At 47.5% G+C, this 144,179-nt stretch overlaps 1 protein-coding gene across 1 annotated transcript; it reads right to left on the reverse strand.

Annotated features, from left to right (window-relative positions):
• Nucleotides 1-31,447: 31,447 nt before the first annotated feature.
• On the reverse strand, nucleotides 31,448-119,242 carry CADM3 (cell adhesion molecule 3). The gene is made up of 9 exons (XM_033136303.1): nucleotides 118,791-119,242; nucleotides 47,751-47,891; nucleotides 44,050-44,202; nucleotides 42,578-42,715; nucleotides 42,167-42,337; nucleotides 38,966-39,056; nucleotides 36,847-37,016; nucleotides 32,856-32,981; nucleotides 31,448-31,964 (listed from the first exon to the last, which is right to left on the reverse strand). Exons 1-9 carry the CDS (start codon nucleotides 118,870-118,872, stop codon nucleotides 31,846-31,848), a joined length of 1,191 nt encoding a protein of 396 aa, XP_032992194.1. The 5' UTR covers nucleotides 118,873-119,242; the 3' UTR covers nucleotides 31,448-31,845.
• Nucleotides 119,243-144,179: the final 24,937 nt, after the last annotated feature.

Genomic DNA, 144,179 nt, shown 5'->3' on the forward strand with positions numbered 1-144,179 from the left:
AGTAAAGCGAGATGAGCGCCGCAACCCCAGAGTCGTTCGCGACTGGACCTAACGGTCAGGGGTCCCTTTACCTTTTAAGTATGTCTTTGTAGCTGAATTACCATTTTAAGTCTGCATGAACAAAGCTGCTGCATCTGTTACTCTTCAACAAGTATTTTGAGTGAGGAAATGTTATTTTTACTTTTCCCAAGACTGATTGTGTGATTATTTTTTCCCGCCAAATGGACAGGGTATAAATAAGTTGTTGTTGTTGTTGTTGCTGTTGTTGCTGTTGTTGTTGTTGTTGTTGTTGTTGTTGTTGTTTTTAAGGGGGAGAAAAGGGGAAAATATTGGGGAGATCCAGGCTGCCTTAGGCGACTTGGATTGCTTAAACTAAAAATAAAACCAAGTTTCCCTTTTAAGACACAAAGGGATGCACTCTGCTGAGCTCACACACGAGGAAGGAAGGATAATATCTAATTAATATACCCTCTCCTAGCATCCCAACAAAATAGACATTTTGGGGAAGGTTGGGGAAAATTGGGGGGGGGAGGGAGGGAAGTTTTTTAAACTGCTAGAAACTATTGCAATTTGTGTGTTTGGTCGAGCCGGCTTGGTCAATACACCTGGCTCTGAGAGAAGGCTTTTGGGTGCCTCCCCTGCCATTCCAGTCGGCTCCCTTCTCCAGACCAGGGAGGGATGCAGCCAACCCGCCACGCACGCACCACGGGTGGCGTTTTCTCTCTGTTTGCAGTCAAAACGTGCAGCCGGAGCCCCCGTGGCTGATTTATAATCCCAGAGTGTTATTGCGGCTCGATCTCCTCCCCCGAATACTAACGGCCTCGGTGGCAGCTGTTTGAATGGAACTTAATTAAAAAACAATCGCGGCCCATTTGGAGGCGAGTGCTAATTCGGAGAGATCAAAGAGCCGCTATCGGGGAGCGGCGGCTGCTCCTGGCGGGCTCCAGGCTCATTCGGAACCTCGTCACACACAGAGCCGGGACGTGGCTGTCGCCTCTGCGTGGAGCCCGTGGCGGAGTGTGTGCGCGTGTGACGAGAGGAGATGACATGCGGGAGGAAAGGATGGCAGCTGGGAAGGAGCAGCTCTTTGGTGCTGAACCCAGTATCCTGTCTCTGTCAAGGGAGGCATTAAACAGCCCTCTTAACTCAGTATATCGCCTCTTTCATGGGAGGACTGACTCACTCTCGTCTAACCCAGTAGGCTGCCTCTGTCAGTTAAGGATTAAATAGAGCCCTCTGAACCAGACAGTATATTATCTCTGTCAAGGGGAGGCTGAATCGCTCTCCTCCATCCCGGTATACTGCCTCTGTCAAGGGATGGAGTAAACAGCCCTTTAACTCACTATCAAAGGTGGATGGAGGGCTTAAATAGCCCTCCTAACCCAGTACACTTCATCTGCTGAAAATGACTGCAGCCAGTGGCATAGCATGGGTTGCCAGCACCCGGGGCCTATCGGTGTCCATGTCATCCATGGGGACCGCAGCTGCAGATATAGGAAAAGAAGAGTCGTTCTGTTGTCTGTCACTACAGCACCCTGTGGGAAAAGGAGAATCTGAGTTTAAGATTTTATCAATCTTCTTATTGTTATTTAGAGTGCAATGCAATGGGGAAATAGCAGCAGAAATCAGAAGAGACCTGAGATTCAGCTATACAGCTGCAAATATATTTTAAGCGTGTTTTAAGTGCATTATACAAACATGACACTAGATGGTGATGGTGAGCTAATGGCAAATAAAATATATACTTTAAAACTTAAAAAAAAAACACATTTTCACTGCATTTTTTAAACATATGTGTAGATTCAGCCCAGGACTCAGATTCCATACTTGGTTGACATGGGCCTATCACACGCTCTCAGTCTAACCTACATCTCAAGGTGACAATAAAATGGGGGCAACTGCATGCATCACTTTGAGCTCCTCTCAGCTTCATCTACCTCATAGGGTGGGGAGAGAACCATCTATGACATCTTGAGTTTCTTGGAAGAAAAAGAGTAGAGTTAGTTTTAAAAAAAAAAACTTTTCAAAAATTTAATCTTTTATTTATTTTATTCTGAAGGGTCTTATTTTTTCCAAACTTTTAATGGTGGGCATCAATGAACAGATAACAGTTTTCATCATAATGGCAGTACCAGGCCGGGGATGGTTGTCAGCCTGTCAGGCAGTTGTGAAAAGCATGGAGAGATTTGTGTGGCCGTTTCAGAAGCGGCCAAGTTCTGCCAGAGCCCAGGATCTCCTGTAGCTCTTCTCCTGGCTGATGGCTTCTCTCTCTTGGCAACCGCATTCAGGAGAATCACAGTTTTGAAGGCCCCCCCCCCCCCCCGGGCAGCTGTCTGCTACCAGATACAAATCTCCCGGAAAGGCAGAGCAGATCAGTGTGTGTGTGTGTGTGCATGGATTATGAATATTATTGCATGTTTAAAAGAATGTATGTAAAACTTAATAATATATATATAATTGGGCTTTTCAAGTTACAGGTGGGTAGCCGTGTTGGTCTGCCATAGTCAAAACAAAATCGAAAAATCTTTCTAGTAGCACCTTAGAGACCAACTGAGTTTGTTCCTGGTATGAGCTTTCGTGTACATGCACACTTCTTCAGATACCACTTCCATTTCATGCGGCTCAATGTGGTGCCTTCCATAGTTCCAGTTACAGGTGGGTAGCCGTGTTGGTCTGCCATACTCAAAACAAAATCGAAAATTCTTTCTAGTAGCACCTTAGAGACCAACTGAGTTTGTTCCTGGTATCTGAAGAAGTGTGCATGCACACGAAAGCTCATACCAGGAACAAACTCAGTTGGTCTCTAAGGTGCTACTAGAAAGAATTTTCGATTTTGTTTGGGCTTTTCAAGCACTTTCACAGCCCCATTCTCACCCCTCTCCCCTCTCCCTGTGTTTTAAAGACTACTCCAGCTTTGCAAATAATTTCCCAAGGCCCGTCTGCCTGCACCCTCAACTTCACTCCATCTGCTTCCACTTTCACGCTCTCTCTTTCCCCCTTCCCTAAATTCCATCTATCCATCTGCTTAAGGGAGGCGGAGGGAGGAAGCTGCAGGAGGGATGTCACGAATGAATGGATATGATATGTAGGGAAGGGCCGCTGCTCAGTTGTAGAGCATCTCCTTTGCGTGCAGAAGGTCGCAATTCCCAGCATCTCCCCTGCCTGAATCTCTGAAGAACGGCTGCCAGTCAGTGTAAACCGGGGATGGAGGACCTGTGGCCCACAGGCTGATTTTGCCGTGCCAGGGGAGTCCAAGCTAGCCTGTGTGAGGCCATTTCCCCCAAACCACACCCACCCAATGAATGACATCACTTGTGATGCCATTGGACGGGCAGGTGGGCAGGGTTAAATTCTGATGCTTTGGCTGCCCATAGCTATTTCCCAGCAGGGGAACAGGGACCAGCAGCCGAACCGGCTGGATTTAACCCCCAATCATCAGCTGATGAGTGGGAGGTTAAATCCTGCTTAGTTCAGCCAGATTCCATACAAACCCCTTCCTGATTCAGGAAGCAGTTTGCAAGGGAAACCCTGTTAACAGATATTGCCAGGTCAGAAATTATGAAGATGATATCACGATATGGACTTCAGACCGGTTTTGGACGATATATCAATATATTGCCTAGCCCTAAGTGGCATCTGTCACAAATCATGATGGATGTGTGTGTGCCATGCAGAAATCACAACGTGAGAGAAACCTTGAAGCCAGCCGATGCTTCTCTCAATGCCTGCAGACCCTGTTAACTCTGCTGGAGCAGCTCTCTCCTGCCTCATGCAGGGGGGCAGCGAATCACAAGAGTGGTTGCCGGCAAAAATCACGATGCAGGAAAAGCTATGAAGCCAGCTGTTGCCTCTCCATAGCTCCATCCTTATTTCAGACATTGTGATATATCTGTGTATTGTGATGTTTAGCTGGTGGTATATATCATGATGTTGAAAATCAGATATCGCCCAGCCCTAACCCCTCATTTTAGCATAGAATTGTTATGAGTGTGGGCACCAGGCTCCCATAATCTCTGGATCCAGCAAGTGTTAGAAATTAATTTAAGGCTTGGGGTGCTAAACTGTGCACCAGACATTTCCAATCCCTGGATCCAGCAAGTGTTAAAAGCAAAATAAGCCAGGCTAGTTTCCTGTGTTGAGGTGATTGCCTGGCCATGAAGAGGACAAAGGATCAGGAGGGTTGTGTCAGATGACAAATGGGTGTGGCCCTCCTCCCTCAACAGAAAAAGTGAGGGTTTATAGCATTGAGGTTATGGCTGTGGTGTGAACTAGAAGCAAAGGCTGCAGGCTGGAGAGGTTAAGAGAGAGAGAGAGAGCGACGCCTGATTTGTGCTGGGATCCGAGGCTGTGGCTATGGGAGAAGCAATACCTTCTTGGGGTGTTAATGCTGGAGTCCGTCCATCGCAGGCTCATGTTGTTTATAGGTGTAAATAAACCACATATCAGAGTCTCCACTGTCCCTCATTCCAACCGGTAAACGTCTGGAACCCCTGGAATCTCACACCACTCAGAGGTGCAACAGTATAGAGCCAGTGTGGTGTAGTGGTTAAGAGCGGTGGACTCGTAATCTGGTGAACCTGGTTCGCGTCTCCGCTCCTCCACACGCAGCTGCTGGGTGACCTTGGGCTAGTCACACTTCTTTGAAGTCTCTCAGCCCCACTCACCTCACAGAGTGTTTGTTGTGGGGGAGGAAGGGAAAGGAGAATGTGAGCCGCTTTGAGACTCCTTCGGGTAGTGATGAAGCGGGATATCAAATCCAAACTCTTCTTCTTCCTCCTCTACATAGTACCCCCAAGATGTAGTGGTTAAGAGTATTAAGCTGGGACCTGGAGACCAGAGTTTGAATTGCTACTCGGCCATGAAGCTCATTGGGTGACTCTTGGATCAGCCACTGCCTCTCGGCCTAACCTACCTCACTGGGTTGTTGTTGGAATTAAATGTATGCCACCTTGAGCTCCTTGAAGGAAAAAGGTGGGATAGAAATGCCACAAATAAATAAAAAATTAGAAAGCCACCACATTGTAATGGGTAAACACCCCAAACAGGCAGCATGTTTCTGGTTATTATCACCAGGAATGGCAGAAGGGAAGACGGGAGGGTTGAACTGGGCAGTGTTGAAATATATTGGGTCGGATCCACAGCCCCAAATTTCCCATCCTATTCTTTGTGGTTGAAGAAGCATTATGGGGCATTTCACAAAATATTTTCTCCTCCCGAGGGGGAGTGGGGGACGATGACTGAAATCTCCCAGCAGTCCAGGAGAGCCTGACAAGGAAAACCCTCAGACGATTTCTCAGGCAGGGAAGGGAGGCATTTTGACCGAGCGCAGGTGGAAGTCTGTGCCAAACAACTAAAGGGGCAGGTTTGTGTGTGCTTGTGATTTTTCTCAGAGCAGGTGGTGGGCAACTGGCAGCCCAAAGGCCATGTGCAGCCCTCAGCCTAATTATGCAAAGCTCTTGGCCCAATTTCCAAAGCTGTCAGTTCAGGCTTCAGGGAAAGGGCAACGTTTCTCTCCCCCCCGGCAGCCCGCTGGGTGGAGAAGAGGAGAGAGCGAGGGCAAGGGAGTAGATCGAAAAAAGAGAGGCAGCAAGAAAGGGGCGGAAGAGAGAGCGTGCAAGCGAGGAAGGAGTGAGAGGGAAGGAGGGAGGGTGTGGAAGAAACAGAGGGAGAAAGAGACAGGGTGGCAGAAAATGCTAGAGAGAGTGGAGTGGCAGAAAGGGGAGGGTGTGGCAGAAAACGAGGGGAAAGAAAGAGCATAGAATCATAGATGACCCACAAGGATCATCTAGTCCAAACCTCTGCAATGCTGGAATCATTAGGAAATGTCCCAAGAAAGGGATACTGATTTTCATTCCTCTTCCTTGATACAGGAGACAAAGAGTTTACCCGAAAAAGGTTAGAGTATTTTCACACTAGCTAGGAGCCCTCACGATAGCTTCACAATAGTAGCCGATTGCTGCAATCGAATGCCCATGTATTGAACTTTTGCACCCCTTAAAAAAAGAAAGGAAAAGTGGGTACCTTTGACCACTCTTGGGTCTGGGCCTCCGTCCTTGCCGCTGAATAGTTGCGCACACCTGCCCTAGAGCACTGGACATGTGGCTCCCCCATGCCCGAGTGATCTTAGTGGTACCTTTGGCTCCTCTGCTCCACCCCCCCCAACCCCCTCGGGCCTTGGCCTGGGCCTTCCCTGAGCCAGCGTTTTATTATGGGCACTATTGAAATTCATGTTGAGCAGCGGAGCGCAGCCGAGAGTGCAGCCGGAGCACGCCAGACGCTAATGCCGCGCAGCCGAGATTGATAGAGGTCTGGAGTTTAATAGAGCACCCTCGCTTTTCTTTTGTCAGCCGCGAATGGGTTCCTCAAGGTCCAGGCGGGAAATTGCTTTTGCAAAGGGAAGGAGAAGAAGAAGAAGAAGAAAATGCACACACACACACACACACACACACACGCAGCCACAGCCAGAAATTCAAAACACCGAAAGCGCAGAGATAAAGAGCTACGCCAAGGCTGGCGGTTCCTCCTCACCCCTAAGGAGGGGAAGAGATTAAGGAGGTGGTGGCAGGCAAGTGAGCTGAAAATGGGCGCCCCCGTCCATCTCTGCAGAATACCGTGTGCAAGTTTGATGCTTGTCGTGCAGAGGCCGGTGCGGAGGCTGTCCTTGGATGCCTCTTTGATCACAAAATCAAACAGGGGAGGGGGCTCAGCTGAGTGGCAAAACACCTGCTTTGTATGCAGAAGGTCTCTGGTTCAACCCAAGGCATCTCCAGGTAAGACAGGGACCGTCCCCTTGTCTGACACGCTGGAGAGTCCCTGCCAGTTACAAAAACTAGGCGGACCAATAGTCGAACTCGCTGTACATTCTTAATATTGCTGGTGAGCTCTTTTTGGGAGCGCTGGACCCTGGCCGATAGATATTTGGCCTTCGTTCCTGCCTGGTTCTTGGTTCTCAATATCCCCAGTTGCCAGATTAAGCGAAGAGAAGTTTTGCTTATTGCTTCAATATCTTGCCCGTCGTAAATGCCTGGATCAATTAGATTTCTTTATAAGGAAACAGGAGCGGTTCTCTAATAGGCCGCCGGCATTTTGCAGACATTGTGCATTCCGGTTTTGAATGGGAAGGGGTCTCGCCGCCACCATCCCAATGTGAAATTCTGGAATTCAGATTTGCCTGCGTTCGAGTGTTTCTGCGAACAAACAGGACCGAGATCTTATTTTAACGAAATCTCGAGTTCTTAGGATGTGGTGTTTATTCTGTACTAGAAAAGTTGTGCTGGAGAGACTCATGAGGTCTATCTAGCATCCTGTTCTCACAGTGGCCAACCAGGTACCACAATGGGAACCCCCAAGCAAACCCTGAGCGCAACAGCAATTTCCCCACTTGTGATTTCCAACAGCTGACATGACAGTGGGAATCACAGCCATTGTGCCTTGAAGTTGTTCATAGCCTTCTCCTGCTTCCTGAATCTGTCTATTCCTCTTTCAAAGCCCCTCCACGTTGTTGGCCACATCTAGTGGGAGCAAGTTCCATAGTTGAACGAAGCCTTGCTTGAATAAGTCCTTCCTTTGTTCTCTTCTGAATTTCCCAACTTTCAGCTTCGCTGGATGACCTCAGATTCTGGTATCATGAAAGAAGGAGAATAACCTAGCTCTATCCACTTTCACCACAGCATGCAAGATTCTAAGGCACCTCTTTCTTGCCTTTTTTTCCCCTAAAGAGCCCCGATGCTGTAACTTTTCCTCGCCCTTTAATCATTTTCTTGCCCTTTTCTGAATGTTTTTCAGCTCTACAATACCCAGAGGTGGCCAGAACCGCACACGATATTCCATAGATTGGTATAAAGACTTGATGATACCAGCAGTTTGGGTTTTTTGGTCCCATTTCTAATGATCCCTAACATGGAATGGACCTTGTTCACAGCTGCTGCGTTGCGGGCTGACATTTTTAGCAAACTTGACCCCTTGGCCCCCAAGGTCTCAGTCCTGATCAGTCACCTCCAGTTCAGACTCAACTAATGGATATATGATGTTACGCTCCATTGTACCTCACTATATGCTCAGGCTGAATTGTGTCCCCCATTTTACTGCCCATTCTGATGGAGAAATCCTATCGGAGCCTTTCACAATCCCATCTTCTTTCAATGTTCCTGAACAAAACCGGTATCGGCAGCAAACAGGGGCTGAACTGCTCGCTCCTAACTCCAGACCATTCGTGAGCAAGTTAAAAAACACACACATCCCAGCAGTGGCCTAGCTGGGGGTGTGTGTTGCCACAGGTTTTTTTTTTTTTTTTTGAGGGGGTGCAGCCAGGTGCCCCCATGACAGGGGAAGCTGGGTCTGGCTTTCAGGGCAGGGGCAGCGGTGACAGCAGCTCCTTCTCCTAAGGATCAATCCGTTTGTGATTGATCGGTGGATAGAAAAGTCCCAGTGAGAATTTGCCGGCAATATTTTCGTGCGAATATATTGTGTCAGACCCACTTTTGGAGGCAATGTTATCTAAGATGCAGTTTTGGAAAGCAATTTCCCCTAATATAATCCATCTTGTCATTGTTTAATGAATGTATATGCATTTTTATGCCCACGTTACCTGCGCACGTGCATTTTTGCACACATATCTTCTTTTCCTGGAGAGCTGCATTGCAAAATTCGGAGACGTGCAGATTTCAAAGGATGGCTGCGGTTCAGATCATTTTTTGTGCAAACCGGGCAGGCTTCCCTTTCCATGCAAACTGAATGGGGTTTCTTTCCCTTTGGCCCCTTTTAGTTTGACCCAAATGTTCGTACGGGGACCGTGTGGCTATCCCTGTGGGGCCGTGGTCCCTTCCAGCTCCACGATTCTGTAAACTCCCAGCCAGATGCAGTTGGCTCCCTACTTCCTTCCCAATTTGATTTATTCTTTTGCTCTGGAGAGGGGGAACTATTTCTCAGCCTTAATCCTAACTTAGCCTGAGGCTCTCCTGGCTGTTTGGAATTGGGCCTTCCTTTTTAGTCATTTTTCCCACCGTTGGCTCCCTTTACTGCACTAAGCCAGATTTGCTTCTCTTAATCTTTCCCCCCAGAACCAAGTCCCTCCAGAGCCCTTATTATTTTGGTAGGTCTCCCCACACTCCCTTCCCCCTGCTGCAGTCTCTCTCTCTCTCTCTCTCTCTCTCTCTGAACTGCCTCCGTCCTGTCAGTCATTGCCGATAATGAGATGCCCAGAACACACTATGCACAGTGCGTGCGATGTTCTCTCTCTCTCTCTCTCTCTCTCTCTCTCTCTCTCTCTCTCTCTCTCTCTTTCACACACACACACCCCTGCCTCTCTCCCAGGTGTGGTTCAGCTGCAGAGAGATGCGGTCTCTCTGCCTCTGTGCTCTGGAACGTGATGGTTCGGCACGTGCCGTTTCCCCTGCTGCTTTGACAGGTTGGCAGCTTTGTCCCCTCCCAGCCAGCCTTCCCTCTGTGCAACGCGAGGCCTTTTCCTCTCTCCCTCGCACCCTTCCCTCAGCACCCACTACCTCCTTAACAAGTGAGCTTATAAGGCTGGAAAAATTGGCACAGGGGTGGGGAGCCCCTAGCATCATCCCAAGCCTCTCCACCTGGCCCTCGGGACTCGCCACATCCCTCCCTAGTCCTGCGCCACACCCTCTTTGAATGTTTTGGCATGGCTGAGGGGCCGGCCTGTCCATGAGGCAGAGGGAGGAAGCAGCCTCAGGTGGCGGAATCCAAGCAGAGATTCCACAAGTGTGACGGTGTGAACTCTGCAACTACCAGAGGTGGCATTATATTATTATTGCAGTTGTACCTTGGATCCCAAACACTCTGGAACTCAGACCTTTTGGCTCCCAAATGCCGCAAACCCGTAAGTGATTGTTCTGGTTTGCAAACATTCTTTTGGAACCCGAACATCCGGCAGGAGCTTCCGTGGCTTCTGATTGGCTGCAGGAGTTTCCTGCAGCCAATCAGAAGCCATGATTTGGTTTTAGAACATTTTGGAAGTCGAACAGACTTCTGGAACGGATTCAACTTCCAAGGTATGACTGTATTATTATTATTATTATTATTATTAGTAGTAGTAGTAGTAGTAGCAGTAGTAGTATATTTTTGGCCCACCCTACACCAACAGGTTCCAGGGCGGGTCACAACAATTTTTTAATTTATATGTTGCATTTATACACCACCTTTTCCTCCAAGGTTCTCTCCCTCCTCATGAGGTAATTTAGGCTGAGAGGTAGTGACTGACCTTGCAGTGAGTTTCATGGTGAAGTGGGGATTCGAACCCTGGTCTCCGAGGTCCTAGCCCAACACTCTACCCCCTGCACCACATTAATTCAGCAATGAAATAACTGACTCCAGTACACAGGAACTTGGGGCAGAGCTTTCAATGTGGCTGCCCTTTTCTGTGAAACAGCACCACTGTCGAGACGTGATATGAGTGGCCACTAGTTGTACTTTTTTTTGGGCGGCGGGGTGGGGTGGGGGGGGGTGGGAATGAAGACATTTATGTTTCAACACACTTTCCCAGAAGAGTGAAAAAGAAAAAAGGTTTTTGTGTTTATTGTTTTAAAAGCCATATGTAGTGGCCTTTCTTTAAACTGTTTATAAAGCTGCTTTTTAGGGTTGTTGTATTTAAGGTAAAATACCTTGAGAGTCATGAAGAAGGAAACCAATTTGTGAATTAACAAGATGATGATGATTTAGCAACATCTGCCTTCGGCTTAACAATCCCTGAACTTATTTAAACTTCTGATTGACTTATACAGTCAAGGGGTGAATCTGAGGTTGCAAAGAGTTATAGGGTACGGCTGCGACGCTTAATCGATTCAGACGAATTGGTCAGAAACATCTCGATCAGCTGAAAAGCTGCCCCCAATTAGTCAGGCAATGGGGTTTTGCTTGTTTGCTTGCTTTTGAACCCTATTAACGATACAAGTCCTTACAAGAAGGGAAGAGGGCAAATGCCAACGAGCAGCAGGGGTTTGCGAAACCAACACTTGATAGGGGCACAAAGACCACCTATCAGACTACGGCGTGTGTGACGTTTATGAGTGTGATGGCGCTGCCACCATCATGGCAAGACCAAATGTAGGAGCAGCTTCCCATTCTTCCCATACTGTGGCACAAAGGCATGCAGCCAAGTCTTGTGGGTGGGTGGGTGTGCTGACACAGTGGCGAACGGAGCCGCTTGGCTGTCCGGAGTGGCAAACACGGGGGCACACCCCCGGGGGCGGGGTGTCGCGGTGCGCCATGCGTCGTGATGCACGCGTCAGGATGAACGGAGCAGCAACTCGTAAGGTTGCCACGCGCAACAGCAGCACGGATTGGACATGTTTTTGGAGAGATGCCTTGCAAAGATGTGCAACATCTGAAGGATAAATTACCTTCCAATCCACACCTTGGTCCGGGAGGAGCAGATCGGGTCAGTTTGCATCGGAATTCACAGAAAGCAAAGCCCTTGAGCATCTCTAGTGTAAAGTACCTAGGTCTCTGTATCCGATGGTGTGTTGAGCCCCAGCCTCAGGAGGATACCAGTGTCTTTGCTGTACAAATAGGCACTTAGACGATGCAACTGAGAAGCGTTGACCTTGTTTTGCTTTGGCACGGTCAGCAAAGACATCTGTGTTCATGAGTTGGAAAACCCACCCCTTCCCACTAGCAAACATGGGGCACAATCTGCAGAAGCCCCATTGGGCTGAATGGGTGGGGGGAATAGCCGGGCTCTTGCACAGCTACCATTTAGTGGTGTGCACAGGGGCACCCAATCCAGTTCAGGGCCTGATCCAGAGTGACTCCACTTTGACCAAGGACATACCCACCCTGAACTGGATCTGAGCCATGAACTGAGTTTAATCGGGGTTAATTAGATATGTGGTTGGGGGAAAGTAGCCTTTGTGTGTCTCCTTTGCACCCCTTTCCTTGCTGCCTAAATCTGCCCCCTACCCAGCCACTTTGCAGCCCTGGATCACTCTGGGTAGATCTGAGGTGAGCCAGAGTGATCCGGGGATTCCTCATCCTGGTGTGGCCAGATCTCAGGTTGACCATGTTGGCCTGATTTGGTTCAGGATATGGGATTTGGCCAGATCCGATGCACAGCCCTACTACCATTCTTGAACATAGTGAACTCTTCTTCATTGGAGGTTTTAAACAGATGTTGGATAGCCACATGTCAGGGATCCTTTAGTTGTGATTCCTGCATTGCAGGCGGTTGGACTAGATGACCCTTGGGGGTCCCTTCCAACTTTACAGTTCTATGATTCTGTGATTTCACCTTGGATCTGTACAGGATAACTTTCCAGTGCAATGCAATTTTTTTGTGCTGAGGAAGGCCTGGAGCTGACCCAGAATTTCCCAGGAGACATTTGTTCTTGCAAAAAAAATTCAGACCACGTTCAACCATACATTTTGCTAGATGTAATACAGTAATCACTTAACTCAAGTCAACTTAATATTGCTTTTTTACCCACTCAGTCAAGGATTTTATTCCTCCTCCCTTTTTAGTTTTGTAGGATTGTGAGGGAATTCCACTGGAAAAGGAATTGCTGAGGTTTTGTATCTTTGTGGTCAGCTGTGGAAATACAGTCCTGCCGATAGGATCAGCGTTTGTTCAGGTGATCCGTGGATGATACATAATTAACGACTTTCTTAACATTTGTTTCATTGTTTCCTTTACATTGAAATGAATGCAAGATATTGCAAATACTTACGTAATAGTGGGCAGTGAGATGAATAACATAGTATCTGGCCAAGGCTGAACTTCCAAGGAATGGAAACGGCGCTGATTGTGACGAATACGGGATGCAATGGAAATTGCAGCCTTCTTGCATATTGTGTGAGAGATATAGAAATGGCCATATGCTTATGATCAATTCTTGCACATTTGTTATAATCAGTAAAGATCTTGAAGCAGGGGGAGAAATCAATGGGCTTGAGTTGTGGCTATTGAGCAGGACTTACTTGGATGTCCACAGCCAGAGTGACCACCTACCCCTTACTCCTTGGTGAGACCCTCTCTACCTCTTTACTCTCTAGAACAGGAGTGGCCAACTCCCAAGAGACTGTGATCTACTCACAGAGTTAAAAACTGGCAGTGATCTACCATGTTCAAGTCGAAGTTGTTGAACTTTTTAAAGGAAGGATGAAGGCCCATTTTGGGGGGGGGGGTTCAGGTCAAAGTTGTTGAGTTGTTTTCAGGGAGGAGGTAAAATGTTGAAGGTTTTTTTAGGGGAGCAACAGTTGTTCAGCTTCTTTGGGGGGGGGAGCCCATGATCTACCAATGATCTACCACAGACGTCCGGTCATCTACTGGTAGATCACGATCCACCTGTTGGACATGCCTGCTCTAGAGGCATTTTAAAACAGAATAAGAGTTCCAGTAGGGATGAACCCGCTGGAACAGGTCAGTGGCCCACCTAGTTCAGCATCCTGTTCCCACACCTGTGGGGAAACCAGCAAGCAGGATTCGGGCACAAGAGCCCTCTCCTCTCCTGTGGTTTCCAGCAACTGGAATTCAGAAGTGTTGCTGTCTCTAGCTGTGGAGACAGAGCTTAGCCATCATGGGTAGCAGTTGCAATAGTAATCTCCTCCATGAATTTGTCTGTTCCTCTTATAAAGCCACCCAGGTTGGTGGCTCTCACTGTCTCATGTGGGAGTGAGTTCCATAGTTCAGCTATGTGGTGTGTGAAGAGGCAACAATAACAATAACAATTTATTATTTATACCCCGCCCATCTGGCTAGGTTTCCCCAGCCGCTCTGGGTGGCTCCCAACAGAATATTAAAAACATGATAAAACATCAAACATTAAAAACTTCCCTAAACAGGGTTGCCTTCAGATGTCTTCTAAAAGTCAGTTAGTTGTTTATTTCCTTGACATCTGATGGGAGGGCATTCCACAGGGCGGGCGCCGCTACCGAGAAGGCCCTCTGCCTGTTTCCCTGTAACCTCACTTCTCGTAGTGAGGGAACCACCAGAAGGCCCTCAGTGTCCGGGCTGAATGATGGGGGTGGAGACGCTCCTTCGGGGATACTGGGCCGAGGCCATTTCTTTTACCTGTCCTGACACTTCCAATGTTCAGCTTCATGGGATGGGCACGAGTTCTAGTGTTACGAGGGAGGAAGAAAAACTTGTCAGGAAACAAGTTGTCCCGTCACAACTCACTCTGCCGTTTGAGGCAGGGAAAGCAGTCAAAGAAGACGGCAGGGTAACATGAATAATCCAGATATATTTATAGGTTTTATCTTCTGAGATTAGCACAGGATATTTAGAAAGGTTATAAAGTAACATTGACATTTGTTGTAATTCATTTGTTCTCCTCCCCACACCCCTGAAAGTTTTATGTACATACAAGATCACAACACAACAATCCAAGACCGCCATCCTCTCTTGTCCCCACTGCCCACCCAGAAGAAGATTTTGTGTGTTGGTGTGTTTTCTTTTTTGTTTTAGCTCAGTACAAATATGGCTTTTGTGTAAATATTGGGAGAGTCTTAACTCCGACTAGGAAGCATAGAGAGTCTGTTCCAGTAGGGGGCGCCAGTTGCCACGGGTAGAGGACAAGACGATGTTTTAACTAGTCCTGTTTCTCATTTCCACCCTCCAGCCTGCCTCTGCCACTCTGGGAGAAAAGGGAAGACCTAGATGCGAAGCATAAGTAAATCGTTAGGCTCTTCCTCTGACCCATCTTGCCTCTCATCAGCCCTAAGAAAAATTATTCTATGGTGTGAATGTCTTTTTTTTTTTTTTTAGCAATTATCGCACTGCATCCATACAGATGTCAGCCCTGCCTTTGGACACAACCTGGTGTGAATAAGAAACAGAAACTGGAATGAGATTTATGCAAAGGAGAAGGCCTGATTCTCATCAACAAGGTCCTCAGGCTGGTAGTCTGTCTGCTCCCTGCAGCAAACATAACCAAATGGTGTCTTTTTATTCCCCTCTCCCCGGAAAAAAAAATTAAAATGGCCTGCTATTTTTTGGCCAACGCTAGAAAACAAATGAGGTGGAGATTGTGGAACTTCTGGCGTTGACTGACAGATCTGATGGCAAAGCAGGAGGGGTGCAATGCATCTCTGGGCATATGTTTGCTGCATAAAGAGGAGCATTCCAGGGTTGGCGCTACTGCTTGACATTATTGGGCATCCGCTGAGGCCCCAGCCAAAGCAAGGGGTGCCCACTGCCACCTCCATCGCAGAACCCCCCAACCCTGCCACTGCCACTTCCTGTCCACTCTCCGAGAAAGAGGAAGAAGAAAATGTGGTGTTTCCTTTTGCCTTGCTCCCGCCCTCTGGCCAGAGAGGTGGGCTGGCCTCAGAGTTAAGGATTGCCTCCTGGTGGCATCTTGCCCAACATCCCCCCCCCTCCAGAAAACAAACAAACAAACACTGGAGCATGTTTACTGGTCAATAATAAGACACAGTGTGTCTTCCCTTTGCTCTGGGATAGCACACCCTGAAAAAATATCTGGCCGATGCACCTCAGGAATGGGGAACTTGGTGCTGCTGTTGGACTCCCAACTCCCACCAGCCCCAGGAAAGCCTGGCCAGCGGTCAGGGATGATCACAGAGAGTTGTAGTCCAGCAACATCTGGAGGACCACAGACTCCCCATCTTTGCTGTACTTGCTCAAGAGGTGCGTCAAAGGCTGCAAAGCATCCTAAGGTGGCCAAGCAAGCTTAGCTTTGGTGCTAAGTCAGGGCGGGAAAAATTACCTAGTGTAAAACGACATGCAGACCTTCAGTCTGAAGAACACACACATCCATGGGCATTGCTCCCGGGTTCCAAGAGGGAGTCCCTGCTTGTATGTTTCAAAAAGCAGAGTGGACCCCCCAAAGTAATGTACCCCTGCTCCCATCACACCTGGCAGTGTTCATAATATGTACCTGCCTAAGGGCATGCACAACTGATGGCAAAATGTTTCTGATCATGAAAAAGTTCCAATGTCCAAACTTGCAAGTATCGCAGGGGATCTTAGTAGGGAGGCACAACCTTGGAACCAGACCAACTTTTTCGGGCGGTGGGGGCTTATAGAAGCTACACGATTGGAACAGGGTGCGAGGACCGCCTACAAGGACACCATGGATCTGGAACGAACATCACAATGGACGTTCACTACCACCCCCTTTGTGTCCTACTTGCAAATTTCTCTGGTTGATCTCTGCTGAATAAAAATGGAGTTGTTCCCCCTCCCTCAATAGGTACCCTCTAACATCTATCAGCCCCGGCTTGCGTGGCCGAGGGTCAGGGGTGGTGGGAGTTGCAGTGCAAAACCTTTGAAAGACACCAAGTTGGGAACAGCTGGACCAGGTGCACCTTAAGACAATAAGAAGAGTCTGGTTGCTGGATCGAGCCAAAGGGGGCCCATCTAGACCAGTGTCCTCTTCTCAGTGGCCAACCAGGTAATTCTGGAAAACCTGCAGGCAGTACATGAATACACTGCCCCACTTGTGATCCACAGCAGCTGGCATTCAGAAGTATACTGCCTCTGACAGTGGAGGGAGAACATAGCCACCATAGCTAGTAGTCATTGATAAGCTTCTCCTCCATGAATTTGTCTAACCCCTTTTTAAAACCATCCAGGTTTGCTGAACCATGCACTGTGTGCCCGTCCTGACTCTCCCAACAAGGTATCCCCAAGTTCTGGGATGATGCAAAACAGAGAGAAAGGCCTCCCCATCCACTTAATGTTCTTCTGCATCCACCCCAATAATTGCCACCCTGTTGCTTAAATAAAACCGCAACCACCACCCACTGAGCAGAAGAAAATAGAACGCACACAACCCGATTCACGACTTCGGCTAATATGCACTGTCAGCCCTACTCAGAGTAGACCCATTGAAATTCATGGGCCAAAGTTAGTCCTGTACATTCATTTTGATGGGTCTACTCTGAGAAGGACTGCTGATGCATGTAGCTTATCTGGCTCAACATCGCTGGGACCGGCTTTCTATTCAGTCAAAGTTGGGTTCTTGCCATTTGCCTTCGAGTCACCGAGCCTATGTAGACTTTCTAAAGCTCTTCTAGTTATCCAGCCAGGCTGGGAGGTTTACAGGGAAAAACGACACCCTCAACAATGGGCTTTGAGCAAACAGTGACAAGAGAACCGATGAAAAAAACAACAACCACGGTATGGCCGCCAGCCTTCGTTTTCCCCAACCTAAGCATTTCCTTTCTCCTGCTGTCACACGGCGGGTTCCATCTTCCTTGATGATGGGGCCTGTTATCCGTGAAACAGAAGCCTCGCTCCATTGGAGTGTCACTGGCTCCAATCCCCCCCTCAGCTGCCCGCCTCCCCTAGTTTTATAACCAAAGTCTGGAATCTCCACTCCTAGCTTGCAAATCTCCCCAGCTGAGAAACTGCAGTGGATATTTTTTCTGTGTGTGTGTGTGTTGCAGAAATACATACAAACAACAGGCATGCTTGATATAAAATCAATGCACCAGAAGCTGGGCCAAAGCAGACTCGACACAAACGAGTTCATAGCCTCCGGCAGGTTGTGGATGAAGAAAGGAACACGGTTGTGTCCCCAAAACAGCCTGATTCTCATATCAAAGCCCATGGCTGCAGGCCTTTGCACATGCCCTGTATGGGCTTCCAGTGTTGGCTGGTGCCCTTTGAGACTGGTAGGTCAGAAGGCAGGAAGCACAACAGTAGGGGGCGCCAGAGTGAAGGACAGGCAGAGCCAATTCATTCAAAGTCTTGCCCCCACCTCCCCTCTGCTGAGTATTGCAAAGGCAACATTGAGACTGAGGAGGAGAAAGGTGACAACCACCCCCCCCCCCGCACTACCTGTACTGGTATAAAGAAGAAGGCAGGCAGCTCAGGTGCGGCAAAGGGCACTAGCCAACACTGGACCAGCTGCAGTGGACTAGCCTCCACTGTGGGCTTCTGTAGAGCTAGTAAAGTGGTGGGAATAGTCTCTCCTTTCTTTGAACAGTTTGCAAATGTTTACTGGAAGCTTGAAATCCTACGACACATCTTATTAGAACTGCAAACACATTCACATGCATCCACCACCTGAATATGGGGAGAGGGCACAAGGCGTCTTGTGTACATTGCACTAGCATTGAGGTGGATCACAGAGATTTCAACTCGGAAGGAAGATCCATCATGACGCTTATATCCAAATGAACATGATTTTTTGTTGGGTTGGCTTTGATCTGTATGAGGGCTTCCCAAACTTGGGTCTTCTGCTGTTTTTGGACTACAACTCCCATCATCCCTAGCTAGCAGGACCAGTGGTCAGGGACGATGGGAATTGTAGTCCATAAACAGCGGAAGACCCAAGTTTCGGAAACAATGATCTGCGTGAAGCAACCCTTCCGTCTTCTACTTCCCCAAAAGAGACACCATTAGAAAAGAGAGGACAACTGTGCACCAAGAGTTTCCCGAAAAGACCAGAAGAGAGTAGGAAATGCATTGCCCCTCCCCAAAAAATGGAAAAAAGAGGACACCAATTTGCATATGTTAATTTATGTGTACTTATGCAAATTTAGAAAGAATCACTATAATTCAAACAGAAAGAAAATACATCTTAACTTAGTGGGGAACAAGAACGGGAGCAGGTAGTCTCTGTGACAGCTCAGTTTGCAGTCTAGGTGTTCAGTGTTGAGGGACAACTACAAGACCTGCTTGTTCTCAAATTACTTTGGGTTGTTGCCAATGTTAGCCCTACTCAGAGTAGACCCACTAACATCAATAGAGATGGCTAACTTAGGTTTCTTAATTCTGATGGCTCTACTCTGAGCAGAACTTCGTTGGACACCACTTTTTATCTACAAGCTGGACTTAAGACCAGACAGCTGCTCTGCCAGATGACTCCTTCAAAGAAAGGACCACCCCCTGTAAAGTAGGACACACGGCCATCCTGTAGTACAGAGGTCAATGTGAAGAGCCCTGCTCAAGTGACACACCCAAGGAATTCGAGTCATAAGCCAAGGGTGGGCTTGCATATCCTTCCAGGCAGTGAGGACCAAATGCCAGTTGTGGGTGTGGCCAGAGGCAAAAGTGAACAGAGCAACAACATGCACCGTGCATTTTACAGTAGGCAAGTTTCTGCACACGCACAACTCACACACCCCTCCTCTCTATCCTCCTTCCAGGCAAGCAAGAAGCACCACCAGAGTCCATAGACACATCCCAGCCAGGCAAAAACACTCAGGTGCAAAGCTGGGCCAAAGGGGTGTGTGGCCCAGAGAAAGGGGACGTGGCCTGGGATAAGTTCTGGGGGGCTGCATTTGGCCCCTGGGCCTGAGGTTCCCCACCCCTCTGATAAGACGCACGGCATGGACATTGACCATTAAGGTTCAAAGGCAGACAGATCTCCCCATTGTGATCCAGAGAGTTGTGTGTCTAGGTCTGCTCCTGTTCACCCATCACTGTGGCTTTGACCATGTGCTCCAAAGCTACAGTCAAAAGTGAAGGATACTGGGGGGCTCCAGTTGGGACACAAAATAGCCAAGTGAGTTTGGGTGAAGCTAATTGAGTTTTGGGGGACCCTTGGGAAAAGGTCTTCAGTGGGTTCCCTTCTGGAGTGGCCCATCTCTTCCTCCTTGCAGTCATCACCTCCAGGTCACCTGGCTTTTTCTTCCATGGCCACATTCGCAAAATCTATTTAAAGAACTATGATACCACTTTAAAGAGTCAGGACTTCAACCCCCACAGAATTCTGGGAGCTGTAGTTTGTTAACGGTGCTCACAATTGTTAGGAAACCCCCTAGAGCTACAATTCTCAGAGTGGTTTAACAGTCAATCCCTCTTCCCAGGGAACTCTGCAAACCGTAGCCCCGTGAGGGGAATAGGGGTCTCCAAACAACTCTTAGCACCTTCAACAAACTGCAGCTCCCAGAATTCTTTGTGGGTGGAAGCCATGACTGTTGAAAGAGGTAGCGTAGGGCTTGAAATGTTTGGTGTGAAGGTGGCCTGAATCCAACCGATTCAGCTCTGTAGACCAGGGATAGGGAAGCTGTGTTTTCTCCAGCTACTGGTGTACTCCAACTCCCATCAGCCCCAGCTGGGCTGACCAATAGTCAGGGATTGTGGTTAATTCTGGTTCAGCAACACCTGGAGGGCTGCAGGTTCCTCACACCTGCCCTAGATGGAAAGGTGAATGGAGGTCCTTCTCCTCACTCCAGATACTGCTTGCTTGTTGATACTTGACAGTGTGGTGTAGTGGTTAGGGTGTTGGACCAGGACCTGGAAGACCAGAGTTCCAATCTCTACTTGGCCATGCAACTCGCTAGGTGCCATTGAGCCATTCATAGCCTCTCAGGGTTGTCGTGAGAATGAACTTGGTAGGGAGAGAATCTTGAGCCGTTTGGAGGAGGTGTGGAATAGGGATGCCATAATGAAAATGAGGTAGAATAAAGAAAGCGGGTGACTAGGTAACAACAGCAGATTTTAAGAACAGTAGCAATGTGGGCTGTGTGTGTGTCTGGTTGGTAGTGGGCCCTGCGCTGCGACGGGGGTCTTGGCAAGTGCCCAACTGTGCCAGTCTGTGATGCCAGCCCTGAGGCCATTGGAATAACTTGGGTGGGTAGTTCTACACGTTCCTAGACTGCAAATGTGCCAAAAGCAGATCGGCTCCAGAAAGTGTGATATACAATGATTATGAGAGCTAATGGTGGTGTTGGACTAGGACCTGGGAAATCAGGGTTCAAATCCTCACCCAGCCATGAACCTCGCTGTGTGATCTTAAGGGGCCAGTCAGAATCTCTCAGTTTAACCTACGCCACAAGGTTGTTGTGAGGATAAAATGGGGAAGAGGGAGAAACTTGTTTGCCACCTTGAGCTTCTTGGAAGATAGGTAAACTATAAATATAATACTGCTGCTACTACTAATTATGCATACTTTTTTTAAAAAAAGTAACATATATATTCAGGAAGGGGAAATGCTATTCCGATGACTAGAAAAATAGTACTGTTTTCATAGAACCATAGACTTGTAGGTTTGGAAGGAGTCATCTGGTCCAACCCCCTGAAATGCAGGAACCACAGTTTTGTGGACTTTGCAGACCCATCATACAGAAATGGCAGGATCCTTCCCCATATTTTGTCTTTTTGTCATGTGAATGTTATTGATCAGTGATTTTCTTCCTCTGAACATTAAAAACAATGGGCTGTATTCAACTAATGTTTACTTGGAATTAGACGCATTGCAATTAATAAGTCTAATTGGGTCAGGGCCATTAATTTCAACAGGTCTACTCTGAGTAGGTCTGACAACCCAATATTTAAAAGAGATGAGGTAGGAGAAAACTCCATTCCGCCTTTAGACTATTCATTCATTGTGGGATGCAATCCAGAGAGCCGAGTCTTCTATTCTTGAAGGCTTGTGCATGACTAGTGAATCATTGTGCTCATTCCCATGAGTGACAGATTCCCAGGCTGTAGGACTACCTGATGTTGAGGTTTAAAATTGTGGTCTGGCTTGTAGCACAGGGATTTGACAACCACCAGGTAAAAGAACCACCTGGTGGCTAAGGATGGAGTTTGTCCCATGGTCCTACAGATGGAGACTGTAGGAAGCAAGTCATTGCACTTTGTTCTTCACTAGCCAGACCTTGTTTGGAGGTCTCTTTCCAGCTGCTGTTTGAAGGGTTGTAGTTCAGTGTTAGAGCATTTGCTTCCCATGCGAAGGTCCCAGGTTCAATCCCTGACTGAGGAAGATTTCTTGTCTGAAATCACAGAAAGCCGCTACCTGTCAGTGTGGACAATACTGAGCTAGACAGACCAGTTGCTCCTCTGGGCACCACCAAATGTTGCACCACTCTTTAAGAAGGACATATCGAAAAAATGGTTGACAGGAGGGCCACAAAGAGGGCTCAGCAGGATGGAGAAAATAAGCTGTGTGAGGAAAGAAAGAAGAAGCTGGGCATGCTTTTCACACAGAGAAGAGATGATTGAGGGGAGATAGCACTCTTCAAAAAACAGAAGGGCTGTTATGCAGAAGAAGGCAAAGATTTGTTCTCTACTGCTCCAAAGGGCAGGACATGGGCTAATGGGTTTAAGATGCAAGGAGGTAGGTTTCAGATGAACATTTAAGAGAGATTTCTTGATGGTAAGAGCAGTTCCACCATGGAACCAATAACCAATGAGCCACTTGAGAAGTTCTACCATTGGAGTTCCTGCTTAGAACAGGAAGTTGGGCTACTAGATATCCTGCCAGGCCCTTTTCCTCTCTGTGGTGGTATTCTACAGTCAAGGCAGGAGGCCACTCTGTCACTGTTGCCTTATGGTTAATCTATGCCCCACAAGTGCAGGGAGGGGCAAAATCTTCAGCGGTCCATCAGCGGGGAGTCCTTTGGTCTGTTTGCTGACTCTGTCTATCAACGAAACCCAGCCCCATTCAAAATGCAGCAACATCTCCCACTTCTGCGGCATGTGTGGAATCTGCCCTTTTTTCAAGATTTGACACCGGGATTTTAATTTTCAGCGGGGATGTGCTTAACCTCAAAATAGTTCAAGAGGGAGTTTAGTGGCTTCCTGGAATCTCCCGGGTGTTTCGGTTTGATATAAAATCTCATAAGCCGTCAGCTGCCAAGGACTAAATGCCAACGTGTGTCAGCTATCAAATATTGCCAAACGTCAAATACTAGCAAAATGCTCTGTCATGGATGATGGGTGGAGAATATGAGAATGTTGCAGAGATCCCAGGAGAGAGTTGCGCAAATGTATCTCAACATATAATGCATTGCCTCCCATTACAAACTGAATCACCCACTGCCAGGGTTTGCCCTCCCTGAAGTCTTGGGCCTGCTACTATCAACATCAGGAGTCGGGGAACTTTTTCAGTCCAAGGGTCGGGTCCACAACTGGCCCAGTTTGGCAGCGCCACTGACCTGTCAATTATCTTATGTCCTCTGATGCCAGGTTTTTCAAATTTCAAGTCAAGCGCAGGCATAGATTTATTTCCGATCTCACCACCCATCTAGAAATAAACCAGGCAGAGGGCCTTCTTGGTAGTGGCGCCTGCCCTGTGGAACACCCTCCCATCAGATGTCAAGGAAATAAACAACTATTTGGCTTTTAGAAGACATCTGAAGGCGGCCCTTCAGAAAAAGAAATACTGTCAAAGAGCAGGCAGAAGCTTATCTCTGATCCTAGTGCTATGGTGCTTAGTGCTAAGATCAGAGATAACAGGTCTTCGTGCCTGGCATCATAAGATGACAGATATCTGACAGGTAGGGATGGGTGAATCTGTCAATTCTGGTTTCTGTCACACCTCATCCACACTTCTGCTTGTCCTGTACCTAGAAGGCACAGAGTCTGAGCAGTTTCCCCCTTGCTCTGCTCCTCTCCCAGGGAAAACCCACTCTTCAGCTCTAAATCGGAGCAGACATCAATTAGGAGAAAACCCAAATTGCCATTTGCTCTGATTGAGTGCTAAAGAGCGGTATTCCCCAGGGAAAGCAGAGCACAAGAGGAAGTATGGGTAAGCCCTCAGTTTCTCATTTTCCTGATCTTGAGTTCAGTTTTCCACATTTCTACATTGCTTTGCAACTTTTTTAAATTGAAAAGGTCTTCCTGAAAATTTAACAGCATTTTATTGCAATTTTCCCCTATTATACACGTTTGTACGCAATTTTAAGCAACAGACACATTTTTGTAAAGCAAAGTTCCCTAATATTATGCATTTTGGTATATTATTTTCACTAATATATGTGCACACTTTACTTGAGAAAATGAATTTTTGTACACACTACTTGGCCAGAAAACTGCACTGCAGAAATTCAGAGAAGTGTGAATTTCAAAGGATGGCTATTTTTCAGTTTTTCCATTATGTGAATGTATTTAAGGTTCCCCTTAAATGCCAATTGAACCAAATTTATCCTATCCCTACCGACAGCTGGCAGGAGCGAACTTTGGTCTGTCAAATTTCAGCGGTGACCTGTGCGACGCCAAAATTCGGCACTTCCACCTCTCACCTACCATTCTGCTCAATTCACTATGTCATCCTTGTGATGCCCTGTGACACCCGCCCCCCCCCCCCCAGCTTGGTGTCCAGTGCAGTCAAACTGGTCATACTGCCCTAAATCAGCCTCTGCAGCTGGATTTGGATGTCCCCAAATTGGATTGCTAATCAGGCCAACAGGACTGAATTTCCTCATCCCTGATCTACACAATAGCTCCACTTTTTAATCTGAATGGCTCCACCCTGGCTCCACTTCTTGGCCACGCCCAACATTTAACAAAGGGAAAGGATTTAGGAGCTGGATTATAAAGGAAATGATTTTATATACTCTGGAGCTAAGTATGAAGCTGAAGAAAAAGTTCAGGGTCTAAGCGTAAGTGAGCTTTTCTTTTTTTTGGAAATGAGAAAGCAGATAGAGAAGCATGATGAAGGGAAATAGGGGACACAAAAATAAACTTCCACCATATGTAAAATGCCTGTCCAGTTTCTCCAAAGCAAGCCAGATACAGATGTACAGTTAACCTATGGCTAGAAACCAATGAATGCCACACCCCTCATCTGAATAGCCCCACCTCTCAGATGGCTTAGCCCCACCCTCAAATCTGCATAGCTCTCCCCACATTCTGTTTCTAGGTGTGATCCTAGCATATGGTGGAATCTTGGGCATTAAGGGTGTGTCAGAGCGCATGCTGGGAACCGGAGAAGATAGGTTAGGTAGATCAGGAATGGGGAACCTTTGATCCTCCAGATGTTGTTGACCTCTGGCTCTCATCAGCTCCACCCAGCATGGCCAACGGTCAGGGATGATGAGAATTGTAGACCAGCAACATCCGGAAGGCCACAGGTCTCCCTAGCCTTGGGAGAGAGCAGGAGAGACCCCTCAAATCTTGTCAGGTGTCAAGGCTGGTATTTGGTGAATATTCAGAGAATATCCAGTGAATATTTGACACAAGATTATTTGAAGGTGGGCAAATCCATTTCAGCTCCTGGAGAATGAATCGTGTAACTCCAAAAATGACACCGACATATTTTTTTTAAAAGTTATTGGACAACAGGCTGGGAAACACCACTGAGCTGAATCTTTCCACGCTCAGCTAATAAAACGGTCAATAAATCTTTGTAGGTTTGCAATTTAACGGCTTGTCTCTAAGGAACGATCTCGTCCCTGTGTTTGAATGATATGTCAAAACAGAGACAATATTGGCATGTCTTTCTGTTGTGTGTGTGTATATATATATATATATTCTCTCCTGTGAATGGCATGGTAAGGCCTATCACACCTCACAGAGTTCTTGTGAGGAACTAAGCGGGGGTAGGGGAGGAATGCATCAAGTCTTGAGTTCCTTGGGGGAATAAAAATGTGATAAATCACAATAATAATAAAAAGTAAGGTTAGCCATAGCCAGGGGCACTTTTAAGTTGTTGCTGCACCCTTGGCAAGATCAACCAAACTTAATTTCTATGCCCTCCTTTTCACCAATAAATATTTCTGTACAGTGATTTGAGGAATGGCCTGGTTCAATCTCTGGCATCTCAAGGTAAGGCTCGGAATGCCTCTAGGCTAACCGAGATAGGTGGCCCAATGGTCTGACTCTGTACAAGGCAGCTTCCTAAGTGACTAAAATGTCTGAAGAACAAGCATTACCCCACTGCGCCCACATCAAGGTAAATAATAGGATGACTTTGTTGTTCTGCATTGGTCAGACCCCTTCCGGAGTATTATGTCCAGTTCTGGTCAGCACAGTTTAAGAAGGATATTGACAAGCCGGAATGTGTGCAGAGGAAGGAGACCAAGATAATCAAGAGTTTGGAAACCAAGCCTTATGAGGAACGGTTGAGGGAGTTGGGCAATGTTTAGCCTAGAGAAGACTGAAAGGTGATACAATACAGTGGTGCCCCACTAGACGAATGCCTCGCTAGACGAACGGCATTCGCTAGCGGAAGGCTGCCGCGCAAGACGAAAAAGTCAATGGGGCTGCCTCGCAAGACGAAAAAAAAATACTACTACTTTGTATTGGTGCTTCGCTAGACGAAAAAAATCGCTCTACGAAGACACTCGCAGAATGAATTATTTTCGTCTAGCGGGGCACCACTGTATCTGTCCCCAAAAAGGACAGTATTTTCTTTTTGTATGCCACGACAGCAGCTAGACTACTAATTGTAAGGAACTGGAAGAACCAGGAAGTACCAATGGTGGAAGACTGGCAATTGAAAATGATAGACTTTATGGAACTTGCCGAGATGATAGCGAGACTGCCTGACCAGAGGGAGGAAATGGTGCAGGAAGATTGGAATAAATCTAAAGTTTATCTGAAGAAATATTGTAATGTTTGATTTTGCTGGAATTCTAGAGAAGCATTTAGAGGTTCCTAGCAGAATATAGAGCAAAAATGATATTAATTAGTATGTAAAGGAAAAGATGTGATAAATTAATGGATGTGGAAACTGCTTAAGGAGGATTGACAATGAAAACCGGAAAGGGGAGGTTGGGGGAAGCACACCCAACGATGTTTATGGGAAAAGTGAAAGTGAAGTAAAACTCGTGTGTATTTTGTTTGTCTTTTTTGTTTGTGTTTTATGTGTATATTGGGAAAAACGAATAAAAACATTTATTAAAAAAGAAAGGTGATGCGATATCTGAAGGGCTGTCAAATGGAAGATGGAGCAAGCTTGTTTTCTGCTCTTCCAGAGGGTATTAGGACCAAAACCAATGGATTTAAATGGCAAGGAGATCCCAACGAAACATCTAGAAGAACTTTCTGAAGGTAAGAGCTGTTTGACAGTGGAAGAGACTCCCCCAGAAGGTGGCAGACTCTCTTTCATGGGAGGTTTATAAACAGAGGTTGGCTGTCGGGTTCTTTAGCTGCGATTCCTTTATTGAACGGGGTTGGTCCCTTCCAACTCTACAATTATATGACTCTGCGCTATGATCACAGTTCAGTTCTGTATTTCAGTTCACTCCTGTAGTTGCTGCATGAATTAGAACCTTTGAATCTGTTTCTTGGAGGGCAGGACAAATGAATTCCACAGTATCACAGTTCCCCAGATGCTATACATTTACAAATCTGAAATAACCTTGGTACTAGTTCATATGAGTGCAGTTACAGAAAAGTTTATGCAACAGGAGTTACCTGCCCGGTTTCTTTTCATTGGCTCATTCCAATCTTTTCTATTTAAAAGAAACACAAGGCACCTGTGTGTTTTAAATGTTTAGACAGCACACTTTTGATTTGAACGCTCCTAACAAAAAGATTTTCGTTCATTTTGGGAACAGCCTTTTGCCATCTGTTACAAAGACCTGCCTGAGACAACCTCCCTTGGCAGGTCTGTCTTATCAAAACAATGTTTGCCAAGCTGGTGCCCTTCAGGTACTTTCAACTATAACTCCCACCAGCCCCAGTTCAAAACATCTGCAGGGCACCAGCTTGACAAATGCTGTTGCATTAAAGCAGCAGCAACAACAGGGTGCCTCCAATCTTACTCAGAGTAGACCCATGGAAACTAATAGACATGGTGTCCATGCATCCCATTTTAAATGGTGCACGGGGGGCTGTCAAGTCGCCGAGGCTTTGTTGAAATAATATTCCGGTTTGCCTGGCAGGAGGACAGAAATCGAGGCGGCTTAGTCACCCAGGGGAATTGGGAGGGGACAGAAAAGAACATTGGATGGTTAAACGTGAAGGCATGACTCTGTTGTCAGTTCAAAGGAGGTGACTGCTTGCCAAGTGCCAGGTTAAAAGGGGGAAAAAATGCTAAAGGTTTTGTCAACATGCATGTTGGCAGGCAAAGCTTCAAACGACAAGTAATTGTTTTGTGCTGGAAGAGACAACAAGGGCTTTAAAACTGTTGTTAACCCTGCTGAGCTGAAGATATCACCTTTAATTAGTGCAACGTAAGAGCCCCATCTCTCTCTCTCTCTCTCTCTCTTACACACAGAGAGATAACATTCCTTCTCTCTCGGCTCATTGCTACAGCACATGCCTTGCCCCAGGCTCAAAAACCCGCAGCATCTCCAGGTGGGGCTCAGAATATCCCCTCTGAAACCCTGCCAGTCTGTGTAGGCAATACTGAGCTTGATGAAGCCAGTATAAGCAGGGCCGGCACGTCCATTTAGGCGAACTAGGCAATTGCCTAGGGCGCCAAAATGGAGGGGGCGCTGGCCAGGCTTGGGTGGGGCGGGCTAGCAGCAGCTTCTCCGCTGTAGCGGAGAGGTGCTGCTTGCCCCCTACACCACCACCCCGGCTCCTGCTAAAGCAGACTTTGGCGGGGGGCTGGTGGCGGGACGGGCGAACAGCAGCTCTCCACTACAGCGGAGAAACTGCCGCTTGCCTCTCCACCCCCCACCTCCCGCTAAAGCAGGCTTTGGCGGGGGGCGGGGGGGGGCGCCAGAAGGTGGTTCGCCTAGGGTGCAAGAAGCCCTAGCACCGGTCCTGAGTATAAGGTAGCTTCCCATGTTCCTATTTAATACAGTCCTTTCTCTGGAAACATGAGGACTAGAATCTTATTTGGAAAATGGCCGCAGCTCAGAGGCAGAGCATTTGCTTTGCATTCAGAATGTCCCCAATTCAATCCCCAGCATCTCCAGGTAGGGCTGGGAGAGAGACACCTGTCTTAAATCCCAGAGAGCTAGCTGCTGCTGCTGCTGCTGGTCAGTGTAGACAGCACTGAGTTAGATGCATCAATGGGCTGATTTGGTCAGGTTACTCTGCTTTCCTTCTCACGTGCACAAGGCAGATTTTCCCGAGCCGGACAAATCTTCTCACATGGATCAACCACATGGTAATCCAACCCAATCCATGATCTACAGGGTGGTATCCAACTAAATATTGTCTAGCATAGACCCATTGAAATTAATGGGCTTAAGTTAGCCGTGTCCACTAATTTCCACGGGTCTCCTCTGAGTAGGACAAACATCGGCTGCACCCCCAAATAAAAATAAATAAATAAATAGATCCCACCCCGTGCTGAGAACTCAAGATGCCCAGCAGTTATAGAAAGGCAGACCTTGTGTTAGAACCTCCATGTCCAGGGGCAGTCTAGCTCTAAAGAGCATATTAGGGGAGGAGAGGGAACAACAGAGGGGAGTCTGCTGTCCTGTGGGCTCCCTGGAGGCCACTGACATTGACACAGCCTTGATTCCAGTCAGGCCATATGTGCATCTAGTCCAGAAATCTGTTCCTACAGTGGCCAACCAGGTGTTTTAGGAAGGCCACAAGTGGGTCATGAGGTCAACAGCTCTTTTGCTGCTGCTGCTCCCGACCAACACTGACTCCGATGGAGTAGCATATACTGTAGTCATCAGGAGTGGTACCCACTGGGGTTTTTTTATCCTCCATGAATTTTGTCTAATCCCCTCTTTCACAGCCATCATCGCTACACCATGCCAGAAGTTCTGCTGCAATTTGTTTTGTCCCGAGGATGTTGCCAATCAATATTGCCAAGCTATCAAGAGGAGAATACATACGCTCACTCCACTGGAAGAGCTGCAGTTGCCAGGAATGTCTGCAATGACTCTGACAACAGAAAATGCTCTGCACATGCTCAGAAGCCCCTTTCTCCAGCCTGCCCAGTTGCCAAGGACAACCGGCAGCTACCTAGCCTATCTTAGGTGAAACCTGGACCAACAGTATCTTCAAGACACGACATTGCAAGCTGGAAAGTGGCATTTGGCTCTGTGTTTGAGATGTTTGAGAACTACAAAACGAGCAGCAAAAGAAGCCATCGCTGGGACATGCTCTCTGCATGCATGTTCATTGCACTAAATACTTTGAAAAATAGACAGACGTGAACTCACAGAGCTAAGGCAAAAGATTTCACCTATCCATGCCAATTGTTGTGTTAAGTACCGTACTCAGCCGCTACACGATTAAAAAAAATAATAGCAAAAAAAGCAGGCACCTTAAAACTCGAAAGGCCTACCATTTTCATGGCGAGAACAACTGCCCTCTCCTCAAAGACTGCTTTTGTTTCATTTTACAATCCATCAAGTTTCTGGCCCTCCCTGAGGCTTTTGAGGAAATCTCAAAAAACCATGGCAGTAGTTGTGTGTGACAATTATGCCTGTGTGTGAGTTGGGAGGGAGGAGAGGCTTTTGTGACAGAAGGCTAAAGTGGAAGGAAGAACCAGAGGCGGTTGTTCTTTTAGAGATCACAAAGCAAGATTTCATGATTTGGGGGGTACAGTGGTGGACCTCCCCTTCCCCCTAGTTTTTATTGAGAGTGGAAAGGCTTTCGGTTATCCCTCTGTGGCGGTGGTGAACAGGGCATCTGAATCATTCGCAACGAGTGCAACCTTCAGATGTATGCCTGTGAGGAAGAAACACTGTTTCTGATTGCAGTGTTGAATTAATTTGGCAGGGTGTGTATTTGTGTTCACGTTGAAATATCCGCAGCTGATGCTCCCCCCCCCCGCCACACACCCTGTGGTCTAATCAGTAGCAAACACTGGAGATTGGGGAACTGTAATTGCATCACTCAATAAATCTTGCTCATTCAACTCTTCCCCACCGACGGGCTGATGGCACTGGGAGCTGCCCTTGAGCTATGGGGCACCCCCCCCTGGAATGCCTTGCTTCCTCTCTAACCCAAGGAAGACACAAGAGGGTAGCGGGTACCCTTTTGCACGGAGAAACCGGGGCTCCGAACCAAGAGGAAAACCCCAGCGATGGGAGTCCTCTCTCTTTGAATGGCCCCCTTTCAAGCACCTGGCTCTCGAAAACCCCCCCTTGTGACTGGGAAGCAGAAAGGAAACCAGGGGAGCCCCAAAGCAAACTCCCCCTTTCTTCTTCTTCTTTTTGCCGTGGGTTTGGGACGGGACTGCAACCGGCTAGCTGGCATCCCTTGGCACACGGACCACACAACGACATTCTCCTCTCGAAACAAAGAGACGCAACCGGAGGAACGAAATCTCGTCGAAGGATAAAATCGGCAGAGCTTTTCATAGGGAAACTGTCCCCCAAATTTGAGCCTGTCCTTCATCAGCCCGGCTCCCGAAACCTTCCTGAATGAAGACCATCACAGAGGAAGGCCTGAGGAAGTTGGAAAGGGGAGGGGGCTTTGCTTGGGGGGCTTTCCAGGGCCTACAGCCAGCGCCCCGATTTTGATAAGCCCAGCACTCCCTTGCTCAAAGTTCAGCCCGCCTTGCTTGACCCCTAAGATGCAAGATTGAGGGATCTCCTCCCAATGTCCCCACGGCTTCCGTTCTCCCCACCCCAAACACAAGCGGATTTGATCCTTCGACATCAAAACAGAAAAAGCAGAACAACTCTAAAGGAAAGCAAGAGATACACCATCCGAACCCCGCCCCCCAAACAAACCCCTACAGTGCCCCCACTTCAAGACATTCCAAACATAAGGGAACAAGAACAGAGGTTTTTCTCTCTTTTTTGTAAAAAAAAAGGAAAGAAAAGAAAAGAGAGTCAAAAACAAGAGTACGCCATCGAAAAAGAAGATAAAACAGCCTCAAAAGGAGAAGGAAGGAAGGAAGGAAGAAGGGAGGGAAAGAAGGAAGAAGGGAAGGAAGGAAGGAAGAAGGAAAGAAAGAAAGAAAGGTATCATCACTCACTCTCCAGGTCTGTGTTTAGTGCGATTTTGGCAGCCGCAGATATGTAGGTACAAGCAAGCAGGAACAAGGGGTTTTGAGGGGTTCTCAATGTTCGGGTGTGTGTCCCCCCCGTTTAGTAACAATGTTTTATACAAGTTCAAAGAAGCATTGTGAGCCAAGCTGATCTTCTTTCTCTCTCTCTCGTTCCTCCTCTGTCCCATCGCCGATCTCGGTCCCCCACCATCATCCCTCTGTCTGTCCGTCCATTCCTTCCTGGGCGTGAGAGAAATTCCTTTGACATATTGGTTGGGTGGGTTCTGTTGTCATTCAGTCGAGGTTGGGTTCCGATCCACCACTTCCTCCTCCTCCTCCTCCTCCCCCCTGCTGCCCGGCCGCCAGGCCCCACCCTCCCCACTCAGATGAAATACTCCTTCTTGTCATCCCCACCAGTTTGACCGCCCTCGGCGTTGATAATGGCTGTGTCTGCGTCTGGGGCATCGTCCGAGCCTTTGGCCTCATGGGTCAGATAGGTACCTGCATAGGGACACAGGAAAAAAGTGGAAGCTACCAGAGGGGGTCATTTGGCTTGGAGCAACAGTGGAGCTTATTTAAGATGGCTAAGTAAAGTGGGAAGGGTCTGTACCACCAAGAGGGAACATGGGACTTGCACGGTTCACCCAACCACGCAAAGACATAGCTTACGTGCAGAAAATCAGAGGTTCAACACCATGGGCATAGCCAGGGCAGCATCCACCCCCATAAATCAAGTAAGTAAATAAATAAATAAAGCCTAACCAAAATTAGAAATGATCACAATATTTGAAATGGAAACGCTCGCCGAGGTCACTGCGATGATGTCGTGGCGCATTCTAGTGACCTGATGGAGTGATAGGTGTGGCTTCCATGAACTGACCAATTGCGTCGCAGGTAGCTCGGTTCTGGAACAGGACAGGTGGGTGTCTTGCTGCCCCAACATAAATCCTGGCTACACTCACGTTCAATGCCCCCTTTCCCAATATCTCCAGCTAGAGCTGGAGCCCAAGGGCCATGTTTCCTTCTGGACAACTCTTTGAGGGCCACATGCAACTGGCGGGTGGGGCTAGAGGCCAAAGTGGGCAGAGCAACAGATGCATTTTTAAAAAAATCTTTGCACCGTAGGTTAGTTTCCGCACAAACAAACGCACCTCTCTATCGCCTACCCAGGCCAACATTTCAGACATTTCTAAAACCCCTCAAGGAAGGTGTGAAGCAGGGCTGGCGAGGTGAGCAGCCTGAGCAGAGCGTGGATGCAGCTGAAGAAGGGTTAGTGGAGTCCAGAGGGCCAGATAAGAGATGCCTGAAGGGCCGCGTTCAACCCCTGCGGTTTACCCAGCCACGGTTTGCAAGACGCAGAAAACATTTGTGCAGGTTTGCATGGACGCCTACCTTTGTGCCGGATCAGGTAGTGTCCCAGAACAATGAGGAGGATAAGGAGCAGGAAGACAATGACAGCCACTATTCCCCCAATGATGGCGTGGTACGTGCTCCCACTGTGGGTCATTGGGCTTGCATCTATCCAGAGGGAAAGGAGAAAAAGTTGGGGGGTTAGCTGAGGAGCGGACAAGAAAATCCACACAACTCACTGAGTGGCTTTTCCTTCCAAGCACCCAAACCAGAGCAGCCGAGGCAGAAGGGGGAGAGATACGAGGCCGAGAAGAAGGAAGAAAGCAGAATATACAGAGGGGAAGATGAAATATTCGCCATGCTGGCCACAGTGAAACTCCCTGCCCTCCATACCTTCTGTCTGATGCTGAAGACACACCTCTTTACTCTAACACCAGAGATACAGGATTGCACCCGGTAACTTTTGTGGGGGGTTATAAATAAGACACCAGTGCAATGTAATTAGTGTCAGTGTGGTGTAGTGGTTTAGAGCATAGGACTAGGACTTGGGAGAGAAGTGTTCGAATCTCCACTCAGCCATGGACCTTGAAGCTTTTGGGTGGTTTTGGTCTGACGTTCCTAATGTTTTCTCTCTTACTTATCGTTACCATGTTGAAGGGCAACTGAAGGCTGCAGTTGGATAATAGGCCCCACATAGCAATAGGTCTCTGTTTTCTCCCAAGTACACGAAAACAGGAGGCTGAGCCAAAATGCCTTGTTTGTGGTGGGCTTGTACTTAAAGAACGTGATGTCTGGAGGGTGCCAACATGAGAACGGGCCTTTTCTGTAGTGGCTCCCCATTTGTGGAATTCTCTCCCCTGGGAGGCTCACCGGACACCTCCATTATATATTTTTAGATGCCAGGTGAAAATATTCCAATTCAACCAGGCCTTGGGCTGATTAATATCCCACAGCCTTTTAAAATGTGTCTATGGGAGCACGGGAGCATGGTTTTGTTGTTTTTCCTTTAATTCTTTATCTTGTATTTTATTCTGTGAAGTGCCCTGAGATCTAGTGACGAAGGGTGGTATACAAATTTAATAATAATAATAATAATAATAATAATAATAATAATAATAATAATAATAATAATTTTATTATTTATACCCCACCCATCTGGCTGGGTTTCCCCAGCCACTCTGGGCGGCTTCCAACAGAACATTAAAATGCAATAATCCATTAAACATTAAAAGCTTCCCTAACATATAAGCAACAATAGTTTGTGATATTTCTATAGCAAGCAGTATATAAATGCCCTAAAATAATTGTGATAAAAAACAATGACTTGTGATATTTCTGTAGTAGCCAGTAGTATATAAATTGCCTAAATAAAGTAGTAGTACTGCAGTAACAATGATAAATAAGTAAATAACTATGACTATTTCTGCAGCAACCAAGCATCCTGTAGGAGAGAGAGCAATAAAGTGATCCAAGTGTTAGCAAAGCGATTCTTATTCCTGAATCTTGAAAATCAGCCATGCAAGATATGGATGCAAGATAGGCCAGGCCATGGACCCAAATATAAGGCAGCTAAATCCTCGGCCGAGATGCCTCAGCAGGTGGCTCCCTGTTGGCTTCTCCCCCCCTCCACTCCTGCCAATCAAGTGCCCACCCAGAACCCATGGGGGGATTATTTGGGAATGAAGATGCTCACTCAACTCAGCAGCCTGAGTGAAGGGGTTAAGTGGTTGCTATGGCAACACAACCGGTGGACCTTTAAAGGTGGAGGACTAGCTGTGGGTTGAGCAGACGAGGTGCCGGCAAGCCTGAGAAAGTACATTTGGCTCCAGCATGTGGCAGCCAGCACGGTATGGTGCTCCCATGTGTTCAAAGCACTTCGCGCGTGCTATCCCAGAACCATAGAATTGCAGAGAGTTGGAAGGGACCCCCGAGCGTCGTCTAGCCCAACTCCCTGCAACGCGGAAATCATGCCATCTTCCTTACAACAATCCTATAAGGTGGGTCAGCATTATGATCCCCGCCCATAACGCAGATGGGGAGACTGAGTCCGAATGGCTGCAGCTTGCCTTAAGCTACCACGGCAGGATTTGAACCAGGGACTTCCTGGTTCTAAGCGCAGCCATTTAACCACCATGCCACACCAGGGCTGGGGCTGCTAAGAAGCCTGCAATCGGTTCAGAGTGTGATAGTGCAGGAATCGTTTAGGGAGAAAAATCACACACACACACACACACACACCACACACACACACACACATTTCAGAGAGCACTTGATTGATGCGTCCTCGGGAGCACAACCGCCTTTGGCCTTCTTACTGATGCCACACTCTCAAGCGGTTATTGTTGCATGCAGCGAAATTGGTCGAGGCACTAAACACACATGCCAGATGCACAAATCCCTTTGCTCCAAAAAAGAAAAAGGCTTGTCTCATATGCCCCCCCCCCAATCAATACTGTATTTCAACAGACTTTTAAATGTATCCCACCTTCCTCCGAGGAATCAGGCTTTCCTGCCTTTTAAGCAAACTAACAAACAGATTCAACTGTTGCGGTTTTGTTATTTTATTAGGTACTTTTGCATTGTTCCAGATTAATTTTTAATGGTCATTGCAATGTTTCCAATGAATTTTTAATGAAGCTTATTTCGAGATTATATAACGTCAAATCATATGTGTATGTGTACACACACACACACACACACACACGAGATGCAACACACCCATGCATTATTTTTATCTTATCATGGTATGCTCTGTTCATATGGTGTGTACAAGATAAGACAGCAAGGGAATTAAGATTAACATTTTTGTTTGATTCCCTTTGAATTCAACATGTTGGCGATTACTGTGGTATTTTCTTTTCAAAATATGTAGAAGTAGTTGTTAGACCTCAAGAATATTCGTGCTCCATGCTTGCATTAATGCTGCATAATACTTCTCCCTGCCCCTAGTATCCCCCCTCCCTCTCTCTAATTTTGCCTTCTGTAAATGTTTCATTTTCTTATAGTTTTAAAAGTTCAGTAAAAAATATATGGACACATAGGCAGTGTTAGAAACTCAGATATATAAGCTAGGCTCACTTGGTAGAGCATGAGGCTCTTAATCTCAGGGTCGTGGGTTCGAGCCCCAAGTCGGGTGAAAAGTTCCTGCATTGCAGGGGGTTGGACTAGATGACTCTCGTGGTCCCAAGCCTACAGTTCTACGATTTAACACTGTTTTCCCCATTCTAGGCGAATTAATTGCCGAGAGCAACAGAGTATTATTACAAAAATATAAGAAGAGCCTCCTGAGACCATGTAGCCCAGCATCCTGTTCTCACCCTGGCCAGCAATCCTGGGAAACACAAAGAATGTAGTCCTCCGACCTTACAGAGTTCCATCTTATTTAACATCACTCACGGTTGCTTCACATCGTTATGCCTTCATTAGAGCTAGGTTTAATGTTTTTCCATTGAACGTGATGAGTCATAGATTTACTAAGGGCCAAGTTTCTCCTATGTGTGCCCGTGAAAACAAATCAACTGAATCTCTACAGCATGTAATGTTCAATTGCCCTATGTACAGATCGATACGTGCCAGTATATTAAATCCGATAATTCAGTCCATTGCTGATAAGCCATACGTCTTGCTTGGGTTCTCCAAGATGTGGACCCTTATATAACTCTACAGGTTGCTAAATTCCTAACAGCCATCATCTCACACAAGAGACAAAATGGGATGTCAGCCGATTACTGATACCGGTAATTAGATATGTTTTTCAAAAATAGAATTAGACATTGGTTTTAGTTTTGGGTGCCTAAATTTTAACCTTAATTCTTTTTTAGATATGTTTTATCGAAGTGATAATATTGGTCCCTGTGAGTTGTGTTATTATATCCGCGGCCTGTATTGGGTTGTCGTTTTATTTGATTTTATCTGATTTTTGATTGACTGCTTGTTTTGTATTGTATGATTGTGTTGTATGATGGGCGCAAATGCCAAATAAACATCTATCTAGTCCTCCGACCAGCAGAGGGTGCTGTGAAAGAATGCTCACCATGAACATTCAGGTTGTATATTGCCGTGGAGATACCCATAATGCTTGAGGCATAGCAGATGTAGGTCCCGCTGTCGCTTTTGTTCAGACTGTCAAAGATGAGGACGTTGTCTTGGGCCTCGGCTAGGGGCGCCTGAGCCCCCTGCTTCTCCCACTTGTATTCCTGAGGGCTGTGAGGGAGGGAAGAGAGTTGGTGAGAGTCAGCAGAGCTTAAGACCAGGGAGACTGCACATCGCCCTTAAATGATCTGGAGGCCCCGGTTTACAAAGCTGTTCTATGCACACGAAGAAACATGCCTTGGTCTGGCTGGGACCAACTGGGGACCAGCAGTGGAGGCAGGTCCATTTGCCCCACCAAGAACTGTTTGCTCTCCATTGGTCTGCTTTCCTGCTTCCAACCAATCAGGAGATGGCGCGGCCTGCCAGGTTCCTCCTCCTCCTCCTCAGTTTCCAGGTTGCTCTTGAAAAACTCAGCAGGGAGGAAGAGGGTGGAGACAAAACTAGACTGAGTTGGTGCTGCCTGCCGTTGGCTCTGGCTCCACCAATCCCAATGGGCCCCAGAAAAGGACCTTTTTGGAGATAGCTCTCCCAGTGTGGGATGCCCCTTTGAAACAGCCTCACCAGGTACCCACATTTTGATCTTTTCAGTGCCATCTTAGGCCTCTTGAGATAATTTAAACATTGCTGGTGTTTTCAGCTCTCCTTTGGTGGTTTCTGTTCTGCTATCTAGTTTTGTGCTGGGGTCATTTTTCATGTTTTTTTTAAAAAGAGCTTCTTGTTTGCCTTTTAGGAATTGTTTGAATCATTAAAAAGATCAAAAGGACATTGTTAATGGGGTGGCATACACAGGATAAAACCATTTAGAGAGCAAGTGTGGTGCAAAAGCTGGAGTGGCCCCAGGAGACCAGGGTTCAAATCCTCTACTCAGCCATGGAGCTCACTGGGTGTACCTGGGCCCGTCACTGCCTCTTGGCCTAACCTACCCAACAAGGTTGTTGTGGGGATTAAAAGAGGAGAGAGAGAGAGAGAGAGAGAGAGAGAGAGAGAGAGAGAGAGAGAGAGAACCATTGACGCCACTTTGAGCTCATCAGACAAAAAGGTGGGATATAAAATTTAATAAAGTAATAAATTTAAGTGATTGTTTAATGGCCAGTGAGCAGAGCACATTTGACCCTGATCTAAACCACCTAGGAGGTGGGCTGGAATAATGTGAGCAAGTGAAGAGCAGTGGCTAGTGTCCATTGGGACTGGCATGTCCAAGAGGTCAACAGTAGGCGGGGCCAGAGCCAAGGCGAGGCGGAGCCAACTCATCCTTGTTTTGTCCCTATAATCCTCTTCCCTTGATGAGTCTCATACCCTCCAACATGTCTCCGATGAAAATAGAGATGCCCTATTCAATAATAATTATAATTACATTGGTACCTTGGTTTACAACCATAATCAGTTCTGGAGATCCATTTGTAAACCAAAAAAGGTTGTAACCCAAGGCGTGCTTTCGCCAATGGGGTCTCAAAAAAAAATTGTTTGTAATCCAAAAAAAAGGTTGCAAACCGGGACACGCACTTCCGGGTTTGAGGTGTTTGTAATCCAAAACGTATGCAAACCAAGACATATGGAAAGCAAGGTACCACTGTATACCCCAACCATGTGACTGGGTTGCCCCAGCCACTCTGGGTGGCTTCCAACATATATGAAAACATAGTAAGACATTAAACAAACCTCCTTATACAGGGTTGCCTTCAAATGTCTTCTACAGGTTGTATAGTTACTTATCTCCTTGGCTCAGGGGTTGCACACCCGCCAACTTTTCTCTGATGAAAATAAGGATGTCCCAAGGAGAAGTGGGACATTCCGGGATCTAATCAGAAGCTTCTGTAAATCCCGGACTGTCCCTGGAAAATAGGGACGCTTGGAGGGTCTGCTGAGTTCTATAAAAGCAGACTGAGGAGGAGGAAGCTGACTGGCAAAGCCACCCCCTGGACTGGATGTGAGTCAGGTGGGGGCTGGCTCAGAGCAGACTGAGATTGGTGGGGCACTGGCACACAGGCTCCAATGGACCAACCTTCACTGCATGTGAGGTTCTCTGCCGTTTATGCATCAGAGGAGAGGAGGAGACTAACATTGGGTTGCCTCGTCCATCGCAGCGCAGCCTCAGATTTTGTCCTTCTCGTGGGCTGTCGGGATACGATTTGATTTCAGCTGTTGGCTTGTCTGGGGAAAGAGACAGAGGAAGAAAGAAGGGAAATTGCTGTCATTGTCACAACCATGAATTGCCTGCAGATCCACCTTTGACCTTTGACTCGGTGGTGGAGCATCTGCTTTGCATGTAGAAGGTCCCAGGTTCAATCCCCAGGTAGGGCTCTTGTCTGAAATCCTGGAGAGCTGCTGCCAGTCATTGTAGACTGGGGGATGGGGAACCTGTGGCCCTCCAGATGTTATGGGATCCCCCCAGCAACCATCATAGAATCACAGAGTTGTAGAGTTGGAAGGGACTACGAGGCCCATCGAGGCCAACCCCCTGCAATGCAGGAATCTTTTGCCCAACATGGATCTCGAACCCACGACCCTGAAATGAAGAGTCTCATGCTTTAGCGACTGAGCTATCCCAGGTCCTTCCTGGCCAGGGATGCTGGGAGTTGCAGTTCAACATCTAGAGGGCCACTGTGTTGTAGACAATATCAAGTTACTTGGACCAGCCATTTATCTTATTATATGGCAGCTTCCTTTGTTCCTACAGGATCACTGCCATTACCACTTCCAAATCCTTAGCTCAGCCTTTACCAACCAGTTGCCCTCTAATTTTTACCATATTGGTCTGAATATAGGCTGCATTTCCTCTCCCAAATCTGGCTTGCATTAAACCTGAGTGCAACCGACTGGTTATGCTTTCATAGGCAGAGAAGACATATAGTGAGGATGATATTTGTCTCAGTCCTCCAGACCAAAATGGTATTTATTTATCTGTTTAGGTGAGCAATATGCTGCCCTTTGTGCAAACCGCAGGGAGTTTTCACAATAAAACCTAGATTAAAAAACACACACACATAAAGTACTGTGGTGCACAACCCAGTCTCTGAGTGGTGAGATACTTTGTGGGTTCCTCAGCTTACCTAGGGTTCGGTTCCTTGGAATGACTCAGTTCCTTGGAATGCTTTTTTGCTATAAGGTTCTATTAACACATATATACAACCTGAGCATGGAATGGAGGGACTCACAGCATTAACACTCCAACAGAGCTTTCTTCCCCATTAGGGTTCCAGGGAAGCCCCAAGTCACAGTTCTTGGGTCTAGTACAGAGCATTGCGGTATCTCTGCGTCTCCAGCTTCCAGCATCAGCCCAGGTCTCACACACAACTTTCTCATACACAGCTCCCCCTTGGCCTATGCTCTCCATCCTAGGATGATGCAGGATCCAGCCAGGTGAGCTGAGAAAAGAACCACCCATTTGTCTCTATGGCAACAGAGCAACCACTCTTTGGATATGGTAAATGGCAGTACTTCTGGCCAGCCAAAGCCATTACCTTAACAAAGGAAGTGGTTTGGCTGGTTCATCAGACCCTTCTGCTAGTTTCTAAACATCACTGGATACAGGATCACAGGTCTGGAAGGGACTCCGCGTATCATCCAGACTGACCCCCAATACATTAAAAAAACACTACTGTTCTTAACATGCACAACAGAACAGCTCCCAATTCACTAAAGACCAGATGAGAAAATACCAACTGAGGAAATACATGGACGACCATGAAGGAAGGGTTTTGAGAGAGAGAGAAAAGTGTTTTGATTAATACTCTAAATAGAAGGAGGCCCGTTGCCTCAATGGCATGACAGCCTTTCCGGCATATGGAGCTGCAAGATAATAACAGAACGGATAACCAGAGCATGAGAGATGAGATTTCAGAAGAAGATGAATATCTTAGGAGCAAAAGGCCCAAGGAGAAGAAGGCGTTTAAAGCAGAAGCAGAGATGAGGAGTTAGCAAGGGCCTAAATCCATGAAGACACTTGAAAACACAAATAAAAGCTTAGTCAGATCCACTAACAGAGAGGACCATAGTGACCCATGAATCAACATATTTCTAAGGGAAACAATAAACGTATTCATTTACATATATATTATATAGCTTTGTAACCTTAATTGTATTTTATTGCTATTGTGTTCCTCTGCTTTTTAAATTGTTTATTTTTTGTATGTAACCCTTTTCTTTCCCCCTTTCCTTTTCTTTTACTATTTAAATCACTGTAATACTTTCAATAAAATATGAAAACAACAACAACAACAACAACAACAGAGAGGAGGGGAAAGTTCAGATCTGGGGGCCAGAGGTGGCCCCTGGCCCTCGCGACACTCCCCAGGCTACACTCCCTCCCCGGCTGCACCCCTCTCTCCAGGCACAACCCTGGCTGGAATGCTTCCTTGCACTCTTGTTTGTCTCAAAGGTAGACAGAGAGGTGTGTTTGTGTAGAAACTAGCCTAGTGAAGAATGATGGAAGCTGGAGTCCGACAACTTCTGAAGGACACCAGGTTCCCCATCCCAGCCTCGGTCCTGTATACCTGAAGGAGCGTCTCCACCCCCATCATTCAGCCCGGACACTGAGATCCAGTGCCGAGGGCCTTCTGGCGGTTCCCTCACTGCGAGAAGCAAAGCTACAGGGAGCCAGGCAGAGGGCCTTCTCGGTAGTGGCGCCCACCCTGTGGAACACCCTTCCATCAGATGTCAAGGAAATAAGCAGCTGTCCTATTTTTAAGAGACATCTGAAGGCAGCCCTGTTTAGGGACGTTTTTAATATCTAACGCTGTATTGTTTTAACGTTCGTTTGGGAGCCGCCCAAAGTGGCTGGGGAAGCTCAGCCAGATGGGCGGGGTACAAATAAATTATTATTATTATTATTATTATTATTATTATTATTATTATTACCTTTACACCCCAACTTTTCTCCAAGTGGTGTACACATCCCTCCCCCTCTCCATCAACAACCCTGGGAAGTAGGTTAGGCTGAAAGGCAGTGACTGGCCCCCAAGATCACCCAGAGAGCTTCACCAACAAGTGGGGATTTGAACCCTGGTCCCCCAGGTCTTAGCTCAGCACTCTAATAGCTCTAACCTTATCTAATCTTAGCCCAATGCTCTAATCGCTGCCCAACACTGTTGAGGTACCAGGGATTGAACCCGGGGCATGCTGCTCGCAAAGCAGATCCTCTCCTGCTGAGCTATACCCCCCACTCCTGCTTCCTGGGTTCTAGCATCAACCAGGTTTGGCCACCTTCATTTCCTTTGACCCCCCCACCCACCCACCCACTCCATTGCCCACAGCTCACGTACAAAAGACTGCTAGCTTCTGGGAGGTGGATTTGTCGGAGTTCTGCAGGGACTCGTGGTCAACTGTGCAGGTGACCTCCACGCCATTGTCCTCTTTCCCGACGGTGAATTCTACGCGGCTGGTGACCGTGAACGTCTTCCCGTTAGCATCTTCTTCCGCTTCCGAAGTTTCAGCTGTTTGGGGGAAGATGGAGTAAGAACGGTTGAGTGGCCACAGGGAACTGTGGCAAAGAGAATAAGTTTGGATTCTCGACCAAATGAAAGAATTGTGACCTTGGTTCATCCAGGCTAGTTCGCCTGGAGGCAGTTTTCGACTCACCATAGGTGATTAACCACCTGCCTTTTAAGTGATTGATTCAGGGGGCAGGGGACCCCGAATTGTCAGAGGGGCAGAGCTGTCCCATGGCTTCGTACCTGACAGCAGCTTATCCCCCTTATGCCACCGGAGCTTAGCAGCCGGCTTGCTGCCTGAAGAGTAGCACGTCAGCTGGGCCACGTCTCCTTCTTTAAGAGGATCTGAGTATCCAGAGATCTGGGGTTTTTGCGGGATTCCTGCAAGAAGGGAAAGAAACCTGGGACACTGAGGAATAGTGACTTGGTAGCGACCCTCCAAGATGCTGGAGATGGAGGGCAGTAATACACAGGCTTAGTGTCTTGTTAAAAAATAAAACCCATAAGCAACCGATCAGCCAAAATTATCTGCAGGAGCGGAGTGGGACCACTCTATCCTTTGGCAATTCTATGGTGCGGCCCAGAGTCAGACTGTGCTTTCTGTGGGATGTGAAACATGAGAGCAGTCAAGTACAACATCGCTAGAGTGGACATGAAGGTTGTCTCTGTCCTCCAGCCGGAGCTTCCTGTTCTCCTGGGCTGAGACGGACCTCCTCTGTGTGGCTGGAGATGGGTGTGGCCTCCTCACCTGTGCAGGTTACTACAAAACCACAGGGGCCAGACTCCATCTTCCTCTTTTGGACGACGCTCTCAACAGAGCAACATCTAGTTAGGGCAAAGATGCTCTCTTGGCTTCTGGCCAAGAGAGGACAAAGGGGCTTTCTCCCGTATGGAGATAGTCTCCACATGTATACTATTTTCAAAGCTAAAAGTCTGCCTTCTGGGATCTTATTGTGAACAGGACGTCTGTAAGTAAACTCTTTTTATCCTTTTATAGAAGACTGTGCCGTGTCTTATTTTGAGAGGGATTAAAAGTGGAAAATACCAGGACAATTACTGTAGAGACTCTAGCGAGTCCGAGCAAGCTATCCGCTGTGTGTGTGTTTAAAAGGGGAAGGTAAGACTCTGCTAAGTTCTGGGACTTATTAACTCAAGTTGGAATAGGATATAATAAACAATATGTCCTCTCCTGCATCCCTAAACATTCCCACACTTTTGGCTTCTACCTCCCAGCAGCCCTCCCAGCCAAGGACTCTTGTGGTTGCACATCTTTCCACTGTCCCTTAGTAGCTCCACGATTATTATGTTTTGGGGGAGGGGTGTCCCTACATAGCACCCACTCCAGGAGGCCTCCTAACCTGGAAGATACAGGACATGCAAACTCAGAATTCCCTTGGGCTGCTACTGAAATTCCTGGATGCTCTGGGAGAAGTGGAAACAGGAGTGCGGCTAGGGCAGGAGGCCCTCTGCTAGGCTTGGGGGTGCTGGCAAGTGCCTGCCTTCACTACCATAGAATCATAGAGTTGGAAGAGACCACAAGGGCCATCCAGTCCAACCCCCTGCCAAGCAGGGAACACCATCAAAGCATTCCTGACAGATGGCTGCCAAGCCTCTGCTTAAAGACCTCCAAAGGAGGAGACTCCACCACACTCCTTGGCAGCAACCCTCTGGCACTAACTGGCCTTGACACCCCCTCCCTGCTCCCCTCGCCTCACCCAGCACAGTGACGGTGGCCTTGGCGGTCCGCACAGGCATGGTGAAAATGGAGCAGGTGTACTCGCCCTCGTCTGCCAGAGTCGCATTGTCAATACTGATGGTCAGCTCGTTGGGCGTAGACCTCTCCAGCTGGATGCGGAGATCTCTCAGCGCTAGTTGGAACAGAGAAAAAGGAGCGTTGCAAAACGGGTGAGTGAGGTTGTTCCCGCATTGCGAGAAGTGAGGCTACAGGGAACCAGGCAGAGGGCCTTCCCGGTAGTGGTGCCTGCCCTGTGGAACGCCCTCCCATCAGATGTCAAGGAAATAAACAACGACTTGACTTTTAGGAAACATCTGAAGGCAGCTCTGTTTAGGGAAGTTTTTAATGTTTGATGTATTTATCGTGGTTTTAATATTCTATTGGGAGCTGCCCAGAGTGGCTGGGGGAACCCAGCCAGATGGGCGGGGTAATAATAATAATAATAATAATAATAATAATAATAATAATAATAATAATAATTTTAAGGAAAGCCCAAATAGCACATGGGAACAGTTTCTAATGCTGAATTTGAGGATGCTCTGTTGGAGAAAGTCACCTTTCTTTTTTCTGCTTTTAAAGCCCAAAATACATTATTATTATTATTATTATTATTATTATTATTATTATTATTATTATTAGCTATTTAATGCCCCAAATAGGCTTCTATGAAATCCAGAAAGAAAGCCATAGAGGTGGTTTCTCAGTAACTTCCTTTCTTGGAAATGTTGTAGTCATAATTGTCTAAGGTAGTCTCTAAGTTACTCACCACAGAATTTAATAGCTACCACGATAACATGAGATAACTCTTTGGAATATGCAGAAAATATTAAATAAATAAATAAAGGAACCACAGAAAGAAGGGGAAGGAAGTCAAGTTTTGAAATGTTAAAATGACTGCAAAATTATTGAAATGTATAAAACTGAAAATCATAAATATTTTTGCTACAGCTTTTTGGAGACAGTGCATTCTGATGGTGTGTGCAGTGATAAAGTGAAACGGTAAGAAATGAAAGAGCTCTAACCATTGCACAATACTGCTGTTCAATGACAACAACGACAACGACAACAACAACAACAACAACAACAACAACAACAACGTGATAGGGAACCTGTGGCCATCAAATATGGTTGGACTCCAACTTCCATCAACCAATGTTCACAGGGATGATGGGAGTTGTAGTCCAACCGCATCTGAAAGTTCACTGGTTCCCAATCGGCGAGGTACAGAATCCTCCCTCTTTGCCCTTTTAATAAAACAAGTCAAAAGGTTTCTTTTTTTCCCGACAGCCTGTTGATCTGCAGATTTTACTCCCTTCTGTTTTTATGGTCCTGACCAGCGGTTTTAAAATTTCGTTTTAACATTGTGAGTTATCAACAGTGTTTTAAAATTACTACTAAAATACTACTAACAGCGTGTTCATGCATGTGTGCTTGCAGGCCCTGCAATTTACAGAATTAAAATCAATATACTTCCCCCTCAGATATGTAGGACTTGGCTTTTAATCAATAAATCATATTTCAGATGACAGCATCTCTAAAATTCACCAGATTAGCTCCATTGTCCTCAGCTCTGGGGCGTCCACAGCAAATCCGACTACTTGATCTGTTGCAAATTTATCTTACTTAGACGTTAAATATATAATTTTAGCTTGCTCATCACGAGAATCAGATATATGAACCTATTGAGTTTCCTTCTGGCACTCACATTATCATCTTTTAGGTGTTAAGCAAATGCATTTTCATTTTCTCGGTCTTTAAAAAATTGCCTTAAAAAACAACAACAACTTTTATTGCAAACGCTGTAGTCTCATGGGGAACAGGTTGCGCTCGTGTGTTTATTCAACATTCCGAATACTGTATTTTTGCTTTATCTGAATTGGTTAGCACAAAATGACTGCTGAAGTTGCAGGGTATAAATTATGGAAAACAATAAGCAGCAAACAAGCAAACAAATTGCGTTGCGCTTGTGACACGTTGACAGCTCGGAAATGGGGGGGGGGGGAGGCTGATATGTTAAATCTCCTCTTGCTCTTCTTGACTGTTTGTGCTGCTTTTTTCGGCTCAGAAATATCCAAATTTTAAACGAATAAATTTATATTCAGTAGCGGCAGGGAGAACCAACTCCCTTCCAGCTGAAAAAATAATAATGTTATCTGTGTTGGTCATTTGGAGGCATTTCTGAATCGCCGCAGGTGAGCAGGAGACTGAAAATACACACGCCTGTTTTATGGATCCTCCCCAGACTTTGAGGGCTTTAGAGGAACACCGGTCTCTGTGCTGCATCATTTACCCGGGTTCACTGAGGTTCCAAGGACATAAGCTAAAATCTTCCCTGCTTATCAAGGACAGTCCTTATTTTCTGCCTCCTGTTTCTGGTAATTCACCAGCTCTGTTTTCGCCTTCAGGGGATGCCTTGCTAAGAGGTTATGAATACAATTTCTGCCTGGCCTGACTACCGAGGCCTCATGCTTGCAAATCTCAGCCTTAAGTGGAAATGACACTTCCAAGCTTGCCTGATGTTGTGGGAGGGGAAAAGGTTTGCAAGGAAGGCATTAGGACCTCGCCGGGTTCCTTATGGCGGGAGCAGAGTCCAAACTCAGAACTGGGCTGATGATGCGGAGAGTGGATGCGTGTATGCACACACACACACACACACACACACACACACACACACCCTATATCTATCTATATATATCAAACAGGTGGGTAGCTGTGTTGGTCTGCCATAGTCGAAACAAAATAGAAAATTCTTTCCAGTAGCACCTTAGAGACCAACTGAGTTTGTTCTTGGTATGAGCTTTCGTGTGCATGCACACGAAAGCTCATACCAAGAACAAACTCAGTTGGTCTCTAAGGTGCTACTGGAAAGAATTTTCTATTTTGTATATATCAAACAGTTTGATTTGCATAGTCTAATTTCAAACTGAGCCAGCGGGGCATTTGCTCACTACTAATTGTGGCTTCTCAAATTTATTTATTTAAAAGATTTATTACTCGCCCTCCGCCATGAGCTCCCAGGGTTGGTTCCAGCACACAGGAAATACAATTTCAAGGCAGATAAAATAAGTGTAATTGTAAAACCCATAAAACCGCTCCAAAATGGAACAGAGTGACGCGGATTCAGCAAAGGAGGTGGGCCACAAAACCCAAAATGCGCATGTTAAAAACTGCACATCTCTGTGGGGAGGTGCAAGAAAAGCCTTGTTCTAGGATCAGGCCAATGGTCCTACTAGGGCATCATCCTGTTCTCCTAGTAGTCAACCAGATGCTCATGGCGAGAACATGAGAACCCGAGCACAACAACACTCCACCCAGCCATTGGTATTCAAAATGGTCGTCCATGTTGGTGGGCACCACTGCTTACTGCGGGAGCGAATTTCCAGATCCCCCTTTCCTGCGCTTCTGAGTGTGATGGGACAGCCAAGAGAGCCCTTCACAGATCTCACAAGAAGATCAGCAGGGATGGAGAATATTTGGGACCTAAATTGTTATCCATTAGGTAGACTGTTTTAATACTGTGCAACTCTTTGGTGAGGGGAGGCTGAGGACTTTTAGTGGGAAGGGGACTGAGAAAGAACACAAATCAAGAGCAATGGATAAATTCAGCACCCATCGCCAAAGACAGCTCCGGGCACCTTCTGCCCAGCTCAAGACCCCGATGGAATGCAGAAGATTCTCTACCTCGTTTCTCCCCAAAGTAGAGCGTCTGTTGAGCAGGATTGGACCACTGTAGGGAGGAGTCATCAGGGTCTTCCACTTCACACCGGAGGAGCACCTTGGAGCCTGCGACCACGATTTCATTTGACGTCGTTGGCTGGCTCCCTGCAGGAAATCAAGACGGGTGTTGAACATAAGGAGAGAGAGAGAGAGAGAGAGAGAGAGAGAGAGAGAGAGAGAAGGAGGAGGGGAGAGGAGGAGACGCTGAACGACCTACCAACATAAACATATGCAAGAGCCTAGTTCTCATTGAGGTGTGTCTGGGGCTCTAACACTTTGGGCTACAGCAGAAAGTTCACATCACAGAATGCCTCCCCCACACAAATTAAGTCCCCTGCACAAATTATTAATGGGAAGCCGTGTGGAGACCCTGCAAGCAAAACTGGGAGAAATGCGGGAGGAATGTTCATTGCCCTTATAACTGCCCTGCGAGGAAATCAGAATGAATGCTCACTAAAACAGCAACCATCCTCCAAGCCCCTCATCACACCTGCAAGCTTTGTGTTGGCAGGTCAGGATGAATGCTCAGTAAACAGGTCATTTGGAAGATCCCAAAGGTGCCAAACCGTCAAGAAACACGAAGCAGAGGGAGAACAACGGCCTGTTTTAGAGGCTTTAGGCCTCTGGGCTAGTTGCCAGAATAGTGTGCAACAAAGCCAGATTATTCCTCCTCCGCCTTTTCTCCACCTGCTCCTCACACAATCATAGGATTGTAGAGTTGGATGGGACCCCAAGGGTCATCTAGCCCAACCCCCTGCAGTGCAGGGAACCACAAAAATCCCAGATGGCAAAATTTGTGCTTGAGCTTGCTTCCCCACCATTCCTCCTTCCTTGTATGCTGTGTCACTTTTAGATTTGTGAGCCTGGTGGCTGGGAACTCTTTTAGTGCCAATTTCTGTAAGCTGCTCTGGGGGCCTTTCTGTAAGCTGCTCTGGGCCAATGATGTGTAAGCACTGCAAATAAATAAATAGTGGCCCCTTTCCAATGGAAAGAAACCCTGCTTAGTTCCCAAGATTTCACCACTCTAAAGCCTTGCCTGACCATCTTAAGGACCAGAAACCTGAAGCAATGTCTGCTTCCAGGTCCTGGTTCTGGCAGTTGCACCATGGCACAACCTGTCTCACACTGCGCATTCCCCAGTGAAGAACAGCTAAGCAGCATACTGTTGGGGTCACTCAGTCAGTGGCGCATGAGACTTTTAATCACAGGGTCGTGGGCTTCAGCCCAAAAAGATTCCTGCAATGCAGGGGGTTGGACTAGATGACTCTTGTGTTCCCTTCCAATTCTACAATTCTATGTTTCTTTGAGGACCCATCACTGCTGGGTCCTCCCTGTGGGGGGGGGGAGGACATTGAGCAATTTAACTGGAAGTTTCCTTGCTAAGCCATCAGCAGCACCAGTAAAATAAATATATTTTAAGAATGTGCTTTCGTTGCCAGCTCCCCTTCTCAAGTCGTTGCCTCTGTTGCCTCTGGGCTCTGTGGGCGTCTCCGCTAAGCACATTCCATCCCGCCTCGTTGGCCGGGGTTACGGCCCCAAGTTCCTCCCCTCCTCTGCTCTGCCCAAAGAACCCATGCAAGAAACAGCTGGAGAATAAAATAGCCCCTGGCTGGCACCCCTAGTGCACAGCCTCGGCTGCCTGGAAAAACAGCAGCCCCTTGTCCTGTGTCCACTTCCCCCACACAGCCAAAGTATGCACAGCAGTGGCATTTCAGTGCATGGCTGTGGCACAATCGACCGCAGCATCAAAATCACTTCAGTCAGGGCTGGATTAAGACCTTTCGGGGCACACAGCACTTAAAAGATTTTGGTCCTCCATATATATCTAATTCAAAACATAAACAACAATAAACTGTAAAGTGAAATTCTATTTTCCAAAATGAAACGAAACTTACAGTCAGGTGGGAAACAATGTTTTTGTATACTTTATTTATATTTGATCTCTCTCTCCCCCCCCCACCCCGGTAATTGCATAGTCTTTGATCAGCTCCTCAAAACTAATCTTACGCAATGCATCTGCTTCTATACTTAGTTGTGATAAGGCATCCAGCCCACCTTGTTGCCTGGTTGTTCCGCTGGGATTTTAAAAATATACTCCAGTTGAGAAAACGAACTCTCAGCTGAGCCATTGGTGACCATTAACGTTAAAAATCTGGCAATGGGAAATTTCTGTGGTGCCTCCCTTCCCTTGATGTCCTGAACACCTGCTTATTTTGCTTAACGGTTAATCCAGCAATTCAGGAATGTACCTGAGCAGGTATCCTGGTTTGTAAGGATGCACCTGCTGAACTATGCCAAATAGCCCATGGAGCCCACAGAAAGCTGCCTTACCCCAAGCCAGGATATTGGTTTGTCCAGCTCAGTCTTGTTGACACTGGCTGGCAGCAGCTCTCCGGGGTGTCAGGCAGGGAACATTCCCGGCCTTACTTGGAGATTTTGGCGATTAAACCCAGGACCTTTTGCATGCAAAGCAGATTGCCTACTGAGTTAAAGACCCTTCCCAACACGGGAAGGTGCCTTATATTCAGTCAGGCCATTGATCCATTTAGCTTAGTCCTGGCAGCACTGACTGGCAGCAGCTCTCCAGGATTTTAGACGGGGGTCTTTCCCCAGCCCTGTCAAGTGGGATTGAGTCCGGGGATGGAGTCCAGGGCCTTCTGCATGCAAAACAGGTTCTTCTCACCACTAAAGCATTTCCCCATCAAACTGCTTCCCTCAGACGTTGGCATGGCACACTCCAACAGCCAGCCAGATGCCTCTTTGTAGGCTGGCAAGCAGGACATGAATTCTGCAGCCCTCTCCACGCAGTCATCTCCGTCTGCACACATTCCAGCTTGTCAATAGCCTCTTTAAATTGTGGTGCCCAGACCCGGATACAGCAGGTCTGGGGTTTCAGAAAACCTGGAGCCTGGCCTGCCAGTGTGGACTTCACTGGCTCATGGTCAAGCAACCAGCCGGCATGGCAATGACCCCAGCAGCAGAACCTCATCAGAGACAAGGTGGAGTTCCTGTCAATTCCATATAACAATAGCCATAAAGGATCCAAGCACAATTCAAAGTGTTGGTGCTGACCTTTAAAGCTCCAAACGGCTTCGGCCCTGTATACATAAAGTAGCATCTCCACCCATTTCATTCAGCTCAAACACTAAGATCCAGCTCCAAGGGCCTTCTGGCGGTTCCCTCCCTGCGAGAAGTGAAGTTACAGGGAACCAGGCAGAGGGCCTTCTCGGTAGTGGCGCCCGCCCTGTGGAACGCCCTCCCATCAGATGTCAAGGCAATATAAACAACTATCTGACTTTTAGAAGTCATCTGATGGCAGATTTGTATCAGGACGTTTTTTAAATGTTTGGCGTTTGATGTTTTTATGTGTTGAAAGCTGCCCAGAGTGGCTGGTGCACCCAGTCAGATGGGCAGGGTACAAATAATAAAATAATTCTAGTTGTTTTCTGCTCAAATCAGGATGGTTGAGGAGTATGTGGAAGGAGGCTGGAGGTGTGTGTGTGTGTGTGTGTGTGTGTGTGTAGAAACCTCTGCTTTTGCATGGCTGGAACGTCACTTTCTGTACAAAGGTAAGAATCAGATTGATGCCTGTGCCCATCTACGACTCTGGCCCCACCCACCATGGGCAGGTGGCCCCTGGAAGGCTATCCACTAGGGAAGGTGGCCCTCAGCTCAACAAACATTCTCTATCCTGCTGCAACATGTGAGCATACTCTTGGTAGTCTGGTTCATAAACCATGTGTAAATTATGGGTGATGGGCAAGAGGAACTGCAGCGAGACAGGGCACCTAAATCCTTGAAAACAGCCTGCACTAGAAACCATAAACTCACTTCCCAGTAGGGAAAGGAGAGACAATCAATTCCGTTCACATTTAAAGGCAATGCTACCTAATCCCCGCTTCCCAAAACAGTACACAAACTGAAACGCATCACCCCCCCTTTGAAATTCACACTTCTCCGAATTTTGCAATTCACTTCTCCAGCTCAGCACTGTGTACCTGGGCCCATCGCAATGCACACATGATGATGATTTATGTTTACTCTTCCTCCAAGGAGCTCTGTGTGATTTTTGCACAGTTCTCGCCTCTATTTCATCCTCACGACAACCATGGGAGGTAGGTGAGGCTGAGAGTAAGTGACTAGCCGAAGACCACCCAGGGAGCTTCATGCCTGGGGTTGCCAATTCAAACACTACAGTATTTGAGATATGGGAACCCTATTCATGGCCGAGTGGGGATTCGAACTCTGGTCACGCAGGTCCTAGACAGACAAACTAACCACTACGCCATGCCCGCTGTCTAGTAAGAAGAATGTACCCAAATGCTTTGTACCAGTGGAACTTCCTTTGCAAAAATGCGTAGATAGGCAAAGTTGGGTACGGTGATGGAGAAATTTGCATGAAAACGCTGATGGATTTCCATGACCACTTTTTTAAAAAAATAATCACAAACTGATGCAGAGAACTAAACTTAGGACTGCAGAAATGAGGGAACAGAGAGAAACTGAAATGGACAGATTTCTCCATCCCTTCCTCCCCGCTGAGTGAATCTTCGCTGCCCAATGTTTAATCCTCCTTGCCCAAATGCAACCAGGCTCCAGTCTATTTTCTGCTGTCAAATCTCATCCCCTTTTCCTCTGCTCTTCGGTTGCCATGGAAAAGAATTGATCTTTATATCATCTTCCGAAGGAAAACAGTGCCTCTCCACCCCCTTTGGAAGACGCCACCAATGCCCCATGGCTGTCAATCTTCTTGACTCGCATCTAAAAGGGACAAGGGGGGGACGCGGGGAGCGTGTTCCGTATGAAACTGGGTCAAGGGGGGAGCAAATGAACCAAACCCCAGGTGCATTGTTTGTGGGGGGAAACCTGCACCATTTGTTTTCAGAGAGAGAGAGAGAGAGAGAGCAAAGGAGCAGAGCTCATTCAGGTGCTCTGCCCCAGGACCCGTTTTTATTATTTACGACCAAAAAACAGTGCCTGTGCTTTGGATGGAGAATATCTATATATTGCGGGGAGACCATTATACCTCCTCCAGTGAGCAGCCTGCCTGAGGGGACCTGGGCTGCTCAGCAATGGGGGCAGCGAGCAGATGGTCTGTTCCAGCATGTTGAATAATGCTGGGCTTTTTTTCCCCCAATAGGATGGAATGGATGCCTGCCTGCCCCCCCCCCCCCGGTGGTTTTGGCTGTTCTCCGCTGCATCTTAGATGGCAAAGGGAGAAGCTCAGTGACAGAGCATTTGCTTTCCACGCAAGAAGGCCCATGTTCCATCTCCAGGTAGCACATAAACTATGGAACTCTCTCCCACAAGAGGAAGCGGCAGCCACCAAGCAGCCGAGATGGCTTTAACAGAGGATTAGACGAGTTCACAGAGGAGAGGGCTATCGGAGGCTACCAAGAAGAGAAGAAGAAGAAGAAGAGTTTGGATTTGATATCCCGCTTTTCACTACCCGAAGGAGTCTCAAAGCGGCTAACATTCTCCTTTCCCTTCCTCCCCCACAACAAACACCCTGTGAGGTGAGTGGGGCTGAGAGACTTCAGAGAAGTGTGACTAGCCCAAGGTCACCCAGCAGCTGCATGTGGAGGAGCGGAGACACGAACCCGGTTCCCCAGATTACAAGTCTACCACTCTTAACCACTACACCACACTGGCTCCACACCAAGCCATGATGACCATGCTCTGCCTCCACAGTTGCTTCCAAATACCCGGAAACCACAAAAGGAGAGAGGGCTCTTGTGCTCAGATCCTGCTTGTGAGTTTCCCACAAGCATCTGGCTGGTCACTGTGAGAACAGGATGCTGGACTAGATGGGCCATTGGCCTGATCCAGTAGGCTCTTCTCATGTTCTTAGCTGCTGCCAGTCATTGTGTAGACAACCCTGAGCTAGACTGACCAAGGATCTGACTCCATATAAAGCAGATTCCGAGGTTACCCATTGACTCCAGTCCCATAGAATTCACAGGGAGTCACTTCAGTTGGATATCTCAGTGGGTTAGAACGTAGTGCTGATAATGCCAAGGTTGCAGGTTCAATGCCCGTATGGGACAGGTGCATATTCTTGCATTGTTGAGCGTTGGGCAAGATTTATCCTCATGGTCCTTCCAACTCTATGATTCTAAGAGAGTCGTACCTTGGTTCTCGAACGGAATCCATTCCGGAAGTCCGTTCAACTTCCGAAAATGTTCAAAAACCAAAGCGCGGCTTCTGATTGGCTGCAGGAGCTTTCTGCACTCAATCGGAAGCTGCGCAAGCCGTGTTGGACATTCGGTTTCCAAAAAACGTTTGCAAACCGGAACACTCAATTATGGGTTTGCAACGTTCGGGAGCCAAAAAGTTTGAGTCACAAGGCGTTCCAGAACCCAGGAACAACTTATTTGTTTTTAATAATTTCCTCCTTATCTTTTTTGCTGTTATTATTTTTATCTGTAAGCTGCCTTGAGTCCCTGTAGGGAGAAAAGGCAGGTTAACAACAAACAAACAAACAAACAACAACAACAACAAAACAACATTATAAATTACAGTGGTACCTCGGGTTAAGAACTTAATTCGTTCTGGAGGTCTGTTCTTAACCTGAAACTGTTCTTAACCTGAGGTACCACTTTAGCTAATGGGGCCTCCCGCTGCCTCCGCACCACCGCTGCACAATTTCTGTTCTCATCCTGAAGCAAAGTTCTTAACCTGAGGTACTATTTCTGGGTTAGCGGAGTCTGTAACCTGAAGCGTCTGTAACCAGAGGTACCACTGTATTTCCAACAATAAGGAACATGTGGATCTACACAGGGAAGGAGGAGTACTCAATGTAACTCCCCCAAAGCAGGATAGCTTGGGGGGGGAGCTAAAATATATATTATATTGGTACAGATAAATATTAATTACACCCACCTTCAGTCCTTGGGACTGGAGAGGATAAGGCTGTTATCAATGGGTACCAGCCAATATGGCTCTGTTCTACCCCTGACTGTTGGGGGCAGTATGTGCCTCTGAAGACCAGTTGCTGGGAATCAGAAGTGGAGAGAGTTTCTCTTGTGCTCACGATCTGCTTGGGGGCTTCCCATATAGGCCCCTGGCTGGCCCCTGTGAGAATAGGATGCTGGATGAGATGGGATCCCTTTGCCCCGATCCAGCAGGGCTTGTCTTACATTCTTAAGCCCAGGATGTGAAATAAATAGATGGTGGACTTTGGAATGGCTGGGTGGGGTGGGGGAGAGAAAAGGATCTTATTTAAAGAAGCCATTTTTTAAAAAAATACCAACAACTTTAAAGCTGATTCTTTCTTCCAAAACACACTCCAAGTTTCACCCTCTATTTATTTCACATCCTGAGCTTAAGAACATAGGAACCTAGTGGGTTTTAAATGAGGGTCAGGCATGGAAACAGCGTTTTCCCCTTGGAATAAACTTGACCAACTGGAGGTTGGATCAAAAATGTCTCTCATGCACAACAGGGAGAGAGATTTTTTTTAATGATGCCGGGAAGCAGCAAAAGACCAGCACGGATCCGGAAGGGCAGAATGTGAAAGAGAAGGAGAGAAGGAGGGGTGGAGGAGTCATAATCGATGTGGAGGAGGGAGGGGCCAAATCGATACAACTGGGGGCTGGTGGGGGGCAGGCAGGTTGGGAAAATACCTCCAGAGGAAGAAAAGGAGGCAGCAAATGAGAGGAACATTGCAGCAAATAGCAAAGGAGAAGGAGGAGGAGGAACAATAGCAACTGCGATTTAATTTATTTTTTTTCCCAGGCAGCCAAGAAAATCCCAGGGGTTGATGGTCTGAAACCACGACAAAACACTATTTGTATCGCTGTTATTCTTTGCTATAGCGACATAAAGCAACCAAGCGTGGAGAGATAAAACAAAACAAAAGACAGGATGCCCCAAAGGGAGGTGAAACTGTCACAGGCAAGCAAAGACACATGCGGCAGCCGAGGGCGTAGCCGGGTGGCCTGGGCTCAAGGGTACGCGTGTGTGTCCTGCTCACAGACTCCCCACTGTGGCATCTGGCCGGCCACTGGGAGAACAGGATGCTGTATTATGATCCCTTTGGCCTGATCCGGCACCCAGGCACTCTTGTTGTTGTTCAGTCATTCAGTCGTGTCCAACTCTTCGTGACCCCATGGACCAGAGCACGCCAGGCACTCCTGTCTTCCACTTCCTCCCACAGTTTGGTGAGACTCATGTTGGTAGCTTCAAGAACACTGTACAACCATGTCGTCCTCTGTCGTCCCCTTCTCCTTGTGCCCTCAATCTTTCCCAGCACCAGGGTCTTTTCCAGGGAGTATTCTGTTCTCATGAGGTGGCCAAAGTATTGGAGCCTCAGCTTCAAGATCAGTCCTTCCAGTGAGCACTCAGGGATGATTTCCTTCAGAATGGATAGGTTTGATCTTCTTGCAGTCCATGGGACTCTCAAGAGTCTCCTCCAGCACCGTAATTCAAAAACATCCATTCTTCGGCGGTCAGTCTTCTTTATGGTCCAGCTCTCACTTCCATACATCACTACTGGGAAAACCATGGCTTTAACTATACGGACCTTCTTCTTAAGGAAGTTTCCCATGTTAATTGGTTTCACCTTCTTGCCCTTTCTGCAGGCTGAAGGCCTCTGATTTCTGCAACCAAAATGTCCCTGTCTGCAGGCTTCTCATGGCCACCTGGTTGTCTTTCCTGGCCACTGTTAAGATACCATGGATATGGGATGCATGTGGTGCTATGATCTAAACCAATGAGCCTCTTGGGCTTGCCAATTGGAAGGTCGATGGTTCGAATCCCCGCAATAGAATGACCTCCCATTGCTCTGTCCCAGCTCCTGCCAACCTAACAGTTCGAAAGCACACTAGTGCAAGTAGATAGATAGGTACCACTGTGGCGGAAAGGTAAATGCCGTTTCTGTGTGCTCTGGTTTCCATCACGATGTCCTGTTGCGCCAGAAGTGGTTTAGTCATGCTGGCCACATGGCCCAGAATGTTGTCTGAGGACAAACGCCAGCTCACTCAGCCTGCAAAGTGAGATGAGCGCCGCAACCCCATAGTTGTCTTTGACTGGACTTAAACATCTGGGGTCCTTTACCGACCTTTTTACCATGGATAGCTCAGTCGGTAGAGCACGAGACTCTTAATCTCTGGGTTGTGGGTTTGAGCACAGGGTGCAACCCATGGTCTCCAAGCCTAAACTACCTCACAGGGCTGTTGTGAAGATAAAACAAAGAGGTGAGCAGGAGAACCATTTATGCCATCTTGAACTCCTTGGAGGAAAGGTAGGATATGAATGTGATAAATAAATAGTAGGCGGAAGGATAAGAGCATGAGACTCATAATCTCAGGGTTGTGGGTTTGCTTGTATTAATTTATAGGTTTTAGTCAGGAATAGAATATTTTTACTGAACAAATGTTTTCACTGTTAGTGTCATCTGATAATGTTTCTCTCCCTCCCCACCCAATATTATATCTGCAAAAAAATAAAAATAAAACAAACCCTGCCAGATTACATTTCTCCCAGTAATGAGATTCCGACTGGGGACCTGTGGAAACTGCATGTCTGCCTGGCACGGGAGGCACAGAGAGGGGGAGAGCATATGAAAAAATGCCAACGGAATGGAGCAATGGATCACAAAGCATTTGGCTTAAGATGCCGGCAAGGCCCGGAACAGAGTCCTGCCTGAGGCGACGGACGCCAGGACCTGCTTGCATGTGATAACAGCTGCCCCTGACAAGGAATGCAAGCGGAGCGCTTTGGAGCCGTTCCAGCTGCTGTTCCCTGGGGGTTGCAAGGCAACTGTGGACACCCTGCAGGCGGCGAGATGCCATGGATTCACTCCGCTCCAAGGGCAGTGGAGCAGACGCCTGCATCGTGAGACAAAGGAGTAGGAGGGAAGCAGGGGGAGGATGGAAAATAGGCCACGTGTCCTACTTAAGAACACAGGTAGCTGCATTATACATACCTTCCAACAATTCTCCAATGAAAATTAGGGACTATTATTATTATTAATAATAATAATAATAATAATAATAATATACCATGCCCATCTGACAGGGTTGCCCCAGACACTCTGGTGGCTTCCAACATACATACATACATACATACATACATACATAACAAAACATTAAACATTAAGAAAGAACCCTATGCTGGGCTGCCTTCAAATGCCTTCTAAAGGTTGTATAGTTACTTATCTCCTTGGCTCAAGGGTCGCATAACTCCATCCCCTCCAACATTTCTCCAATGAAAATGGGGACATCCTAAGGAAAAGTGGGACATTCCAGGATCAAATCAGAAACTGTGACAGCTTCTGTAAATCCGGAACTGTCCCTGGAAAATAGGGACACAGGGAGGACCTGATTATACAGACTCAGACTGTCGGCCCAACTAATTCAGTATTGTCTGCACTGACTGGCAGCAGCTTTCTAGGGGTTCAGTCTGAGGTTTGTTCCAGCCCCACCTGGAGATACTGGGGGTTGAATCTGGGACCTTCTGCATGGAAGGCATGTGTGCTGTTCTCTAGAAAACAAAGTAAGAGGCCATGCCTCATAGTTCATAACCATCACTAAAATAAAAAGTTATTTTTTTTAAATTAAATTAAAAAATATTGTCTTTTACCAGCCATTGGGTCCAAGAAGCTCAATATTGTCTGCACTGACTGGAAGCAGCTCTCCAGGGTTTCAGCTTGTGGTCTCTCCTAGCCCTTTCTGGAGTTGCTGTTGGGGATTGAATCTGGCACCTTTTGCAGGCCAAGCAAATGTTCTACCACTGAGCCACACCTCCTACTCTCTGTTTCAAAGAGGTTCTAGCCATCCCCTTCCAACCGGGGATGTGTCCTAATTCCTAAAGGACAGCCCTCTCTTTCCGGAGTCCCCAGTGTGCTACTTGAGTGCACCAGTGGCATAGTGTGGGTTGCCAGTGTCTAGAGCCACACAGAGGGCAGGATGGGTGGTTAGGGAGTATGCATGCACATTCAACTGCCTAATGGCACCTGTGTCACCTGGAAGATCACAACCACAGAGACAACATAAGAAGAGTTGTTCTGTTGTCCGGAGAGGTCACTTCCTGGTTCGCATGGAGAAGCTGTTTTCAATGGAGCCCAGCGATGGAAGCATGCAGCTGTATTGAGGTAGCACCGGATGTTGAAATTTTGTGCTCCTAACCATTTTGTTACGCGGATGGCGCTGTGGTCTAAACCACTGAGCCTCTTGGGCTTGCTGATCAGAAGGTCGGCGGTTCGAATCCCCGTGACGGGGTGAGCTCCCGTTGCTCGGTCCCAGCTCCTGCCCACCTAGCAGTTTGAAAGCATGTCAAAGTGCAAGTAGATAAATAGGTACTGCTCTGGCGGGAAGGTAAACAGTGTTTCCATGCACTGCTCTGGTTTCACCAGAAGCAGCTTAGTCATGCTGGCCACATGACCTGGAAAAACTGTCTGCAGACAAACGTCGGCTCCCTCGGCCAGTAAAGCAAGATGAGCGCCGCAACCCCAGAGTTGTTCGTGACTGGACTTAACTGTCAGGGGTCCTTTACCTTTACCCTTTTAACCATTTTGAGCCCTGGGCAACTACCCCTGTGTTCCCCCTACACTATGCCACTGTTGTGCACCATGGTGTGTCCTCAGACACCCAACTATTGGCACCCTCCAAAAGGAATGGTGTGGAATTCCTACAATCACAAATTGGCTAAAGGAGGAGGGAAATATGCCCGTCTAAAATCCTGGAATTTGCTTCCAGTGAGTTTAGTACATTAGGAGGGCCACATACCCTTCTGTGCAACCTTCCGAGGGCCACATTCCAGCAGTGGGCACAGCCAGAGGGAAAGGTGAGAGGAGCAACACATGTGTTTACTTCTGTACCAGTATGTTAGAGTTTCTTTCTGTAGCCTCCATTCAGGCAGGCAAGAAGCATTATCAGAGTTCAAGGACACAATCCAACCAGGCAATACTCTCAGGGTGCAGCCAGCAGAGAGTGCTGAGGACCAGCCAGAGAGACCTGGAGGGTTGCATTCGGATCCTGGGCCTGACGGTCCCCGACCCTGGTGCTGATAGCACTGAGTTAGAAGGACTAATGGTCTGATAATGTAGCTGTCTGTATTCCTATTAAAATCAGTCCCTCATTCAAAACAATGAGGACTGGGACCTTCATTTAATTTTAGTAGAAAGGCCAAGCCTTGTAGTACAGCACATGCTTTGCATGTAAAATGTCATGGGTTAAATCCTGGGCTCCTCCAGTTTCCTATCTGAAAACTTGTAGAGCTGCTGCCAGTCTGTGTAGACAATATGGGACTAGATGGACCAATATCTTCCTTTGGGCTGAAACAGGCAGGATAAATGGGGAATGAACAGAGGAGGGAGCTGACAGGATCAGCCGAGAGGCTTCCCTGGGTGAGTGACACAGTTCAGGCAGGAGAAGAGCGTTTTGTCGATTTTCTTCATCAATGTTTCCCTCCACGTACAGAAGAATTTCCCTTTCTGGAACAAAGTTTCCCTCCAGACTCATGTTAGAGTTGTTAGGTGACATTTTATGCCATAATGACACAGAATAAGTGTTGGGAGGAGGAATGCATAATATTTTTTTTGAAAAAAATATCATTGCAACTCATAACACAGGTTAAGAACATTAGGGACTTGATCCATTTTTGCTTAGAGGTTATTGCTTAGCTACATCAGGTCAAGCTATTTGTCTACTGAGGCCAGTATTGCAAACACACACCAGTGCTCTAAATATCTGGGTAAAAAGGTAAAGGTACCCCTGACCATCAGGTCCAGTCGTGTCCGACTCTGGGGTTGTGGCGCTCATCTTGCTCTATAGGCCGAGGGAGCCGGCGTTCGTCCTCAGACAGCTTCCGGGTCATGTGGCCAGCATTACAAAGCCGCTTCTGGCGAAACCAGAGCAGCGCATGGAAACGCCGTTTACCTTCCTGCTGGAGCGGTCCCTATTTATCAACTTGCAATTTTTGGGGTGCTTTCGAACTGCTAGGTGGGCAGGAGGTGGGACCGAGCAATGGGAGCTCACCCCGTGGCAGGGATTCAAACCGCCAACCTTCTGATCAGCAAGCCCTAGACTCTGTGGTTTAACCCGCAGCGCCACCTGGGTCACTATAAATATCTGGGTAGGTTTGTCTAAGCCAGCCTTTCTCAAACTTGGGTCCCCCGTATACAGTTGGACTACAACTCCCATCATCCCTAGCTAGCAGGACCAGTGGCCAGGGATGATGGGAGTTGTAGTCCAACAACATCTGAGTAGTTCAAGAATGGTTGGTCTAAACAAAAATGTTTTTAGCAGTCTATGACATAAGCACAGTGAAGGCACCCGCCTGATATCAATAGGCAGGGAGTTCCAAAGTGGAACGCTAAAAGACTGTTTTCTTACAAATGTGGAATGGGTGCCAGTTCCTCAGATTGAAGTGACTGGGTGGGCTAAGGAGATCTCACAGGTATACTGGTCCCAAGTTGTTAAAGGCTTTACACGTAACCTTGAACTTGGCCCAGTAGCAAATCCAAGCACAGGTGTTCTACGCTGACAAGGCCTCACTCCTGTCAGCAATCGTGCTGCAGCATTCTGCACTACCTGCAGCTTCCAGATCAGGAGCAAGGGTAGCCCCTCTCAGAGTGCACCATTGCAGTAATCCAAATATTATCACTTTCCCTCCTAGTCCTTCAAATAGGCTTACAAGTGCTCCATAAAAGACACATCAAAAAATAAAAAGGGAAGGCACAGAAACGAATAGCCTTAAAAACATCGTTCCAAAGTCAAAAGCTCCCAAGGCAGCAAACAACTTGATTGTGGATTTATTTTATTTTTTAAAAAAACACATTATAAAGGTCTTCAAATGGCTTGATTTCCATAAACTGCCTAGACCACTGCTCCAGCATAACTCAGACATGCCCATTTGTCCATCTTACCCTGACTGCAGCTTTCAAAACAAGCCCATTCAATAAATCGCAAGTCATCACGGTGGTACGGAATTTATCCAAAAAACTCTTATGCCTTGTCGGAAATGCTGCACGAGAGCCTTCATTCTGGCTGTCAATCAGCGGCAGGATCCCTTCTTCCCCCACATCCATTAACCGTCTCTGTTTTAGCAAATTAATTAATTAACTAATTACTATAAATATTACAGTCTCTCGCTATAGGTGATGGTATCTAAGATGACAGTTTTCCTTGACTAATTAATACAGACAAATCATTTAGTCTTCGGAGGGAGGGGAGTCTTAAATCGAGACGCTGCTATCGGCTCCACGCAGCCTCTCAGAGGGGTCAGCTCCCAATCACATCCAAGGAATAATCCATGTTTTTAAAAACTGTGATTAAATCAGCAGCTCGGTTGTTCCCACTTAACAGCTTCCGACGAACGCCTTAATTAGAATCCAGCTGAATCCTCTGTGTTTCAGGCAGTAACATTTCGCACATATATAGTGCTCGGAGCAGGGTTGGTGGGATCTGTGGTCCTCCGAATGATGCTAGACTCCAACTCCCATCAGCCCCAGCCAGCATAGGGTGTCGGATTAGGACCAGGGGAAGACCAGGGTTTGAATCCCCACTCGACCATGAAGCTCACTGGGTGACCTGAGAGTGGTGCAGCACTAAAAACTGCTAGCAAATTGGCAGAGCTAAGCAGGGTCTAGTATGGTTACAAATCGGATGGGGGAACCCCGTGATGAGACGCCTGAATTGTGGAGGGTTGGACTAGATGACCCTCGGGGTCCCTTCCAACTCAACGATTCTATGATTCCCACCCTAACCTAACCTTCCATGCATGGGGATTAAATGAGGAGGGGGAGAACCATCTACACCACCTTGAGCTCCTTGGAGGGAAAAGTGCGATATAAATTCAGTAAATAAGTACAAGCGGTCCGGGACAATGAGTGTTGTGCTCCAGAAACATCTGGAGGCCCATAGGCTCCCCCCCCCACACCTCTGCTTTCTGGTCATTTAGAACGCTGAACAAATCAGAATGAGGGCAGAATTAGGAGGCAATGCTAATTGGGCCCAGCACTCTCTAATCATAGTGGATGATCAGATGTTTACAGGCAGCGCTTTGCACAAGACCACAAGCGCTTACTCTATGGCTCATAAGAAGGTGAATATTAGTCAAAGCTGCTTACAAAAATGGGCTTATTAGCAGAAATAGGCATTAAAACGCTGACAAGTTTTCACGGCGATTTTTTTTTTTAAAGCATTTGCTGCAGAAAAGTGAGGAACGGAATTTAAGACAAGAAAAAAAGAGAAACGGGGGAAAGCTGAAATGGACCGATTGCTCCGTCTATTGCGGAGGCTGATATAAGTAGCTTACTTAGGCCCCCTGGGGTTTTTATGGTAGAGAGGAAAGATTTGAACACAGGACTTTCTGGTCATAGCTCAGGTTGCAAACCTAGACGCGCTTGCTGGGTAGTAAGGCTATACTACCTATGCATTCTCACATGGGAGTCAGCCCTATTGGACTCAGTGTGAATTATACCTGTGTGTAAACATGTGTAGAATTACACATTACCCTGCAATGTTATCCCAGCTCTTAAAGGTAAAGGTAAAGGGACCCCTGACCGTTAGGTCCAGTCGTGCCCGACTCAGGGGTTGCGGCGCTCATCTCGCATTACTGGCCGAGGGAGCCGGCATACAGCTTCCGGGTCATGTGGCCAGCATGACTAAGCAGCTTCTGGCGAACCAGAGCAGTGCACGGAAACACCATTTACCTTCCCGCCGGAGCGGTACCTATTTATCTACTTGCACTTTTGACATGCTTTCAAACTGCTAGGTTGGCAGGAGCTGGGACCGAGCAACGGGAGCTCACCCCATCGCGGGGATTCGAACCGCCGACCTTCTAATCAGCAAGCCCTAGGCTCTGTGGTTTAACCCACAGCGCCACCCTCGTCCAGCTCTTAAGCAGCCACAAAAGTATTGGATTCTAACATACCTCGATGAATATTCAAATGTTCCACACACACACCCCAAAGCAAGCAAATATGCAAATCACATCCACTCACAAATTATTGTTTCTGACCACAGAAATTAATATCTTTTAATTCTAATAAATCAAATCCAGCACCTCTGGATATTTGGAACAGATGATTCTGGGAAAGGATGAGAGTGCAAATGTAAGTCAAGGCAATTAACCCATTTCTTTAGCTTATTTTTCTTCCCAGCCCTAGATATAAATGATGACCACAACTAGACACAGTATTCCTAATGCAGGTGCACCATAGATTTGTACAATGACATTAGGCTATCAGCAGAATTTATTTACAATTCCTTTCCTAATGATTCCTCACATGGAATTCTCCCTTTTCACCACTGAAGCCCACTGGGCCAACATATTCACCGACCTAACTATTACGACCCCAAGATCTTATTCTTGGTCAGTCACTGCCAGTTCAGACTCCATGCGTGTATATATGAAATTAAGATTTTATTTTTCCTCGACGTGCATCAGGATACACTTACACTGAAATGCATTTGCCATTTTACCACCCATTCATTCAGTTTGGAGAAGTCACTTTGGAGCTCTTCGCAATCCTCTTTTCGTTGCAAGGACCCTGGGCAAGTTACCGGTAGTACCATCTGCAACCCTGGCCACCTCATTGCTCACTCTCTAGATCAGGGGTAGGCAGCCTAAGGCCCGTGGGTTATTTGTGGGGCATAGGAATTCGTTCATATTTTTTTTTCAAAATATACTCCGGCCCACCACATGGTCTGAGGGACGGTGGACCGGCCCATGGCTGAAAAAGGTTGCTGGCCCCTGCTATAGATTGTTTATGAACAAGTTAAAAAGCATGGGTCCCAATACTGATCCTTGGAGACTCCACTTTCTCAATCTCTCCATTCAGAGAACTGCCCACTTACCGTATTTTTCGCTCCATGGGACGCTTCGGACCATAGGGCGCACCTCGTTTTTAGAGGAGGAAACAAGGGGAAAAATATTTTTCTGGTTTTCCTCCTCTAAAACCCATGGTTTTTTTGAGAATCAGCTCCAAGTTTTACAGCTTTTTTTTTTGCAAAGGATCAGTTCAGATTTGTGCAGCTTTTGCAAAGGGGGAAAAGCATTGCTTACAAAACAGTAAGCACCAGTACAGACCAGTAAGCACCAGTAGAAGCCAGTACAGACCAGTAAGCACCAGTAGAAATCAGTACGCACCAGCAAGCAATAGGAAGCAAGAGGAAAGCAAACCAGTACAAACCAGTAAGCACCAGTACAAACCAGTACAGACCAGTAAGCACCAGTAGAAACCAGTACGCACCAGCAAGCAATATGAAGCAAGAGGAAAGCGAACCAGTACAAACCAGTAAGCACCAGTACAAACCAGTACAGACCAGTAAGCACCAGCAGGTAATAGGAAGCAAGAGGAAAGTAAACCAGTACAAACCAGTAAGCACCAGTACAAACCAGTACAGACCAGTAAGCACCAGCAAGTAATAGAAAGCAAGAGGAAAGCAAACCAGTACAAACCAGTAAGCACCAGTAGGTAATAGGAAGCAAGAAGAAAGCAGACCAGTAAGCATCAGCAAGTAATAGAAAGCAAGAGGAAAAGTAACAGAAAGCCCCAAATGGCTGAAAAACTCAATTTCCCAGGATCCTCAGCCCTTGCAAAGGAACTACTATGCAAAGGGCCTGGGCGGGGCAGGAAGGGAGCTAGCTCCCTTATCTCCCTCCCCGATCTCCTGCAATCAGCTGTTGAGCGGGTTCTTTTCAACACTCTCTTTCCCTCTTGTTAGCCTTTAGCTCTTTCTAAAACAGAAAAAGCAGGATCTGCCTTTCCTCCCTGGGCAACTTGGCTCCAGGGACCATACATTCGCTCCATAAGACGCACAGACATTTCCCCTTACTTTTTAGGAGGAAAAAGGTGTGTCTTATGGAGCAAAAAATACGGTATTCCTACTCTCTGCTTCCTGCTACTTAAGCAATTCCTGATCCAAGGTGTCTCCTCTGCCGCTGCACTAGGACCATGGACTATTCTTTTCAGTACTGTATAGAGCAATTCAGACTCTTGTCAAGCTGATAGGGTTGTCAGAGAATTCCATCAAAATGGGAAGCAGTCCCGGAAATTGCATCAGCTTGTGTGTCTGTCTGCAAACAGGAACGGAAATCAGGTAGGGTAGGGAGATGTGATCAGTATCTGCTCTTGTCATTTCCTCACACACACCCCATCCGCTATTCACTGTCATTATTTCTTTCCGTACATCACTGATGCCTCCCCCCCCTTCATGTTGAAAAGAGTGGCGTGGAATCACATTGCAATCACATAATTCATGATATTATTAAATTTGGCCACAGTGAACAGTGAGCTGAACAGCATTGCTTTTGCAGAATCCAAATTGAAGCAGAACGGAAATGCTCCTGCATGCGGAATGTATGGGGTGCAATGGAAGCAATGCCTTTTTACATCCCTGCAAGCTGGTGGCTGTAAAAATCAAGACACCAGCTTGTTCAGTGGCTTAGGTAACCACCCCGTCAGACTGGTCTAACTTTCCCCTTACCTGCAGGCTAACACAGTAAAGTATGGAAGTGAGAGCTGGACCATAAAGAAGGCTGATCGCCGAAGAATTGATGCTTTTGAATTATGGTGCTGGAGGAGACTCTTGAGAGTCCCATGGACTGCAAAAAGATCAAACATATCCATCCTTAAAGAAATCAGCCCTGAGTGCTCACTGGAAGGGCAGATCCTGAAGTTGAGGCTCCAATACTTTGGCCACCTCATGAGAAGAGAAGACTCCCTGGAAAAGACCCTGATGTTGGGAAAGATGGAGGGCACAAGGAGAAGGGGACGACAGAGGATGAGATGGTTGGACAGTGTTCTCAAAGCGACTGGCATGAGTTTGGCCAAACTGCGGGAGGCAGTGGAGGATAGGGGTGCCTGGCGTGCTCTGGTCCATGGGGTCACGAAGAGTCAGACACGACTGAACAACAACAACACAGTAAAGCACATTAGTTCAGTGGACCAATGGAGAATGATAATGTAAGAAGATAAGGGGAGCCCTTCCCCGCTGGATCATCTGCCTGGGGCATCTGGTTGGCCACTATGAGAACAGAATGCTGGACTAGATGGGCCATGGGCATGATCCAGCAAGCTCTACTTATGTCCTTACATTCCTCCCAGCACTAATTCTAAAAGTGGAAAGGAGGGCATACAATTCTGAGCCCTCGTCAGCCAGCGAAATGACAGCCTTTTGGATCCCAGCATTATTCAGAATAGCAACTGTGTGAATAAGCGGAGTGGGAAAAATGCAAATTGCATTCCTCGAATCTGAAATAATAATGAAAAGAAGAAGAAAAAAACACACTGGAAAATGCTGTTTGTTTCAGCACTGCTCAGAAAGCCGTTATTGAAATGGTAAATAATATGATTGTCTGGGTGTTTCTCCAGACACTTAATCTACCCTGCTGCCATTCCCCGAACTCACCCCAATTTGTCAATTAGCTGCTGCTGCTGCTTTTTTAGATGCCATGACGGGTGCAAAGCATGGTGCAGCCTTAGATAAGGGCAATCTGCCGATTTACATAATGGCATTGTAATATTTCCTCCACTGTTCTCCGTCACCCACCCACCCTCCCTTATGCATCTTAATGTTCCGTTCGCTTTCCTTTTAAAACCATAACCTTATTCTCAGTTAAATTCTCCATTTTGGCTTGGGGTTCTCGAGGCACAAGAAAGATCTTCCAGGGAGGAATAGAATTGGGGGGTGGGTGGGTGGGTAATGCAGCCCCCAGAGAGTTCCTTATTTGATGCCTTGCAGAGCCTCCGATTCAAAGGTCTCCAAGCAGGACCATCTTCTAGGGTTGGCATTGTCATGCAATCACCAAGGCCTGTTGGGCCACACTGCCAAATCCCTGGCACCTCCTAGTCCTGTTTCATGGAATCACAGAATTTTAAAGCTGGAAGGGACCACGAGGCTCATCTAGTCCACCCCCCCGCAACGTAGGAATCTTTTGCCCAACATGGGGCTCAAACCCACGACTCAGAGATTAAGAGCCTCCTGCTCTTACTGACTGAGCTATCCTTCCGTCTGCTATTATTTACCACATTTATATCCCACCTTTCCTCCAAGGAGCTCAAGTTGGCATATAAGGTTCTCCTGCTCACCTTTTATCGTCACAACAACCCTGTGGGTTGAAATTAATGGACCTAACTCATCTTTTTATTAATTTCTGGGGGGTCTGCTCTAAGATAGGACAGGCACCCCACCCGTTATGTGCACTTTCCAGAAACAACAGAAAGCCTTTTTATTCCCACAAGCTTTTCCAGAGGGATAAAAAGGTCCCTGCCATGGGTGCCTATTTTGCACTGGTTTTTAAATTTATCTGCATTTATTTTCTGTGTTGCTTTCAATTGTTTTTAAGCTGCTTTTATTGAATTTTGTACATTGCCTTGAGACATGTGTGCAGAAGATGATGATGATGATAATAATAATAATAATAATAATAATAATAATAATAATATGCTCCAGATGGACCCACCATCTGATTTAGCAGAAGGCTGTTTCTTATGACTCAGAGGACTGTTCCACTGAAGTGAAGGTGGGGGTTTGCTTGTAAAGGATTGCCCAGATTAAGTGAAAGAAAACACAGAGCCAAACACACACACACAGCACGAAGCCCTGGCCTTAATCTGTCCTCTTAATTCCCCAGGCTCCATCCATTTGCACATTTAGGTCAATCTATTCTCAGCATCTCTCTGGGAATCCCCATCCTCAGCCCAGATGTTGCTCCAAGAACACAAACGGCGCAGTCTCTCTTTGCGGGGAGATTCTGTTGAAGCCTTGTAGGGTGGAGGAGAGTGCTGGGGCTCAGGGTTTGGGAGCTGCCCCTTGGAACTGCTGGGGAAGATGTGGAGTGTGAAGGACCAAAAACAGATATTTATCCTGCCACACCAGGGTGCCAGAGCCATCTGGAAAGCACCATATTGGCTACCCTCGCTCTAGATCAGTGTTTCCCAGGCTTGGGTCTCCAGCTGTTTTTTGGACCACAACTCCCATCATCCCTAGCTAGCAAGACCAGTGGTGAGGGATGGTGAGAGTTGTAGTCCAAAAACAGCTGGAGACCCAAGTTTTCGAAACACTAGATCAATGACTCCCCCACTCCCCAAACATACCTTTGACATCCCTAAAAACCTTCGGATGTTCATGCTGTCCATTATATCCTGGACACTCCTGGAATCTGACTGAGGGGCATTGCAGCTGGACCCTGCACACTTTACAGGTGGCCAAGAGTCTGGCCTTTACAATACGGGAAGGATCAAACAGCTCCCCCTATTGGTTGGAGGACCTTTCTTCCTTTGCAGCAAATGAAAGAGTCATTTCTACTTGGAGGGAAGATAGAGACTAAATATACAGAAATCTAGGACTCCTGGTTAGAGCTGTTTGCATCATATTTTCACTGTGCAGGCTTTTCTGGAGCCTCCCCCCTCCCAATATCCCCCCCCAAAATGCATTTTTCTTCATTTATTTTTGGCTTAGATTACAGGTGTCTTCTTTTCCTTAGAGTATTATGAACTGACATGGTTTGTTGCCGTGGTTTTCTTTTTCATGTTTGCTCTTTGCCACATAAACAAACAAACAAATAAAATTATTTATTATTATTATTATTATCATCATCATCATCATCATCATCATTATTATAAAACACCTCCGTTGGCTTGTTGGCTTTTAAGTCAATAGGGAGGACAGGCTTCTGCGGCTGGTAAATGAAGAATGACATACCAATGTGAGAACAAGAGTCAGCGATGTGGAATAATTGAGAGGGAGGGGCCTTGACACTTGGCATCAGCAACGGGGTTGTTGGGTTATCAGCCCATCCCTATTTCCATGAGTGAAAGGTTCACAGGCCCCTCCTACTGGTGGCCCTGACATCCTCCACCAACCATCTGGCCCATGGACTATTTTGGTGATCAGCATAATGAGGGTTTTCTTGCCCATCCAGCCTGCCTCCCACCTCCAGTTATGCGGTCCTGGTTTGTCAGTGAGGAATGCAGCATCAAAAGAGCTCTGGTGCTGACTCCCACAGTCTTGACTATAGACATCTTCCACTGCAGCCAGCCCACCCACCCACCCACACAGAGGCTGGCGTTCTCTCCCCATCCCCTCTTTCTTTTGTTTGTTGTTGATAGCCCTGCAGCTAGTCTAGTGCCGATATGACAGCTCCCACATCCCAGCCAATTTGAATTAATTATAAGCACTGGGCATCTGACAGGTGCCATAGCGAATGCGGCGCACAGAATCCCAGCGAGCCCCACATCTATCTCTGTTCCTTTCATCTTCCTTTGGGCTTGTCAACAAAGAGGCAGCATTGTTATCATCCCAAGGAAGAGTTCTGGGGAAGAAGAAGAAACCCACATATCCTTTCATGCTTATTGGCTTCTTAAGAGTCGTAACGAGATGCAATTTGGCTGGGAAGGGTTGGTCGGGGACTTTGGAGAGGCGGGGTTAGCTCAAAGCCCAGATTACGGGTTGCATCCAGTGATAGTCATCGAATCATCAAATTGTAGAGTTGGAGGGGGTTCCCAGGAGTTGTCTAGTCCAACCCCATACAATGCAGGAATCACAACCAAAGAATCCCTGGCAGATGGCTATCCAACCTCTGCTTAGAAACCCTCAATGAAGGAGAGGCCACCACCTTACAAATTCATCTGTTCCACTGCCAAACAGCTCTTCCTCTCCGGTAAGTTCTTTCTGATGTTGGAATCTCCTTTCTTGCAATTTAAATCCATTGGTTGGGATCCTCCCCTCTGGAGCAGCAGAAAACAAGCTTGCTCCATCTTCCACGTGAGAGACCTTCAGATATTTAAAGATGGCTATCATATCGCCTCTCAGTCTCCTCTTGCCCAGGTTAAACATACTCAGGGCATTTTTTTTCAGCCAGAACTCAGTTACAGCACCTCTTCCTCTAGCAAAATAGTACTGAGCATACCCAGCTCCCTAGTCCTAGTCAGAGAAGACCCACTGAAGTTAATAAATAGGCTGAACTTAGGTTCATCCATTTCAGTGAGTCTTCTCTGAGCAAAACTTTGTTGGATACCCTATACCAGGGGTCCCCAAACTAAGGCCCAGGGGCTGGATGCGGCCCAATCACCTTCTAAATCCGGCCCGCAGACGGTCCAGGAATCAGCGTGTTTTTACATGAGTAGAATGTGTCCTTTTATTTAAAATGCATCTCTGGGTTATTTGTGGGGCCTGCCTGGTGTTTTTACATGAGTAGAATGTGTGCTTTTATTTAAAATGCATCTCTGGGTTATTTGTGGGGCATAGGAATTCGTTCATATTTTTTTTCCAAAATATAGTCCGGACCCCCACAAGGTCTGAGGGACAGTGGACCGGCCCCCTGCTGAAAAAGTTTGCTGACGCCTGCCCTATACCTTAAAAGGACGGTAGAGTTGGAAGGGACCCCAAGGGTCATGTAGTCCAACTCCCTGCAACATCAGAGTATCACAGCTAGAGTATCCCTGATACAGGGATATCCAGCCTCTGTTGAAAAACCTCCAGTGAAGGAAGGTCCACCACCTTCAAGGAAGTCATCGAATCTCAATGGGAGCTCAGGGAGAAAAAAAAGAAGCAAGCAGCCATCCCTTGACATCTTGGGAGTGGGTAGAGATGGGGGTATAGATCTGTATGCAAAGCAGGTGTGGGGAGCCCTCTTCAACCTGAGAGTCATGTTCCTTTCTGGGGTTACATATCAGTGGTGAGCAGAGCTAGTGGCAAAAGTGGGAAGTGCAGTCAAATGTCAATTTTAACTTCACACAGAAGGCTCTCCCCAGAGAGGCTCACCTGGCACCATCTTTGCTTGGTTTTGGGTTCAGGCCCGTTTTTGCCCCAGGCTATTGGCCTTAAGTTTGAAGAGTTTTTAAGTATCTGTGGTTGCTTTTGGTGGGGCAAGATCAGCTAGGCCAGTCTTGCATTTGTTTTAAAGGTTGTTAGTGATTGCGTTTAGTGCAAATTGGTTTTAATACAGCTACTTTCCACACACACACACACACACACACACACACTTCATTCTGACAAGCAAGCATCCTGTGTGAGCTTCACAATCTGAGCAGGTGTTTGAAAAGCTGCTGGACTTTGTGAGACCCCATTTAGCCCAGGGTCCTGCCCTCATAGAGGCCACACAGATGCCCATGGGAGGGCCTGAGAGCAACAGTAACTCTCCCTGCCTGTGACTCCCAACAACTGCCTTTCAGAGACACATACAGCTTCCAGCAGCAGATGGAGAATTTAGCCACCCTGGCTACTAGCCACTGATCACCTCACCCTCCATGCATTTGTCTAACCCTCTTTCAAAGCTGGTGGCCATCACTACCTCTTGCAGTAATTCCATAGCTGTCTGAAGAAGTACTTCCGATCCATAGAATTGTAGAGTTGGAAGAGACCCAAAGGGTCATCTAGCCCAACACCCTGCAACCTGAGAATTGCATCTCAAGAATCCCTGACAGGTGGCCACCTCACCTCTGCTTAAAAACCTCCCAGGAAGGAGAGTTCATTGCCTTTTGTCAGTTCTGATGCAGCCCCCCCCCCTGCTCTCCGGAGACTCTAATGGAACCCTAGCTATATGTCGAAATAAAACAAAAAACAAAACAGTCCAGTAGCACCTTAGAGCAGTGTTTTTCAACCTTTTTTGGGCAAAGGCACACTTGTTTCATGAAAAAAATCACGAGGCACACCACCATTAGAAAATGTTAAAAAAAATTAACTCTGTGCCTATATTGACTATATATAAAGAAATTTTTCAATTTTTCCCACGGCACACCAGGCAACATCTCGCAGCACACTAGTGTGCCGCGGAACAGTGGTTGAAAAACACTGCCTTAGAGACCAACTAAGTTTGTTCTAGGTATAAGCTTCCATGTGCATGCACACTTCTTCAGATACACTGAAACAGAAGTCACCAGACTCTTATATATAGTGGGAGGGTGGGGTGGGGTTTTTCTCAGAAGGGTAGTAGGAGATGGGTGATGGACTCAATGGGTATGATAAACCTGTTGGCGACTGTTAACGACTGCAATTAGTGCTACAGGAAAAAGCAAGGGATAGTATGCAGAAGAGAAGACTCCCTAGAAAAGACCCTGATGTTGGGAAAGATGGAGGGCACAAGGAGAAGGGGACGACAGAGGATGAGATGGTTAGACAGTGTTCTCCAAGCTACTAACATGAGTTTGGCCAAACTACGAGAGGCAGTGAAGGATAGGCGTGCCTGGCATGCTCTGGTTCATGGGGTCACGAAGAGTCGGACACGACTGAATGACTGAACAACAACAACAACAACAGTATGCAGATAACCCAAAACAGCTTTAGCATGTGTAGCTATTGTGTTTTGCATTCACCAGCTCTCTGCTAGAATGGCTTCCTGCCCGCCTTGCAGGCCCCCCCCCCCTTTTTGGCAGGTTCGGGAACTTGGCAAACCTCCCCGCCCCCTACAAGCCCTTCCCCAGAGGACTCTGCCTCCGTGAATAGAGGACTCTGAGCTAATTGCCATGAGATCACCGCTTTCTGACCTAAGGTCTCCTCCGCCCCCTTCGGTATGATCCTACCCACTGCCTCCCACTCCGCTGAGTCACACACACTCCTTTCGCGGTCCTCCCAGCCACTCCGAAGCGGTTCACACGTCGAGATCAAACGAGCCCAGTGGAGACAATCCATTCAGGCACCAGCGGGAGGGAGGCGGAAGTGCCGCCGCGCCATTCACAATGGCAAAGCTTTTCACAGCGCCAGGCAGTGTTAGAGGACCAGAGATGCCTCCCGTTCGAGCACGCGGCTTAGTCGTCACACAGCTGCCCGAGGTGCTGAAGTTAACACTACAAGGTGCAAAGCGACGAGGTGTGGGAGGTGTTTGCTGGAGAGCTGCTTAACTCTCATAGGATCATAGAACTGCAGAGCTGGAAGGGATACTAAGGGTCATCTAGTCTAGTACAACGCCCTGCAATGCAGGAATCGTCGCAGCTACAGAATCCCTGACAGGTGGTCATCCCACCTCTGCTTAAAACAAAACAAAACCAAAAAAAAACTCCCAGCGAAGGAGAGTCCATCACCTTTCAAGGGAGTCTGTTCCACTGTCAAAACAGCTCTCACTGCCAGAAAGTGCTTCCCATTGTGTCATCAGAATCTCCTTTCTCGCAACTTGAATCCATTGGCTTGAGTCCTACCCTCCCGGAGCAGCAGAAAACAAGCTTGCTCCATGTGACAGCCCTTGAGATATTTGAAGATGGCTGTCATATCACCTCTCAGTCTCCTCTTCTCCAGGATAAACATATGCAACTCCCTCAACCGTTCCTCATCAGGCTTGCTTTCCAGACCCTTCCTCGTGCCTTGGTAGCTCAGTCAGTAAAGCATGTTGTTGTTGTTGTTCAGTCGTTCAGTCGTGTCCGACTCTTCGTGACCCCATGGACCAGAGCACGCCAGGCACGCCTATCCTTCACTGCCTCCCGCAGTTTGGCCAAACTCATGTTAGTAGCTTCGAGAATACTGTCCAACCATCTCATCCTTTGTCGTCCCCTTCTCCTTGTGCCCTCCATCTTTCCCAACATCAGGGTCTTTTCCAGGGAGTCTTCTCTTCTCATGAGGTGGCCAAAGTACTGGAGCCTCAACTTCAGGATCTGTCCTTCTAGTGAGCACTCAGGGCCGATTTCCTTGAGAATGGATAGGTTTGATCTTCTTGCAGTCCATGGGACTCTCAAGAGTCTCCTCCAGCACCATAATTCAAAAGCATCAATTCTTCGGCGATCAGCCTTCTTGATGGTCCAGCTCTCACTTCCGTACATTACTACTGGGAAAACCATAGCTTTAACTATACGGACCTTTGTTGGCAAGGTGATGTCTTTGCTTTTTAAGATGCTGTCTAGGTTTGTCATTGCTTTTCTCCCAAGAAGCAGGCGTCTTCTAATTTCGTGACTGCTGTCACCATCTGCAGTGATCATGGAACCCAAGAAAGTGAAATCTCTCACTGCCTCCATTTCTTCCCCTTCTATTTGCCAGGAGGTGATGGGACCAGTGGCCATGATCTTAGTTTTTTTGATGTTGAGCTTCAGACCATATTTTGCGCTTTCCTCTTTCACCCTCATTAAAAGGTTCTTCAATTCCTCCTCACTTTCTGCCATCAAGGTTGTATCATCAGCATATCTGAGGTTGTTGATATTTTTTCCGGCAATCTTAATTCCGGTTTGGGATTCATCCAGCCCAGCCTTTCTCATGATGAATTCTGCATATAAGTTAAATAAGCAGGGAGACAATATACAGCCTTGTCGTACTCCTTTCCCAATTTTGAACCAATCAGTTATTCCATATCCAGTTCTAACTGTAGCTTCTTGTCCCAAATAGAGATTTCTCAGGAGACAGATGAGGTGATCCGGCACTCCCATTTCTTTAAGAACTTTCCATAGTTTGCTGTGGTCGACACAGTCAAATGCTTTTGCGTAGTCAATGAAGCAGAAGTAGATGTTTTTCTGGAACTCTCTAGCTTTCTCCATAATCCAGCGCATGTTTGCAATTTGGTCTCTGGTTCCTCTGCCCCTTCGAAATCCAGCTTGCACTTCTGGGAGTTCTCGGTCCACGTACTGCTTAAGCCTGCCTTGTAGAATTTTAAGCATAACCTTGCTAGCGTGTGAAATGAGTGCAATTGTGCGGTAGTTAGAGCATTCTTTGGCACTGCCCTTCTTTGGGATTGGGATGTAAACTGATCTTCTCCAATCCTCTGGCCACTGCTGTGTTTTCCAAACTTGTTGGCATATTGAGTGTAGCACCTTAACAGCATCATCTTTTAGGATTTTAAATAGTTCAGCTGGAATATCATCACTTCCACTGGCCTTGTTGTTAGCAAGGCTTTCTAAGGCCCATTTGACTTCACTCTCCAGGATGTCTGGCTCAAGGTCAGCAACCACACTACCTGGGGTGTATGAGACCTCTATATCTTTCTGGTATAGTTCCTCTGTGTATTCTTGCCACCTCTTCTTGATGTCTTCTGCTTCTGTTAGGTCCTTTCCACTTTTGTCCTTAATTGTGGTAATCTTTGTACGAAATGTTCCTTTCATATCTCCAATTTTCTTGAACAGATCTCTGGTTTTTCCCATTCTGTTATTTTCCTCTATTTCTTTGCATTGCTCGTTTAGAAAGGCCCTCTTGTCTCTCCTTGCTATTCTTTGGAAATCTGCATTCAATTTCCTGTATCTTTCACTATCTCCCTCGCATTTTGCTTGCCTTCTCTCCCCCGCTATTTTTAAGGCCTCATTGGACAGCCACTTTGCTTTCTTGCATTTCTTTTTCATTGGGATGGTTTTCGTTGCTGCCTCCTGTATAATGTTACGAGCCTCCATCCACAGTTCTTCAGGCACTCTATCCACCAAATCTAAGTCCTTAAACCTGTTTTTCACTTCAACTGTGTATTCATAAGGAATTTGATTTAGATTGTATCTTACTGGCCCAGTAGTTTTTCCTACTTTCTTCAGTTTAAGCTGGAATTTTGCTATAAGAAGCTGATGATCAGAGCCACAGTCAGCTCCAGGTCTTGTTTTTGCTGAGTGTATAGAGCTTCTCCATCTTTGGCTGCAGAGAATATAATCAATCTGATTTCGATGTCGCCCATCTGGTGATGTCCATGTGTAGAGTCGTCTCTTGTGTTGTTGGAAAAGAGTGTTTGTGATGACCAGCTTGTTCTCCTGACAGAACTCTATTAGCCTTTGCCCTGCTTCATTTTGAACTCCAAGGCCAAACTTGCCAGTTGTTCCTTTTATCTCTTGACTCCCTACTTTAGCATTCCAATCCCCTATAATGAGAAGAACATCCTTCTTTGGTGTCATTTCTATAAGGTGTTGTAAGTCTTCATAGAATTGGTCAATTTCAGTTTCTTCAGCACTGGAAGTTGGTGCATAAACTTGGATTACTGTGATGTTAAAAGGACTGCCTTGGATTCGTATCGAGATCAATCTATCATTTTTGAAATTGCATCCCAGTACAGCTTTCGCCACTCTTTTGTTGACTATGAGGGCCACTCCATTTCTTTTACGGGATTCCTGCCCGCAGTAGTAGATATGATAGTCATCTGAACTGAATTCGCCCATTCCCGTCCATTTTAGTTCACTGATGCCTAGGATGTCAATGTTTATTCTTGCCATCTCATTTTTGACCACATCCAGCTTACCAAGGTTCATGGTTCTTACATTCCAGGTTCCTATGCAATACTTTTCTTTGCAGCATTGGACTTTCCTTTCGCTTCCAGGCATATCCGCAACTGGGTGTCCTTTCGGCTTTGGCCCAGCCGCTTCATCAGCTTTGGATCTACTTGTACTTGTCCTCCGCTCTTCCCCAGTAGCATGTTGGACGCCTTCCGACCTGAGGGGCTCATCTTCCAGCGTCATATCTTTTATATGCCTGTTGTCTTTGTCCATGGAGTTTTCTTGGCAGGGATACTGGAGTGGGTTGCCAGTTCCTCCTCCAGGTGGATCACGTTTGGTCCAAACTCTCCACTATGACCTGTCCATCTTGGGTGGCCCTGCACGGCATAGCTCATAGCTTCCCTGAGTAATTCAAGCCCCTTCGCCACGACAAGGCAGTGATCCATGAAGGGGCAGTAAAGCATAAGGCTCTTAAATTCAGGGTTGTGGGTCTGAGCCCCACGATGGGTGAAAGTTTCCTGCCTTGCAGGGGGTTGAATTAGATGACGCTTGTTGTCCCTTCCAAGTCTATGATTCTATCTCGGTCACTTTCCAGTTTGTCAATTACAGGTGGGTAGCCGTGTTGGTCTGCCATAGTCAAAACAAAATAAAATAAAAAATTCTTTCCAGTAGCACCTTAGAGACCAACTAAGTTTGTTCTTGGTATGAGCTTTCGTGTGCATGCACGCTTCTGAGGTATCTGAAGAAGTGTGCATGCACACGAAAGCTCATACCAAGAACAAACTTAGTTGGTCTCTAAGGTGCTACTGGAAAGAATTTTTTATTTTATTCAGTTTGTCAATATCCTTTTTAACCTGAGGTGCCCAGCACTGTGACACAGTGCTCTAAGGTGGTTCTAACCAAGGCAGATAAGGGAGATACAATGACTTCCCTTGAGCTGGAAGCTGTACTCTGCCCCTGCCCGCTTCCTGGTTTCCCCCTCGGCAATCCCTTCCCTAAAGCTGCATCATAGCAAGCCCAGGCATGATGGAGGCATGTAAAACACACACTCTCTCTCAGCACTAGAACGCAAGGGCTTCCAATGAAGCCAAATGGTGGAAGATTCAGCTAAACTTTTTGCCAACACAAAAGATGGAATGACAGCCACAAATTTGGGTGGTTTAGACATATTGATGGAGGAGAAAGCTATGTTCCCCCTCCACTGTCAGAGGCAGCAATGTTTCTGAATATCAGTTGCTGGAAATCCACAGAAGCAAGGAGGGCTCTTGCGGTCATATCCTGCTTGCAGGCTTTCCATAGTCATCTAGCTGGCCATGGAGCAAACAGGGTGCTGGTCTAGAGGGGCCGCCGGCCTGGTCCTGCAGGTGCTTCTTTTATCTTTTTATGGGTCCACCTGTCCCAGCGTTGTCTTTTCCAAGGCTAGCTCACCTGTGGCCCTCCAAATGTACTTGGGACTCCAACTCCTATCAGCTCCAGCTGGGTGACCTTGGGCCAGTCACAGCTTCTCAGCCTAACCTACTCCCAGAGTGGTTGTGAGGAGAAAATTGGGGAACGTGGGGGAACAATGCCTTGAGCCCCTTGGAGGAAAAGGTGGTGTTTCAAAAAGGTGGTGAACAAAAACTCTGCACGAGTAGAAAAGAATTCTGGCCCTGTTCAGAAATGCTGGTGGGTGCCTCTTCTCCCCTAAGCACAAGCCCAGCCTTTAATAGGGTATTCCCATTTGAAGGAGAATGCGTCAGGGGCCTTACAATGTCACTGTAATAAATGAGAGAGTTGTTTACCAACGTATTGTTTGAGCAGCCATTAAAATGGGTGCAGAGGCAAGCACACAGTGGCTCACATCACAGAGCTGACATATTGATTTATTTTGAATATTTCTACCCTCTTCATCTTGGCAATTCCCGAGGCAGCTAACAAAACATAGCATCACAATGAAAGCTTAACAATAACAAATCAAATGATCAATACGTGCAGTTCAGAAACAGCAGCTCCAGCATATGCCTTGAAAAGCAGGAGGAGAAGCTGCACAATCCTTAGATTCACCCCCCCTCCCAGAAGAAGAAGAAGAAGAAGATTAGCAGGCTTTATGAATCCTAGCATTGTACAGTCAGAAGGGAGCACAAGGATCATCTAGTCCAACCCCCTTCAATGCAGGAAGCTTCAAAAGGCTTCGTTCATTCTTGCCCTCAGCTCACTTTGGAAGGTGGGGGAAAGTGATGAGCAAGACCTTGGACCAAGCTCTTAGGAGGTTGAGGAGGGTTCATGTGGTATCAGATGGTCCTTCGTGAACCCTCAGGGCAGAGTTTTCCAAACTTTTTAGTCATGCATCATTTTGCAGCACCGTAATTCAGTTTTACTAGCAACCCAGAGGCTTCCTCAACCCCGGCCCTCCAGATGTTTTGAGACTACAATTCCCATCATCCCTGACTACTGGTCCTGCTAGCTAGGGATCATGGGAGTTGTAGGCCAAAAACATCTGGAGGGCTGAGGTTGAGGAGGCCTGGGTTAAACTAACCCCTTTCCAGGCCTGGGAAGAGCACAGGGAGCATCACACACTAACATGTCTTGACATACAGTTTGGAAAGCTCTGCCTTAGGGGCTTCTGAGCAGGGGTGGACATACTTGCAGTCCCAGCCCATAGCCTTATTTTAAAAAAACCCTCTGCAAGTTATCAGTTCAGGCTTCTGGCAAAGGTGATCTATCTATCTACCCAACAGCCTGGTGGGGGTGGGGGAAAGGGAAGGGAAGGGATGTCAGAAAGAGAAAGGAGAAAGCGGTGTCAGGGAGAAAGGGGTATCCTGTCCCACTTCGCCACCTGAAGATAAAAAGGACAGTGTCACCCCACCCTGCTATCACATGTCACCCTGCAGAAGCCTCCTTTACATGGACTATGTGGGGGCACCCACAAAATGTCAGCATGGATGGCAGATTTCTCTTCCAATAGGCATTTGGCTCATTAACATCCTGTGGCCTTTTAAATGTGCCTTTGGGAAGTGGGGTTATTGGCTTGTTTCATTCTTGTTTACTTATGTATTCTGTGTTTTCCTTTTGTATTTTTATGTTTCTGAGCTGCCCTGTGGTCTTTGGATGAGGGTGGTATACAAATTTAATAAATAATAGTAATAATTAAAAATATATTTTCGGGGGGGGGGACTCCCTGGGGTGGGGGAAGAAGTCCTTACTACTGCATTTTTCATGTCTTTTTGAAACTATTTGCATCCAGCATCTCTCATTTGCCACACGCCCTTGCCTGTCATTTCACTCTCCTCTGTTTCATCCCTTGTCAAATGATCCCAGTCAATCAGGGACAACAGACTGGATATGATGGAGTTCCGACAGTTACAGACATATTTGCTGTGTGCTGATGTTAAAGACATGTCCCCAGCCTCCCCCTACCCAAAAAATGAGGGATTGGGACCTACTTTCGGAGAGGAAGGGATCCCCCCCACTTTTTAATAAGCTGGCTTCCTGGACTAAGCAGCTGAGCACCCCATTTTTTGTGGTCTAAAAGAAAAGAAGAAGCTATGTATTGTAGTGTTGTTCCCATGGCACTCTGGCCCGGGGAAACTTAGCTTGGAGGCTGCCTCACAAATCCTACAGCCAACACCCGGATGATTTCAAAGCACAAAACAAAAGACACCCTCTTGGCCATTTGGGCCTGCTTTAAAACCAAGATGAAGCAAAACACAAAGACCCCCCACAAAACTTCAGGGAAATTCAATTTCTCTCCACCATGGAGTGCATTGATGAAATAAGCTGGGGAAATTAAGCCCAGCAGAGGAAAGACAGCGCTTCCTGCTTGGCGCGCGGGTGATCGTAGCTACAGAGAATCGAGCAGTTCCTCAGTTTGCAATGCTATTTCCAGTGGCAATGCTATTTCCCTCCCACCACTCTCGGCTGCCTGGCACCCTGTCCGTGCTGCTCCACGGATGGCCAGGGCAGCCCCACGAGCCGCCGCTCGCCCGGCGGCTCCTCTGGTTGCCACGAGAGCAACAGCGCCGGGCCGGATGGTCTGGACATGCACAGCATTTCCACACATGTGCAGCCCATCTGACGTGTGTTGCGACATCACGACACCCTGCCCCCCAGGGGTGTGCCTCCGTGCGCCGCTCCGGGTTGGCAAGAGGCTTCCTCCATGCCTGGCTATTTCCTCCTCAACCCCAAAATATCATCGGAAGGGGCACAATCCCTTTGTATTCAGATGAAACTGTTGCAAAACTGGCTCCTCTCCACATGACAGCGTTGGCACAGAACTGATAAAACCGGAGCACACTGGATGCGCTGAGAAGAAACCACTGCAGGGCATTTTGGAGCAGCAAAAACATTTCAGCTCGATTGCAGGGATTCCTTGCCCCCTATTTTGTGCAAGGAGATTCTGAGGTTTCCACACACTGATGGGGTGGGGTGGGGTGGGGAGAGGCTGCCTCTGCTCACAACCTCCCTCCACACGCTCCTTGTCTTCACCGAGCGCGCCCAACTGCCTGCCACCCTCAGGCGTGACCCAAATCCGCTGTTCGGCCTCGAGCAGCTCGCGAGGCTGACAGCTTTAACTAACAGATGGGAGCGCTGAAGCTCCCTTCCCCACTCGCCAGCTAGATTTAATTAAAAGAGCTCCCCGACTGTAACCCACTGGCCCTTGACAGAATGGGGTCATGGCAGCGACAGGGATGCAAGCTCGTCTCCTAATGCAACTCCGGCTTCAGCCACACTGGGATTCCAGCGCCGAAGAAGCAGGAGGGGCACAGAGAAGGTGGGGGAAACGCAGACCCAAGACCCCCAGCAACAAATTGAAACTTGCTGTTGGAGTATTCCAACGCCGCCCTGTCAAATAAATATTGGGGTGATGTACAAAGTTAAAACAAAAAATACAATTAAAACAAAAAACGCCCGGAGAATCATTAAGGTGACTTGCTAATGAAAAATAAAAAATGAACAGGTGCCAAGGTCTGTTGGCATTTTTAAAAGAAGTCCCCAAGCGATGCCTTCTCTTTCAGACGCTGAGTACCAGTTACTGGGAATCAGAGAATGCTCTTGAATTCATGTCCTGCTTGCAGGCTTCCCGCAGGTATGTGTTTGGCCACTGTAAGAATATGACGCTAGACTAGATGGGCCATTGGCTTGATTCAACAGAGCTCTTCTCAGGATACCTGCCAAACCTCTGCAGAGGCCAAGATGACACCTTGACTGCTCCAAATGTCTGCAAACACAAAGGCTGGCAACATCAACCCTGCCATGTGGGAATCCCTTGCAGACGACCAAAGTGCTTGGAGACAGGCAGTCCAGTTGTGTATCCATAGTGTGGATCAGAGGAGGAATGGCTGCTGGGAGGAGTGCAGAGAGAAGAAATGCCTGGGTGCATCTGCAGCAGCACAACCGGTTGCCTTCATCTGCCCCAGCTGCAACAAAACATGTCTCTCCTGCATCGGTCTCTACAGCCACAGCAGGTGCTGCAACCATCCAAAAGCTTGACCTCATCCCCAAAGGTGTACTCCTCCATTGTCTCCTGAGACAGACAGATGCCAACGACCACAAAAGCCATCCAGACTGGCCATTGAATCACACTTCAACTCTAGCAATTGGATAACATCTCTGTCCCATCAGAGGGCAGGGCAGGCTGCATGTTCCATCTGTTCTGCAGCCCGTAGCACCTGCCCCAGAGGCAGCCCCCTTCACTACCTACAATGGTAGGGCCAGTCCTTCTTAACCCACCTACTATTTGTAGCAACTCAACCCCTGTTGAAAACAGTGGGATTTCAGCCAGTAATGACTAATTCCAATTTAGCAAACGCTTTTTGGAAATCAACAGCACGTCTGTGAATCTTGATCCTCATCACAAACACACAAACAGGTCACACCTGGAATGAGAACTCAGGAGGTTCAGAACAACGCTAATCAATAATAAAAGAGCAGAATGGGGGCAACTGACATAACCCTTCCGCCAGTTCCCATGAGGCACAGGGTGGGTGGAAATCAGATTGTGATGTAACCTCTGGAAGCTCTAGAGATGCGCTGAAAAAAATAAGTCAGGGAAACAACCATCACTGTTTTGCCAGCAACTGTTGCCAGGGATGAGCTGCTGGCAGCTGCTTGCCATCTCCTGGGGATGGGGAAATACCTGCCAGACTGGGTTGTGTACCAACCAAACCATGGATTGTTCAGCTGAAGGGCAGCCCTCCTTGCCAAGCAGCCAATGTGCCAGTGGTGGGCAAAACAAGAGGCTAAAGTGGATGGAGAAAGTAATGTAACTGTTACTTGTTGTACAGTCTACACACACACACACACACACACACACACACACACACACACACACACCTCCATCCAGGCAAGGAAGAAGCTCAAGGGCACATCCCAGCCAAACAAAAACACCCAGGGCGTGAAGCAAGTCCAGTGGGGTGTGGCCTGGGGAGAGGGCCAGACGAAAAGGATGGAGGGGCCACATCCAGCCTCCAGGTCTGAGGTTCCCTACCCCAGCCTATATCAAGGTCAGAAGAGCAGCCTAAGACTGAGCCAAAATCTCACCCATAAGAACCTGCTGGATCAGGCCGGTGGCCAATTCTGGTGGCTGGTTGGCCAGTTCTTATGGTGGCCAACCAGATGCCTGTTGGAAGCCCACAAGCAGGACTCGAGCACAGGGGGCCTCTCCCCACTCTTGTGGTTTCCAGGACCTGAGGTTTCCGCCAACCCTCCCAGTTCCCCCAATACATTCTCCCCTCTGCAAAAAAGTATTTTTTTCAGGAGGGGAAACGCAGTAGGCTGTGCGGAGAGTTTTACATCACTTTACACACTCCCCTTTTTTTCCCTAAACCAACCTAACCCACCCTCAAAATTGTAACCTTTCTTCATAGGGAAATTGCTCCAGCCCCTTAAAACATGTTACTTGCCCTTTAAATCTGTGATCTGAAAACCTGAAATTTTATCCCGCTGGTTGTGTGGAAATTGTAATAATGCAATTGTGTGTGTGTGTGTGTGCATCGTATTTATTAACTAATAGCAAAACAACTTAATTAAAACTCACACTACTAATCAAGTCAATTCTTTAACTCTGAGTGGCATTCCTAAACCTAGAACATTTACATGTTTTTAGAGGTTCTTAACGTTTTAAGTTGCTTTGAATTGTTTTAAAGGTCTTAAATATATGTTTTTTGTTTTATTTTTAATGACATTGTTTAACCACTTTGGCATTTGTCTCCCTTGACTCCATTGGGAGGAAGGTCAGGTTAGAAATTTAATACACGATAAATAAACCTAAATAAGTCAGCGGGGGGGAAGGGGTGAGTTGAGGAAAGTCCAGAGGAGGGGAGGGAGAACAATGGTAAACAACATGATGAATGAGCTTTGTATCATTAATTGTTATAAAATTCAAAAAATATTCAAAAAAAGGTTAGAAATTTAATACAAATGATAACAACAACAACTTTAAAAAAATAAAAAAATCTTTGCAGTAGCACCTTAGAGTCTCTAAGGTGCTACTGGAAAGAATTTTTTATTTTGTTTTGACTATGGCAGACCAACACGGCTACCTACCTGTAACTGGAACTTTAAAAAAATAAAAATAAAGTGCTGGTACTCATATATTGATAAAAGTGTCATGGGTGCCACAAATAATGGGTGGCAAAAAAACATGGATGGTACAGTGTGCTGGTGAGCACCATCACAAAAGCACTGATATTATATTGTTATTATATAATAATAATATTAATAGTTCCTATCATCACCTTAGTACTCTCTGGTTTAAATCCATCCAGTTGTCTGAATGATGCTCCTCCTATGTCCTGGTTCCCAACCCATAACACTGTTCTGCCGGTGAATTCCACTAGGGTACCCAGCACACCTTGGCTGAAGGATGGCACACACTGCTAAGATGGACCATGGCTTTGACCCAATATGGCAGCTCTTATGTTCTTCACCATCAGGTGTCCAACAGAGGGAGAAGGTCATGGACCAACAGAGGTTACAAATCAGAGCTGTCAATGGAGATGACAAAGAAGTGGAGGGAGAAGAACCTGAAAAATAGCTTCATTAGTTCTCCAATGAGCAGCCTCTAACAGCAGCGCAGAGAAATGGGACATGGCGGTTTGCGAGCATCAGCTGAGTGATGAAAAGATTGGAGCAGAAAGAGAAAAGGAAAGATGGAGCGCCGGAAGATGGGAGGGAGAGAAGCAGCAAGGTTGGCAGGCAGCTGCTTGAGGTGGCTGAGACTGTCAGGACCACGGACAGCTCCTTTCATCTGGGAGCCGCCAAATGCAAAGACCTCACACAGAGATGGTGGAACCCGTGGCCACTCAGATGCTGTTGGGACTCCAAACCGCCAGCCAGCATGCCCAATGATCAGGGATAATTGAAGCTGAAATCCAAAAACATCTGGCAGGACACTGGTTTCCATAAGTGGTATGCACCCTAAAAGGTGGGCTGGAAGTGGTGGCGATGAAAAAGATGACCCACCACTCCCTTTGATATATTCCACATATAATTGCATAAATAATAATTCTAACAGCATGTTGTTGTTGTTGTTGTTGTTGTTGTTGTTTGCATTTACCGTATTTTTTCCGTGTATAAGACTAGGTTGTTGTTTTTTTACCAAAAAAAATGTTTAAAATTGGGGCTCGTCTTATACACAAGTAGTGCTGGGGGGTGTTTTCTTAATTTGGGATTCCCCCAAAATAGGGGGCGTTTTATGCACGGGGGGGGGTGTCTTATACACGAAAAAATACGGTATATACCCTCCTACACCCGGAGGTCTTAGGACGGTTCACAGTTATTTTTGTAACTCAAAATAACTCACTGTTACCAGTCCTAGCAGACCAGACATTTATTCATTTATAGAGCCCTACCCACCCACCATGACCTCTTCAGTGTTGTTGGTGAGGTTGCCACCACTGCAAGTCTAGGCCAGAGGGAAGGGAGCAGTAGGACAGGAACATGGTCTCACCAGTTTTTGTGTGTGTGTGTGTGTGTGTGTGTAAACAGAAGCATTCAGATCCCACCAGGCTCCTGACAATGTTGTTGCGAGCACAGCAGAATCCAAATATTTGGAACGGGGCTTGCGAGAGGAGGGTGTGTGTGAAATGAGCTGTTGTCTCATTTTGTTTTCAAAACAGGCTCAAATTTGCCAAGTCCAATTGGAAAGTGAGCCAAAGAGAGCTCACACAAGCCTAATCTTTGTTTTAAAAAGCTGTGTCTCTCTGCACTAGGATTAGTCATTCCAGCCAATAAGGGAGCATGTTGCGGAGATGACAGAGCCACACTGCCATGTAACCAATCAAATTTGGCTATGTGATGACATCACAAAAGGCATTCAATTGAGACTGAGGGTAATGATTCCTATATCAGGGCAGTTCTATAGATTCATAGAACCGGAAGGAACCCAAAGGGCCATCTAGTCCAACCCCCTACAATGCATCTCCCACTCCAAATCCACAGCTTATTTCTCAAATTCCCAAACAATACTTACATGAAATTTAATGATATGGAATAACCTATCATGCGGGTTCTGGATCTCTTACTAGTATGGTGCCTATGGACTGACCTCCAAGTTAATGTTGACAGGGGGAAGAAGTCTGTTGTAACTGTCACGATCCTGGCATTGAACTCCCCTCTTTGGGGAATGAGCTGTGGATTTGGAGTGGGAGATGCATTGTAGGGGGTTGGACTAGATGGCCCTTCTGCTGGAATCTTAGGGTGATATTCAACATAGTTTTACCCCAGAACACACCCACTGATATTGAATGAACATGACTAAGTTAGGTTTTTTAACTTCAGTAGGAATTGTCTACTGCTGCTAGTAGCAACAACATGGTGATCTGCTCAATTTCCCACCAAAAGAGGACAGTTTAACAAGGTGTGGAAATGTTGCAAAGATGGAGAAATTTCTACAGTTAGTGAAATTAAGAGATGCAAGGCAGAAATTTAAAAAAAAAAACAGGTTCCCCTTTGTCAGTTACTGGAAGCAAATGTTTAAAGTGGAACTATTTGACACCGAGATAATATAATTTTACATCAATAATTTGTTATTTGATATAGATTTTATCAAAAGCTTTAACAATTTATTCATCCATTTAAAGTCACCATTTTACAGATTTAATAGAAATGTACATAGATGGGACAAAAGGAACATAATTGTATAGATTAAAATAGAGTATAAATAAAAAATTACATTGTTTTTATGGAGATTTTATCAAAGGCTTTATATATTTATCCATTTAAAATGATTTATTACAGATTTAATATCAATTTATGTGCTTACAACTGAAACAACATTTTCTTTCTCTGTGTATGGTTGCTTCAATTAATAGCTACCCAGAGTAGACGCATTGAAATGAACAATTTTGGGGTCTTTCGGGGTGTCTTGGTTTTTACTTGAAATGTGGCAACCCTATCCTAGAGAGCTGTGTAGACTATCCTCAGATAGATGGAGCCCAATTATTTGACCCTGTATAACGCAGCTTCCTATGTTCTAGTGACCACCAGAGGTGGCATCATTCCAGAGCAGGCTTCCTCAACCTCGGGCCCTCCAGATGTTTTGAGACTACAATTCCCATCATCCCTGACCACTGGGTCCTGCTAGCTAGGGATCATGGGAGTTGTAGGCCAAAAACACCTGGAGGGTCAAGGTTGAGGAAGCCTGTTCCAGAGCATCGTGACGGTGGTTGTCATGAAGGAAATGGTGGCCACGAGGTGGGGAATATTTGGAGGAGATTCTGCAAAGTGACGTCCTGCCACTCTGCATGTATGCAAGAGAAAATGATACACCTGGAAGGGTTTCTCAGAAAAATGACCCCCCCCCCCCCCGAGAAAATTCAGCTGTGCTGTGGAAAATACCCGGAGGGAAGTGTGTGAGAGAAGGCGGGCGGAGATAAGGAAGCTCAAAATGAATCTCTTTTATGGTGGCCCCATTCTGGAAGGCTTCATCTTGTCGCCATCCCCACTGCCCCAATGCTCCTGGTCTCCGCAGTCATGCTCAAGAGACAACACATTAGTGTCTCAGTCTGAAGTGAGGTGAGCATCAGCACACTGCCTGCTTCCCTCATGAATATTCAGAGGGTGGAGGGAATGATGCAAAGGAGTGCCAGGGGTTTAATTAAGAAAACATTGATTCTTTCTTCTTCTTTTTCTTCTTTTAATTTTTGCAAAGCACAAAGGAGGGTGAGGGAGAGACTGCTTTAATTTGACTGTGCTGGGTGACCTCTGAAATGGACACACTGCTTCCTTGTAGTGTGAGGCCCAGAAAACTGATGTAGGAAGAAGGCTGGAAGCAAGGCCCAAGAGCCAGCAGTGAAAGGACTTTGTCTTGCCACCCCCCTCTCCTTGAAAGAGGTACATAAATGCAGTTTCTCCCCACCCCCCCACCCAAAATCTTATTTCACATAATAAGCATGCATGAGCAAACATGCAACCTATTACACATCAAAAACAAAATTCTCTCTCAGTGTATGTGTATGTGTGTGTGTGTGTGTGTGTGTGTGTGTGTATAGATAAATATAGATATTTAGATATGTATATTGAATCTGTAATAAACCACTTTATGTATGTATTTGAAACATTTTATAAAACCTATATGAAATAAAAATAAAAATAATTAAATTTGTTAGTTGCTGTTAGCTGATGGTAGCGCAAAGCAAGCTACAAACACAAATAATAAACCCATCATAGATAAATTAAAACCAAGAGGAAAGAGAAACACATTAAAAACATCTTGCACATTTCTAAAAGGCCACAGATCATTTATTATGTTTTTATATGTGCTGGAAGTCAACCAAGAGTGGCTGGGGAAACTGAGCCAGATGGGCTTGGTATAAATAGTAAAATAAATAAATAAATAAATAAATAAATAAATAAATAAATAATTAAAGGCCAAAGGCCTGGGGGAAGAGGAAAGTTTTTGCCTGTTGCCTGAAGACATAATTATGGCACCAGGAGAATCACCTTGGGGAGAGCATTCCACAAATGGGGAGCCATCACAGAAAAGGCCTGTTCTTGTGTTTCTGCCCTCCGGACCTCTCCTGGAGGAGGCACATGAAGGAGAGCCTCAAAAGATGATCTCAGGGTCCGGGTTGTTTCATATAGGGAGAGGTGGTCCTTGAGGTATTGCTGTCCTGAGCCGTTCAAGGCTTTATAGGTCAAAAACAACACTTTGAATTGGGCCCGGAAACTAATGGACAGCCAGTGCTGTCTGGCCAGGCTTGGCGTTTGTCCCGTGCACACCTGGCCAAGGAGGACAAACAGCCAATAGTTTAATTCTTTATTGACAAAAGCGCACCCTTCCAGCAGCTCCTAAGGTGCACAGAATACACACACACACACACTTCTGGCATTCCCAGGTTCATGCCCGGCAGAGCAGTTGAAGCAATAGGGGAACCATGCTCTGCTCTACTCTGCCTGGCTTATGTACCCTCATCTGACAAAGTGCACACACTCAGCTTGAGACTTCTCCTACACAAAAGATGCCATTGCACCTGCCTCTTCAAACCCCTCCTGGTCCTAGGAGAAAGCCGGGAGCGGGTGGCAGAGATTCAACTGGCCCACCCCTCGCCTGAAAGCCTCTTTCTCTGCTTCTGACGCATCCTGTGCCCCCTCTCCTTTCTCTGACCGCTTGGGCTCCTCCCCTTCCTCCTGCCTTGTGGGTGGCACAAAATACCATAAATCGCTGGCCCCCTCACCTCCTCCATGCACTCGCCAGAGCCCTGACAGAGCTATATGCTCAAACCGCCTTGCCCTAGTGATGGGACAGCCTCCTGTGACCCCAACATTATCAGCCAACAACATCCCGCTCTATTCCAGGGTCCTTCAACCTTGCACTTCCCGGTTAGTCTTGGACTTCAACTCCTATCGTCTCCAGCCAGCCTAGCCAATGGTCAGGGGTGATGGGAGCTGTCAATCCATCAACGTCTGGAAACCGAGGTTGGAAGAGACGCTGTTCCATGCCTTTATTTTGGCCCAGCCATGTCTGCAAGCAACTTCCAGGCTCTCAGAGCACTCTAAAGCACTGTGGCATCTCTGTCTCGTTTATACAAAGTGCAATCCCCTCCGGGGAGGATGCCAACGGCAATGTGGAAAGGAAACATGTATCACCTTCTGAAAAACACACACACATGCACGTTGTCCAGTGGGAGACACCTTCCCCTGTAACATCAGCGAGCCCTTGCTTGGAGCCACTTTGGCATGACACAACAGCCCAGCAGGCTCCCGCCGCCAGGACAGAAGCGGGCTACGTAATGCCAGGGAGCTGGGGGAGCTGAAAAGCATGGTCACGTGCACGTATTTCGCCACAGGATTAGTCTTTGGCCTTCCCCTTCCTCCAGCGTGACTCACCAGCTGCTTCTCCGGCAAGAGCTGACAGGGTGTCCTTCCAGCCACATCACCGCCTGATGATTCAAAGTGGCTTGGCAGTGGCCCATGTGGCAGCTGGAGCAGAGAATCACCAAAATTAAACAGATCTCCAGGTACCTTCATCCCAAACTGGCCCAGTTGTTGATAATTTGGTCGTTTTCAGTGCTTAAGAAGCTTTATGTATGCCAGGCGTGGTGACCCTTGTTTTTTTTTCTGCTCTAGGGCCACTTTTCCTCAGGGTGTAATGTGCCTGGGGCCGTACAACTCCACTGCCAGATGCAGTCTTCTTCTGAGTACCAGCTGCTAGAAACCACAGGAGGGGAGACTTGCTGTTGTGCCCGGGCCCTGATTATGGGTTGCCCATTAGGACATCTGGACTAGATGGGCTACTGGCCTGGTCCAGCAGGCTCTTTAAGTTCTTAACAGTGGTGGATCAAGTTAGAGCCAAAGGGAGGCAGTGCTACCCTGTTATGTCTCTTTATGTCTCTCTCTCTCCCCCCCCCCCCATTTATTTATTTGTGGGGTTTCTCCCCTTGTCCTTTATATCCTGCCTTTCCCCTGAGGAGCTCAAGACAGCATACATGGTTCACGTCTCTCCATTTTAACCTCACAACAACCTCACAAGGTACGGCAGAGCTGTCAACCTTCCTTTTTTTTTGCATTGGGAAACAGCCATAGCTGTCAACTTTCCCTTTTTTTTGCAATGGGAAACAGCACTGGAATAAGGGAATTTCCTGCAAAAAAGGGGAAAGTTGACAGCTATGAAGGTAGGTTAGGCTGAGAAACAGAGACTGGCTTAAGGTCACTCGGTGATCTTCATGGCTGAGGGGGGATTCGAACCCGTTTCCTACAGTGACACTGCCAGGTGCATCTGGAAAGCCCAGAGAGCTTGAAAGGTGGTGGGAAATCGGTGGCCCTTAGTGGCCAGAATTCAGAGGCAGATGGCTCCTGAACCTAGAGCTTCTATGAAGGCATGGAGGCTATAACCTGATAGACCTCTCCTCCTTCATCAATTTATCTAAAGCCCTGCTTAAAATATTCTGAAGTAGGAGCCACTTTGCCGCTTGAGTCCCAAGCATTGGAGTTCTATAGACCCAGCAAGCCTACAGAAGTGGAGGTAGAGAGAAATGGAGCAGGACTTCAGGAGATTACCTAAGTAACAGGTGGAAAACTTCAGGTCCTACAGGCCCTTGGGACTATCCACAGGTCACACACCCTCTTACTGGACCTGCCTCACACCCCCCATTCACCTGGCTGGAACATGAATTCTGATAATGGCTCTTGCTTGCCTGGATGGGGGACAGAAAGGAGTGCAGTGTCCGTAGAACCTAGAATACTGTACAAAGGTCAAGTCCGCATTAATCGCTCCACCCACTTGTGCATCTGGCCCTGCCCACTATGGGCATGTGGCCCTCAGAAGCCTGCCCAGGAGGGAACTCGGCCCTTGGGCTGGAAAAGCTATGATCAAACATTCTCAGTTTGCCCAAGAGAAAGCCCAGCAGCTATGGCTACGTTGAAGAGGCAGAGCAAAGAGCATCTTGCCGGTCTCCCTGGCAACAGGGACAAGAGCAAGGAGACACATGGGAATTCGGGGCAGCGGAAGGAGGCGTGTGTGACTTTGAGAGCTGCTTATAAGGACAAGGGGAAATGAAATGAGGAGGAATCCCCTGAGGTCCCGCTACGAATGGAGAGGAGGACCCAGAAGTATAAGAGAGAGGCAGGCTTGCTTTGGAGGCTTCTCCCCTACAGCTGAGGCCCACATGGTTGGTCAGGGAGGTCAACGGGGCCCTTGTCAAAAAGCCCCTGGACCTATTTGTCTGCAATTTGACAGGCTTAATTCACTCCGGAGGGATTCCTTTGCCTGCAAATTTAATTCGCTTCTGCCAGAAGGGGAGAAAGTTATAGCTGTTTTCAGAGTCCCCATAAGTGTGCTTTGTTTTCCATAGAGCAGCTCAAAATCTGAATTACAGTGGCTCAGAAATGGATCAGATAAAAGGGGGCGGGGAGATATAAGGCAGATCTCGGGGCTTGTGTACACACCCCTACTACACAATGCACCCTGGGTTCCTTTAGAATGAAAAGCGGGATATTAATTTAATGAATAAATCATATGCAATGTGAACACCAGCTCTCCTTTGAAATTCGTGTTTCTCCTAACCTTGCGACGCAGTGCTTAGAAACCTCAAATGCATATATTGAAGTGTGTGCAAAAAAAATGTATTAGTGGAAACAACATGCAAAAGTGAGCGTACTGGGAAAAACTGTATACAAAAATACATACATTTGGAAAAATGGCCATGCAATTGCATGCAAAAATTTCACTTGGGCTTAAAAATAAATAAACTGATGCAAAAATGAGAAACTGAATGAAATAAAAATTGAAAGGTTTGCCCACACATACTCCACCTTCCCGCTGTTGCCTATAGAGCCCCCAATAGAAAACCTTCCAGAAGGGAGAGTTGATCACCCTCCAAATTAGCCTGTATCTGCTTTCTAAGGCAAGGGGTGAGGAACCACAGGCCAGTGGGACAACTGTGGCCCCTCCAGGCCTCTCAGAACTCTCTCCAAGCCACATTCCTCAAAAGAAGAGAACATGGGCCTTGAGGTAAAAAATGTTCCCTTACCGCTGGTCAAACATCTTGCCACAGCTTCCTGTCCCTTCCCCAAAAGTGCTACCTAAGGCAGCTGCCTTACACTGCCCAATGACCAAGCCGGCACCGAGTCTCCACATTGTAGGCCTCACCTCTTCCCTCCACACATCTCTTGACATTTCGGTTTCTCTGTAAATGTTACTCCCATTTTAAATGATTTTTTTAAAAAAGAGCCTTTTGTACACACCCGTCCCCTATTTGTAGCTCTGTATGCACAGCAAAGAGATGAACAAATTATCGGGGAAGCCTGGCATGTGGCCCTCAGAAAAGTTACCTGGAAGGAAATGTAGCCTTTGAGCTCAAAAAGGTTATTGTAAGCTGCCCCTCCTGGTTCAGTTTCGTTTGCAGATTTGAGGCTCATCGCCTCTGCTCCACCATCCAGGTCATTAATAGAGAGCTCCTAATTGCAGTGCCTTAAAAATTACAGCTTTGGCCACCTCCTGCAAGTTCGTGAAAAGGTTCACTGCCAAGGCTTGTGCGTGATGACCAAGGCAGAGGAGAGGAGCCAAGCTGCTCTCTCCGGAACACTGCAGTATCAGCTGATTTTGTGGTTCAGCGATATTCAAATTGCTCGCTGCCGTTCGTTCTCTTTTTTATTTTTTGCTGTCGGGCCCTTCATCAGATGATCTCCAGAGACAGCATCAGATGCTGCAGGGAGAGGAGAGCAACTGGGAGCTTCTGCGAGGGGAGAGCTGGAGGATTTGTAAGGTTTACTGCAAAAAGGGGCAAGTCTCCTCCAGACCTAACTGAATGGGTTCCAATTACAAGAAAGGTGGATTTCTTGACTGCACATACAAAAGAACTTCTTGACACAACAAGCTAGGGCTATTCAAGCTCTCTTCCCTCCAATACATTTTGGGGGCTAATTGGGCACCTCAGATGGGGCACTTCAGTTCTTTGAAAAGAGCAAAGCTTATCTCCATTACAGCTACAGAATGTTGTATTCTCAAACTCCAGTTAAACATGCAGTCAGCATTTCCCCCTCCTCCTGAATGCATAGAATCACAAAATTGTATTGGAAGTGACCATGAGGATCATCTAGTCCAGTGATGGCCAAACTTGGCCCTCCAGCTGTTTTGGGACTACAACTCCCATCATCCCTAGCTAACAGTACCAGTGGTCAGGAATGATGGGAATTGTGGTCCCAAAACAGCTGGAGGGCCAAGTTTGGCCATCACTGAGCTAGTCTAACCACCCTGCAGTCCAGGAATATTTCACCCAACATGGGACTCAAACCCACAACCCTGAGATTAAGAGTCTCATGCTCTACCAGCTAAAATATACCTGAACCCTTTCAAGCAGGGTTTAAAACCTTGATTAAACATGTGGCTGGTGGCAGGGATGGGTGGGCAGAGGATTGGTGAGTCTCCGTCTTCTCTCCCCCTCCTCACCTCTGGCCACATTTAATTTCAGCAGCTCTCTCCTGGAAGTGTGCTCCTTAAATAAAAAAATAAAACCATCTGTAGTCATGAGGACTAGAAACATTACTCTTTTCAAAGAACTGAAACTGGGTGAGCCACAATGTTTAAATATGAAGCACTGGGCCAATTCATGGATGAATCACTTCAGCCAAGGATCACCTGCTGTAACTTCAGAATGAAAGACTGGAGTAAGTGGGGCCTTTAATTTTTTTTTTTTAGAAAGCACAGCAAGGGGGGGGGGGTGTTCAAAGGCAGTCTTTCCCAAAAATGAAAAGCGGTGTCCCTCTGAGACATGCTTATTTGATTGTCCCTGCACATACAGAGAGAAAACATGCGCTCCCTCCTCATCCACAATATATAAGACAGGCAAGAGCTGTAAGATTCAAGACGGGGCTAAATTTTTGCACATCCCGTGAGCCGAGGGCCCAGGCGCAAGCCGGCCTTCAGTCTGGGCCGCCGGGCGGGAGGAGACATGTTCCAGGAGAGCAGTCAAGCTGGCAGATCCGTGCCACGCCTAACAAGAACTAAACGATTGGAAAATGGCTAGTAATTAGCAATCGATGGGCAATTAACAGGAGCAGAGAGATAGCAGGTGTTGGAAGGAGAAAACGGAGGGGAGTGGGAAAAGGCCCCATCACCACTCTTCAGTCTTTCCCTTGTCGATTCAGCCCAAAAGCTGTGCTACATTCAGGAAACGTGAAAGAGAAAAACCCTCCTCGTGCAACTTGGCTGTTAATTCATGGAATTGACTGCAGCAGTACAAGGGAATTGACGGCCACCGGCTTACATGGCTATTAAAGAGGATTTGGCAAATATGCCACTAAGCAACCAGCAGCCGGGCTTGCTTTTAGTATTTAGAGCCTTAAACAACTTGGGACTAGTTTATCTAGAGCAGCCAACATCCAACAGGTAAGATCACTGAACACCTGTGGTAGATCACTGGTAGATCGCTGCACCCCAAAAAGGTGGCTTACTTCCCTGCCCAACAACTGTGCTCCTGAGATGGGTCATGGCTGAGAGCACCACGTGATCCTGAGGTGTATTTCAGTTTGTACTAAAAAGGGGGGCTTTTAGTGTTACAGCTCCAGCCCTCTGGAATCAGTTGAAATTAAACAGGTGCCCAGGATCTTGGTATTTAAGCAACTGCTGAAGGTTTTTTTGTTTTAAGGCTTCCCCTGAAGTGTGTCCCAGTCATTTTCAGAAATAAAGAAATGCCCAGTTGTAGAAATTGGTTTTTTAAAAGATCCCCCATCTCTTAGGTATTTTTACAGCATTTTATTTTATTTTATTGCAACCCCCTTTGATAGCTACTGGCTCTGAAGTGGTTTCTAAATCTATAAAATAAATAGACGCCTGGAGGAGGTGAGGTCCATTGATAGGTGTTAACTATAATAGCTACAAGGAACCTCAGTTTTATAGGTGGTCTACCACTGAATGTCACTTGAGGGTGGGGGCATTAAAAAGCGAGATGTTGCCCTTGCGCAACACTTATGGGTTTTGAAAGAACAGGGGCTGGACACTGTTGGAAATCAGAGGTGAGGCTATTATTTCCATTTGTTCCAGAATGGCTCTTCTTGTGTTTAATTTCTCCTTTTTAGAAGGAAGGAAGGACAGAAAGAAAAGTTATTTTTCACAAGTTACTTCCATCCTTACTATCATCCAAAGAAGAAAGAGAGCTCTCCAGGGTACTGAAGTCTCCAGTCCACCACAGGAAATGTTCTGCCACCTCTGATTTGCACAATAATACGGGCGAGAAACTTGAGCAGGGGTAGGCAACTTAAGTCCGGGGGGGGGGCAGATGCAGCCCATTCACCTTCTCAATCCGGCCTGCGGACGGTCCAGGAATCAGCGTGTTTTTACATGAGTAGAATGTGTCCTTTTATGTAATATGCATCTCTGTGTTATTTGTGGGGCCTGCCTGGTGTTTTTACATGAGTAGAATGTCTGCTTTTCTTTAAAATGCATCTCTGGGTTATTTGTGGGGCGTAGGAATTTGTTCAGTGGACCGGCCCACAGCTGAAAAAGGTTGCTGACCCCTGAACTTGATGGTCTGATATGTGAGTGTGGGTGGGAGAGAGAGAGAGAGAGAGACCTCTAGATCAGGGGTGGGCAAACTTTTCCATCCTGAGGGCTGCATTCCTCTTTGGTCATAACTGTAAAATTCTGTGTTGTAGTTATAAGCATTGCATCCTGAACGCTTAGAAGCCAGAAAGCCAGTTAAAGATTTCCAGTACTTGAGAGTGGGGTGGGGGCTTGGTGCAAAATCATCAGAAGCAGTTAAACAGTAATAATAATAATAATAATAATAATAATAATAATAATAATAATAATAATCAGAATAATCAGAATAAGTTAAACACACACACTGCTCGAATTGCTGAAGCATGGGTTGTTGGGGTGCGAAATTTAAATTTAAAAAAATAAATTGCTATGAAGCATATTCTTAAGGATGCCATGCTAAATAGAGGAAGGGTCCAGAGCTTAGTGGGAAAGAACTGAAGTTTTGCTTCTTTCTTTAAAAAGTAAAGAATCAGATAGAACTGGGGTACCCAACACTCCCAATGTTGTTGGGCTCCAATTCCCAACAGCCCCAACCAGTGCAGCCATTGGACAGGGATGGGAGTTGTTCTCCAGCAAATCTGGAAGGCCACGGGTGCTCCACTCTTCTCATAGATGCATGTCCTAGCCAATCAGGTTTCACATATTGCATGTAAAGCAGGGAAGGCAAAGCCTATGGCTGCCCTGTGTCGCTGGACTTCAACTCCCATCAGCCCCAGCAAGCATGACCAATAGACAGGGATGATAGGAGTTGTGGTCCAACATCATCTGGAGGACACTGCATGGGATACCCCTGAGACAGGAGGTGGCAGAAAAGGCTATTTTTTCTGCCCAAGACCCTGGAGAACCACTATAGTAACTGGGATGGATGGGCATCTGGGATGGATGGGCATCTGGCCTCACTTAGTGGAAGACAAACTCCTTGGTTCCAAATGAGAGACAATAGCTCAGTGGTAGAGCATTTGCTTTGCACGCAGAAGGTCCCAGGTTCAAGCCCCACCAGCATCTCCACAAAAAAGGGTTCACAAGTAGCAGGTAACGTAGGGTTTCCCAAACTTGGGTCTCCAGCTGTTTATGGACTATAATTCCCATCACCCCCAACCACTCGTCTTGCTAGCTAGGGATGATGGGAGCTGTGGTCCAAAAACAGCTGGCATGAACAAGCTTTCTCTTCCTGAGAACAGAGAGAGTTGCTGCCAGTCAGTGTAGACAATGCCGAGCTAGATGGACAAATGATCTGACTCATCTCCACAACAGCTCCCAAGAAGGTCTCCAGCTTGCCACTTTCTGGATTTCGAGAGAGCATGTTAAAAGCAGAAGGAGAAACCTGATCCACTTCCCTCGTCATCAGCAACACTTCCCTGCCAGTGGCTTGGCAGATAGACATCCTGGCGGAGAGTCCCTATTGTGTTTACACTTCTTTTTACACCAATTAGCTGAACAAAACACAGCAGCGTTGCAAGCTGATCCAAGGGAAGGAGCCAGCCATGGCGGCGGTGGTACTGGTGGGGGGGGGGGAGGAGGGAGAGCTGGCATGGCATCCACCTGGAAGCCAGCACCACCTGCGGCAAACGCACTCAGGCCAAGGTCAGGGCTTGGACTGGCAAGTGGGAAGCTCTGCCTGCAACCCTGCACCACCCGCTTCCGCCTTTGTCTCAGTGTTGTCCTCGTGTATCTCATCGGGGAGGTGGAAGGGGACTAAAGTAGCATGTGTAGTCACTGCCTGTCATTGACTCTGACTCAACTTATTGCTGGGGCTGCCAGCTTGATGCCCCACCAGTCCCAATGGGCACCAGCCACCACTGGATGACAGGAGGTGGAGTCCAGAAATATCTGGAGACCCATAAGTTCCCCATTCCCTGCTGCATTCCCTCGCTAGCCCCAGAAAGTAGCAAGCCAGTCCTCTGACCCTGCTCAGCACAGACATGTGGCCCCCAGAAGCTTCCCCAGCATGGAATGTGGCCCTTAGGCTGAAAAAGGTTTTCTACCTCTGTTTTATTGAATTTGTAGGCAATGCCTATGCTTTGGACAACTCAAGCGCTGTGTGTGTGTGTGTGTGTGTGTGTGTGTGTTTGCTGGTATATTTGGATAGTGATAAGGGGTGCCTCAAAGCACAATTCTCAAGCAGCACTGAGGGTTAACAAAATCAGAGCGACTGTGCAGAAGAACTTCCTTCCATGCATCATTATAATCTGATTTTGCTGACACTCCCCCAGATAAGTGCTGGATTGTGAGTCTCATTACCGCAAACCAGACGCAGCACCGCCATCCATCTCGGGTGGCTGAAATTGACTGGAGATTGGGAAACCTGTTTCAGCTCATGCACCTTTCTGCTGGCAAACCAAGACGAGATGGGTGCCTATCTGAATCCAAATGGAACCATTCACACACACACCCCAAGTGAGTTATAAAGGGGGGGGGGAGAGAAGGATAATTTCCTCTCTTTTGTTGTTTGAAAGCTTAGAGTGCAAGCTTAGCAATGTCTATTCAGAAGCAAGTCCCACCGAGTTCATAGGAACACAGGAGGCTACCTAATGCAGAGTCAAAGCATTAGTCCATCTAAATCAGCATTGTCCACACTGAAGTGGCATGATATTGCTTTCAGCAGCCATGGATTCCCCCAAAGAATTCTGGGAACTGTAATTTGTTAAGAGTGCTCAAGAGTTGTTAGGAGAACCTTATTCCCCGCACAGGCCTACAATTCCCAGAGTTCCCTGGGAAGAGAAACTACAGTTCTTTAGGGGACGACATGACTATTTAAAGCAGTGCTGGGTTGTTGTTTTTTCTAGAAAAAGAGGTGCCAGAGCTCACCACGAAATTCTCCCTTGTTGTCTTAGAAGGGCAATGGCACCCACCTCAGAGGTGCCAGAGCTGAGCTCTTGTGAGCTCTGGCTGGAAAAAGAAGTAGTCCCGGTTCAAAGTGCTATGATACTGTTACTGATGTACAGTGCAGATGGGGCCTGACTGGAAGTGGCTCCCTTGGGTTTCAGAAGGTGGGAGATGTTCTCAGATACTGGGAATTGAACCTAGGACCTCCTGCCTACAGAACAGATACTCTATCACTGAGCCACAGCCCTTAAAGGCGCTTTCTACCAGATAAATGTGTATAGGAAGGGTTGGGAATCTGTGGGCCAAATGTGACCCTCTTAGCTGGCCTTTGGAAACCTACTCCTGCCCCTAGCTCTGTAGGCCAGAGATTTCCCACACGTAATGAGGAGTTGCTCAACACCCAAGATTGGGATGAGGTGAAGAAGAAGAAGAGTTTGGATTTGATATCCCGCTTTATCACTACCCGAAGGAGTCTCAAAGCGGCTAACATTCTCCTTTCCTTTCCTCACCCACAACAAACACACTGTGAGGTGAGTGGGGCTGAGAGACTTCAGAGAAGTGTGACTAGCCCAAGGTCACCCAGCAGCTGCATGTGGAGGAGCGGAGACGCGAACCCGGTTCACCAGATTACAAGTCTACCGCTCTTAACCACTACACCACACTGGTCATTGTATGATATACCCCTTCACACAAAAAATGCAGGGAGGGTTTTTTTCTAGTGTTATGATAGGGATAGGGAGAGAGAACTAGGAACCATTATCTGTTAACTTATTATTTGTTGCATTTATGTCCCATCTTTTTCTTCAAGGTGGCATACATTGGTTCGGCCCCCTCCCTCCTCATTCAATCCTCACAACAAAGCTTTACATTTAGAGCACCATTTCTAACACAGCGAAATAAAAGATGGCAGCTGCAAGTTATTTCCAACACCTTATTAAAGCATAAGACTTTTTTTTTACAATACATATTTATAAGCTTAGGTAGGTCAGGCTGAGAGGCAGCAACTGGCCCATGGTCACCCAACGAGCTTCATGGCCAAATAGAGATTTGAACCCTAGTCTCCTAGGTCCTGGTCCAGCACTCTAACCACTACACCATACTGGCTCTTGCTATGCAGCAGCCATCATTGCCTACGCCACAATATTCAGGCTTCTTTTCTACTAAACTGCAATGCCCCACATCATATTTATACCATGCCTGCCAACTGAACTTCTCGAGGCAGCTGGGTTGCATCCCATGCTGGTCCTACTCAGAGGAGACCCGCTCCCAACAGATCTACTCAGAGCAAGCCTTGGCTGGAGTCAGCCCAACGCATTTAACACACCATAAAATAGACAAGAGGGATTAAGACAGGGCAAAGGTACGCGTTTCCTCCCCATACTTTCCAATGTCGCAAAAGCTGAATCTGCAGCTGAATCTCCTGGCCTGGAACTGGCCATTGAAGTAGCTCAAACATTAGGTCCTCGGGGGTCAGAGCTTACTCACTGGGTTGCTACCACTTCTGTCTCTCACAGCTCAGAAGCTCTGGTAAGTAGCACATGCAAGAGGCACTGGAGCAGCAAATGTATTAGTCAGAAAACCCCACCACACCCCATCCTCAGATTTTACACACACACACTCCGACACCATCAATTTGGGCCATAACCTCACCATACATTTAAAACACCATGATACCACATTAAAAGCACTCTGATACCAATTTAAAAAGTCATGGCTTCCCCCAAATAATTCTGGGAACTGTCATTTATTAAGGGTACCGGGAGTTATTAAGGAGACTTTTGTTCACCTCACAGAGCTACAGTTTCCAGAGTGCCCTGGGAATAGGGATTCACTCTGGAAATTGTAGCTCTTGCGGGGGAACAGGGGTCTCCTCACAACGCTCAGCACCCTTAACAAACTGCAGCTCCCAGGATCTCCTTTGGGGGGGAAGCCACAACAGTTTAAAGTGGCACAATTGTGCTTTAAACATACAGTGCGAAGGCAGCTTAGACCCCGCTTTTCCTGGCTCTACAATATTCTGGAGGCGACGTCTGAAATCTTTGAGTAGAGACCAAGCATGGTGCAATAAATCCATTGTTAGTGGCAGTCTGCGGGCTCTTTGTTTTGTTTTCTCCTGCTACCCTCACTGGTCAAATAACTGTTTTTTAAAGTTTTGTTTTTTTATAAAAAAAATAGAAACCTTCACATATATATATATTTTGACCACAAGCGATAAATATGTGTGTGTACTCCACAGACGACAACAGCTCTATCATAGCACCTGCCATGACTCTGGAAAAAAAGCAATCCAGCACCCAGCCTCTCTGCCTGTGGTGCCGCTTGATCCCTGAAGTTCAGGGGAGTGGATTGTAGATCAGTGGGAGAGCATTTGGGTTGCAGGCAGAAGATCCCAAGTTTAATCCCTTGCATCTCCTGGTAGGACCCCCAACCCTGCCTCCGGGGTTGGAGAGCTGCTGTCAGCCAGCATAAGCCATACTGAACCATATGGACCAATGATGTGACTCAGTAGAAGGCAGTCCCCTGCATTCTGTCAGGCACTGGCTGGACAATGAGGAACAGTGGGAGGCTCCGGGCCGGAGAATCCCCTAGGGAAGCCTCAGCAGAGGAAGGCTCTGAGCCAGGGAGAGGGTGGTGGGACATGGGAGACAGGTCAGAGAACGAAGGGGAAGCAGAATAGTTGGGTGCTGAAGAAGCAACAGGCTTGGGTGGGAGAGAGGAAGAAGGGGCAGAAAGCACTGCAGACACAGGACAGGCTGCTGAGGAGGAGGTGGGGACTGAGGCTGCAACAGATTCATAGGAGTCTGCTGGTCCTTCATAGGAGTTCAGCTCCGCCCCTCCCTCGTCTCCAAGGACTTTTGCATGTAGCAGAACAACAAGCCCAGAGGTCTCAGGGGGCCCTACCTGGTGGAGTTTACAACTACAGGGAAAACATCTGGATGGGGAGGAGGCTTAGAGGGAAGTGGGAGAGCTAGACCATAGGTCCTGGCAACTTCTTCATCAGGGCCAGTCTCGCCTTGAGTTTCTCTGTTTGTATTCCATTTCCCTGAATAAAGAATAAACTTTGCTGCTTGTTTCTGAGTCTCCGTGCTGACTTGCAACTGAACCAGCCCTGACACATTCCTATTTAATACAGTCCTTTATTCAGAACCATGAGGGTCAGAAACTTATTTGGGGAACGGTCTTAGCTGGGTGGAAAAGCCTCTGCCTTCCATGTAGAAGGCCCCAGGGTCAAATTCAACCCCTGGCACCTCCAGGTAGGGCTGGGAATGGCCTCTACCGCAAACCTTGGAGAGCTGCTGCCAGTCAGTGTAGACCATACTGCGCCAAATGGACCAATGGTCCAACTCTGTATAAGGCAGCTTCCTATGTTGCTACCCCACCATGCATTTGCAAACGGGGTCCAAAAGTTAAGTCACAACGGTTGTGTGATTTGTCTCAGAAAAAGACTGGGAAATATATTTCAGTGCAATCACTCGATCATGGAGGGGTTTCATATTTTTTTGTGGGGGGGGGAAGGGGAGACAGGCTGGAAACAAAAGCAGCTGCTTCATCCACCCGCCTATCCATCTAGGGAATGTGAACGTCAGCAGAGCCGTGAATGGCAGAGCATGTAGGTTCTGCCGCTACAAAACTCAATCTCTTCGGCAAACAAGTTCTGCTGGGAAACTGATGACTCCAGGGAAAGGGCGGGGGGGGGGGGGGAGATCTCAGTGGACTGTCATTACTCCAAGCTAGGATAGGGAAGCAATGCCTGGAGCCAGCAAAATTGCACTTCCACTTGGAATGAGCCATGTCTGAGCGAAGCAGGCTCTGCCCCCAGGTTTAGAGCCCAGGTGTGCTTAGACACATGCCAAACATCCGAAAGCATGTATGTTTTCACACACACACACACACACACACACAAATTTGCCTTGGATTTTGCTTCTAGCTTCATTGGTTCATCTCAGGCTGGGCTGAGAAGGAGAGGTTGTGACTAGCCGAAGGTCACCCAGTGCGACAAATGAACGAGTGGAAATCGAAACCCTAGCCTCCAAGATCTAACCACTTCGCCACACATTGGGTCTTCCCCCCCTGCCAGGTTGGTTGTTGGGTTTTTGCATAGTGGAAACAGCAACTGTGTTGGCCGAGGACTGGCTGCCATTCTGCACCCCCCCCCCCACAATGCTCTGGGCCTAGCAGCATTCCAAGGCACTGTAGGGGGTAGGGGGGAGCAGTCCCCACAAAGAATGATGGAGAACATTCGGAGAAAATTGGGCAAAGAAAATTGCAGAAATTGTTTCAATATTTTTTGGCTCTAGTAGGAATCCTCTATTGTCTTCCATTGCCTCGCTTATTTAACCTCTGGATTTTGTGCAGAGAGTTTTACAGGTGCTGCCTGCTACAGCATTTGGTTCTGGCATGTCTTGCTGCACACACACACAAAAACACACACGTGCTGATTTCAAAAGAAAACCAGCCTTGGTGTGATGGCCCGCATGACTGCATCCAGATTCCTTTTGTGCGTGTGGTGTGCAGGAAGTGAATGAACCTGGGAGCCGAGTCCAACTGCGCACGCTCAATTTCTGGAATTACATGGCCTCGTTAAAATGGGCATTCCACAAAGGAGTGGCACACATGGCACAGTGTACCGGAGAAACATTAAAATAAACGGGGTGGAAGTAATCCGCTTGTCCCTAGTGCGCCGTAAACCACAGGCAAAACAACCCAGTCACCTGAGACACAATGATATCAATATGCTTGTGTGCTGCTCAGCATCAAGCAAATCCACAAATGCTTGTACGCTAGCTCTCTCAACCCCACCCTGTCTCTCCTCCAGCACGCACCACACTACAAACCGGAGAACCTTGCCTTTCATTACCACCCAAAATATCTCAGTGCTTCCCAAAGACCCCAAATCCAGAGTGATGCCTAGACTCTGGCAGAAGGCGGCAGACATACCCTGTGAACACAGTTGGGGAGAGATTATTTTCCTTTCCAGAACATGGTGATTTCCCGTCGATGCTAATGAGACATACCAAGATAGCTGACTGGTTACTTTCGGCTAGCTTGGGCCTGCTATTTAGCAAAAAATAAATAAAAATGCTTCTCGGTGGCCTCCCACACGTCGTTCTCAAGTACTGCAGCTAGGAATGCCATTATAAGCTTACTGTGGAGCCCAGAGGTCCTGGGAACTGTTCTCCAAGGCCTCAGCCAATTCTGCAGTATTCCCACAAGGAACGAAGGACCCCTTTCCTGTGTATTTTATGCCCTACTCAACTACAGAATGTTGGACAGAGTGGTGGGCAACAAGGAAGGCGGTGTTTGCTGTGCAAACGCCCTTGTCAAAGACTGTGGGTGGTGACTCATAATGGTGATGTCACAGGGATGGTGACAAGGCCATTGCAAGGTCTACAGACCCAACCCAGAGTCTGGATCAATTTTCTAAACGGGCAAAGGAAACTGATCCAGTTTACTCCAGCTTAAAACTGCAGTGGATTTGGACGAGTTCACCCTCCACTACAAATAAGAAGATTAAGAAGAACCTGGCTGCTGGATCAGGCCAAAGGCCCATCTAGTCCAGCATCCTGTTTTCAGAGTGGCCAAGAAGATGCCTCTTGGAAGTCCGCAATAGGAAGACCTGAGCACAGCAGAAAATCTCCCCACTTTGATTCCCAGTGACTGCTATTCAGAGGCATAACGGTCTCCAACAGTGGAGGTGGAACATAGGCATTGTGGCTAGTAGCCACTGATAGTCCGACCCTCCGTGGTTTTGTCTAATCCTTTTTTTTTTTGAAGCCCTCAAAGTTTACGGCCATCGCTGCCTTTCGTGGGAGCAGATTCCACCCTTTAACTCTGCCCAGGTTGAAGCAGCAAAGTAACACGCTCTGCAGTTTAATTGCAGCAAGAATACCAACAGCTTGTGAGTAGCTTTGTACAATAATCTTTTCACTGACAGATCGGCAGGTTTAGCAGGTATGGGGGAAGGCACAGAAGCCGGCCCATGGGCAGCACAAAATTCACCATCACCATTCGCCTAACCACTAAATGAGTCTACCATTTTTCCTTTTTTGAGCAAGAGAACACAATGTATGAATTTGTGGGCCGCGGGTGTGGGAGCTTCTAACACAGCAGGCCCACCCAAGCACAAGGAGAGAGCAAAACATACACCACATAGGCCTCTCATTCCAGAAAACCCATTTCTTAGAAATGTCTACAGGGATGCTCTCCATCCTTGCTCCGGAGATCTACCGTGCTGCTGTGTTGTTGATGGAATAACAGCTCTTTTGCAAAAGCCTCAATATGAGCAGCTAACTGCATGTCAGGCTCCCTACAGTGGCTGCCAGCCAGCCACATAGAGATTTGCTGCTACTGAAAAAGAGGGTTTGCGGGTGGGGGGGGGGGAGAGAATAGACAGAAGATTGGCCATGATCTGCTGAGCCAAAATTGGAGAAGCTCGGGTTTTTTTTGCCCCTGTGTAAAGGTTAAAACAAAAAAGTTGGTGTCCTTCCCAGATGCCATGAAGAATATGCTGTTTGGTGCAGAATGCTTGGTGCAGAATTCTTTTCCTTAGCCTTTTTTTTTAAGCTTCTAGATCTCATGATTCTAGAGAGGCTTGCACAGTATGAAGAACGCTGCAGGACACTTTCCTGCAAGCATTCCCCCCACCCCTTGCAGGCATGTGGGTGCGAGTGGAGGAGGAAGTGACACAACAGGACAGCTGGTAAGGACCTAGGAAGCTGTCTTACAGAGTCAGAACTCCATCTAGCTCAGTACTGTCTACACAGACTGGCAGCAGCAGCTCTCCAGGCACGAGCCCTTTCCAGCTTTACCTGGAGATGGCAGGGATTGAACCCGGAACCTTCCGCATAAGCAGATGCTCTGCCCCTGAGCTACGGTGCGATGCAGCGGCCAAAGCGTTCAGTTTGCCTGCGAGAAACTCAAGTTTAAATGTTCCCCCTGGCCATAAAGCTGATGGGAGATAGCATTAAACAGCTGCTTTGTGAGGCTTGCCAGAAAACTGCTGCATAAGCACCTTAAAATAAAATAGATATATAGTGTAGAATGCTGCAGCGTGATTGCTGACAGAAGGGAGACCATGGCAGCATATTCCACTTGCGCTCAGAGATCTGCGCTGGTTGCCAATTTGTTCCCGGGCCATATTCAAAGTGTCACTATTAAATATACAAAACCCACAACAGCTTAGGGCCAGTTTACTTGAACAATCATCTTTCCCTACATGCACCCACTTGGAGCGCTTCACTCTGTGGAACTGGCACTTTCACAAGCGCCATATAATGTTCATTTTGCATTAACAATAAATCAATATTTTAGCATGGCAAGCAGCAGCTACGGACTCTCTCTGGAACTCCTTGCCTATTGACTTAGGCAGGCTCCTTCACTTGGCTGTTTCCAAGGTCTGCAGAAAACTTCTTGTTTAGGTAAGCCTACTCAGACATGTTGTCTTGTGACATTTATCTGCTTTAAAAAATCCATTGATTTTATCTACACGTTGATCACGTTAGTCTGCTCGCTGCTTTTTAAAGGTTTCCTTCGATTTGCTACTTCTAATGAGTAACATAAACCGTTTAGAGGTTTTAGTTTTTGATTTAGCACTCTATGGATCTTCCTAAATAAAAATAATTAATCACAAGCGAACAGAAGGTCTCTGACCCTGATGCAACTCCATCCAGAGGCACAACAAGCTGCTGGACTGAACCACTGGTCTCCATTTAACCTACCTCACACGGTTGTTGTGAGGCTTAAAACCCACTCTGTTCTTCTTAGGGGAAGGGAACATTATAAATGTAACTCATTCCATACAAAGATAAAAAAAAAATCAACATTTGGGCAATGAAAATCCCATACCCTCCAACATTTCTCCAATGAAAATAGGGACATTCTATTCAAATAAATAAATAAATAAATAAATAAATAAATAAATAAATAAAGTTATTATCTATACCCTGTGCATCTGACTGGGTTTCCTCAGCCACTCTGGGCAGCTTCCAACATATATAAAAACATAATAAAACATTAAACATTATGGCTTGGTGGTCACGATAACTCCATACCTTCCAGCATTTCTCCAATGAAAATAGGCATGTCCTAAGGAAACGCACTGCAGCCTTAAAACTTGCCGTGCGCCAGCGGCACCAATCACGGGGGCGGGGTGCCGCCCCGAGTGTCACCCACCAGGGCGGTACCCGGGGCAGCCCGCCCCCTTGCTCCGCCCCTGGGGATAGCCTAGGTTGTGATTGGTTATCTTTGTAAAAGGCTAAAGATTTATACGATCTGAGGTGAAACCAGAGTGTGGGTGTGACTGGTTATCTTTGATTGGCTGTAGTGAAATTTGTTTTTGAGAGCTCATAACCCATTTACTCTTAGCAGCCAGAATAGCCAGACACTGGAAAGACCTGTCAGGAGTAAGCATGGATCGGATCAATGTCATGGGTAGGCAAACTAAGGCCTGGGGGCTGGATCCGGCCCAATCGCCTTCTAAATCCGACCCACGGGCAGTCCAGGAATCAACTTGTTTTTACATGAGTAGAATGTGTCCTTTTATTTAAAATGCATCTCTGGGTTACTTGTGGGGCATAGGAATTCGTTCATTTCCCCCCAATAAAATATAGTCCGGCCCCCCCACAAGGTCTGAGGGACAGTGGACCGGCCCCCTGCTGAAAAAGTTTGCTGACCAATGGTACCAAATAGTATGGGAAACAGCCTTATTAGAAAAAGCTAACCAATAAACTGAAACTGACCTGGGAACGAATAGAAGAAGACGCCCTCACCCTGGTATGGTTGCCCTTTATCACATACACAGCCCAACAAGACAACAACAAGAATCCGCCGTCAACATACGAATCAATCTGGCTAACTAGATACTGGTATTTAAAGGCATTCTTCCTCCAACAGCGCAAATAAAATGTAGCCACCCTGTGGCTGGTAGCCATTGATGGCCCAGACTGCCAACAAATTGGCACAGCCCCCCTTTAAAAGCCACAGTTTTCTCTTTGCAACGTGTGAAGAAAATTCTCCTCCGTCAGTCCTGAATCTTCAAACGTTCAGCTTCACTGGATGGCCCCGAGTTCTAGCACGACGAAAGAAAGCAGAAGAAACGTTCCCCTGTTCGTTTTTCTCCATGCCATTTTTACACAGCTCTACCAGGTCTCCTCTGACCTGCCTTCTCTCTAGTCTAAACTGAAAAACCCGCAAAGATCCAGCCATACAGCTCACAGTCCGCTCTGTCTCCTTTGCTTGCCTGGTGCCCCTGGAGGAACGTGGTTTAGGGGCCGGTGAGGGAGCTGCCCGCCCCCCTCACCTCATCTCCTTTGCCCATTCCGGTTTGCAAAACTGACAGCTTAAATCTCATCAAGAGCAGAAAATACATTACCCAGCAGGGGGTCATGAAGGGGAGAGGAGGGGGTGTACCTGGGAATTCAAAGTCTTGATTTAATCCACTGCCCTCTCTCTGCCTTGTGGTAATCAAGTCTAAATCACAGGTCTGCATTTTAAAGGGGAATTGGGCAGTGTTTTCCTCTCTGAGGACTGTGGAGCGAACCTTCACACAGCACAGCTGTTAAGAGATCGGTGTTTAGAGAGCTGCTGGGCAGCGGAACAGACTCCCTCGAAAGGTGCCGGACTCTCCTTCACTGGAGGTTTATAGGCAGAGGTTGGATGGCTGTCTATCAGAGTCTGTAAGAACGTAAGAAGGACCTGGCTTGATGGATCAGTCTAAAGGCCCATCTAGTCCAGCATCCTGCTCTCGCAGTGGCCAAGTAGATGCCCCAATGGGAAGCCCACAAGCAAGAGTTACTAAGCCCAACAGTAACTCTCCCCATAATTCCCAGCAAGAGATATTCAGAGCCATGCTGCCTCTTGACAGTGAAGGTAGAGCATAGCAGCGGCATTCTCCGTGAATTGGTCTATTCCTCCAAATTAGTAGCCATCAGCACACCTTGTGGGAACACCTTCCATAGTTCAACTGTGTGAAGAAGGGCTTTCTTTTGTTTGTCCTAAGGCAGTGTTTTTCAACCTTTTTGGGGCAAAGGCACACTTGTTTCATGAAAAAAATCACGAGGCACACCACCATTAGAAAATGTTTAAAAATGTAACTCTGTGCCTATATTGACTATATATAAAGTAATTTTTCAATTTTTCCCACGGCACACCAGGCAACATCTCGCGGCACACTAGTGTGCCGCGGAACAGTGGTTGAAAAACACTGTCCTAAGGCTACGGCACACGCCACAATGGCTATGCATGGCCTCCATGGTTGAAGGCAGCAGGCCTCGGACCAGATCCTCCAAGTGTCCCTATTCTCCAGGGACAGTCCCGGATTTACAGCAGCCCTCCCAGTTTCTGATTTGGTCCTGGAATATCTGGCTTTTCCTTAGGAACATCCCTATTTTAATCAGAGAAATAAAAGCTGGAGAGTATGGGGTTACGCGGCTCCTGAGCCAAGGAGATGCGTAACTTCTAAACAACCTTTAGAAGACATCTGAAGGCAGCCCTGTACAGGGAAGGTTTTTTCAAATAAATAAATAAATAAATGTTTAATTATGTTTTTGTATATGTTGGAAGCCACTCAGAGTGGCTGAGGCAACCCAGTCAGATGGACGGGGCATAAATAATAAAATTATTGTTATTATTATTACTACTATTGTTATTATGGAATAGGACGTTCCTATTTTCATTGGAGTAATGTTGGAGGGTATGCTCTGGTATGCAGGAGGAGAGAGTTGCTGTTGCACCCTGGTCCCGCTTTTGGGCTTCTCAAATAGGCATCTGGTTGGCCACTGTGAAAACAGGATGCTGGACTATATGGGGCCCCCTTTGGCCTGATCCAGCAGGGATTCTCTTCCTATTTTCTCACTTGGAATTTGGAGGGATTTTTTTTTTAAAAAAGGAGTAAGACTATCTGAAACCTTCTTAAGAAATGTCACCACTCCCAGGTGTTCAGAACCGGCAGGCTCCGAGCCAGTCACCGCCAAACAGCAACTTTGCTTTGCAATGGTTTGTGGAAAGGCGGGGGGGGGGGTGAGGAGGTGGAAAGCCGGGTAGAAGAGAGGGCTGTCGTTGGCGATTCCTTGATCCCAGTGATATTTGCTCTGCATCGTTTCATTAAAGGTTGGCTTGTTGTGTGGCGTGCGGCTTGACATTGTCATACAATTGCTGAAAAACACTCTTCTGTCTGGAGGGTTAAGTGGGTAACAGAGCAGCCGACCGTTTTCAAACCCACCTGCTAAACCACGCTGAATATTGAAGTGCCGGAAGGGTGGGGTTTATAAGTAATTTGGCCACTGCAAGATGCACAAATCACAGCTACATTTGCAGCAGGAAGAAAGGAGCATGTTTGCTCAGGTCTATCAGCAGGGATAGGGCGTTGCAAGGAGTGGGGGCTTCAGATATCAATTTTTGGACAATCAAAAGAGCAAATGTATTGACTTTCGGGAGTGGGGGATTTAAAGACAGCTCTTTTTACCTGATGACTGATAGATGCTGGCTGCAGCTACCTTGAAATTTGGAACTGCAAGGGTATGCAATTGGTTTTACAGATTTTCAGATGTCCTGCAAATCCTGCATTGCAGGGGGTTGGACCAGATTACTCTTGAGGTCCCCTTCCAGTTCCTATGATTCTGGGTTCTAAATCAGGTACGGGGAATCTTCAGCCCTCCAGGCATTGCTGAACTACAACTCCCAGCAAGCATGGCCAACTTCTCAAAGCTGACCCCTGAAAGGGGAAGGAGGAGGGGTCTGCTTTCTGAAGCACTTAAAGGTCTAGAAACTGGAAGGAAGGAAGCTAAATACTGGGAAGGGGCCAGGAGCAGCCCGGGATTGGAGCCCTAGCGGCACAGGCATTGGCAAAAAGGAAAATTTGGCTGCTCCTTCCTCTGGGCTCCCTTTACAGCCTTCTGTTGCTCCTCTTGCAACTTTGGTAGCTTGTCTTAATTGAGGCACTCTCTGTACTGACTTAATGGGAAAGGCAGATGGATCAAGAGAAGGAGCAAAGAGAGAGACAAATGGAGCGATAGGGGTTGGGAGGCAAATAAGGAGTCATCGGAAGCCTGATAAGCAAGCCTGACAGAGAATAAAAGAGATGTCCTGAAAGCACCTCTTTGCTGCAAAGTCCACAGCCTTTATCCTTACCTGAGAGTGGAGATGAGACAAGAGCTGGGCTATATATGCCATGAAAAGTAACCCCCGTTCAGCAATTTTTCAAGGGGTGCTGTGGAAAGGGGTAAGCGCTGGCCCATTCAGAGCAAGGGCAATGTTAACCCAGGAAGAACCACTTCCTCTCTCTCTCTCTCAACTGGCTATGTAACTTCATCACATGGCCCAAGTCAATTGGTAGTCCCGCATCATTTTATTTTATTTTGAATATTTACAAACAGCTTGATCCACTTGGTCTCTAAGTGGTGTGTGAAATATACTGAATCTTAGTCCTGCTCCAAGTGCACTCATTGTCTTTCACGAAGTTGGCCAACTTTAACCCACCATTTTCAATAAATCTACTCTGAGCTTAATTAGATACAACCTACCGTGGCTGGAAACAAACCCCCACAAACCAATTAAAAGTAAAATCTGCATAAAAACCACCATCGTTAAATACCGAAGCAGCATCAATAAAAACTTTGAAACAAATCAAGGCAGCTAAATTGTGTGTCCTCTGGACAGCTTTGTTGAAAATGCTGCCTCCTGAAAACTTTTCTAAAACAATTTTTTTTGGGGGGGGGCTGCCTGGTGTCAGCAAGCAGGGCATTGCAGAGCACAGGTGCTGCCCGTGTGGCCCCTGATTGGCTGAGATCACACTGTGATCCCTGATTGGCTGGAATCACACTACCTGGAAAATGCACACCCCCTTCAAAATAAAATCGTGAGGAAGCAGCAGTTGGTGTGGCCCCTTATTGGCTGAAATCACACTGCGATCCTCAATTGGGGGGGGAATCACAAACCCTGGAAGATGTACACTCCCCTCCAAGTAAAATGGTATGGAAGCAGCAATCTGCATGGCCCCCAATTGGCTGGAATCATACTGTGATCCCTGATTGGCTGGAATCACACTGCCTGGAAGATGCACACACCTCTCAAAATAAAAACAGTGCAGAAGCAGCAGTAAACAGGAAAGGGGTTAGGACACCCCCCCCCATGAATTAGCATTCACTTCAGACTGATTTAGAAAGCATGGCCCCAGCACATAGATATAGGGGTGGAAGAGGCAGCCCTCTTTCGGAGGACAGAGCTATCCTGGAGCTCAAGCTGACCCCTAGGCCTGTCTCATCCACAATTGCCCTCGACCTCAGGACCTAGCCAAGAAACAAGCCCATGTTGCTGCTATTCTCTCCCTCGTTTCAGATCCTTCTCCTAGAATCAATACAGATTGAATGTGACCTTGCTCTTTCTCCCACAGAAAGGACAAGAGCTCTTCAGAATCCCATTGGCTCCTGTGCTTTGTTTTCTGCCTCTGTGGTTTAGATGTTTTGTTCTAGGTTTGTTTGATTTCCCTCCTGAAGGCTTTTGGAGACGTGCCAAGAGGAACTTGCTGGAACATTCCACAGTACAGAACGGCTACAGAGGGTGGGGAGAGACACCGCGTGACAGAGGTCTAGACCCTTCCATCTAGCCTGGAAAAGCTAGGTGGAACAGGAGAGGCAATCTGATTGCCTCAAGGTGTGGTTGGAATCCAGTTACTATGATGCCTGGCCACTGGCCATGCTGACCAGGGATGATGGGACTTGCAGTCCAACCACTCCTGGAGAGCACCAGGCTCTTCCACCCCCAAATAGCAACAAGGGGGACTTCAATTCCATTGGCACTTAAAAGTCAATCCTGCCTCATTTTTCACTTCCCAAAAGGATATTAGGGCCGAAACCAGGCACCCTCTGAAATTTGTGCTTCTGCAAATATTGCAGTGTTGTTCTACAGCAGGGGTCCCCAAACTAAGGCTAGGGGGCCAGGTAAAGCCCAAGGGACTTGTTTATCCGGCCCGTGGCGACCCCCGCTGCCCGCTGCCTGCTCTTACCAGCGCTGCACTGCACGGCTGCCCACTTCTGGGTCAGAGGAGCATCGGAAATAGCTTGTGCACATGCGCAAGCGTTATTTCCGGTGCACATCCAGGTTGGATGAGGCCCGTGCACATGTGCACAAGCTATTTCCGGTGCTCCTCTGACCTGGAAGTGCGCCGGAAAGAGCATGTGCGCACGTGTATGGGTGTGCGCTCCCTCACCCTCTGGCCCGCTGCGTGATTGGCGCTGAAGACACCGGCCCAAGGTGTGGTAAGTTTGCTGACCCCTGTTCTACAGCTAAGTGCAAAAGTAAGGTGTGCATTACAGTGCGTATATCAATGAAGACAATGGCAAGGAAATGTTTTATATTAGGGGAAAACATGCTTTGCAAAAAACTGTATATTAGGCAAAATTGCAGACAAACAAACAAATGTGTACCTTAGGAGAAATTCACACTAAAATGCTAAATTTTCACAATTAACTTTTTAAAAGGAAAAGGAAAAAAATCACAACCCGATGTGGAAATGACTGAACTGCAGCAAAATGAAAAACCAAAACTGATGGATTCGCCCAGCTCTATCTGCTGTGTTACAGAAAAGAAGGCAGGTTGCTATTGTGCTCGTGTCTTCCCTGGGGGGGTTGCCAGAGGCATCTGGTTGGCCACTGGGGATAAACAGGAGACTGCTAGAAAGATCTTTGGCCCAACCCAGCAGCCCCCCTTCATCTGTGCTTAAGAACAGAGCTAAGCCCAGCGGCCTTGAGGCAAGGTGGATTTGAGAGCTCTAAGACATTTAAGCCACCTTTCCACCAAGGTGCTCAGGTTGGTTCACGTGGTCCTCCCAACAACCCTGTGAGGCAGGTTAGGCTGAAAAGGCAGAAACAACTTTCCTATGTGTAGAAATTAAACAAGAGATGTTGCCAAGTGATGTTGCCAAGTTGTCTTCCAGTCTCAAGCTCCCTCAGCTTAGATGACGGGAAACAATAACTGCACAACAGGCAGAAAATCAACAGGTGACATTCTGTTACAGTCCCACACCACAGAAAGCCAGGTCTGTTTAAGATACTGCCCTCAGACTTCCACATACATATGCAACACAAAATTCCCAATGGCCACGTTGTACATTCTGCATGCTCCAAAAAACAGTGAGGATTAAAGGACTGATACCATCACTGTATATCACAATAACAACATGTGCCCAGATAACTAACTACCTGTGATCATAATATTATTATTTTTTACCCATCCTTTCCTCTGTATCAGGGGCAGGGAACCTGTTGCCCTTCATGTGTGGACTCCAGCTCCCATCAGCCTCAGCCAGTATGGATGATGGGAGCTGGAGTCTAACCACATCGGGAGGGCAACCCTTGCCATAAAGCACCAGGAGTCAATCATGTCAGGTGGCAGATTCTAACGCTGGCGTAAGATTCCCCCACCTCCACTTGCAACGTGAGAGCAAGTCTTTGTGGGATGTGAAACACGGGAGCAGTCAAGTACAACATCCCTAGAGTGGACATAGAAAGGGGATGTCTGTTTCTCCTGGGCTGGGGCAGACTTCCTCTACATGTGACAGGAGGTGGGTGTGGCATCACCTGTGCAGGTAAAACAAAAGCACAGGCTAGCCGCCATCTCTCCCTCTTTTGACTTCGCTCTTCATGGAAGCAACATCTGCTTAGCTAAAGATGCCCTCTTGGCCTCCAGCCAAGAGAGGAGAAAAGGAGCTATCTCCCCTGTGGAATCATCTCCAGCAAGCATGTAACTCTTACTAAGCTAAGTCTGCCTTCTGGGATCCTGTTGTGAACAGATGTGTGAGTAAACTCTTTTTATACTTTTATAGAAGACTGTGTCGTGTCTTATCTTTTAGGGGGGATTAAGGGGAAAATACCAGGACAATATTATTATAGAGCTTTTAGCGAACCCGAGCAAACGTATCCGCTGTGTGTGTTTAAAAGGGGAATGTAAACTCTGCTGATATTATTGAACTTGTGAACACAAGTTGGAATAGGGTATCTTAAACAATATATCCTCTCCTGCATCCCTGAACATTGCCACAGTCTTGAGGGCTGCTGCTCAGTAGGAGAGCATGTGCCATGCACACAGAAGGTCCTTAGTTCAATCCATGGCATTCTACAGGTAGGGCTCTTGGGAGAGTCCCCTAGTCTGAAATCCTGGAGAGCTGCAGCCTGTCAGTGTAGACCAAACTCGGGTCTCCGGGTGTTTTTGGATTACAGTTCCCATCATCCCTGACCACTGGTCCTGCTAGCTAGGGATGATGGGAGTTGTGGTCCAAAAACAGCTGGAGATCTGTTTTTGAGAAACCCTGGTGTAGACAATATGGAGCTACCAAGTCAATGGTTTGACTCTGTAAGGCAGCTTCCTATACTCCCATGTCTGATTCTTGCCAGATGTTCCTCTCTCACACACCCTTTCCTTGTCCCAGACTAGCTTCCCAGAACAGTTTTATTCAGCTACTGGTGGGCCACCCCTATGTTCTGTGTTGGGTCGGTTCTCTGTTGTGCAAACCTAATTCAGTGAAATGGACTCAGCTGTACTCACAGCAGCCTGTCCTGACAATCTTAAACAAGATGGACCAGTGGTCTGATTCATTAGCTTTCTGGATAGCTCAGTCAGTACAGCATGAGACTCTTATTCTCAGGGTTGTGGGTATGAGCCCCATGTTGGGCAAAAGATGCCTGCATTGCAGGGGGTTGGGCTAGATGACTCTTAGGGTTCATTCCAATTCTACAATTCTATGATTCTATAAAGCAGCTTCCTATGCTGGCAGGCCAAAAATGCTTGAAGATGGACCGGTTTGGGCTAGCAGGCAGGAACCTAGTTATTATCAACTATGGAATTTGCTACAAGAAGATGTGGCAATGGCCACAAAAGTCCTGGGTGGCTTTAAAAGATGATTAGATGCATGCATGGAAGATAAAGCTCCAAGTGGTACTATCCGCGGTGGGGCAGTGTCCTGTCTTCAGGACCAGAGGCAGCATTGCCTCTGAAGAGCAGTCCCTGGGGAAGAACAGCAGGAGAAGGTTGGTGGTAGGCACCTTGGAGGGATCGGATAGGCTACTGTGGGTCAATAGTTTGCAGGACTAGATAGGCATTGGGTCCAATCCAGCAGGGCTCTTAATAGGTACTTGGGAGGACGGTGGGGGGAGCAAAAACAAGGAACTGTTCTAAGAGCCCCGCACTGCCAGGAAATCTTGGGCTGCATCCCAAAGAGGACATTGTAGGCTTGCTAGCTGCCCCATCAAACACGACACCCCTCCCTTTAAAAAATGGATTTTTGAAGGCCATCAGCATTTCTAGCATACTGCTGGGCAGATGATGGATGGCAATCCATCCCAACCAGATGGAGAGAGAAGGGGACGGTTGGCATCGAACGGGCACTCGGCATCACCTAAATCAGTCAACGGCAGAAGCAGGCTGTTCTCTTCTGCAGTCCCAGAGTGCAGGCTGGCCAGATGCTCCCGCTTTTAGCAACCTAATGCCCCCCCGCCCCCCCTCCCACAATCCAATCCAGTAGGGAGCTATTAAGGATGTACTCAGAAGTGGGGAGGGGAAGGCCCTCCCTCTCTGACCTACATAACCGCAACACCCTCCGCTCAGCGCAGCGGCATCACAAATGAAGCGCCTTCTCCCCTCCCATTTCTGGGGTGTGGGTGTGCAGCTGGCAGCCCCTACTAAAGGCCACCACCCCTGGAACACTTCATCCCCCGCCACCCGACCCACACAACCACTAAAGAACCTGCAGAAATAACTCTTCATCTTTGTGCAGGCAGCTTTTCCAAGTTGGTCAAGCTCGGAATCCAACAGGGGAAGCTCAGTTCTCTCCTCCTCTCCAACTGCCTAGTAGTTGTTGCAATGTGGAATATTATTTTTTTCCCTCCAACCTTCCGTACTGTTCTGCCTCGGCCTTCACTGCCAGTGTATTTGTGTGTGTGTGTGTGTGTGTGTGTGTGTGTGTGTTACAAAAATAACAAACCGCCCAACTGAAGCCATATGCACCTTTGCGAGGAGACTCCTACGTCCCACTGTTATGGTCATTAATGTCTGCTACTTTTGCAACATGCTATCGCTGCCTTTGCCCAGAACGGCAACAAGACAATAGATAGACGCCCTTGTTAGCGACCCGCGACCCGCGCTCCCGCTCCCCCCCCCCCCAGTCAAGACCGACTGCCTTTCCGGGAGCTTCCAAAGGCAACGGCTCTACTTTGCCAGATGCACGGATGATGCAAAAGCAGCGGCTGGCGCGATCGATGCCTGGGTGATGGAGGCCATGTGCTCTTATTTATTATTGCCTGGCCCCTCCCAGGCCGGTTCCCCCCCCCCCCGCCCTACTGTCACCTGTCACTGCAACAGCCGAGCTTCCAACTCCTTGGACGCCACTGCGGCCAGACTTCAAGGAGGGGGCAGAGTAGTTGTTGTGATTAAAAAAAAATGATGGAGAAATTGGCCCAGCCACCTCCTTGTACAAGAATCTGCTGCTCGCCCACCCAAACAAAGCCAGCGACGCGACCTGCAGGCGGCCCTGCCGGGTGCCAAGCCCACGTCGCCTTGGCAAGAGGCGGCTAGCGGAGCCGGTGCCATCGCCCTCTGCCCCTCGCCTTGCCAGCCTTGCGTCTGTTGCTGCGGCAGCGTCCCTAGCCAGCCAGGCAGCCAGCCCCACTCCTCGGCTTGTTGATGTTGCTGGCAAGGCGAAGTACCCACCCACCCACCCAGCATCTCCTCCTTTCTCCCGCCACCCACCTGCCCCTCCCCGCTCTTAAGCGCCCGCTCACTCCCAATGTGGGTGTGTTTGCATACATTAGATCTGGCAGCGTTCCTGCAGCTTTGCCACCCCACCCCAGACACATCAACACAGCAGTCTGGGCGGCTGCCATCCCCTCTTATTCCCCACCCAGCACCCAGCCACCCTTCTCTCTTCCCCCCCCCCACCCCCGAAAAACAGTAGGGACCCCTTTGGCTTCCAGGGTGTCCCGGCCAGCCGCCTTGCCCCGTTATCGGACAAGGATGGGGACATCCCTTCCAACGCCCTTTTAAAACAGGTGGGCCGCCTATTAAATGGGCCATCCGTTCATCCCAGGAGATTGGCTTTTATGGTGCGAGAATATCCCTTTTACAGAGGGAGGGTGGGAGGAAAGCAGGCAGGTTGCATTCGACTGGGGGGGGGCACCCCTTCTCTCGAAAGAGCCAGGAGATTGGCACATTTTGGTACACTGGAGTCGGGAGACTGGCACATTTTATCGCACGCTCCCAGAAAAGGATGAGGGACCGTCTTTTGTGGGATAGCGAAAGCCAGCACCCTCGATTGTCTTAAACGCGGAAACCCACCGTGACAAAATAAAAATAAAAAATAAATAAATAAAGATCCCGCAGCCCCACAAGCCACAACGGTCGGTGCAGCGCTTTCGCGATAAATAAATAAAAATATCCCGCACATATGATGCGCATCTCTAGGTTCCCACCGCAGCCCCGAGCCACGGAACGCGATCCCCAAACACCCTCTTGGCTGTTTAACCCTTGCCATCCCGGCCCTTCCTTTGTTTCTCTCCCCGCGCCTTAAAAAAAACAAACCCCAACACAACAATACACATCGATGCCTTATCGCCCACCACCACATCCTCAATCCCCTCCCCCACCCTTTTAAAATAAAAGGGGTGCCTCTTGCCAGGCAGAAACTCACGATCGTGAGACAGGGTCCCTTGGCTGGTGGCGATCAGGAAAGACCCCAGGAGGATTAAGACATTGCAAGCCGGAGAGAGCATCTTGGGGAGGATGGGGGGTCCCGGTGGTTGCCTTCGGGGGGGAGGGAGGGGGAGGAAGAGGGAAGAGGAGGAAGGCAGGAAGGCGAAGGGGGAGAGGAGGGGAAATCGTCCTCTTCCTGGGTTTCTAGCAAACTTAAAGTCCTTCCCCCTCCCCACTGGGGGAAAAAGGGGGGGAAATCAACGCTGGCGCGCTGCCTCTTTAATTCTCCCCGGTGGATCTCTCTGTCTCGCTCTCTCTCTCTGGATCCAAACCGCAGTGGCACAAACCCCAGGCGCGGAGAGAGGCGGGCGGGCGAGCGAGCGAGGGGCCAGGCAAAATAGATGCTGCTATATTGACTAAAGAGGGAGAGAAGGGATGCGGCAGTAGCTGGGATTAAATAGAGCACCAGGGCGAGACCATTCGGCCACGGAGGAGAGGGGAGGACGAGGAAAGACGGGAGGGAGAGAGAGGAGAGGTAAGAAAGAGGAGAGGCGAGGGGAGGGGAGACTCTAGCCTCCCAGTCCCCTCCCTTACCCCACCCCCTGTACCAGTACAAATTTAGGAGGGTTTTTTTTGGGGGGGGGCTTGGAATGGAACTGGAAAGAGGGGTCAGGAGCTTGCAATGTTTTGCACCGAATCCACCCCCCACCCCTCCCAGTTTCAGAGCTTCCTCCCTGCAGGCAGGTCTAGCTGGGTACCCACATTCTCTCTTGTTGTCCTCCCCGCTCCCCCTCCCCCCTTTCAGAGGAGAGTTGGTGCAGTCCAGATGCCTCCGTTCCCCCGAGGGAGTGGAATGCTGTTGCTGATATCGGGGCTGTCGCTGCTGCTGGTGGTGATGATCCCCCCCCCCCAGGGTTGGATATTGGAAGAGCAGCCCTCCCAGTCGTCCAAAAAAGGGGGGGGAGCCCGAGGGGAGATCTTGTCCTGACCGCTGGGCGGCTGGCCACCTTGATGGCAAAGGACAAACAAAGCCACTTAGATCTGACCATAGGAGCCAACTCCTAGGGGCCGAGGGGTCTTCGCCCCCCCCATAAAATATGTGAGGGGGCCCGGCCCCCCAAAGTTGATAGTGTGAGTACATGCACTGTGCCATGTAATCGATTATGCGGGGTGGAGTTTACTTCCCCCCCCCCAATATTTTATTCAGGCTGGCACCCTGGATCCGACCATCCAGGCTGGTTTCGACTCTCCAGGCTGGAAGGTGCGACACGTGGCCAGATTGAACCTACTAATCTGGAGCCAAGATGAGGAAGGGGGAGGTGTTGGACTTCAGTTCCCATCATCCCTGACCATTGGCCTTGCTGGCTGGGGCTGCTGGGAGTTGGAGTTCAGCAGAATCTGATGGACCACAGGTTCCCCATTCCCTGAAGCAGAAAACATTGCCTTCAGGAGCAGGGCCGGGCTTGCCTTAGGCTTAGGGCAAGGAGGTTATTTGTCCCAGGTGTCAAAACAAAGAGTCAAGCAGGGCTTGTTGCCAGATTAGCTGCAGCTGGACTCACCTGGGCTCAGTCTGGGATCGGGTTGAGAGGCCTGGATTCAGCCCTTGAACACCGACAGCCTGACCCTGAGTGTGTTTGCTGGAAAGTAAGCTCCCACTGTGTGGGTACATGGCATACATGTAGTAGGGCCGGAGGGGAAAGACATCAGTCTGAAACTCTGAACAGATGCTGCTCATCAATGTAGACAATGTTGAACTCAATTGGACCAGTGGTCTGGCTCAGTATAAGGCAGCTTGCAGTTTTCCTAAGTGTGTTCCAGTTCCATCCTCCTCCTACACTGGAGATGCAGGCCAAGAAATAGGAGCCAGGGCAGGGCTATGCAAAAATCAGGAAGGAGGTGCCTCTACTACAGGTAAAACTCGAAAAATTAGAATATCATGGAAAAGTCCATTTATGTAAGCAATTGTTTTCATTAGCTATTGGAGTTCAATATATGAGATAGACTCATGACATGCAAAGTGAGATATGTCAATCCTTTGCTTGTTGTTATAATTGTGATGATTATGGCGTGCAGCTGATGAGAACCCCAAAGTTGAGATTGTTAATTTGGGGTTCTCATCAGCTGTACACCATAATCATCACAATTATAACAAATAAAGGCTTGAGATATCTCGCTTTGCATGTCATGAGTCTATCTCATATATCAGTTTCACCTTTTAAGTTGAATTTCTGAAAGAAATGAACCTTTCCACGATATTCTGATTTTTCGAGTTTCACCTGTATATGCAGACCTTAAGAGTTCAGATGTTTCCACTGAGCTGTATAAAAATAATAATTCTACTACTACTACTACTTTGAATAATAATAATAATAATAATAATAATAATAATAATAATAATAATAATAATAGATTTATTTATATGCCGCCCATCTGACTGGGTTGCCTCAGCCACTCTGGGCGGCTTCTAGCAAATTAAAACATCAAACACAGTAAAGCACCCAATATTTAAAACTTCCCTATACAGGGCTGAATACAGGGCTTGTGGAAGAAGATAGATCCATTAAGAGGGCGACCCCCCCCCAAACCTGGTCCTAAAGAGTCAGGTGAAAAGATAAACAAGGATGAATACTAACAACAACCAGCTCGGAATGCATAGTGGGTATTATCCACCACCATCTTTGCCAGGGCTAATCCCCGGATGGAGGATGGAGGGAGTATTCTGAGCATGTGCAAAGTGCTTTCCTCTCACTGCTGAGTCATAATGTTCTCTCTCATGCACACTTGAGCAAAAGAGCTTCCTGGCATGGGTGTAGCTAAGGAGAGGCAGGAGGCCAGTTGTCCCCACAACTAGATCAAGTAAAACAATAGAATTTCTTAACTGAGCAATCATGTTGGTTCTGCCCCCCTCCCAAATGTCTTGCCCCACCCTACCAAAAATCCTGGCTATGCCCATGCTTCCTGGATGCTCCCACTTTCTGCTTCCTCACATCCCTCGCACCAAGCAACAGCGACTCAGAGAAGCTGGCATAGTAGCTCTGTCCCAGTCAGTGAGCCACTTCTGTTATTGACAATTAGACCTATGCACTGGGAGTTTTTATTTTATTTATTTATATTTTTTAAAAAACCCTTTTTAAAATAATGAGAAGCCATCTAAGAGTGGTCATCACCACATACGGTGACAGTCAGTTCTGTAAGCTCATTAGACACCAGCTTCCTGTCTCAGATTCTGGGGTTGCGGCACTCATCTCGCGTTACTGGCCAAGGGAGCCAGCATACAGCTTCCGGGTCATGTGGCCAGCATGACAAAGCCGCTTCTGGCGAACCAGAGCAACGCACGGAAACGCCGTTTATCTTCCCGCCGGAGCAGTACCTATTTATCTACTTGCACTTTTGACCTGCTTTCGAACTGCTAGGTGGGCAGGAGCTGGGACCGAGCAATGGGAGCTTACCCCATCACGGGGATTCGAACCGCCAACCTTCTGATCAGCAAGCCCTAGGCTCTGTGGTTTAACCCACAGCGCCACCCGTGTCCCATGTTAGACCTACTGCCCATCAAATTCACTGGGTTATTCTTACCTGGAGTGTTATGGGAGAAGGAGAAAACAAATTTGTTGCCTATCTGGGTTCTCCATCTTGTTACAAACCTCATCATGTCCCCCGTCAACTGAATTTCTCTCCCTGAGAAAATCACTGGGGAAATTTAAGGGAGGCAACAAAAAAAGAAATGTGTAAGACTCACAAAATTTGGAGGGCGGGATTCACACCTCCCTAATATAGCTAAGCACTGTTCTGCACCACAAATGGAAGCCTTTTATAAACAGCTTTTTATGTTCCCTAAAAAAAAACCCACCACTGTTTCCTCTTTCCCTTTTCCTACAAGGTCACAGGAAAGAGGATTTCCCCCTCTAGATCTTCCTTGCTGGTCTCTACACCTGCAAATCCACACCTCTACTCTAAAAGCAGCAGGGGGGGAGGCAGGGTGGGGGGAGAGCAGCACACCCAGCAGTTGCTGAAGACGATCTTACTGCAACAAACCTCTGCGATTCAGCCCTAGAGCATCTGGAGCTGTGGGAGGAGGTGGTGAGTGAGGATATAACAAACAACAATAAATAGCAGGAGATCTTCCACCATGCAGAAACACACACACACAGGTGTATATCAGTCTTCAAAAGATGCAGGGATGCTCTTCCCCCAGGCAAACCCCAGACGACAGGGAGAAAGCAAACACAGATATCGCCACTATGGAGCAGAGAAAACTGCCTGGAAGTTTGCTCAGGAGTAAAGAAGGGACCCGCTGCATGGAATTTCGCCAGGGAGAGGATAAATTCTCTGAGCAGTTTATTGGGGGTGGGGGCAGCTGTGGCAACAGAACAGCTTCTTTATCTCCCACCAGTCCTCTGACTGACAGCATGGCCAACGTTTTGCATCCTCTGGAACAAAGATGGGGAATCTCAGGCCCAGAGGCCCTTGAAACTCCCCCCCCCCCATGCCATGCCCCCTCATCGGCCCTGCTTCATACCCACCTGGCTGTGTGTGCCCTTGAACCCAGACAGCGCCTCTTGCTTCCCTGGATGGAGAACACAGAGGAGGGGGTGCGTGTTATGTAAAAACTGTTGGAATCCATCTGTCTTGAGAGACAATGGAGTGTGCCTCAAGGGGTGAGGTCAAATCACCACATTAGCACCACCGAAGTGACCTCTATATCGGCACATTTGTGGGTAGAGCAGGGGCAGTGGAGCCAGAGGGAAATTAAATGCTAGAAAGTGCCAATAGCGACAATTCCTTTAAGAGCTAGGGCGTATGCAAAATAAGAGAATTTCACAGGCGGGCTCCAGTATGAAACTGCTGGATGAGAGTTCATCAAGAAATTCAACAGTATTCAACTGGGCCTTAAGAGAGACATGGGTTTCCTCTGACCCCGCTCCTTACAACTTAGCCCTCCAAGTGTCAACTCCCATCAGCATCACCAATAGTCAAGGATGATGGAAGTTGTAGTCCAACAAAATATAGAGGGTCCTGCTCCTGCCAGGTGTCTATAAACCTATATATCACGTGCCTATTGAAGTTGTGGCAGCCAACACGTTCATTTAAATCCAATCAATTAATTACTTCCATTCCCCAACTAAGGAGCTGATGATTTATCAACTCAACATTCTTTAAGAGCAGTTGACAGCTCTAATGTTTTTCCTATTGTGTCTGGCCCTGATGAAATCAGTAAATTTTTTGCCTTGGAAGCAGGAACCCACATATATCAATTCATCTCAGCAATTCTCACCCAATATTTTGCATATAGGATTCCAGCAATCGGGTGGGGAGGGGGGCTGTCTTGGGGGAAGGCTTGACAATATTTCGGAATTTGAAATATGTTTTGCCAGGCCTGGCTAATCCAAGATAACTTACCCACCCCACTTCCCTACACACATCATTTATAATAATAGCAACCTCAGTTCTTCGAGTATGGATCTCTACAAAGCAAAAACAGCCCAGTGAGGACTGAGCATGCTCAGTGAGCACAGAATGCTGGCTGGGGGCCGCATCCAATGCTAACTCTGCCCAGTCTCCATCTGTACTATACATTCAAAGCAGCATCATGCCCCCCAAAGAATCCTGGGAGCTGTGGTTTGTTATGGGTGCTGAGAGTTGTCAGGAGATCCTTGCTCCCCTCGCAGAGCTACAATTCCCCGAGTTCCCTGGAAAGGGAAAGGAAATGTTAAGCCACTCTGGGAATTGTGGGGCCCTGAATCCTAGAATCATAAAGTTGGAAAGGGCCGCAAGGGTCATCTAGTCCAAGCCCCTGCAACGTACGAATCTTTTTGCCCAACCTGGGGCTTGAACTCACAGCCTTAAGACTAAGAGTTTCGTGTTTTAAGCATGTCTCCAGCTATTAGTCATTGGAGAGGCAGAAAAAAGGTCCTTGGCTAGCAGCATCCGCACAACGGGATCTTAACAACTGTCCAAGAACGCTGTCTGCCAACATCTGGCTTGCTTTAACCAGTGATTGCAAGTCCAGTCAGGTGACTGATGGGAGAACTAATCCCCGTGGAGTGGATTCAGGTGTGCACACAATATCCCCTTCCAAAGGCCAGACCTTGGGGGGAAATAGGCTGCAGAATCAGGTTAAATGGAAGTTACACTAGATACAATCACAAGAAGAAATGCAGTTGTGCTGGGGGGGGGGCATTTTTCTGCCTGCCAAGCTCCAAACGGCAGGAGAGGAAGTGAGTTGAGGATAGAAGTGTATGAATCTCTTGAGGTTGCTTTCTTTCGGCTTCCCATTTTTCCCAATCTCAACTTCCGTTTCTCACCTTTCCACAGCAATTTTTAAAAAATAATAATTAAAAAATCCTCATGAAAATTCATCGGCATTTTAGAGCAAACGTCTCCTAATATGTGTGCATGTGCGTAAACTGGGCACTGCAGTTTGAGAACAAGCTGGGACATGTACAGGGGAAGGTGGCCAAGATGATCAAGGGCCTGGAAACTAAGCCCTTGAGGAACGGTGGAGGGAGTTTGGTGTGTTTAGCTTGAAGAAGAGAAGACTCAGATGTGATATAACTGCTATCTTCAACTATCTGAAGGAGCTGGTCTGGCCAGCACACCCTACTGCTGCCCTCCAGTGTAGAATAGGACACTGCCCCACTACCAAAGCTGACGTTTAGATCTAAATGCCATTCTACCCTATTTCTATACAAGGGAATATTTATTTGCTGGAAACGTACTGACATGCCTATGAACGTCAGACCTGACTTGTGGGCTTCTGTGGTGGCTGGTATCTCATTGACCACGATCTTAGCACCGATTCTTCTTAGGACGCTGGACGAGATGCAGGTAGATCTTTTGCTTGGTGGATCCCAACAGTGGGGCAGTTTTGCCTTTTCAAAGTTTTGCCATGGGTGGCCAGGGGGCTCCTTAGCCATCTCATTTCAGACAGTTTTACTAGCCACGATAGCTATGCTCTGAGCTCCATAGTTTGAGGCAGCAAAGCTTCTGAATACCAGTTGCTGGAAGCCACACGAGGGGAGAGGACTCTTTTGCCCGAATCCTGCTTGCAGGTTTCCCACAGGCATCTGGTTGGCCACTGCGAGAACAGGATGCTGGACTAGATGGGCCATTGGCCTGACCCAGCGTTACGAGAAAGGGGAAGGGGAAAGCCACAGAAGGTGGCTGGAGAATCTGCATCCATTTACCCAGAAGAAAACCTTTGTCCTTCTTGTCTTACACTTCCCTCGCTTCGGATTTTGACTTCAATTTGTGTGCCGTTCCACAGATACTAAAAATTGCAGTGCTGTGTATAATCTGGAGCAGAGAAATGATGGCACTTGGGAAGGGACATGTCCACTGGTTAAGAAGCTAACGACTTGAAATGCTTTATGGATTGAAAACTATAAATACATTTCTTCCCCCTACACTCAGCCTTTTTCCTTAGAAGGAAGATGCTCCAATCCATATCACGTTTGTTACCCTGCACACCACCAGCTCTGGAAAGCTAACCCACTCATTAAGAGTAGTGAGAGACAAACCTAAACCTACATACCCTCCAACATGTCTCTGATGAAAATTGTTGTTGTTGTTCAGTCGTTCAATCGTGTCCGACTCTTCGTGACCCCATGGACCAGAGCATGCCAGGCACGCCTATCCTTCACTGCCTCCCGCAGTTTGGCCAAACTCATGTTAGTAGCTTCGAGAACACTGTCCAACCATCTCATCCTCTGTCGTCCCCTTCTCCTTGTGCCCTCCATCTTTCCCAACATCAGGGTCTTTTCCAGGGAGTCTTCTCTTCTCGTGAGGTGGCCAAAGTATTGGAGCCTCAACTTCAGGATCTGCCCTTCCAGTGAGCACTCAGGGCTGATTTCTTTAAGAATGGATAGGTTTGATCTTCTTGCAGTCCATGGGACTCTCAAGAGTCTATTCCAGCACCATAATTCAAAAGCATCAATTCTTCGGTGATCAGCCTTCTTTATGGTCCAGCTCTCACTTCCGTACATTACTACTGGGAAAACCATAACTTTAACTATACGGACTTTTGTCGGCAAGGTGATGTCTTTGCCTTTTAAGATGCTGTCTAGGTTTGTCATTGCTTTTCTCCCAAGAAGCAGGTGTCTTCTAATTTCGTGACTGCTGTCACCATCTGCAGTGATCATGGAGCCCAAGAAAGTGAAACCTCTCACTGCCTCCATTTCTTCCCCTTCTATTTGCCAGGAGGTGATGGGACCAGTGGCCATGATCTTAGTTTCTGATGAAAATAGGGGCATCCTATTCTGTCACCACCACCATAATTTCATTCTTTATACCCTGCCCATCTGACTGAGTTGCCCCAGCCACTCAGGGCAGCTTCCAACATATATTAAAAATAATTGAACTTTTCAAAACTTCCCTACACAGGGCCACCTTGAGATGTCTTCTAAAGGTTGTATGTTCACTTATCTCCTTGGCTCAGGGGGTCGCATAACTCCATCCCCTCCAACATTTCTCAGATGAAAATAGGAAAATCCTAAGGAAAAGCAGGACATTCCGGGATCGAATCAGAAACCAGAATGATGGCTTCTGCAAATCTGGGCCTGTCCCTGGAAAACAGGGGCACTTGGAGGATCTGAACCTACGGACTATGCAGCCGTGTGATTGCCATTCTTGACTTATATCAAGAAACAGAACTATGGCTGGCAGGTCAGCACTAAGTCTGATGTTATTTGGTCTTGATCATGTATGGACATTCAATTCTACCTCCCTCCCACTCTCACGTTGCATATGCTTCTACTGTGGGTGGACAATATTATATAGTGTTTGTTCACCAGTCATAAGTCCCAATTGAGGTATGTCTTATGCCGAAATGGTGAATGCAGAGTAGTCTTTTGGTTTGTGGCTATATTCTATTGGAGTTTGATTTGAATGGTCAGTGAAAGTTTTTTTAAAAAAACAACGTTATCATTTTCTGCACCTTTTCTGGATACCTACCAGTTTTGAGGTGGGTGGATGAAATGTATACATCATTTGAAGCAGAGCAAGACGATGATGAGTATTATTTTGTTTCTATCCCATGTTTCCTTCAAGGAGCTCAATGCGAAATATATGGTTCTCCCTGCTCATCATTTTATCTTCACAACAACCCTGTGAGGCAGGTTAAGCTGAGAGCAAGTGTCTGGCCCAAGGTCACCCCATGAACTTCGTGGCTGAGTGGGGGGTTTGAACCCTGGCCTCCCTGGCCTTAGCCCAGCACTCTAACCGCAACACACTGGCTCTCTTGCAGTGGAATGAGAAAGGGCGCCATCTTTCCCTTCACCTCAGGGAACAAAGCATTTTGTGCCAGCCCTGTGAAGTGTGCAATCACATACCCAAAGACCTTCAGCTGAGCCCAAACAAATGCAAAAGGGGCTTCCTCCTGAGTCAACATGGCTGGGGATTGTGCTGCTCATTGACTCATTGATTGGAAGTATTTGAACTGAGTTTTTTGTTTTTTTTAAATGTGCTTGATTAAATCTGCTGGCAGATTTTACATTTTTGAAAATTTAATTTGAATGCAGGCCATACTTTGGTGCACCCAATTAAATCCGTTGGCAGATTTTAGGCTTCTCCTTTTTTTAAAATAATAAAAAAAGGAAAAAATGGTTGGATTACGTTATTGGAAACTGCATTTAGCGAGCACCACCTTAGAAGAAGCATTATGGAGTATTGCTATCTATTCATCTCGATTGTAAATAATGAGCCATTGGTTAAATGTTTTCCTAAGAGACGTATGTCATTCCGATCAGATATCTTTGCAGGGTAAGTAACTTAAGCCCTATTATAATGATATACTGACTCTGGGTTTCCCCTACCATGTTTCAGTTGTTATATTTTAGAACATTTTTCTTTCCTGTAAAGGTTATATGAAAATGCTTTTCTTTTCAGTGAAAAAGCTGGTGTGTGTGTGTTTTTAAAGCAAACTGCAAAGCAGATGGAGAGGAGGGAAGCAGAACCTCTCCTTTGGCTCTGCTGAGACACCAGCTGCCTTTGGCCTCCCTCGACAGTCACATAGTGGCAGCCATTCCACCAGCTGAGCTTTCATGTTTCCTCCTCCCTCCCCACTCTTTTTTCCTTGTGTGCCATCTCTCTTACAAAGTCAGGAAAGATAAGACTATCAAAGGCTGCTAGCCACAATGATTATGCTCTACCTCCACTGCCAAAGGGAGCATGATTCTGAAACTGCAGGAGGGGATAGTTGCTGTTGCACTCACGCCCTGCTTGTGGACTTCCGAGAGGCATCTGGTTGGCCATGGAGAAAATTAGAAAGGCCATTGGCCTGATCTAGCAGAGCAGTTCTTACACACACCATTGTGGAGCTATCCGTGTACTTACCAAGGTGAAGAGCTTGTTAGGAGAAGAGCAGCTGGCTGCTGGATCAGCCAGGTGCGTTTAGGAAGTGGCTGTGTCTCTCCATCCTCCTTTGAAGCAGCCGCAGTGGAGAGGGAGGCTAAGGCTTAGTCTTTCCAGAGGAGAGGGGGAGGCAAACAGAAGCAGTCCGCTTGGCACAGTCAAAGAGACTGTTTGCTGCTTCTGCCATGGCTGTCCTGGTAAATATGTGCATAGTTCCTCCACTAGGAGAGCACAATAAATAACATTCCTCGGGAGTTGTCATTTTGAAAGTTGCTGGATTAGCCGGCACAGCTCACAGGCCATACATCACAGCATGACTGAAAGCTCTTGGTGCAATGGGGGTCCAGTGATGTCACCCCACCCCACAAAAATCCAAAGGCCTCTGATCCCACAAGGCAATGCTTGTGGCTTTCTCTGCTGGTGGTAGGTCATCAGCTGAACATCTTTAGCTAACCTAGTGCCTCTAGAAGATATCCAACTCAGACTGAGGGCCACATTCTCATCTGGGCAAGCGAGGGCCACATGGCTGTGATATGCAGGGCCACAGGCAAAATGAGATGGAGCAACAGATATAAATGTTACATTTGTACAGTAAGCTAGTTTTGATGCATGCTAGCAGAACCCTGAAAATCTTTCATCTAGGTCGTCATTGACATTCAAGGCTGCATTCCAGCCAGTCGAAAGCACTTGAGGAGGGCAAAGGAGTGGGGCTAGTTAGGGCTGTGCTCTGGTAGGAAGTGTAGCCAAGGACCAGCTACAGAGTCCAGGGGGTGGCGGTGTCATATTTGGCTGCTGAGCCTGAGGCTTCTCCATCCCTGCCCTAAACCTACCTCAGTCTTCTGTTCCTTAAGTATTGAAGGAACCTTGTATGCAAGCATCACAACTGGACCATAGGCAGCAACCTTTTATAGTTCTCCTGGGTCAGAGAAAGGCAATTCCAGCCTGGGCATCTGGAGCCCCTCTGGAGCCTAGGAATCCTTTACTGTCTGATACATGCTCCAATCTGTATCCTGAGAGGCAGCATGAAGCTCTGTGGTTCTACCCCTGGAGCTCCTGCAAGGGGTTAGTTTGCAGGTGTGTGCAAGGCCCTTTTACTGGATCACAATGCAAAGATGTCACCTCCGACCCCCATGCTAAAATCTGCATTGAGGAAAGTATTGTGAGGCTGTCACAAGACAAAACCACAGCTCCCCTCGGATTCCTCTCTCGCCAAAACATGCTGTGATGATGGGCAGTGGAGACGCCTGGAGGAGGTTGATCCAGGTTGTGAGCTCACCAGCAGCCAGGAGCAGGTAATAATGTGCAGGACCATGGACAGTTCTTGTGGTGTGCAGGCTGGTGATGTTCAGGACCACAGACAGCTCCCAAGGAAGAAGGTTGTTGCTCTGTGTTTGATTGAGTAGTGAAGCAGATGAGCATCCCAAGTCTGTCAGGTAGCTGGAATTAAAAGGGGCAGGTTCTGCTTTGCTGAGTCATCTTTAGATTTCCCATTTTTTCTGGAAGCTCCAAGGCGAGTGAAGTGTGAGGAAGCGGTGAATAGTGTCCTCCTTTGAGAAATGTGAAGGGACAACCTCAGGGACATTGCCGTCTTCTGCTGTGGGGAATCTCAGAGATTGCTGTTCCTCAGACAATCCGAAGGCAAAGATCTGCTAAGCTACATTCTTCAATGCTTCCTTTCCCTTGTGGATCCAAGACATGCCAAGAAGAGTCTTCAGGGAGGAGGGCACCAAGCTCACCCCCTTTCCTGGCTGGCAGGGAGAGGAACCCCCCGCCCTGCTCCTGGACCTATTATTCTCTCTTTCCACCCCAGCATGTATTTCCAGAGTGCTTAACTTGGCAGATTTCACGTCGGGGATCTCTCAATGACGCGACGGGAGAAACATATAATAAAATAATCATCATGTGTTCATAGCCGTATCTCAAATATTGTTGCTTGGAAACTGGTGCCAGGGAGTTTGCAGGGGGAGGGAGGGAGGGAGAGCTGGCAGGAAGCCCAGTTAGGGAAGCCCAGTGGGGAGAGGAGAGAGAGAGAGAGAGAGGAAGACAGAGCTCTGCAGGTGGCTTTGATTGAAACTGTTTTTAATTTTCCCTCCATCCCAGCCTGAATGGCTGTTGGTGATAATCATTCCCTGGGCAGGCATCTATGACAGGAGGATGAAGGAGTCAGATCCACACAGTGTCAAAGCCCCAAGCATGCTTTTTGAGCGATGGGACTTTGTTCTAAGCTGGCATGCCCATTACCAAGCCTTCTGTCCTCTCCACGATAAGACCTCAAGCTCTCTCTTCTGCTTGAAGAGCTGCAAAGTGGACTCTCGGCACCAGGGGCTGGGAACCTCAGGCCCAGGGGCAGACTGTGGCCCCCAGGTCTCATTAACTGGCTGTTAGAACTGTCCCCTCCTCACTGGCCTCACTTTAAACAGCTGAGAGGGGATTTTTACTCCCTGAGCTGGAATTTGTTCTTGAGCTCTTGGCCATGTGTTTTGGTTGCCTGGATGGAGGCTAGAGAGGGGTGTGTGAGTCAGGGTAGAAACTAGCCTATTGTACAAAGAGTACCAGTGCAACCTTGCTCCCCCACCATCACTGCCACCCTTAGAAATTCCCATTGGGGTCTTTCTGTTGGTCCGCTCAGCCACAGGTTTGGTCATCAGAAAGGGCAGGTTGACACCAAACTAGTGACTCCATTGGCAACTAGCTGAGTCAGGAGAGCTGGGTAGAGGGACATCTCTGGCTAATCCACACCCACTTACTAGCCTGGCAAAAGTGTGGAGAGCTTACTCTGTAAACAAACAAACAGGGTGAAAAAATAGTTCTCGGAAGATAGGGTGGGAGAAGATGCAGATAAAGTTAAGGAATGAAACAAACCAGAAATCAGGACAAGAGACATTCCCTCTCCCCTGTTTCTTCATTGTTCCTCTGGCTTGCTCTGATATGCATTCTGCTCCCTCCTGAATTCCAGTTTAACTGAGAAATTCTAAAATTAATTCTGGGATTTGGAGCATGCACAGCTTGCCGTGGGGTGTCGGTTCCTTGCATCTCCCTCCCTCCTCCCCTCCTCCCCGCTATGTTACAAAGACATGTATAAGAGCATAGGAAGCTGTCTTAGACTATTGGGTCCATCTTGCTCAGTACTGAGTACACTGACTGATGGAGGCTCTCCAAAGGTTTCAGATCAGGGGCCGTTTCCAGCCCTACCTAGAGGTACCAGGTATTGAACCGGGGACATTCTGCATGGAAATGGTGTGCTCTGCTGCTGAATGGCAGCCTTTCCTTCAGAAATAATGTAAGATGACAGTCCCCAAACACTCTAAATCTAGTTACAGGTGGGTAGCCGTGTTGGTCTGCCATAGTAAAAACAAAATAGAAAATTATTTCCAGTAGCACCTTAGAGACCAACTGAGTTTGTTCTTGGTATGAGCTTTCGTGTGCATGCACACTAGTATCTGAAGAAGTGTGCATGCACACGAAAGCTCATACCAAGAACAAACTCAGTTGGTCTCTAAGGTGCTACTGGAAAGAATTTTCTATTTTGTTTCGACTCTAAATCTAGGGATGGTTTAAATAGGAATGCAGGAAGCTGAGAGGTAAGTTTGCTGACCCCTGTCATAGACACATCCTCACATTTGGAGGATATATAAACAATGCTAAAATTCATGGATGAAACACTGTAATTATTATTATGATGCCACTCATCTGACTGGGACATACCCTCTAACTTTTCTCCGATGAAAATAGGGGCGTGTTATTCAATATTATTATTATTATTATTATTATTATTATTACCCTACCCATCTGACTTTGTTGGCTTCCAACAAATTAAAACACAGTAAGAAGACATCAAACATTAGAAACTTCCCTTTACAGAGCTGCCTTCTAAAAGTCAAGTAGCTGTTCCTCTGTTTGACATCTGATGGGAGGGCATTCCACAGGGAGGGTGCCACTACCGAGAAGGCCCTATGCCTGGTTCCCTGTAACTTCACTTCTCGCAGTGAAGGAACCACCAGAAGGCCCTTGGAGGTGGATCTCTGTGTCCAGGCTGAATGATGGGGGTGGAGATGCTCCTTCAGGTATGCAGGGCCAAAGCCATTGGAAAGCTGTTTGAATGTGATGCTGTGTATGAGTTGCATCCAACTTGATTTTGGTGGTGAGTTTTTTCCTTCATGTACACATGCGCACTCTTGAACACTAAGAGTTCTCTTTCTTTGGGCGCACATGCATTCTTTAATACCAGCGAGACATGTATCAGAGCTGGGCATGGGGTGAACCCAGGAATCATGGCTGAGGTGCGAGGCAGGACTGAAAGAGAAACCCAGAGGCAGAGGCAAGGATCAAGCCAGCAAACCAGCAGGAGAGAGAGAGAGAGAGAGAGAGAGAGAGAGAGAGAGAGAGAGAGAGAGAGAGAGAGCGCATAAGGATGCAGGAGCACACCAGAGCTCAGGAAGAACATGCTGCTTAAGGAAGGCTCAGTTGGCAAAAGAAGCTGTGACTAGTAGCATCTAATAATCAGCCTTGGCAGGTGGAGTCAATCTGGATGGCTCTTTGCACTAAGAAGCTGCCATTTGCAGTTCTGCCCACATGGGGCAGCCAGACACAGATTCCGATGGTGATGGACACCAACTTAGATGGCTTTAAACTACGGATTAGACAAATTCATGGAGGTTAAGGCTGTCAGTGACGATAGCCAAAATAGTTACTATGTTCTCCTGCCACTATCAGAGGGAGGAGGCCCCTGAATCCCAATCGCTGGGAATCAGAAGTGGGTAGAGTGTTCTGGCACTCAGGTTCTGCTTGTGAGCTTCCCAGGGGCATCTGGTTGGCCATGTTCTTAACGTGACCCCCTACAAACAACGCCTGCTTCAGCCCCTCACAGCTTAGAACATCCTGGAAGAAGGTGTGGCTGACCGGAATCCTGAACAGCATCACTCCTATTTGGAATGAATGTACAATGCAACATTTTGTTACACGCACCCTTTTGTTCTGAAGGTGAATTTGGAGCTGAAATGTGTGGGAGATTTGGTTGACTCAATGTGCCTTTGCTACAATACCCATTGCAGCGTCGTGCTTGCTCTTCTCCCTCCCTCTCTCTCCCCTCCCTCCCCACCCCCTTCTTCAAGTTCGTTCAGAGTCACAGTGCATCACACGCTTTGTAGTCTATGCAGGTCCTACATGCAAAGTTAGAGAAGTAGGAGGGAGGTGGGAAATGAGTTAGCACCATGGAGAGCTCCCAGTGCAAGCCAGACAAACTTGCCTTGAGCGTTGCTAGCAAACTCTGCCTGAGCCTTAAACGGGGTTTCGGCTTCATTTAGCCTGTGCAGCTCCAGATGCTATTGGACTCCAAGTCCCATCAGCCCCAGCCAGTATATCCAATGATCAGGGATGATAAGTGCTGCAGTTCAACAGAATCTGAAGGGCCACAGGTTCCCCACTCCTATTAATGGATAGCTCAGTTGGTTAGAGCGTGGTGCTGATAACGCCATGGTTTCATATCTGATCCCCATACGGGACAGCTGCATATTTCTGCATTGCAGGGGGTTGGACTAGATCAGGCATAGGCAACCTTGGCCCTCCAGATGTTTTGGGACTACAACTCCCATCATCCCTGACCACTGGTCCTGTTAGCTAGGGATGGTGGGAGTAGTAGTCCCAAAACATCTGGAGGGCCAAGTTTGCCTATGCCTGGACTAGATGATCCTCAGGTCCTTTGCACCTCCACAATTCTATGATACTCTATGAATGAGGCCTCAACCCTTAAAGGGGCATAGCAGTGGCTTCAGAGGCCAAGGATGGGAATGTTACTAGCTCAGGCCAAAGGGAGGCTGGCCTTGTGATCTTCCCCTGAGGAGACAGAGGCATCAAGGGCCACTGCAGAAACTGAATCCTCTTCCCAGTCTGAGTGATCATGTTGTAAATTGTCCAGGGAAACAGGAACAACGGGCATGCTCCCTGGGCCAAACACACACACACACACACACACACACACCCGGCCGAACTGCCGGTCGAACTTCGAAGCCCTGGAACAGCAGCAGAAACCAGAGACCTAGCTTCAGAAAGCCAGGCACTCTTTCTGTCCATTCAGCAGCAGAAGATGCACCACAGAGGCTGGCATGAGCATTATATACAAGCATTTATTAGGCGAACATGAGGACAAAAGAAAGCACATGTGCAGTCACCTCCATGTTCGGAAAAACGAACGTGAAAGTACAGACTGAGGAACAGAAGTTCCCAGCAGCACACTGGAACACTATACAGACATGTGACAAGCTCCCATCCTCAGTCCGTTATTAAGGTGGAATGGGAATTACAACACCTTCTGCCATAGGAAAGTGGAGGAGAGAGCCCTGTGTCTGAGCTAGAGAAGAAGTCAGGGGTATTAACTGTCAGCTTTTATATTTAAGGTGAGCATCATGAACTGCCAGAGTCAGTGTTCTGAGCATGGAACATTTCTGTAGCATCCCACTATAGCATAAAGGGGATGGGCGAGGATGAAGTGTTCCAGGGATCCATTCAAGACTGAAGAACTTCTCAAAGAAAAGAGGTGAGTCCTAGCAGAGGAGGTTAATCCCATCCCTAGCAGTAAGGCACTACAGGAAAAGGGGAAAAGCCAATCTTGCTGCTGCAGCAGAAGTGCTGCTCACCCCCAAAGGTGCCATCTATGCAGTCTTCCTTGTGGCAAAGGAGGAGTTCAGTGGCTATAAAGCAAGGGGTGGGGAACCTCTTGTGGCCCAGGGGCAACATTCCCTTATGGTAAACCTGCTGGGGGGGGCACATGCCAGTGGGGAGGAGGGCCAGAAGCAAGAGCAACGGATGCCACAGCCAGCTAGTTCCTACACATACTCACCCCACCTCTCTATCACATATCTGGACATAGAAGAGTCACAATCAGAGTTCAAGGCCAGGCAAAAGTACTCAAGGAGGATGCAAAGAAGGTCAGCAGTGGGTGTGGCCTGTGGAGAAGGGGATATTAGAGTCTTGGGGGCCAGGCAGAGTTGTTCCAAGGGTCACACTCTCTCCCACCTCCCCCGGCCAGGCCTGAGGTTTCTGCTGTCGCCGCAGAGTTGTGACTCCTTATGGACTGCTTGGGAAGCCTCCCCCGGGATTCGAGAAGATGCTGCAAAGGAGGCAGCAGATCTGCAGTGGGAGGACTTGGCACGGCCTCAGCCATGTCTGATCAATAATTCCCCATCTCTTGTTTTTACAGCAGGGCTTGGCCACTTAATTGGGGATGCAGAGAATTATGGATGCAGGGCTGCCAGGCTGGGCAGGGACGTCATCCCATACACTGGCTGTTCCACTCTTGGCAGAGGAACAGAGACGAGGGAGACTCTGGGCAAGGAGACCTTTCCTGCACCAAGGCCTATCTATAGTGCCCAGAAGTGGGTGGCAGGCAGGGCTGGAGAAGGTGGGGAAGAGAAAAGCTGGCTTGATGTTGAATTCCCTGCCTGCCAGTTTATTCCTCCTTAGTCTCAGTGTCGCCCCTTGTAGAACTCAGCAAGGAGAAGGAGGAGGATTGGGACAAAACTTGAATGGCTTGGCTGCTCTGACTCCACCTACTGGTGAGTTCCCTGTCTTCAGTCCTAACAGCCCCAATGGGTAGCAGCCACTCAGTGGTGTAGCGTGGTTTGCCAGCACCCAGGGCCACATGGAAAGAGGGAAACAGAAGGAGTATGCATGCACATTCAACTTCCTAACAGTACCCAGGAGATTCCAGCCACGGAGATAAGAAGAGTTGCTCTGTTGTCTGGAGAAGTCACTTTCGCGTTCGCATGGAGAAGCTGTTTTCAACGGAGCCCAGCAATGGAAGTGCACAGCTATATTGAGGCAGCAATGGGTGGCGAAATTTTGCAGCCTGGACAATTTTGTGCCCAGGGCAACCGCCCCTGTGCCCCTACGTTACGCCACTGTAGCCACTCACTGGTCACACTACTCGTGAAGTAAGAGATCCCCTTCCTTCTCCATGTGCTGTCTTCGTGCGCTGGCTGAAAAAGCAGGATCCTGTTTTAGGGCTGTGTGTGGATGGACTACATGAATGAATTTGTATGGATTCCACTGGGGCAAGAAGGGCCAATGGTCTGACTCAGGATAAGCCAGCTTCCTGTTTTCCTATGGGGTGACAAGAACAGTACAAAGCAGGAGTCGCTTAACTATTTGAGCCAGTGGGCACACTTTTAATCTCGAGAAAGTGTCATGGGCTTTGCAAAATGGCTGCCACGGGGTGTGTGGCATACCACAAAATGGCTGCTCTGGGTGTGGCAAAACACAAAGTGGTGATTGGGGGTGGGCATGGCATAATAATTGCCGTATTGAAAATTGCAGTGAGGGAGAGACATGGCCACAAAATGGTATGGATAGGCCCTCCCCCACCAATGGGGAGAGAATGGCGCCTCCATCAGCCACTGGCATGTTTGCTCACAAGGAGGCTCTTTGCACTTCTCCTTTGCTTAGAACCAAGGAAGGAGGGTGCCCAGCCTGGCATCAAATGAAATGTGGGCATGATCCGGGGGGGGGGGGCATGTGCAGTCTAGGAAATGTCAAGCTGGTGCAAACAGGAACTGAGCAGAAAGTGCAAATGGTCTCCCATGCATTGTGGATTTTTGAGCGAACATTTAGTGAGACCCTTCCTGGGCAGGTACAGAAGGTCCTGTCAGGTACACTAGTGCCTGTGGATGATGCATTGGTGATACTGGAGAAATAATTTCTGTAGAATTTGAGTGGACAGGCTCTGTCTGCCCCGATGACACAAGACACTTGAAGTAGTATTACACTGATTTGAGCAGCCACGGCTTCCCCCAAACAATCCTGGGAACTGCAATTCCCTGGCAAGAGGGAATTAAAGTCGTACCTTGGTTTTCGAACATAATCCATTCCGGAAGACCATTCGGCTTCCAAAACGTTCGATAACTGAGGCGCAAAGGGCAGTCTGCAGTTTCAGTGGAGAAAATTAGGGGGGAATGCAGCGGAAGCCATTTGACTTCTGAGGCGTGTTCAAAAACAGAAGCATTTACTTCAGGGTTTTCGGCGTTCAAAAACCGAAACGTTCAGCTTCTGAGACGCTCGAAAACTGAGGTACCACTGTATTGTTAAACCCCTCTGCAACTAGCACCTTTAAGAAACTACCACTCCCATGATTCTCTGAGGGAAACCACCATATCCTGCAAATGTCCTGGGAAAACTGGGACATCCTGCTTTTCCATGCGAGAGCATGGTAGCTATTTTGGGTGGCATGATCTTGTGTGATCTCGCATGGGGGGGGCAGAATCCTGTCCCCCCCCCTGGACATGTTGGAGTTTATGAACTGTGACTATTGTGCAGAGTGGTATGACACCGCTTTAAACATATGGTGCATAACGTGCCGTATCTGCAGAGGCCTACTTTCTCTTCCCAAAAGCCCCTCTCCCCTGCCCAAGGAGAACAGACAGGCATCAGCCTTCCCCATTTCCACTTAAAGTGTCCCCCCCCCAACTCTCTCTCTCTCTCTCTCTCTCTCTCTCTCTCTCTCTCTCTCTCTCTCTCTCTCTCTCCCTGCCATCTTCTGGATGAAAGGCAAAACCATCCGAAGGGAGCTAAGCTGCCGGCTTTGAAGGCATCTCTCCGGAGGCTTCCCCCGGAGCAGCGTATCAAAGAACCCCCAGGCTCGCTTCACGCCACGCTTGTCTGGAATTGTGCTCCGGAGGAACCGCAATACGGGAGCAGAGTCAAGCGGCTGGGCTCCCGCAGGAAATCTTGTTCCGCGGGTCTTCTGGCCTCCCCCCACCCCCACACACTCCACCTTCTGGCACGGCAATGGCTCCAAGCAGCTGCTCTAGACGAGCCATATTGCAGCAGTCATGGCCTGAAAAACACCAGAAGCCAGCAGGAAGTGGAGAGATTGTGGGGCGTTGAGTCAAGTCACCACCCTTTCGCGATGAATAATACCCGATACTTCATTTAAAGTGTGTACATGTGCGTTTATTTCATTTACTGCCTGTCTACCCCACTTTTTCTCATAGGAGCTCAAGGTGGCGTGCATGGTTTTCTGCATTTCATCCCAACGACACCGTGAGGGTAGGTTAGGCTGAGAGAGGCAGTGACTGGCCCAAGGCCACCCAATGAGCTTCATGGCTGCACAGGGATTTGAACTCTGGTCTCCCAGGCCCTAGTCTGACATTCAAACTACTATACCACACTGGTGTATGTATATATGTGTATTATACATATGTGTTTATCACACACACACACACACACACACGTGTGTGCGTGCATTTGTCCATGATGACCCCTGACTGTTGGTTTATAATCTAAAAGACATGACACAAAAGGAAAGAGGGAGGAGGGAGGAAACAAACCCAGGAACTCCCTCGTATTTATTTACTTAGAATACCGTATTTTTCGCGCCATAGGACGCTCCGGACCATAGGGCGCACCTCATTTTTAGAGGAGGAAACAAGAAAAAAAAAATATTTTTCTGGTTTTCCTCCTCTAAAAGCCCTGTTTTGTTTTGCTTTTTGTTTTGTTTTTGAGGATCAGCTAAAAGTTTTGCAGCTTTTTTTGCAAAGGGAAAAGCCCTGGGGTTTGGGGGGGGGGGGGTTTTGGAGGATCAGCTAAAGGTTTTGCTGCTGTTTTTGCAAAGGCAAAAGGCCTTTTTTGAGAATCAGCTAAAAGTTTTGCAGCTTTTTTTGCAAAGGGAAAAGCCCTGGGGTTTGGGGGGGGGGGTTTGGAGGATCAGCTAAAGGTTTTGCTGCTGTTTTTGCAAAGGCAAAAGGCCTTTTTTGAGAATCAGCTAAAAGTTTTGCAGCTTTTTTGCAAAGGGAAAAGCCCTAGGGGTTTTTTTTGTTTTTTTTTGAGGATCAGCTAAAGGTTTTGCAGCTTTTTTTGCAAAGGGGGAAAAGCAAAGCTCCTTTTGCAAAGGGGGAAAAGCAAAGAGGAAAAGCCCCATTTTTATGGGGTTTAACTCACATTTCTGAAAAATCCTAAGGATAGGGAGCCATTTCTACTGTTTCCAGACAGATAATCTAATCAGCCAGTCACATGTCCTGGGGAAACAAACAACCTCCCTCTGCAGCACATTCAACAAAGGAGGGCGGGGCTGAAAGGGAGCCCGGGACTCTTATCTCTCTCCCGATCTCTTGCTGATCAGCTGCTGAGCGGGTCCTTTCAACACTCCCTTTTCTCTTTGTAAAATAAAAAGCACAATTTGCTTTTGGCCCCTGGGCAATTCAGCTCCAGGGACCACCATTCGCTCCATAAGACGCACAGGTATTTCCCCTTACTTTTTAGGAGGAAAAAAGTGCGTCTTATGGAGCAAAAAATACGGTATTTATATGCTAGCTTAGTTTTCAAAGTGGGTTATGCAGCAAAGCTGGGAAATCATTTAAATCACATTTTACTGTGTTTCAGTACACTTCATCTTCAGCTCGCTGTCTCGAATAAGGATGTTTCTTCTTAGTCATGGAGTTCTTGCAATGACAAGCTGGGAATTGAACGATTTTGAGGAGAGAAGGAGCCCAAAGTCACAGGTCTCTGAGTTGAGCTGAACAAGAGGGCCTGCAGCACCATGTCTCTCTCTCTCTCTCTCTCTCTCTCTCTGTTGCAGCCTGGCAGTTTCAGGGTACAGTGCTCCTTTCCCAGAATACTCCATTCCATTTCCCTCCCACAGTTATCCATTGCTCCCAACAGACATTGCCATTGAGCACTGCCAGTCTCGTGGTGTGGTGTGCCCAAGCTGATACCGGCACAGTGACAATTTAAGTTTCTAGGCAGTGGTGGCTGGTACCCATTAGGACTGATGGGCAGGAAGGCAGGGAGCCCAACAGTAGATGGTGCTAGAGCCAGAATCAGCAATAGGCAGAGCCACCTAATTCTGGTTTTGTCTACTTCCTCCTCAGTTGGGCAACAACTGAGTAAGGAGGAGGAAGCTGGCAGGCAGGGCCACTCCTTGGACTGGGTGTCATTTAGAAGGCAGGCAGGCGGGAGCTGACTGAGGGCAAACTGAGGTTGGTGGGGCAGTGCCCCATTCGCCCTTTCGGACCAGCCTCCACTGAGTGTACCCCGGCAGTCACATCCCATCTTTTCCACTGAGCAGCTGTTCCCTATGTTTAATACAACATGCAGCCAGCATTTTCCTCTCCCCCATTCCTCGCACCCCCAGCCCCAGCCTGTTGAAACGTTTTGGATAACTGGAAAGTCTGGTTGCTGTTTTCTCGTCTCTTCTCCTAAAATACACATTTTGTGTGCATTCCCTAGAACACACAATTTGGGTATACGTCTTCCAGCAAGAGATTTTTTGAACCAAAACTGCATAGCAAAAAAGTCAGAGAGTTGCACAATCCGATTGTTTGTTGCAAATTCCGGGAACTGCAGATTACATTTGTTGGCTTTAAAATGCAAAGCAGATGATATTTCTCTCCATTCCTTTCGCCCAACTGGGGCTATTGGAATAAAACCGCTGGTTAGCCCAAAAACAGGAAGAGAGGACATAGGAGGAATCTCTGCAGTGGTGGGGCTTCACCAAGAAGGCCTTATCTCTGGCCCTCATTGGACTGATCTTGCCCCTCACTCTTGATTAAATTCTCATTGATTACTGTGAAACAACCACATGATTGCATCAGCTGGCCTTTTTTTGCAGGAAGAACGCAGAATTGTAGTGTTGGAAGGTATTCCTGAGAGTCATCAATGACCGATGGCCATCCAACCTCTGCTTAAAAACCTCCCATGAAGGAGAGTCTGCCACCTTCCAAAGCAGTCCGTTCCACTGTCTAACAGCTCTTAGTCTCAGAAAGCTCTTCCTAATGTTTAGTCAGAATCTCCTTTCTTGTCATCCATTGGTTCAGCTTTTACTTTCTGGAGCAGCAGGAAACAAGCTTGCTCCATCTTTCCACCTGACAGCCCTTTGGATATTTGATGACATCACCTCACCTCTCAGTCTTCTCTCGTCGCCATACTCATCTCCCTCAACTGTTCCTCCTATGGCTTGGTTTTCCACTTGGTTCAGTCAATCCACTGGATTATTTCAGTGCATCAGGGATTGCTTGCTCATGATGAGACACACACACCCCTTTACTCATGAGCCATGGGATTACTCTGGGTGCCCAGATGCATGCTACAGCATAACTCTTCAGCAGAGAACTTTTGAGGGTGCTGTTCTCATGGACTGGGAGGTGGTGGCTCCACCTCAACCTCTGAGAGGTCAAAGGGCCCTTTAGCAAGTTTCCTGCACAGAGGGCCCCTCAACGGGATCCTCATCCCCAGTTCCAGAGGGCCCTGCCTGCTCCCCAAACTCCTTAAGCTTTGAGGAGGGAGATCTGGTTCATCTCCTGAACTCTGCTTCTGATACCAAGTCAGGGCTAAACATGGCAGTAGCTCTCTGTCACAGCACTACAGGGTGTGCACAACTAAAGTAAAAATTTGCCACCCTTCATATTGTTCTTCAGTTTATCTGCTGTTAATTTCTGTATCACTGTTCAGTGGCCTTTTTTGTAGGCTGTTTTCATTGTACTGTTACAAGCACATCTCCCAGTGCTGAGGGACTCCAGGGCTTCCAGGTGCTTTCCCAGGTTCAGATTCCTTGGAATAAAGGTCAGTGTTGTTGTTAGATTTGGTTTTACGCTGGAAAAAGAGGAGGCTGTCCAGGCAGGAAGGAAGTATGTAGTGTAGCAGTTCCCTGCCAGGGCAGACAGGGGAAGTGATCTCACAGAGTTCTCTCTAGGAAATTTTACAGGAAACTCTGTGTGCCTCAGCCCCTTCACGTGCCCATCTGGCAAAGCGCGACTTGTTGGTTTGACTGCAATAACGTCCCACAAGGTCCAGTCCGGAATTAGTTTGGGGCAGGGATTTAGGGTAAAGAAAACAGCTGATTAAACTTAAGGTTAGGAGGGGGACAGGGGAAGGAGCTGCTGTGTTTCCTTTCCCCACACTCCAAGCAACAGCAGGGGGTTCAGTCCTTTAGGGATTTCCTTCGCCAGTGGCTTCTCTGTGGAGAAACCAACAGCAGGGAAGGCACGGCACCAACCAGCAAAACCAAGGGGGATAGAAGTGCCGCAAGCTATTTATTAAAATCCCAATGCATTTCAGAGAAATTCCTTCATCGGAGGTATCTTAAAAAGAGTATGTGCAGAATTTTTAAAATAATATTTCAAACAATTTAACTATACCATAACAACACATGCAGAAATACTAACCGGCTCTTAAAGTCTATGCAAAATAATAATAATAATAATAATAATTTATTTATTAAACAAACTTCTTGAAAATGCATATATACAGGCATGGTTACATTACCCTATTCACCTCCATACATGAAACTAACCCTCCTAGGGGGCCCCCCAAAAATGTTTGAAATATTATTTTTAAAATTCCATATACCGTATCTGTTTCTCTTTAAAATGCCCCTGATGAAGGGTTTCTCCAAAATGCATTGGGCTTTTCATAGGCTGTTGGAGAGAAACATAGACTCATAGAGTTGGAAGGGACTCCAAGGGTCATCTAGTCCAACCCCCTGCAATGCAGGAATTTTCTCTCTCTCTTGGTTTTGCTTCTCTGCGGGGAAGCTGGCTGAAAGTAAGAGCCTGCCCTGCCAGGATTGGGCAGGGTTTGGGCATTGGGCAGGAAGGAGGGCCAGGCAGTGGTGGGTTCTTACCTTCTCAGAAGATGCAGGTGTTGGTCAGGTTGGTGCCAGCATTTTTTGTGGGTTTTCCCGCCTGCCCCTTGATGGCCCTGGGTCACTCTGGGACTTCTATCTCAACTCATGGAGATTTGTGGCTGTCCCCCAATGCCTGAAATCCCTGCAAATAGGCCTAGCGGGCTTGGGGCTCAGCCAAATCCAGTGCCCAGGTTTAGCATGCCCATGGCGCCCTCACCGCACATCCGCCAACACTGCAAGGCAGGAGAGAGCTCTCTGCTTTCCCTAAGGCTTCTCCAAGAAAGGCCAGGAAACCAAGCGGATTCTGAATCAAGCTTAAGTGAGTCCTCTCATCACTGGCGTTTCGGAGACTTTCCTCTGACCAAAGGCTGCCATCCTTGAGGGAAAGAAACAGCCCCTATTCCACTGTGCTTAGATCCTGCTCCT

Source organism: Lacerta agilis, chromosome 17 (genome assembly GCF_009819535.1).
Source record: "Lacerta agilis isolate rLacAgi1 chromosome 17, rLacAgi1.pri, whole genome shotgun sequence".
In the NCBI taxonomy this organism is placed as follows: domain Eukaryota; kingdom Metazoa; phylum Chordata; class Lepidosauria; order Squamata; family Lacertidae; genus Lacerta; species Lacerta agilis.

What these genes read in the sequence shown, in the direction of transcription:
- CADM3 (XM_033136303.1), bottom strand. Translation starts at nt 118,872, where the DNA reads ATGCTCTCTCCGGCTTGCAATGTCTTAATCCTCCTGGGGTCTTTCCTG. An exon ending in ATACAACCTGAATGTTCATG is followed by an intron (nt 32,982 to 36,846) that starts GTGAGCATTCTT and finishes CCCTCTGGATAG; the next exon opens with ATGCAAGCCCAATGACCCAC. An exon ending in CTACCTGATCCGGCACAAAG is followed by an intron (nt 31,965 to 32,855) that starts GTAGGCGTCCAT and finishes GTCCCTATGCAG; the next exon opens with GTACCTATCTGACCCATGAG.